This window comes from Diadema setosum, unplaced genomic scaffold, assembly GCF_964275005.1.
Source record: "Diadema setosum unplaced genomic scaffold, eeDiaSeto1 scaffold_24, whole genome shotgun sequence".
NCBI classification, from domain to species: Eukaryota; Metazoa; Echinodermata; class Echinoidea; order Diadematoida; family Diadematidae; genus Diadema; species Diadema setosum.
In genome coordinates, this window is record NW_027307651.1 from 159,208 (window position 1) to 303,386 (window position 144,179).

At 37.1% G+C, this 144,179-nt stretch overlaps 2 protein-coding genes across 2 annotated transcripts; one reads left to right on the top strand and one right to left on the bottom strand.

The window, feature by feature from the left end:
* The first annotated feature begins 34,215 nt into the window (after window positions 1-34,215).
* LOC140245712 (uncharacterized) lies at window positions 34,216-86,740 on the top strand. Its single transcript, XM_072325249.1, has 4 exons — window positions 34,216-34,552; window positions 34,988-35,122; window positions 36,098-36,228; window positions 86,483-86,740. The coding sequence occupies exons 1-4, from the start codon at window positions 34,216-34,218 to the stop codon at window positions 86,738-86,740; spliced, it is 861 nt and encodes a 286-aa protein (XP_072181350.1).
* Window positions 86,741-115,085: 28,345 nt separating this feature from the next.
* LOC140245708 (uncharacterized) lies at window positions 115,086-116,078 on the bottom strand. Its single transcript, XM_072325244.1, has one exon. It carries the CDS (start codon window positions 116,076-116,078, stop codon window positions 115,086-115,088), a length of 993 nt encoding a protein of 330 aa, XP_072181345.1.
* Between the last annotated feature and the right edge of the window lie 28,101 nt (window positions 116,079-144,179).

Sequence of the window (144,179 nt, forward strand, 5' to 3'; positions counted from 1 at the left end):
TAAAGAAAACAAAAACAACGGAAACGAAAAAAAAAAACACAGTTATTTAATTAGTGCTTAAAAGAAAGTGAAAAGGAAAAAGCACTCAGCACCGTTGACTACTGGTAAATAGAAAGGTACTTGTGTGGACGTTTCTCGCCAGAAAAAAGAAATGCTTTAATTGCATTTGACTAGCCCAAATTCTTGAAGGTGGTACATTACCATGGTTTAAAACATGGACAAAGGCCGTAACTTCGTATGGGGCGCCAAGTGTCACATGGCCTATGTCTTTACGAAAGTAGTCATTCCGTCGACGAAATGACTATTTCGTTAACAAAATGATCATTTCGTTGACGGCGTGAACATTGTCATCTTGTCGACAAAATGACCATTTTGTTTTCGTTAACAAAATGATCGTTTTCTTGACGACATGTTAACATCAACAGATCAAGTAACGAAATGATTGATTTCTTAAAGAAATAGGCCGTGCGGCACTTGCCGCCCCATACAAAACTACGGTATTTGTCTATTATTTAAACCATGGTTTCACAATGTACCATCTTCGTGAATTCGGGCCAAATGGGTCTGATGTTCTGTACAGTGTCAGAGAACATCATTCCGGTCCCATGAACTGGCGCCATTCTATTATTTCATCATATCAATATAGTGGATGCTATCTCATTCACTATGCCAGGCTGGAACGCATGCAAACGCATATGGTATCCATGAAGGATCAGTTTGAAAGAGAGCAGGTCTTGTCCATGTCGGTGTGGACTTTGGCCGTTGACATTTAAAACATGTACAGTGTGAAACGTAAAATATGTGCTGCATGTGAGCAAAATGTGAGCTTGCCACACCCGAACAAACAGGCAAATATAACACACATGTATGACTCGATGTACGTGAACCTGTATGTTATCGCATTATGCCACCACGTTTGGGGAGGGAGGGGGGGGGGGTTACACACTTTGTTAGAATAGCGAACGTACAGACTGACATGCTTTAGGTATATGTGCATGAATGTGTGAGACAAGTATTGCCGCATGTGAGAACCGCTAGTGAACATCAGGATCATAAGCGTTTACTGTTTTCACCCTGTTTTGACTGAATTGTCTCTCTACCTATGATGGATGAAATGTCTCTTGCTCTGTTAATAACACTGACTGCTTATTTGCGCTGTGGCCACAGTGCAGGAGGTGAGTGTGACTATTTTCAAGACCCTGAATTCATATCAAGTCAGCTCTCTCAGGTCCCAACCGAGTGATTTCACCTGCAGAGCTGCAGAGGGAAACCATGAATATTGATGTAAGCACCATCTTTTGGTAGACATAGAATGCCGGTAAGCTATCCGGGCTAAACCCAGCATGGTCTATAGGCCTAAGAGTCATCTGGTGCAAATCTAAAATACTTGAGATCTAAAAGTCATATAACATTCTCCCCTAAAATGCCTTATTGCTGCCCATGTTATAGTGAAAGAGGAAAAAAATATTACTTGCTAAAAGTCTGAAGTATATGGAGACTGGATGCATGTAGGAGGGAATAGGAATGCGTTGTATTCTCACCATGGAATGATTGATGAAGTAAAAGAAGTAATGTTTCAACAACACACACACACACACAAAACACACTTAACATTTAAAATGAAAATGAGACAAATAACTAGAAACGCGGAAATAAGAAAAAACAACGGTGATTTTAGGGAAATTTTTGATAAAGAATTAAAGAAGATAAAAAAAAAACCAACAAGTGATTCTACATCGTCTACTCACTACTTCTACTATTACTACTACAACTACTGCTACATCAACTAAGAGTACTACTAATACTACTATTACTTTTCCTACTTCTACTACTACTACAAATATACCTTTTTTCTTGATTTTACTATTACTCTGTGTCTTATGAGGAAAACAGTATTGGAATATTTCCGTGCGATTCATCAGATCACTTGGCAAATATTTTTCATTTCTTCACAATTGAAATACAGTTTTGTATTAGTAAAATTCAAGTTCAAGTTTAGTTCTTTTTTTTCTTTAGACAGTAGCACAACACATATCTCACTTTCTTCACGACAGGAATAATTAGAAATACAATGTGGATTGAACAGAAGAACCGTTTCATTTGATACTGATAAGGTTGTATAAGAGAATCATTGGTCAATTATTCAAAGACCGTCAGTATATGCTTATTGGTACGAGATTCATGCTTTCAAGGTGTAATACACTTTAGATGTCAAAATAAAAGATACCCAAATTCGAAATGTTGAAACGACAAAATATCTTGGAATTTATATCGAAATGGAATATTCATGTATAGGGGCAAGTCCGAGATAATGTCCCCTCAGATGCTCAAAATTTGTCTTGATTTGATAAAAAAAGGAATAATATCATGTTGTAGCCAAAGAGTTAAATTATATATTTCCAGCAAAGAAAAATTGAACTATGCGAATGACGTGCAAGAATTTGTATAAGTCAAAAAAAAAACAAACAAAAAAAAAACCAAAAAAAAAAAAACCCAAACCTTATGTATGGGACAAATACAAAATATTCATCTAAAATCAGTTGAATTCGTTCTTGACCTAGTTCCTCTATGGACATGACCACTGTATGATCTGGTATAACTGCCACTTGGTAAGACAAGTTCAGCAGATAAATTATGCATATTATGCATTTTCCCAGAGCGAAGTGTTCATTCATTCATTCATTCATTCATTCATTCATTCATTCATTTATTTTTCATTTCCAACAAAAACATGTGTCCCATGATACGTAAGGATTTGAGTATTTTTTTGCAGGTTTTTTGAAGATTTTTAACACTGACCAATCATACTTTAAGAAGTTTCAATTTATTCATTTTAACTCCTGATTAGCAAAACAAGATGTTGAAATTTAATTAGTCCTTTATCTTTTGACTAATTAAAGTTTGCTTACGTATGGGACATTACATGCAAAGTGAATGGGAAAACCTCCTTTTGACAGATATACTACACGTATATGTACGTACATATGTGTCGTTAATGGTTATCTTTGCACCTATACTCTAAAGAATATGTTTATATATATTTGATTCTCCTATTCAATTGACCTTAGGGAGAAAATAAGCACTATTGGGTAAGAGAGGAAAATATCGAATCTGTTTGGCTTTATTTTTCTTATTTTCATAACAGCTTGTCTTCACTTAACAATCCTCCTTAAACATTTTAATAATGGAAATGTTTATAATTCAGTTATCATTTTCAACTTTACCTCTCTACAAAATGAATCTGTCCGATGGAATGGGATTCTCTGAGTGTCATTTATGTACTTTACACTGTTTAGCATGTGCTACATCCTCAAAAGGGAAATAAAAGCAATTGTGCTTGTGGCGCTCATCAATGACAACGTTGCAGAACTTTATAGTGAAAATTCACCTGAAGTGACAACAGGTAACTTTCAAAACAAATTTTATCAAATAAGCTTTGAATTCCTCGTAGAATTGTATGCGTTTTCATACTTAATTAATGAGATTTCTCATCGTACAAAAGAGTTGGAAACCTGAAGAACTATCTAAACCAAAACTCTACCATCCCTTTAACATGACTACTTACAGGAAACGTTTCTTTTCGATGAATTACTTTCTTTAATTGAAACTTTATAGTGAAAATTCAAGTGAAGTGACAACAGGTAACTTTGCCATTACTAGAGTTGATGGCAACGGAAAAACCCTGCTAGAATAGGCCTACTTATTTTTTGAAATGATGTTTGATATTTCAACTGCACAACCCCAAAATATGTCATGACTTATCAAGGTCATGAACATGATTTCTTAAAATCATGTAAAATGAAGACTAGTTCACTTTTGCCACATGTGAAAAACAATATCAATACTGGTTCTGTGGTTGAAGTGCTAAAAACGCAAATATAAATAAATGGGGAATTCGATCATTTTTCTTGTCTATAAATGTGTGTTTTCAGAGACATGGAATGTACACTAATAATATGAAAGCAAATGTGCTCTGCGACGCCGCCTAAGTCAGACCATTTATCATCCTTACATTGTACCCCACATCTACATATTATCAACATGCATTGCAATCTGGTACTGTATGATCAAAATAATGAGGTTATCAGAATTCATCAAAATTTTAAGTTTCAGATCAGTGAGTAACTTATGAGTGGGCCTCACTTTTAAAAACGCTCCGCCAGTCCTGACAGTATCCATCTATAATAGACACCATGAGGAAAGTTTTAATGCATGAAGATTAATTGTAAGTTTAATTATTACTTTTATTTGTTTTCATTTTAACTTTTGTTTATCTGAACATTTTCTAGCACACTGTGCATGTGAAGGGGAAAGTGGGGCATAGCGGACCCTAGGGGCATAACCGAACTTTGAAATTAGCATATTTTAAAAAAAGGCCACCATCTTTGCAATGTCTTTTAAAAAGGGTAATGACAAAATATCTTCAGCACTGAAATTTTATTCAGTAACATCGAGGCACATCCGAGTAGCGTTTCCACCCCCATGGTATTAGGTATGAAGATGTTCATAGCATGGAGTGTTCCTCCATGTTCATAGGGCTTAAAATTGGTAATTTTTGTATCGATTCTAATCAAATATCTTATATCTCAATTGTAAAGATATAAACGTTAGACTTGCCTCTTTTCCTGTGTGCTATTCGTAAGGGATTTGATTCAACGCAAAAAAAAAAAAATATATATATATATATATGACATCAGTCAATCATTGAAGAAAATTCCGTTTGGCCCCTAACCATTGGACCATTTTGAAAATTACGTGCTTTGTGCATGTTTACCAGTGTTTTTTGATTCAATCTAAGAACATTTGTTCGTAAACAAATCGATAGTTTGTGAAGTTTCCAAGCACTTTTTAGATTTGTAAGGTAGCTGAATTCAAAGTACAGGCCTAGCAGTTGTTTTCCATGTAATAGTCGTTGTATCAGAAAAAAAAAGCAAGTATAGAGTAGTGCACATTTTTAAAGTCTTTACTACAATTGCTTTCCAGTTTAGTCCTATAGATAATTGACATGCTTGAAGCTACTTGAAGACTTTCATTACGCAGCTCAGCACACAAAATATGCTTAAGTTGACCCCATATTATACAATAACAGAACCGTTGGAATCCTGAAGGGGCAATATGGACCCGTAGATCCATTTTGCCCGAAGGGGGAGTGCCAATATGCCCTAGGGATGGGGCAAGCTGGATTTTTGCTTTGTAAGACTCGTTTCGAGTTTCTTTTGAATTTCACAGTGATTTTGTCGTTTTGTCGTTGACATGATAAGGTGCATACAACATATAGCTCAAACTGTTGTTTTTACCGTTTTTGTGTCATTGATGACGTCATATTGCAAGTTTGAAATCAAATGCTCCATTATGCCCCACCTTCCCCTACATACATGACGTGAGCACACGCACATGTACAATAATAATATGTAGCGCTATTTAAGTGGCGTGCACTGTAGAAATTAAACAAAATGTAATTGATGGCGGATCGAGCTGTAGAATCTTCAAATATTGCACAGGTAGAGTAAAAAAATAACCAAAAAAAGATTTCACTATACCTCGCTATATCAGATATCTTTTACTATATTTTTCTTTGTTTGGAAATCACAAAAATTATCTCATTATAGCAATTATTGTAGCAATTCATTGTGCGAAAAACGAGGGGACTTATGCATCGGAAAGACAATGCTTGGAGAGTGTGGGTCTCTCTTGGGATACAATCAATGGAAACTTGGTTGAAACAACAAACATCAACAGCAACGACAATAGCTTGGAAGCCCACTATGAGACGGAGGGACAGAACCACCCCGAACACACACATTAAGAAATAACAACAAACAACCAAAAGAAGAAACATGAAACGCATGACTTCTGATAGGGATGCTTACAATTTTAATAAAATGGTGGATTCAGATTTTAACTTTTTGGGAGATAGTGAGAAACCAAGAGGTATCCAAAATTGTTTGTTTAATAAGAATCTGTTTTGAAATACCTGAGGTATCCAAGAACAATGTAAGAAAAAGAAATGGTCCTAGTAAAAGATTGCTCCCAAATTTGATAGGGACATGCCATTTCAAAACAAATTTTATCAAATAAGCTTTGAATTCCTCGTAGAATTGTATACGTTTTCATACTTAATTAAAGAGATTTCTCATCTTACAAAAGAGTTGGAAACCTGAAGAACCATCTAAACCAAAACTCTACCATCCCTTTAACATGACTACTTACAGGAAACGTTTCTTTTAGATGAATTACTTTCTGTAATTGAAGCTTTATAGTGAAAATTAACCTGAAGTGACAACAGGTAACTTTGCCACTACTAGAGTTGATGGCAAAGGAAAAAACCCTGCTAGAATAGGCCTACTTATTTTTTGAAATGATGTTTGATATTTCAACTGCACAACCCCAAAATATTTCATGACTTATCAAGGCCATGAACATGATTTCTTAAAATCATGTAAAATGAAGACTAGTTCACTTTTGCCACATGTGAAAAACAATATCAATACTGGTTCTGTGGTTGAAGTGCTAAAAACGCAAATATAAATAAATGGGGAATTCAGTTTTCTTGTCTAGAAATGTGTGTTTGAAGAGACATGGAATCTACACTAATAGTATGAAAGCAATTGTGCTCTGCGACGCCTTAAGTCGGACCATAAATCATCCTTACATTGTACCCCACATCTACATATATTATTATCACCATGCATTGCAATCTGGTACAGTGGTATGATCAAAATAATGAGGTTATCAGAATTCATCAAAATCTTAAGTTTCAGATCAGTGAGTAACATATGAGTGGGCTCTCACTTTTAATAACGCTCCGCCGGTCCTGACAGTATCCGTCTATAGACATCATGAGGAAAGTTTTAATGCATGAAGATTAATTGTAAGTTTAATGCTTACTTTTATTTGTTTTCATTTTAGCTTTTGTTTATCTGAACCACAGAAGTACTCACAAGTCTATTTCATTTGTTACATGTTACAGTATGATTTGTGGAGCTGAATATGATGCGCTGGTTAAATTTAAAATCATTATGAACGCACTTGCGCAGTCAAGAAAAATGTTCCATACGTAAGCTGTATTTCGTTAACTAAATCAACATCATGAAATGTGTTTTATTCTTTTGCAGTGAAACTTTGCTAAAAGACACTTCAGTATTGTATCTTTCTTCACTTCCAAACTGATTTCGGTCAGTAAGATACTTTCAGAGACTTTTTATTCAAACTTTATTTTGAAAAACAAAATCTAGATTTTCTCCTGTCCCATACTTAAGTTGCCATGTTTTTTTTTTTAATAAAATACTTAACCCCAGGTCAAATGACATCAAACTAAAACACTATATATTCTTCTCAAAGATACCTGTCCTACTGATGATTAACAGTAAAATCTAAATGCTGCTTCATTACTTTTCAGAGGTTTGAGTCTCTGAATGTCTCATACGTAAGGTGCGCGATATCTTGGACTTTCCCGTATAGACAAAATGTGCCAGAAAATCAGAAGATCAGCCGGTTTTCTTGGAAGATTAAGACACGTTGTAAATAAATCAAACCTGAATTTGTTTATACAAATCTGTTATTCTTCCACATTGGATTACGGATTGGATTGGATACGGAAATGTTATCTGGTATTCCTCTCCATAAGGTTCTCTGTCAGCCCTTCAAAAGCCACAGAATAGAGCGGACCGTATGATTATGAGAGTATTTGTTTCTTATTCATATGTTCATGATGTTTTTGGCTAGGAATCTCTCGAATACCGCTATAAAAAAGAATATGAGTATGATGATTTGTAAGATATTGCAGAACTTTTTCCCAAATTATATGTCTGATAATATTTCTAGAGGATTTTTGAATTATTCACTTTATTCAAATCAGAATTTGAATCTCCCTAAGCCAAATTGTAATAACTGTAAAAGGGCTTTTTTTTTTTCTACAGGGGAATGTCAATGTATAATCAATTGCCCGATGAAATTCGTAGGCCCCCTAATGTATTAACTTTAAGATCTTTCAAATGTTATTATCTGATTATCTAGATAGAGCTTTGTAGCCCCCCCCCCCCAAAAAAAAAAAAAAAAAAAAAAGACGCAATGAAGTACTACACAAAACAGGTTGTGTTGGGTGGGGGTATATGAGGCATTCTTTTTTTAAGGTTTGTTCTGTTCCTCTTCTTTTCTTTTCCTTGGTCTGTTTTTCTTTACTTATCTCTGAATCTTGTAGACTCTTACTTTATGTTTTGTGTATACAGTGTATTATCCTTGTATTGTAAAGTTGGGACCCTGTGGAACTAGAACACTGATCACATTTTGCAGATATGGCTGAACGGGCAATCTCCCTTTTCTTCATACTGTTACGTATATATGCAATGTATATGCAGCTTGTGTGTATCTATTTTTTTTTTTTTTTTTTACCTGAAGACGGAAAAAGAAACAAAAACAGCAGCAAGAATCAGACCTGTAACTACGAGGGATTCAGGGGACTCAGCGACCCCCCCCCCTTGCTTTTTGGTATTGCTAGGTTTCTGTCAAATAACGAAATTGAACATAAATTTGAACTAAAAAGGTTCACTTTTTCTCATTGTGACCCCCCATAAAAATCCTAATTAATCCTTAGCCTGAAAAATTACTCTTTTTACACTTGTAGCGCCTATGTGTAAATAGATGATTTCGCATTAAAAACAATGTGTTTCTCAATCAATGTTCAAATTTCCAAATGTTATTCACTGCATGAGATCCAAGACACAATCGTCTGTGAACTGGTACATCGAAATGTGGCTCTGGTAAGCTTGTGTTGTATGTGGAAGGTTCGCACATGCTATGTATAATGCATGTCGTGTTACTGTATGTAACCATGATGGAGGTAGAAACTGAGTTTTTCTACCTCCATGGTGCACACATCTTCTATTATAAATGCATTTTGCGAGCGCGCCTGAGGATTGGGAATTCCCACCGACCTCTGTCGCCGACCTCTGTAGACTGGGAGAGGTCGCTGGGAATTCCCCAGCAAAGAGCCAATCACATCATCAGATTGCGTCACGCCTGCTACGTCATGATAACAATGCATTTACAAGTCCGTACATTCTCTAGCACACTGTGCATGTGAAGGGGAAAGTGGGGCATAGCGGACCCTAGGGGCATAACCGAACTTTGAAATTAGCATATTTTTAAAAAGGCCACCATCTTTGCAATGTCTTTTAAAAAGGGTAATGACAAAATATCTTCAGCACTGAAATTTTATTCAGTAACATCGAGGCACATCCGAGTAGCGTTTCCACCCCCATGGCATTAGGTATGAAGATGTTCATAGCATGGAGTGTTCCTCCATGTTCATAGGGCTTAAAATTGACAATTTTTGTATCGATTCTAATCAAATATCTTATATCTCAATTGTAAAGATATAAACGTTAGACTTGCCTCTTTTCCTATGTGCTATTCGTAAGGGATTTGATTCAACGCAAAAAAAAAAAAAATATATATATATATATATGACATCAGTCAATCATTGAAGAAAATTCCGTTTGGCCCCTAACCAATGGATCATTTTGAAAATTACGTACTTTATGCATGTTTACCAGTGTTTTTTGATTCAATCTAAGAACATTTGTTCGTAAACAAATCGATAGTTTGTGAAGTTTCCAAGCACTTTTTAGATTTGTAAGTTAGCTGAATTCAAAGTACAGGCCTATCAATTGTTTTCCATGTAATAGTCGTTGTATCAGAAAAAAAAAAACAAGTATAGAGTAGTGCACATTTTTAAAGTCTTTACTACAATTGCTTTCCAGTTTAGTCCTATTGATAATTGACATGCTTGAAGCTACTACATAAAGACTTTCATTACGCAGCTCAGCACACAAAATATGCTTAAGTTGACCCCATATTATACAATAACAGAACCGTTGGAATCCTGAAGGGGCAATATGGACCCGTAGATCCATTTTGCCCGAAGGGGGAGTGCCAATATGCCCTAGGGATGGGGCAAGCTGGATTTTTGCTTTGTAAGACTCGTTTCGAGTTTCTTTTGAATTTCACAGTGATTTTGTCGTTTTGTCGTTGACATGATAAGGTGCATACAACATATAGCTCAAACTGTTGTTTTTACCGTTTTTGTGTCATTGATGACGTCATATTGCAAGTTTGAAATCAAATGCTCCATTATACCCCACCTTCCCCTACATACATGACGTGAGCACACGCACATGTACAATATGTAGCGCTATTTAAGTGGCGTGCACTGTAGAAATCAAACAAGATATAATTGATGGCGGATCGAGCTGTAGAATCTTCAAATATTACACAGGTAGAGTAAAAACATAACCAAAAAAAAGATTTCACTATACCTCGCTATATCAGATATCCTTTACTATATTTTTCGTTGTTTGGAAATCACAAAAATTATCTCATTATAGCAACTATTGTAGCCATTGTGCGAACGAAGGGACTCATGCATTGGAAAGACAATGCTTGGAGAGTGTGGGTCTCTCTTGGGATAGGATCACTGAAAACTTGGTTGAAACAACAAACAACAACAGCAACGACAATAGCTTGGAAGCCCACTAGGAAACGGAGGGACAGACCCACCCCAACACACACATTAAGAAATAACAACAAACAACCAAAAGAAGAAACATGAAACGCATGACTTCTTAAAGGGATGCTTACAATTTTAATAAAATGGTGGATTCAGATTTTAACTTTTTGGGAGATAGTGAGAAACCAAGAGAAATCCAAAATTGTTTGTTTGATGAGAATCTGTTTTGAAATACCTGAGGTATCCAAGAACAATGTAAGAAAAAGAAATGGTCCTAGTAAAAGACTGGTCCCAAATTTAATAGGGACATGCCATTTCAAAAAAAAAAAATATCAAATAAGCTTTGAATTCCTCGTAGAATTGTATGCGTTTTCATACTTAATTAAAGAGATTTCTCATCTTACAAAAGAGTTGGAAACCTGAAGAACCATCTAAAACCAAATCTCTACCATCCCTTCAACATGACTACTAACAGGAAACTTTTCTTTTAGATGAATTACTTTCTTTAATTGAAACAAACTGATTTTTGATAACTAAAAAAACACACAAAAAACAAACCCTCATTAAACACTCTAAGGCCTCGCCGCACATTCCATATTACGGTACTATAAAATGTTGATATCAATTTTATATTTAACCACTATAAGGCATTCTCGCATATTCCAAAGTGCTATAATAATTATCAATGTTGTAATCTATATCTTATAGAAGACCTTCGTAAAGTCGTTAATTGATAGTGGTTTTCAATTGCATTTTCTGCTTTGTCATTAAAAATAAAAACTGCGAAACTGCAGACTTTGAAAATACTTAAGAAAATAATCAATAATAAATAAATCAATAATTCTATTTTTTCTATATGTTTTTACGATGAGGATGATAAAGAGAATGGATGGTAATTAATGACATCCAATTTGTTGCCCTTCTCAAATGTTGGTATTTCTTTAGTCCATTTCATTCCATCTGGAAACACATTTCAGAAATCTTGAAATTTGAAAACATGAGCGAGAGGATCTGCAACTGAAAATATGACACCCCTAAGATTACAATTATCCATGTCATCATAACCAGAACTTCGTTTTCATTTAAAGAGGGTACAAAAACAATAATATCTTGTTGGAGTTAAAAATGAAATGGAGTTTCACTTGCCTAAGAATAATGTTAAGTTTTGTTCTGCAGGCGGGATATTTTTAGCAAGCGTTTTTCACTATTTTTGAGAAATAAGAATTAAAAAACATGCCGTCAATCCCTCGTTTGAGGCGAGACCCCACTTCCACGAAGCTGATGGGGTGCTATACCTCGCTAAAGATTTTTCGTTTGGGAGTTGGGAGTCGAAGTATTTGTCCATTGCAAATTAACTTTCTGCTCAGGCGTGACAAACCTGGAGGCCAAGCCAGGGTTTAATGACTCCAGCAGCTGTCGTATTACGTAAGAGCATGATAAGGATATCTGCCTGTGGCAGACCATTCAAAGTGAACTCAATTTTCTCTATCCTTTCTAAAGTTTTCAATTTTATATTCTATTGAGAAATTCTATGGTCATCCATTTTACATTTCGAACGAAAAAAATTGACCCGTAAATAACGAAAATACATGAATAAGAAGGAGAGCATTCCCAGTTTGCCGGTGCTGACAATGTGTAATGCACACGTACACACACGTACACACACACGCACCATGGAGCTACATAGCCCATGCCAAAACCAAAACAATCTCCTCCTCTCGCGGTGCCCCCCCCCCCCCCCCCCTGTGGTGCTGTGGCGATGACTGATGCTTAGATTAGGCCAGGGTCAAGAAACAGGTGTTTTATATCTTTGGTATTTAAGTCATTGATTGCCAAGATATACACTGGCATTATTTACGGGGGTGTAGCCTCTTCAAACGAGAGATTTGGGTCATGGAAATCATTATTTCATCGTCCAGCCTTATTTCTCAATGTCGGTTTGTTTGTTTGTTTGTTTGTTTTTGTTCAAAATATTTATAGCCTGCAGTAAAACTTTCAAAGTATCCTTAAAATCAAACTCAAATCACTTCAACTGCTGAATATGACATCTTTTCTTTTCTAGACGTAAAATCATGGTTCATGTACTCTATACGATTGTTCCGTTTGTCTTGTAGTTTTTCTCCATTTTGCATTTATAATATCATAGATTTTTTTCCTTTTAAAGTAGTGAAGAACATATTCTGAAGTGCACGTACACTAGGTGTCCTTTCATAATCCAATGTATATATCGACTTATTTTTTGTTTTGAAATAATACCACAACTTAAAAAAAGGAATACACATTTTTGTAAAATTATCAATAGACAAATCAACTTCATCACTTTCATAATTTTATACTTGTGACAATCAGCTAGCATCATCAAATGTGGCACCAAGGCTTGCTAAGTTTCCATGCTAGACTCTAAGTTTTGGTAAGGGAAATTAAGGTTTTGCTTTATTGATCAAGGTTTCAGAGTAAAATGGGTCATTTTTGAAAAATGATCAGTCATGTGTGAATTTCTTCACTTTGTCTCCCTCTGCAAATAAAACTTGTTAAGATAGCAGCTGCTGATCTGTGAATTAACAAACATTTTGAAAAAAAAAAAAAAAAAACTTGTGGTACGAGTCCCACTGATTCCTTTTCCAACAAGTTTGTTAATTTACAAATCAGCAGGTGTGATCTTAACATGTTGGTAATGGAATCAGTGGGACTTGTACCACAAGTTCTTTTTTCCCCGACATGCTTGTTAGTTTACAGATCAGCAGTTGCAATCTTAACGAATTCCAATTGTGGAGAGAGACAAATTAAAGAAATTCGCACCTGAACCTTCACCCCTTTGAATAATATCTTTCTTTTATAATCAGTCATATCTGAAAGAATTGTAAAAGAATGGGGAAGGGGTGAAATATTGCCAAAGAGGTTGTCAATGAGAGTATCAGAGTGATTTGTGATGCGAGTATGTTTGGAAATGCGTGATGGTGAAGACAAAAGTGTTTTAAGAAACTCGCTTCAGAGGTACAAGTGATCGTTTCCAGATTTCAGCAAACCAATATTATAATCACCACGTAGAAAAACATCCTTATTTGGAAAAAATGTTTTTTTTTTTCCCCAAATCTGATATGAAAGTCAAAATGGCCAGAATATTTTAGTTTAGCGGTCTGTATAATACTTTTCCAAAAATTTTACTTCCAGATATATACATTTTTGTGAAAGGGATTAAACGGTATCATTGTGAAAAATGCATTTGAAAGAACAATACGTAAATCAATTAAGAATGCAACACCGTCACCAATCTTGTCAGATGTATTACTGTATTGTCAAACACATCGTTAAACCGTCAATTGCAACACATTTTCTTTTCCGACGGGAAGCTGACCAAGACACACTCAGTCCAATGGCAGAGAATGAATGACATGGATGACTGATTTATAAAAATTAGTTGAAAAGTGATTCAATTTAGAAAAAAAAAAGATGACTCCAGAAAAGTAAGCAATTATTTCCTGATTTCGTTATCATAGTTATTGCTGAGTGTATCAAAATATTCTACAAGAATAGAAGAACAGGCTCGTTTTTCTTACCAAATAAGATCCATAAAATCCATTTCAGGTTGGCTTTAGGAAAAACTGTTAACAGAATTTGCTATTACAAAGAGTGGGCGTAGAGAAGTCATATTGGGGGAGGGGGGGGGGGGGTCCCGTGTCCCAGAGAGGCAATCTCAGTGTATACCCGTAACCCCCCCCCCCCCCCCAATTTGGTGCTTTTTGAACCCAAAAGTCCCCTACGCCTGTCGATTCAAATTCAGGATTTGTTCATTCAAGATCTCTTGCAAAGATGCAAGAGTTGTATCAACGCGAGTCAGATTCAGTACCCTCGAAATACAATGAAACCATCTAATTTGTTTCAATTTATTAACCATTTTCAAGGAACTACATAAGAGCCTACTTATGTATATTGATATGCCAATTTTATGGCCGTCATCTTGGATACCTAAAACCCCCCATAATGCAAGATTTACTTTAATTAAGTTCGGATACAGCATCCTCGAGAAAGGGTGAAACCATCAATTCGTGTTCTATTGATCATCATCTGTAGGCCAAGGAAACACTTATCAACTAGAAATGTCGCTATGGCGACTGGTATGCCTCAGCCATAATGCATGGTTCTCTTAATAGGTCTATAGTACATGTGGACAATGCGTGAATACATTTTCACAAAATTGGTAAAATATTAAAATTAAACAAGTTTGTCACAAATGTGTTGAATGTTCACCTTCCTTGACCTAGGTTTAATCGGATGAATAGGAGAGCATGTATTTGGAGATTTAAGAACTTTAACTTGACTTTGATCCATTCATAACTTTATGCACTGAGCAATTTTCAAGGTATGGAGAAAAAGTGTAGTTTCTGTATTGATTAGTAAGTTGCCATTTTCATCTGGCCTTTACCCTAGAATTCATATTAAGATAATCAGCGTCAGGCAGAACATGCAAAAATATGTAATAAGTTTCAAAATACCTTGAACCATTTCCTAGATAAGGAGGAAACAGTTAGTTCAGCACATTCACTTGATCTTTGACCTTTTGGCCTTTGAGGCAAAAAAGAAAAAGAAAAAGAAAAAAACTTAACAGAGAATCTCTATTGGGTTATACATGCGTACACCAAGTGTAAGAAAAAATAATCCGGCTGGCATTGCATGAATATGAGGGAAATAGTAAAATTTTGGAGTGTTGCCCTTGACCTTTGACCCTGACCTTTGACCCATGAACCCTAAATTCTCTAGATAATCACTGCCAGTCAGTACATGTATATATACTATGTCCCATGCAGATACCTTGAACAATTTCCAAAGTACAGAGAAAAAAGTGAAATTTTAATATTTTTACTTGACCTTTTGACTTTTGAACTTTGACCTCATGACCCCAAACTTTCACCAGAGAATTTTAATTGGGTAATACATGTATACACTAAGTTTTAAGAAAATATCTTCAGGCAATGCATAAATATGGAGGAAATAGTGAAATTTTACGTATTTGACCTTGACCTTTGACCTTTGACCTTGAGCATGTGCACTCAAAAGTTGATAGAAAAAAGATTTTTTAGTTACGCTTGCCACAAAATTCTTTACGGACGGACGGACGGAAGGACGGACGGACGGACAACCCGAAAACATAATGCCTCCGGCACCACTTCGTGGCGGAGGCATAAAAGAAGGGAGAATAATTTTCCCTCCATGTTGAATATCTAAAATCCCTCACAAGATCAAGAGTAACATCATTCAGATTCACATTCAGTAAAAATGACATAGGGGACGTAGGGTAAAACTATCAGGTCTTTAATTGTTATCTTTCATCACAGAGAATATCATTTTTTTTTTTTTGTGGCCACCTTGAATATCTCAACGTCCTCAAGTATGCCAAGTTTCATCATCCAGAAGATGATTCAACATCCACGAATTAGGTATAAACATAAATATATATATATATATATATATATATATATATATATATACACACATATATTTATTTATTTATGTATAATTGTTTTCCACCATTTATGGGGAAAAAATATATCAGATTTTCTGCGGCTTTAAAGGGGATGGGTACTAACTGATCAGTGGGAATCAGTGGGAATGCTGGGGGATGATTGCTCCAATTTCCGTGGGATTTGTTTAAGAGTACATTATGTATATAGCTATTGTTCTGTGAAAATTATTTGCTTCAGAACGGTCTCATATTCAAGTATTGTGCAGTTTAATGCCCCGTCACTGCACAAGCGTGCTAACCTGGAAACATTAAATTGCACATTACTTGAACATGAAACCATTACGGAGCAAATAATTATCACAGAACAATAGATATATAATGTACTCTTAAATGAATCCCACAAGGATTGGAACAAACTGTATCTATCACTGACTATCATACTCCTTGCAAAAATGTCTGAATGGAATCACAGCTTTGGGGCTTCTGTTTCGGTGCACGTTCGTGACATGTCTATTAATAAAGTCATTTCACGTTAAAACTTGGCTAAGTACTTTCTGGGTGTCACGAACTTATGATTTTCCTGAAAAATTCTAAATATTGCCACTATTTTTTAATAAACTGTGCCAAAAATGTATCTTACAGGTAAATGGCACGAGTGACTTCATTTCTATCTTTATAGTCCGACCATGTAGCACTTTAGAGTAGTATGCTTTAGAGGTATTATGACATTAAATTAGATGGCGACGTTGAGATATTTCCATCTTAAAACATTGTAATTTTTCTGACTTAATAAACGGTAACGGTAATTCCTGCAAAATATATTCGGGCATCGATGCCGTTTCTTCTATCAGATCGTGATATTTTTCAATGAACTGTGTGCATGAAGTTTATAAGGACATTGTTTGTTATAAAACGAATTGTTTATTATTAAATCTACTTACTCTTACTATTAAAATATTTATTTATAAGATTAAAGGCATGATTTAACATTTGCAGATGAAACAAAAACCCAGCACTAGTGCTTTGAAGTAGTTCTAAAATGTGAGTTAGGATAGAAGCAACCACTGTAAAAATTTGAATATATTTTATCAATGTTAAGTATTGTTAAATACGCAAAATGTGAACAATAGTTATAATAAAAAGTATTTCCAGAATAAACCGTCTGCAGTTGCGGTTTATTAAGAAAAATGCTGATATCTCCCTATATTTTAGGCTTTATTGCAAAAAATTTACATGGTAGGATGTTTTGTGATACAACAGACCAACACATATGCATCAAATGTGATATCTTGAAAAAAGATACAATTACTGCTCCCAAAGGTAAACTGGACCTTTAATTATTGGGGTCCTTGATCACAATAAATAATCGACAGATATACTTAAAGTACTGCCTCCTATGAAGTTCAAACTACTGTCTTCTGTCTCGTGCTTTCATTTCAACACTGATAACCAGCTAGACTTTCTCAAACATTCCAAGAGTTTGTTTGTTTCTTTTTTTTAATAACTGCTTTGTGACTGAAACAAATCCCATAAAATATGACGTCATGAAAACGATTAACAAGGCGCTCATCAATTCATATATGAGACAAATCAAACTTGGTATGCCTTCGGAGGAGGTAATATGATAACAGAATTTCCCAATGGGACGGGCCGGGGGGGGGGGGGAGATGTTGCCGGTATACATTATCTTGCATGTCTGAGAAAACTCAGTGAGAACAACCATTCTTAGTAAGAGTTTGGGAGAGGTGTTTAACCTGCCAGGAGTAAGGACAATTTTGGTATTTTTCTCTCTGGAAATCAAGTGTTAGCAGCAATTTATGTACAAAGCAAACTCTGATGCCGGATATTAAAATTAACAATTATAAATAATTTTGGTAAGTCAACGGTGACAAACACAGTCAGACCTCTCCATCTGTCACTTCCCATTATTCGAATTGAAATAACAAAATCTGTTCAGAAATACCAACCAAATTTCCAACATTTTCTTCGAAAAAACTGATACAACTACCCCCCCCCACACACACACAGACAAAAAATCCCAAACTTAAACAGTGGTAATCTTTTATTTCTCTCTTTAACCCTTACTGAACTGGGCTATTTGGCTCCATGAAAATACTGGGGGGGGGACTGGGAGGCCCCCCCCCCCCCCACATTGATCTCGAAAACGCAATGTCCGATGAACTTGAAAAATTGCATGCTGATAGATCTTCGCGTGCTGAATGTGATGGTGTAATTTATTTTAATCAATTATGCATTTTTTTGTATAATTAGCTAATCAATTATTCATAATGCATATTTTATGCATTTGGGGGATATTTTCATAATTTCAGCCTAAACAAGTACAAAATTACATGAAAACTGTGTAATAATGAAGAATAATGTTTCCCAAATTTGAAATACTCAATTCTTATCAATTCTTATCTATTTTGATGAGTACAGCAGATTTGCATAAACTATTAATAAGCAAACTTACTACTTTTGATTTGATTTGATTTGATTTATTTCTGCTTAATTCCGTTACATCAGATAGGATCATGTACATGTCATTTATGACAAACAGTATATCAACACATAGTTTTTAGTACAATTATACAAGACAAATACAAAATACTAGCTTATGGAACTTAAACAGAAGGGTCTCCAAAATAAGCCGAGGCTTGACGGTATGGAGACTATATGCTTACCTACTCTGAATAGAATAGGGAATAGAGAAAGAGAGAAATATGGAAGGGTATAGGGGAAAAAGGGAAAGTTACAGAGTGTATTGGTACCACTCCAACTACTTTACAATGATAGTAATGATGATAAATACAGTATGATAATGATATTAAAGTTAACACGTTCAGTTGCCTTTGCCGGAGTAATGACCAAATATGCACTATGAAAATAATAATTTGTGAATACAAAATATCTTATACGTATTGTTATCTGACATTGAACAAAATACATCGAGTTTGTTTTATGTACGCAGTAATGGTAAGGCACATCGTACACATACATGCTCATATAATATACATGATGTACCTATCCTATACATACATATACATACTCATATTCATAATATGGATAGATAAATAAATCGATATGTGTATGCACAAATCCATGCATTATGTATCACGTACATATTCATATACATTTGATTATAATACAATAAAGGAATCAGAATGTTATCCTGGGGAATACTGCTTAAGGAGGTGAAGTTTTACAGCCTTCTTAAATGAATACATAGTGGTCATGTTTTTAATTTCGATGGGAAGGGAATTCCAAGTGTCAGGGCCGGAGTGTCTGATAGAATGATGCGCGAGTGCGGTTTTGGGGTTAAATAAATGTAAATTTGTGGATTGTCTGGTTGGATAAGAGTGAATCTCTGTATTTGACCGAAATATTATGTTAAATATAGGAGGAAAGAGGTTTGACTTGAGACAAAACATAAATACAGCTTTTTGGAGAAAATTTATATCATTTATCTTAAGGGATTTAAGCTGGAAAAACAATGGGTCGGTGTGATCTCGAGAGCGTGCTCGACTGCACACTCGTATTGCTTTTTTTTCTGTAGGAGAAGTATACGGTCTGTGTTACATTTGTGGGTTGCCCAGATAATGTTGCAATACGATATATATGGTAAGATTAAGGCATTATACAGGGTAAACAATACACGAGCTGGTAAAAAATACTGAAGCTTAGTTAACAGGCCAACGTTTCGGGATATAGGCAAAATGATGTGTTTTACATGATCATCCCATTTTAGGTTTTCATTTATATACACACCAAGAAATTTATTAAATATTTTCCTTTCAAGAGATATACCATCAATATACAATTCATATTCTGGTAAATCAGCTTTTTTACATTTAAAATGAATGAAATCAGTTTTGCTTAAATGAAGTGCCAGTATGTTACTTTTAAACCATGTAGATAATTTCGGTAATTCATTGTTCAAAATAGCAACTAGGTGGTTTAGGTCAGCATGTGAGTAAAACACATTTGTATCATCGGCAAATAATATATACTGTATGTGTTTGAAATATCATCAATGTAAATTAAAAACAATAACGGCCCTAAGATCGAACCCTGGGGAACTCCACATGTTACAGGTAGTGTATTGGAGGATACTGAATCAAAGGAAACAAATTGTTTTCTACATAACAAATAGTTTTCAAACCATGTAAGTGCAGTACCCCGAACCCCGTAATGTCGTAGCTTATATGATGATATTTTGTGGTCAAGAGTATCGAATGCCTTGCTCAGATCCATAAATATACCAATTACATGTTTGCGATCTGGCAAGGCACTCGATACTCTATCAAATAACTGCATTAGTGCGTGATCAGTAGAATGATTGGTTCGGAAACCGAATTGATCAGGATTGAAGAAATCATTCTGGCACAAAAATCCATACAACCTATTATACACAATTCTCTCGAGTATTTTGGAGAAACTAGAGAGAATGGAAATGGGACGGTAATTAGTTACACACGTGGGATCATCTTTTTTATAAATCGGTATTACTTTAGCTTTTTTGAAGGAACTTGGAAAAATACCAGAAGAAAGAGATAGATTAAAGATATGGACTAAGGGAGACAAAATACTACCTATAATCTGCTTAAGTAAATTGGTGCTGATTTCATCATGACTGACAGAATAACTATTTTTAAATGCACAGACAATTCTTAATATTTCAATAAAATCAGTTGGGTTTTTCAATAAAATCAGTTGGGTTTAAAAATAAGGATGAATCTATTGGTTGTGGCAGAAAATCTGCGAAATCACAATTACTCTTATCAATTTTAGAGCCCTGTTGTGGACCAATATGCACAAAATATTCATTAAACATATTACTTATATCTACCGGATTACTTACAGTATTGCCATCTTTATAAAATACTTGAGAATCAGATGATGATTTACTCTTATTGAGAATTTCATTGATTATTTTCCATATAGTTGAACTTTTACCTTGAGCATTATCTATCTTTTTAGAAAAATACATTTCTTTAGACTGTTTGATAATGCTTAATCTATTTCGATATGTCTTGTAATTGGAAACATTTTCAGGGCTAGCTTGATGAAGACTTATTTTGTACAAAATATTTCTTTTATTATAGAATTCAAAATTCCTCTTGTTATCCACGGTTTTATAGGTTCATTACGTTTTCTCCCTGCCTTGGTCTTAGGTATACTAATGTTGAAATATATCTCAAATTTAGCCCAGAATAACTGAAATGCTCTTTCGGTATCGTCACAGGTTAAAACATCTTCCCAATCTTCATTCTGCAAATTTTCATTTAACCTAGCTATATTTTCAGTGGTGAATTTACGAGCATAAAATGATTGTCCATTTGTACGAGGAGGTAGGGAATCAATCATTACAAAGACAGGGATATGATCTGAGATTTCAGAATATACAAGACCTGAGTGAATATGACAATTGTGTACGTTGATAAATATATTGTCTATAAGGGTAGACGAATTACCTACAATTCTTGTAGGTTTGTCGATGACTGGAAAACAGGCGTTCGAGTATACTACACTTTTGAAGTGATTGACATTGTTGTTATCCTGTTGCAGGTCTATATTGAAATCTCCCATTAAACATATAATTTTACTTTCTCTATTCAGATTATGTAATATATCATCAAAATCTTCTAAAAAACTATCAATACAATTATTAGGGGGGCGATATATATTACATACAATTAAGTTTTTACTGTTGACCATGTCTATTTCTATACATAATAATTCTGCGGAATTATGAACAAATGAAAGGTCATTTCTGACCTTATAGGACAGAGACTTACATATATAAAAAGCAACACCACCACCACGACCGTCCTGTCTGTCACTGCGAACAAAATGATAATTAGGAATATTATATATGTCTGGGGATGTGGTGTTTAACCAAGTTTCAGTGATTCCAACTACTGAGAAAGAAAAAGACATATTTGTCAACAGATCAGTGACATTATCAAAGTTCTTACTTAAACTCCGGGCATTACAATGCAGTAAATCAAATTTGTCAGGAACATTTACAAAAGTACGATTGAATACATCCGGCAAATAATACTTACAATCTATGAGTGGTTGTACATTATTATCTAAGTCAGGTATCATTGTAAAGATAGATTCTGAAGTGTTAATGGCAAAAATATAAAATGCAGTTTTAGTACATGAGACAAATCATCAGTATACTGATGGAGTAGTACATGTATATAATTATTATAGGGAGTTTTGACAATGATAGGCAAAGAATTAAAGGAAAAATAGCAAATTCTCAATATATCAGTGCATTCGCATAATACGATCTGAGTTCTAATAATGTAAGAGACAGGGGGTATAACATAATTGATACAATTGTTAGAGTATGTGTTGGATATAGGCTGATCACAATACCATCTAAGAGTTGAACTCGTATGGCGCTCCTCCTCTGCTCCTCCATCTACCTGCGTAGAAGCGTATCCTGACCCCGGAGTCGTACAGCTGCTGTACGGTTGCAGACCACTTGCGCTTCTCTTTGAGGTCATCGGCTGTTAGGTCATCCGTCATGTAGTAGCGCTCGTTCGCTAGTTTCTCACGCTGAGCCTTCATGATTTCGATTTTCTGGCGATAAGACAGCGTTTTGAACAGGATGTGTCGTGGACGGTCTTTCGCGGGCTTCCCGTCGCGATGCGCTCTTTCGACCCTGACGTTCATAGCGAATTTCTCCCGGACTATTTTCTCTACCAAGGCGACGCAATCCTCCTCACCATTGGCGGATTCTGGTATCCCGATGACCCGGATGTTGTTTCTCCGCGAGAAGCGTTCGCTCTTGTTGATCTCCTGTTGTTGCTTGGCAACTTCTGACCTCAGAGCGCTGACCTCCTTCTCCATTGCCTGCATTCTCTTCTCCAGTTGAGAGTACTTCGCCTCCACTTCAGTGACTCGCCGGCTCTCATAGTCAATGGCTGATCCCAGCTGGAATTCCACCTGCTTGATGTTGTCGATCAAAGAAGACACGGCTCTTTGTATCATCTTTTCAAAGTTAGCTGTCGCGTCTTTGAAGTACCGGGCAATGCCACCAGGTGTGGTTACGACATCCTCATTGATGAATTGGAGTTCCGATGTATCCAACTGGGCTGCTGATGTCGATGGGGCTGCTGGAGCCTTAGCAGTTTTCCGGCGAGCACCTTGGCGGAGAGCCTCGGGTGAAGGTCAGGCCGAGGCCCCGTGGTCTGTAGAAGATGGCGACCTAGGCGATTTGGGTTGCAGAGCGGCGGCGGTGTTTCCTGCCTTCTCTGGTCCAGAGTCGTCTTTCTTTGCTTTTCTCGCTAGCGGCTTCCTGATTGACTGGCTCATGATGGCAATGCGGTCGTCGTGAGAGGCCAGGATACTCAAATTTGTCAGATATAATGAATAATTTGCAAGAGACTTTGCTATGTACGTCCTATTCACTACTCCGACATTGCTCATTTTTTGAAATGCAAGACATACTAAAATGAAACTGGAAGTAAAATTATCCTTTTACAGGACCCATGGGCACTACCATACTTTTCAACTGTATTCTAATGTCCCTGATATTGTAAACTTGAACTATAATTTATGCAAATTTATGTAAATTTATGATTTAAAAAAATTAGCTCATATGTGATTTTGCGTGTAAAATATAAGAAAAATCAATGAATACAAAAAGTATAGAAATGTGAGAATTTCTTTTGTTTTTACTGTTTGCATTTGTTATGTATTTTATTGTTTTCTAAGAGTGGCCAGTAAATCGTGTGGAAGGATAAGAGTTATTTGAATCATCTATGCGGATAAAAACTCAATTTCCCCCTCAGAGATAGAAAAAAAAAAACCCGAGAAAAAACAACTTTTTTGTTATGTTTTGTATTGTTTTCATTTCTTATGTTTTCTATTGTTATATATTCCTTATGTATATAATTGTTTCTAAACTTTGCCCAATTTATTTCAGAACAGTATAAAAAATATTGGAAAACCAATTCCTGAGCAAAATTCATAAAGTTATGCAAGCCATGGTCTATATATGTAACTGTACACAAATATATGCAGCGATTAGCCGTTTTAATGACATGCGCATACTAATTGGCCCATAACACCCCCTAGGTAGGTCTGATAAGGACAAAATGTGGTATCAAAATGTGCGCAAGACTTTAGGAAAAAAAGTCATGAAGCGAGAATCCGAAATTCTCAGCGGTCGCGATGCAATCACCAAACTTTTTGTACACACTGTAACATGTTATGTTTGCCATACCTGTTTCGATAATTCGAAGGACGCCATAAAGAGCAAGACAAATGCGGCACTTGAAGGTCAAAAGGTAGAGCGTTTTGTATAGATGTAGTGGAAAAGGGTACGGGAGGAGGAAGCTAATACGAAAGCCAGCCACATGTGGATCACATAACGATGCAAATAAGTATGCGAAAAGAGATGACAAAACAGTATGATGATCATAATTATGATAAATATGTCGAGTAAAAATTACAAACATGATAATGGATGATTACATCTATAATAATGAAAATACAGATATACTGTAAATGAGAAATAAATAGAGTGCCATGTGATGACTTCGAAAATGATGGTTTCGTATTGAAGTTTACGTAACATGTTCAGCAGAAGAACAAATATTGATATTCAAATGAACAAAAAATGCTCATGATGACAAAATTTAAGATACAAAGTAAAACTCTCATTCTATGATTACCTGCACGTAGTTACTCTTACTTATTCATAAGTGTAACTGCATTACGAAATCGAATGTTCAATTATAAAATTCGTTTCCTAAAAAAGAAAAAAAAAAACAACCCTGAAATTGAACGTGCGAATTTGATTGCATGAACTTGAAATTCCATGCAAAAATACGAAATTAAATGCTTGCATCCGTATTCGAACTTCTGACTATACATAATTCGGGTGCCTAAAACGAATCCGAAAGCATTACACGTGAAATCGTTTGACCAAAATCAGTGCGCCGCTTCAAACATATGAATTTGAGTGAACATGATATGAAAATTAATGATAATTTTACGAAATTGGCGGGGGGAACTTTTAATAGGTGTAAATGAGATATAAAGAAATTCATGTCTAGTGATATGACGAAATGAGGATAATTATATCAAAGTTTATATAACACGTTTCCTCAAAAGAAAAAAAAATCTTTATGTTTAATAAAGAAAAAATACTGATCGTTTTGATGAAATTCTACTTTAAAGTCAAATTCAATGACTAGCTGGACATACATGTAATCACTAGTCTTGTTTATCATGATACGTGCGTAATGACATTGAATGTTCAATAGTGAAAACCGCTTGGAAAAAATGAAAATGAAAGTGTTTCTAACTGTTTATCGAACCCATCGTACTAATTTGAATGCAAAATCTTGGAATTCCATGCCCAAACACGATATTGAATGCTTAAGTCCGAAATGAAATTAATTGTGACCACTCATTTTGGTACCTAAAACCTAATTTGAAAGCATTAATCGTGAAATCGATCAAAGCATACGAATCTCAGTGCACATAAAATGAAAATGAATGACAATTTCACGAAATACGAAAGGAAAACGATATTATCATTATTATTGCAATAGTATGTTATGGTGGACGAAAGACGTGAGGAGTGCTGTGGAGTGGAGTAAGTACCTTCAGTGTTTTTGATGGGGCATATAATATCATTATTTTTTAACGTATCAACACAATAACCCTGTTAAAATCAGAGCGGCTTTCTCTTGTAGGCCAAATGCACGAGAAAAATACTACGGGAGAATATTCTATCTTGATTTTGTCAGAATCTTCATTATGTTCTTAAAAAAAAATACTCTGCGCCTGGGTGGATTTAGCAGCGACTGCACAGCATCAAAACTGTGTTTCTTGCTTGGACATGTTATATGATATTTTTCTCAATAGAGGGATTCAAGTTCAGATGATTCTGTCTTCAAATGACGAAACGCATGGGCCTTCTTTTACATGAAAATCCGCGCACGCGTAAACTCGTGGATGAATAATGCAAAATGGTATAGTATTATGCCTATTCCAAAGTAACAGTCAAACAATAGAATAAAAGCGAGTTCTTTGACCCGCAAATTTCTTCACATGTTATATTTCAGTTTAGATTTAGTTTTTTGTCAAGTTCCACAAAATTAGAAAGAATATAATTTTAGCAGTGTTGGGCATATACAATTAAGATTATCTTGGTAAAGTGAGATGATGCCATACCCATATAGTGTGAAATAATTCTCATTTGTGTACAACATTTGGAAAAGTCTGAATTGTAGATTTGATATGTTACTTGCCGACAATATAAGTCATAAATATGGGTGATATTATCACTACGAAGAAAGGGATTTCGGTTTTTCTTCATTTGCTCACGCTAATTCCACGAGGAAAATCCCCATGACATCCAAACGTTTTTCGTGTCTGATGACCATTGGAAACTTTCTCACATAGCTTACATTCTAACTTGTGTGCGGTTGTTTATTTCAAGCATTCTTTTTCGTATGATTTTCTTTTTTTTTTTGTGTGTTAATGATTAATGATGTCTAATGCGTGACAACTTAATTATTTTGAAAAATAAAAATCCTGATATAAAAATGTTGCAGGGCAACTGCTGCAAGACTCTCTTGACATCAAACTACAGCCGTGTGATTAACCATTTTTAAATATAGACAAACGAGATAAAACACTGAATTATCCCTTTTATATCAAACTTATCAACGCTCCGTTTGTGTGTGAATGTGTACTGTAATGTGTGTGTGTGTTTGTGTTTGTTTGTTTGTTTGTGTGTGTGTGTGTGTGTGTGTGTGTTTAGGGCGGGCTTGGGAAAGGATGTATGGTACGTACAGGGAGCTTTATGTAGATCCACCCTAACTGTATGATGTGTCAGAATACATGTATATCATTAAACGGATACAAACCTTCTTGAAGCACAAAAATGAGAAAGATGCACTCTGCTTGTGTACTCTCTCAGGAGGGAGGTTTTGGTAGACCAGGAAGTATAACTTGTACATACATAATATGCATAAATATTTATTGCAAGGCAGCACCTGTGACTTCATTATGCCTTGTTTGACATTGCGATTGCGTTTGTTACTACCGTTTATAGTAAAATGTTAATAAACAAAATACGGTTTCAATACTATGTTTCTAGCTATAAGGTTGTTTTTAACTCACACCTATAGACTTATGGGTCTGATGTTCTATACAGTGCACCAGTTAACATCCTTATTGTAATCAGTTGAGCTGGCGCCACATCCCTCATCACAACAATAATGGCGGATGCGCTTTCTGGCACTATTCCAGGCACGCAAACCGCGCATGGAGCAAACAAGAACTAAGCTTTCAGTCTGGACTTTGGCCGCTGGAAAAAAAAAAGTAACACCCTTTCAGTGTTGAACAGAAAACGTCGTGCTGTGCTTCATTCGAAATCATTATTATGCGCTCGTCACATTCAAACAAACAGACATGTATACGCCTCAATGAACTTGAATATAACCTCCTTTATAACTGTTATTTTTTATGGCACGCAATCTGAAAAACACGGAGACGAACGTACAGCTGTACCGCGGACTGAAAGGAAGGTAACATCCCCCCCATAGTAGCTCTTTGCATTTAATAGCTCATGCACTGCATGAAGCATACTCGACAATCTGCTCTTCGAGAGCTGTCATGACTGCGATCATTTGACAGGTTTGTAACGGTTGGACATTGCGAATGAATTGTTTGTTCCCTTTTTTGCTTTGTGAAGTTGTTTCCGTCTATGTCAAGCTATGATGGATAAAACATACATCTTCGTTCTCCTGTTGACATTGACTGATTCCGTGTTCCGTGGCCACACTGCAGAAGCAAAAGGTAATTATGATTTCGCTTATTCAACTGAGTAGTATCACTGAAAGGCGTCGTTAAAAACACAGAGGTACACACAAAAAAATGATTATAATGTAATCTCTGTCTTTTTGTTTGACGCAAAAGCGCCGGTAGAATCAAATTGGTAGAAGAACACATTTTCCCCCATTGAAGATATTGTGTTATATCCAAAGATGTTGGTGATTTCACATTTTGCGTTCTTTGCATGTAATGTATCAAAACGGGGTATCAGCAGAATATTCAGAGATAAATGCCGCAATAGATTTGAAACTGATTCATCAACGAGATCGTTTAGAACGTCAGACCATTCCTGAAAGATGATTTGTGTTCAAGGGAATGCTCTTCGCTGCATTTAGATTTCAGATTTGCGTGTTTTGTTCAAAAGAGCGTATTTTTATGTGTTAAAAATTCAAAATAAAAATTAAATTATCTCTACGATGAGTAAAAATCTGCTTGAATGTTGCATATCTTACTGAAGAATGAATCCATTCATGGACTATTTACAAAGAAGGCAAAGAAGGACCTACACAAAATTTAGAAAGCTCGAGTGAAATAAGTCATTTAATAGGTGAGAGTTAAGAGAGGAGAAGGAAACGTGGAAAGGTATATCAGAGATACTGTACTTCATTTCAAATACAAGTGCATGTATGAACATCGCACTTACAAGGACACAGCACAGTACAGACATTGACTTCTTTGTAACAACATCCTTTTTGGCTAAGAGCGGGGTTAAGCACATATGGTTAAGGAACAGAAGGCAGTATAGTACCATAGTCAGTTGTCATGGTTGTTATGATATCTATTATTATGTTTAGTGAGTGCATTATTCCGGTCTTTCGTTTGTTTTGATGTTTTACTGAACTGCTCCTGCAGTGGCATGGTTAGGTAAATTCCCAAAATTGCTCCTGATGATTGGAACTTGATTTCTTTTGACCTATACTCTTCCCAGTATAGATCCTTGGAAAAATATATCGAAAGTAAATAACAGGTGGCTAACAGTTCAATATCAACTGTAACATCGTTAAAACAAAATCTTCTAATTAACGAGTTTGATGATTTGATTTGATTTGATGTGTTTGAATTTATTGGTTTTGCAGTATTGTCATAGGAGATGAATCAGAAAATAAAATGTAATTGGTCTCAAGTAGTATTTTACTACTATACAAAGCAAAACGTGTGCTCTTCAATCCCGAGATTCGTTATTCCGAAACGCACAACTTCCGTAAACCGAGATGTTTGTAATTGCGAAAATGAAGAAGGCTCGTTAAGATTGGTTAATTCAAAAATGAAAAAAAAATACCTCCGAAAAAATAAACCTTGTTTACCTTTCGAAATAACAAACCTTTGAAATAAGGAACCACATTTCATTCTCGAATTTACAAACTGCAGAATTACGTACAAGCGGAACGTTTCTTGATATTGGAGGAAATATTTGCAGGAAATATGATAATTATATAAATGTCACCTTTACAATATCGACGTACATGCAGATGACTTGGTCAAGGCTCTTCAATAAGATTGCTGTATAATACATGTATCTACAAACGAATTGAAGGATAAAAGGCAAGTATTGTTGGGTCCTGAATCGTGAGAGGTTTACAATAATAATATTGAAAGAAGTCAAAGGACTATCTAATTGGATGCAATTACTGTTTCGGCACACGTTTCATGACATGCATGACTAGCAAAACATTTACAAGCAACTAACCTTCCCCAAGCGTTTGTGCATCAATTGGCTGTCATTTTCAGTAGTCTGAGTTTAAATCCATGATGGATTTATTTGAAATAAATCCAAGGAAGGCTTAATATAAGTCTTTCGTCGTTTAAATCCAAGCTGGATTTATTCTAAAAACGTAATAAGTACGCGGTATTTACCATCCTAGTCTCAACAAGGTATAGAGTTCGAGAAGTGAGGATCGGGATGTCTAATTATGTAATATATATACATACGTACATACATTTTTTTTTTTTTGGGGGGGGGGGGGGGGCTTGCAGTCATTGTTAATCATTGCGTATATATATATATATTTTTTTTTAGATCTCCGTCTTGTAATGAAAGAGGACAGTCTTTATTCAGCTGAACCATTTCCATCGTGTTTAAAGATAAACAATCTTGTTTACGAAACAGAAATATTACAAGCTGTATATCAACAACGATAATGTTAATGAGATTGATTAAAAGTGGCACTTAAAGGGGATGACTAGTAACTGATCAGTGGGAATCCGTGGGAATGCTGGAGGATGAGTGTTCCAATCCTTGTGGGATTCATTTAAGAATATAACATTATATATCTATTGTTGTGTGAAAATTATTTGCTTCAGAATGGTCTCATATTCAAGTAATGTGCAATTTAATGTTTCCAGGTTAGTGTGCCTGGTCAGTGATGGGGTATTAATCTGCACATTACTTGAATATGAGACCGTTCTGAAGCAAATCATTTTCACACAACAGTAGATATATAATGTAGATATACAATGCTCAGATTGGCAATTAGGTATGTACCGCGAATGTTAGACGAGCGTATGCTAAAGAGACGGCACTTCGGCGAACTAACGGAAGGCGGACTCACGAGGGTCAGAGTAAACGCTACAAGGGCATACTAAACTAGAAAAGCACTCCGAGAGCGCAGACCTCCGCCAAGCGGTTACTTTCCACTGATGATCTTGGTCTTCCATAGAGATAAGTGATTTTCACCTACTGAAAAATCGCCCGATTTCCCAAGATAGAAACCTTTGTTACGTCATAAGCCCTCAGATGCGCGGCGCGCCTCTCTCCAGTAATTACCTCAGTAATTTTTATGTGGATATGTTTGATGAACTCTTGTCCGACAAACATTGCCCGATCGTCTTAAGTATCCATGCAAAAACGTCATCAACTGTTCCTTGTTTGAAAAGTGTTGACAAAACGGCCAATAGTTCCGAAAAGAATGATAACAATTATAACACAAAAATGAGGATTAAATGGAATAATGATAGGAAGTCTGAGATTTTTAATGGTTTGAACGCTTTTGCTATATCCGAATTAGATTCCTTTATCGAGTCCATAAATGTTGATAATGTTGGTCAAGAGGACTTCGACAAAGCGATCAATCTATTGCAAGAAGTGTATGTTAATGCGGCTTCTTCATCTGGAATGCTGCACGAGATGAAGAGTAAATCGCATATTAGCAAAACGACTCTTTCTAGCTCACAGCCATGGTTTGATAAAGAGTGCAAAGAATATAGGAAAAAATTCATGCAAATTAAAAACAAATGTCGAGAAAATAGATCAGATTATATGGATGAAAAGAGAACAATTGGCAAGAGTTATAAAAACTTTGTACGATCAAAGAGAAGAAAACACTTTGCTGACTAACTTAAGGAGTTTGAAAAGTAAAAACCCCAAAGATTACTGGAATATTATAAGTAGAAACAAAAAAGGAACTACGGCGCCTTCGAACATTTCAATAGAAGATTTCTTCGAACACTTTAAAAGCTTAAACAATCAAGCTTCGAATGCTGATGTCGTAGAACTTGATTATGGCATTGGTATGAATTATGAATTGAATCGAAGAATTGATGAGTCTAAAGTGATACAGCAGCTTAAACGTCTTAAAAATGACAAGGCTGCTGGGGATGATATGATTCTAAACGAATTGTTAAAGAATAGTTCTAAATCTCTTTTGAAACTTGTTACCAAACTGTTTAATGTAGTGCTTGACACAGGTATAATACCCTCAAGCTGGGTGGTAGGCTTGATTAAACCTTTGTTCAAAGGTAAAGGCTCACCTGATGCTGCTGATAACTACAGGGGTATCACCCTCTTGAGTTGTGTTGGTAAGCTATTCACTGCTATTCTAAATGAACGCATTACTTTGTTCATTGACTCTTATGATCTACTTGGTGAAGTTCAAGCCGGTTTCCGGTCAGGTTATTCTACGATGAATTATATTTTTTTATTTTTGCAATTGTTGATTGGCATTTACAACCAAAAAAAAAAGAAAAAATGTATTGTGCTTTTGTGGATTATAAAAAAAAGCTTTTGATTTAGTTGATTGAAGTTCGCTTTGGATTAAATCATTGAAGGACTGGATTGATGGAAAATTATTGCGTGTAATAGTCAAAATATACGACAACGCTAAATCTTGTGTTTCATAATTATGGTGGTAAGAAATCTGTTTTTTTTTTCAGAGTAACGTAGGAGTAAGGCAAGGTGAGAATTTGTCTCCAATCTTATTTGCACTGTATCTGAATGATTTTGAATCTTTTTTTACAAGAGAGATACAATGGTCTGAGCTCTCTATCTACATCAATTCACGATTGCTTTTATGAGAATGAAATGGATGTTTATATAAATCTATTCACTCTTTTGTACGCTGACGATACTATTGTACTTGCTGAAAGTGCGAATGATTTACAAGATGCTCTTAACGCTCTTTCTGATTATTGCCATTTGTGGCATCTTACTGTTAATACCACAAAGACGAAGGTTGTTATTTTTTTCTAGAGGAAAAGTTAGAAATATTCCAAAGTTTTATTTTGCCAATGAACTTTTAAGTGTAATTGATGAGTATGTGGATTTAGGAACAATTTTCAACTATAACAATGGCTTCAAAAAAAGCTATAAATAAACAAGTAACTCAAGCACAAAGAGCTATGTACTTCATGAAGAGCAAAATTGCATCTCTTTGTTTACCTGTTGATATTCAACTTGAGCTATTTAATCAATTGATATTACCAATTCTGCTATATGGATGTGAGGTTTGGGGTTTTGAAAATGTGATTCAAATTGAAACGTTTCATTTGAAGTTCTGTAAAGAATTGCTTGGTCTGAACAAGATAACTCCCAATTGCATGACTTACGGTGAACTTGGGCACTACAAGTTAGAAAAAATTGTCACTAGTCGAATGCTAATGTTCTGTTATCGTCTCATAAATGGGAAATCAGCTAAATTATCAAGCATCATTTATAGCTTTGAATTTTTCTCCTTTTTTGAAGGGGAAAAATCAAATGGGTAGGATTTTCAAAGGAAAGAATACTCTTGATAGCTTAGGCCTTTCTGACGTATGGAAGAGTCAAGCAAGTAATCTATCTTCATTCAAAAGAATAATAGATACAAAAATTAAAGATATGAGTCAACAGGTGTGGCACAGTGATGTTGAGTTAAACAATCGAGGCACTGTTTATAGAATTTCTAAGCAGCAATTATGCTTTGAAAAGTATCTGATTCGTCTTAATGAAAATGATAGGAAATCTTTAACACGTTTTCGTTGCCTTAATCATAAGCTTCCAATAGTGTCTGGGCGTTACAATGACATTCCAAGAATTGAACGTTTGTGTACCTATTGTTCTCAAAATGATATTGGTGATGAATTTCATTATTTGTTTGTATGTCCCTTCTTTAAGACAGAACGCAAAAGATTTCTTGAAAAATATTATAGGAAGTATCCTAACACATTTAAATATGATCAATTGTTCAATTCAACTAGGAAAAAGACTTTGTCAAACATTTCGAGGTTCTGTAAGGTAATAATGTCCTGTTTTAGTTAGTTACTGCACTTTATTATTTCGTTTGATTTATTCTATTTTATATACCCTTTGCATGATTATTTGCATCAGGCAGTACCTGCATCGTTCGTAATTCATGTGATAGATTTACATCTGTATAGTATATTATTCATAACATACTTTTATGCAAATTATATTTGAAAAGTATGTTGGTATCTTCTATATATTTGTATTATACATTAATCCTTATTTGAAATTTTTTATTTTGTGTATTTTTAATTGACATTGTACTCCCATACCCCAATGATGAGGGTCGTTGAGTAATAAATCAAACTTCAAACTTCAAACTTCAGAAACTAGAGCACGCACTTTAGTGCGCGCATGCAAACCTCAAGTACGCGCAGCCTGATCTCCCAAATTCATAAGCCGGGTTCACACGTACAAAATAGCGGGATGACGATCGCGATCCACATCTCGATTTTTTTTTTTTTTTTTTTTTTTGCGAGCGTCCACACGTACCAAATTAGCGGGACAGTGATCGCGATCGGTATCCCGCTAATTTGGTGAGCGTCCACACGTACCGAAGTATCCCGCTGATGTAGTGATACGAGAAGCTGTTTTCGTCTTCACCTGCGAAGGACAAACATCATCATTATCTGCGAGTAAAGAATGCCCTTGGTTGTTAAAGTCGTCATTGCCACATTTCGATAGCTTTTCCTTGCAAGAGTAATGCTTTATTATGTTGTTAGAGTTGGGGATGTTATACGTGTACAATGTGGATAATACACGAGATTGTTATAGCTTATATTGCACTTTTAAATTAGATATCAGAGTTATGAAGCAAGCATAAGACCTTGTTAAGAGGTATATACATAAAGCCATAATACATTTTCTATTTCCCTAGCGATGGCATCAAAACATATCATCGAGGAATGTGTCGATAAGAGTCAGTCCAGTCAAAACCAATGTACGTTCCAATCTCCGTCCAACGCTACTTCCATTATACTCACGTGTGTCCTGAGTGCATCCAAGCCAGATGTTTCTATGATGTGGACCGATGAGTCTGGAAACAGACTAAAATCTGTGGATTCGCAACAGACAATATCTGTCGACAGATATGAGGGGTTCGAGAAAATCGCTGTTTCAGCCAAACAGGCAAAAGAGCAAACCTTCGTGTGCATAGCTACCGGCGACTCGGTGAATGGAACGTCGATCAAAAAAATCACTCTTCTGCCTGTATCAGGTTTGTGAAAAGTTCTCAGTTTGTGTTAATGAATAATCATATCATAGCTTCTGTCATTACTACTAAAAAGTATGCACAACGAAAAATAACAATACTTTAGCAAAATGCTTTCAATCTTATTTGTCACGGAGAAGTATAATCTAAGCGAGTGGTTTTGAATATTGTATAATTGCTTGACGACACCCACAATCAAAGTCTAAATGGTATGTAAAGAAAGCGTTACTTAATCTTACTGAGTAAAGATAAGGGCCTGTAACAATGTACTTTTGTGTACAACAGTTGGACCCGTGTTGTCAACTACTTCTTTGGCACTACGCAAAATGCGTTGATTTTGTAAAATTATCGATATAGTTATCGACATTTTAACTGCTTTCTCACACATATTTTAATGATTGTATAATTATTGTTTTTTACTGTGTCTATATCAAATTTCAGGAAAACGTGATAATGTCGGTCTCATCATCGGACAAGTCATTATTGGTGTATTAGCTGCCGTAGCCATCCCATACCTTGTTTACAATATTCGAAAGTGTCGTCAAAAACGGGATCACGACTACGTGCCACAAAAAGGTATCACTTTCTATCTTTATGTGTCTATTTATTTGCTTGTTTATTTATTCTTTTCTTTATAAAACAAGGAACTTGAATGAAACAAGCTGTCTATAAAAATGGTCGTATTTATATGATCGACTTTAAGTAGGAAATGTGGTATTAAATAGCAAAAAAAAAACAACATCTATTTTGTAACTTATGTAACTACTTCGTGTACTTTGAAACATTTCCTTTCAAATACACTTAGTCTTTTCTAACTAAAATCACAATATTTCTACTGAAAATGAAGTTCGAAATACCCTTTGTAGATCTGGTGTTTTTTTTTGTTTTTTTTGTTTTTTTCCGGAAGTACTTATTTGAGGATCTGAAGTGGTGAAAACCCAGCATTACTTAGTTTATGGAATGATCGATATGTGTATATATATATATATATCCTTTCTACACCTGAATGTCTCATGATGGTGCTACGAAGTGTAGTAGCGCCACTTATTTCCGAAATCATACACAATCAGCAAAACGGCAACCTCCACGGAGAGCTGGACCCCAGCGATTTGAGATTTTTCCCTTCAGTATCCGTGTTGATATGAACTGATTCTACACAGCATTGCGACAAGTCATATGAGGTGCCTATATAAAGAATAAATGTTTCAAGGGAACTCAAGCACAAAATATGTTTATAAAAGAGAGAGAAAAAAAATCCTCTGATGGTCAGCCTGGTTGTAGTCCCACTATTAGTGACACTTGTATTACTATGGCCCTGTCAACAATGGATTACACCATGTAAGATGACCTCAGTCATGCCAGTCAGCTGGATGGATTATCAGACCTTAAAAAAGGTCAGAATCCCCTGCAATATGTTCATATTCTTCGCAAACTTTACGAAACATTGACACATTCGTGACAGACTTACCAAACATTTTTTTTAATCACTAGTACGAGTATCTCGCGCTTTACACTAATAGGATATATGAAATCTCTATTCCTGTTGTCAAGTTTCTAAGGAATCCCCACCAACCATACAGACGACACTGAATAGTGAAGATGAGAGCAGAAAGTGGTACTCCGTACGATGGGCGGACTTTAAACTTTGTTGCAGACGACTCAAAGATGTGTCCTCAAAGCACGTGAGTATGAGATGGGGGTGCATCACTCTTCATGCAGACAAGAAGATTTCTTTTCTTTTCTTTTTTTTTAAACCATGAGCATCTTATGAGTGTAGTGTGCCTTTGATGATACAGAAAACAAACTCGTGTGCAATGGTTACTTTAAAAAAAAACAATGTTCAAAACGACGTACTATAATTAATACTGCACTCTCTCAGTTGGCAAGTCACAGTACCTCAACCTGCAGTAAACAACACACGCATAATCCTGATTACAGGTATTATAGCAACCACTTATAAATGGACATTCATAGTGCTGTTATTCCATGTTCTACTTTGAAGCTGAGAGAGCTGAGGAATTTTATTTCTTCAAGTTCTAGTGAAATCTATTTTCCTTTTCATCAAATAAACAGAAAAAATTATATAAAGTGTATGAGCAGAACATAATTGTATTACAAAATTGAAATTGCAAAACGTAAATTAAGAAGAATACATTGTGAAAATGAGTAACAACATGACGAAAACATGATTTTTTTTAAATCTTTATGTGCCACGTTCGCACGTCCAGCTCAGTCGACGGCGTGCCAACTTCGCATATTCTGCTCAACAAACAAAGCCGCCAAAACCGATCGATAAATCGCTAATCACTGCTAATCCCGCAGCACAATGAACATGATGAAAGCGTTTTTCGTGCTTTTGTTCCTCTCATATACGGCTTGCATTCTATGTGGTGATTGACTATCAAGAGATGTTCCCAACTAGATTTTCTCGTACATTCTAAGTTTCTGTCACGGTTTTATGTGCAAAAGTCAAGCCTTTATAGTAATGTAGCAACTGGTCATTCGAAAGAGAAATTGAAATAGATTCGTCATAAAATTAATATCGAAACAAAGTTTGGCATTCCTCTTAAACTTTGCCTACTATTATGCCCATCTTAACAGAAATTTGTAGAGGTTATACAAATTAGAAAAACAGAATTCTTTCTCAAAGCATGATTACCTTCGTGTCTCGGAATAACGTGGCACACAGGGGAGTTTCACCATGGCACATAAAGAGTTAAACATGTGCATATGCATAGTAAAAATTAAATCAGAATGGGAATGGAAATGGAGGGTTCCACCAAAAAGCAAAGATTGCACGATTTAGGACCCTCGGAAAAAACATAAGAAAACAAAAATGAATGAAGAAAATTACAAACAAAATTAAAGGAACGAATGTCAACTGACATGAAATCATATTATTAGGAAGGGAAAAAGTGGGGAAAAAAGGAGAAAAAAAAAATGAAACTACAACACTTACCACCATGGACAAAAGCAAACTGGATTCCATGTTGTTAGAGTAATGATAAAATACAATCTTGATTGAGTATATTTAAAAAAAAAACTGTCTACAAATACTGGTAAGAATGCAAAAGAGTGGACATAAAAGAAGGAAAGAAAAGACATAATGGTATATACGGTACAATAGTCAGTGATAGCAGGAACATCTGAGGAGGACTTGTGTTTGACCGATTATTTTTCTCCAATAAAGAAATAAAACTGTGTCATTGTTTAATGCTTAAAGAAGTGATGACTTACTTGCGACTGTGAAGTGAATCTAATTCGGTTGAATATTATAAACTTTCATTAAAACTAAATTTTAATTTGTTCTTAAAAAAGTGTAAAATTTTACCTGTTATTATACCTTACTGTTATAAAGTGAGTTCCAATACTTTAACCCATCGCAGATGACGCTGTTCTGAGCCAGTAAAGCTCTCAAGAAAGGCAAAATTCATTCGGTCGCCTTGTTTGATAATTGTGAATCGATTAATTTCTTCGAAACTGTGTTTTAAATGTATTTAGAAATTTTCTGAATTAGATTATTCATAAATTGTCCCAGATTAAACAAAAACAAATACGTAACTTTCAATAAAAAAGAAAACATGAAAATGCGGTATGACATATGATAAAGAATAACCTCTTTTGATTTGATTTGATTTGATTTATTTCTGCTTAATTCCGTTATATCAGATATGATTATGTACATATCATTTATTACAAACAGTATATTGATACATAGTTTTTAGTACAATTATACAAGACATTTAAATACAAACAGCTTATGGAACTTAAACAGAAGGGTCTCCAAAATAAGCCGAAGCTTGACGGTATATGGAGACTATATGCTTACCTACTCTGGATAGAATAGGGAATAGAGAAAGAGAAAATAGGGAAGGGTAGGTGGAAAAGGGAAAGTTACAGAGTGTATGTGTACCACTCCAACTACTTTACAATAATAGTAATGATGATAGATACAATATGATAATGATATTAAAGTTAAGACGTTCAGTTGCCTTTGCCGGAGTAATGACCGAATATGCACTATGAAAATAATAATGTGTAAATACAAAGTATCCTATACATATTGTTATCTGATATGAAATGAAATATATCGTTCTTATTTCATGTACGCAGTAATGGTAAGGCACATCGTACACATACATATACATGCTCATACAATATACATGATGTACCCATCCTATACATACATATATATTCATATTCATAATATGGATAGATAAATAAATCGATACATGTACGCACACATACATTCATCATGTACCACGTACATATTCATATAGATTTGATTATAATACAATAAAGGAACCAGAATGTTATCCTGGGGAATATTGCTGAAGAAGGTGAAGTTCTACAGCCTTCTTAAATGAATACATAGTGGTCATATTTTTAATTTCGTTGGGAAGGGAATTCCAAGTGTCAGGGCCGGAGTGTCTGATAGAAAGATGCGCGAGTGCGGTTTTGGGGTTAGATAAATGTAAATTTGTGGATTGTCTGGTTGGATAAGAGTGAATCTCTGTATTTGACCGAAATATTCTGTTGAATATTGGAGGCAAGAGGTTTGACTTGAGACAAAACATAAATACAGCTTTTTGGAGAAAATTTATGTCATTTATCTTAAGGGATTTAAGCTGGAAAAACAATGGGTCGGTGTGATCTCGAAAGCGTGCTCGACTGCACACTCGAATTGCTTTTTTCTGTAGGAGAAGTATACGGTCTGTGTTACATTTGTGGGTTGCCCAGATAATGTTGCAATACGATATATATGGTAAGATTAAGGCGTTATACTGGGTGAACAATACACGAGTTGGTAAGAAATACTGAAGCTTAGTTAACAGGCCAACGTTTCGGGATATAGGCAAAATGATGTGTTTTACATGATCATCCCATTTTAGGTTTTCATTTATATACACACCGAGAAATTTATTAAATATTTTTCTTTCAAGAGATGTACCATCAATATACAATTCATATTCTGGGAGATCTTTTTTATGTTTGAACCAGAATCGGAAATAATATTGATTACTTCCTGATCAAATATTGCAATTAAAAATATTTAGGCTAGAATTTGGTGGGCCATGATATTCGGAAAAGTGTTTTGTTGAGGGAGGAACATTACTGGCAAGATTTTCCCAAAAGAAATTATTATTTAGGATATTACAAATTTAATAAGAATCTTAAAAAAAAACTTCATCATCAGATCTAATTCTAGTAATATCAGATTTATCATTTGATATAATAAGCGAACAATGAATTTTATCCACTGTTTGCTTTAAAATGGACTTTACATATCATGCCTGTAAATTGTAACTGACTGGTAAAATATTTTTTCCTAACTTTTCTGTGCGTAAGACTTCAGTAGTATGGATAGTACATTTAAGTTTTGATTGCTCAGTACGTTTCAATTTGAATTTTATGATATAGATTATTCTTTGTGTGTATTGAACCCAAGAGCAATGTAGGGATCCATTGGAGCCTGGGTCAATTTTTAGATTTTATTTTTTTTTTTCTGTACGTTCTGGTATGTGGGTCTCCAATACTGTCCAAATGTTGAATAACAATCTTCATAAAATATTCGAACGACAAGTTAACATTATTTGTATCATAAATGCAGGACCAATCTGTATTATCTAAACTACCGCCTAAACCGGCCTTTTTTTAAAAAGTTTGATTTGATTTGATTTATTCGTAAAATTCATATATACATGCATTATTCACAAATATGCACATAGTTTGTATACGGAATATGTTTAATATTTCCGTGGATCGTCATAAGCTATGAAAAGCATGACTGGGACGTGCAGTAGAGATAATGTAGGCGTACACATAATTAATGTACATAAATATCATAAGAATGTATTACGCAATTAGGGAATTGAGAGAAGGAGAGAGAAAGAGAGAAAGATAGAGAGGAAAAATAAGAAGAGAGTTACTCTACATCACGGTGGTTAAGGGTATACAAGATTGACAATTGAACATGTTTGACAGGCTGGTGGGGGAGTTCGTTGGAATGGAAGCAGCTGTACATAAACACAGCACTTTGGAGGTAATGAATGTAGTTTACGGAGAGTGTACGCTATTGAAGAAAAAAACAACAACAAAACAATGGGTTGGCATGAGACCTGTAGTCCGAGTTCGTGCAAATACGGGCATTTTTTTGTGTTTTTTTTTTTTTTTTTTGAAGGAGAAGCAATGAGTTGAGTTTAGTCTTCTGACATGCCCTAACTATATTACAATACGTAATATAAGGCAGGACGATAGAATCATAAATGGTGAACAACGTAGAATGCGATACGTATATATATATGGTCTAAGCTTGTACAATATTTCAACTCAGCATGCTACAGAAATCACAACATTGGCGATATGCAGAATCCAGTTTTACTTCTCATCTATAGTAACGCCTAAAAACTTCGTACTTTCCTTCTGTTCAATTTTCATGTCATCAATAAATCTGAATAATATCAAAATGAATGCTACTGTTTATTAATTGTTGACTTTTGAACCGTGTAAAATTTATCTTTTCTACAATGATAACTTATTGCTTCTGAACCATTTGGAGACTGGGTAATTCTGCATTCATAGTGTCAAGGAGACGCTCAGGATTATGACGAGAAAGAAATACATTGGTATCATCTGCAAATAAAATGAAATGAAGTAAAGAGATTAGTTATAGATATCATTGATGTATATAAGAAATTACAAAGGCCCCAGGACTGAACATTGGGGAATCCCACATTGGGTATTTTGATTGGCAATACATCACAGTGAAGGTTATTATAAACAGTATATTGTTTTCGGTCACATAAGAGGAGTTCCTCGTATACCTTTATAAGCTTTACTGAGGTCAATTAACACTACCAGTACATGTTCTTTCTTAGGTAATGAAATGGAAATCTTATCACAGAGTTCAATTAGAGCTACACCTGCTGAGTTGTGTTTCCTAAAACCAGGTATTGACAAGACGTGAGTAAGCTCTTTTGTATCAAAAAACCGTAGAGTCTGTTGTATACAATATTCTTTCAAGAACTTTTGACAAAATAGAGAGAATAGATATAGGACGGTAACTGCTTATGAGGGAGACATCTTCTTTCTTATATATGGGTATTACTCTGGTAAATTTCATTTTACTTGAAATAATACCACTACTTAATGATAAGTTGACAATATGAGTAAGCGGTGTAACAATATTCATAATTAATTTCTTTAAGATAATTATATCATCATGACTTATTGAATCACTATACATTTAAGCCAATTGACAATAATTTCACTACATGTTGCTGGAACAAAAGAAAATAAAGAAAACTCACATGGTGTTTCCAAATAATGCCTAATATCTCTGAAATTTGATTAGATCCAATATTTACAAAATATGAATTAAAATCATTTGCTATATCTATTAATTTATGATATGCATCTTCTCCATTACTGGAGCTATTTTGGATTGTGGATTTTTTTGAACGACCAAGTACTTCATCTATACTTTTCCAAGTAGCTGAAATATAACCATTTACATTCTCGAATTTAGTATCGAAATATGATTTCTTAGACAAATGAATAACAAATGTTAATTTACTCCGATAAGTTTTATATCTATTTTAACTACTGACAGTGGGATTTCTAGTATTCATCTTATATTAAGAACAGTACATTTTCTAGGTTCAAAGTTCAGTGCAAAAAATATCTATTAGACAATTAGAATTGAATTTGTTAAACTACATGTTAAACATTTATTTGATATTATGTAGATTGGCCAGCCTACTTTACTTTTGAGTGCTCTGTGTGGTGTGGTTGTGTATGGGAGTGTGAGGGTGTGTGTGTGTGTTAGTGTGTTTATGGTCTCCTTTTTTATGTAGGTTTATTTGTTGCCATTGTATATACATTATGATTGTTCTGATTATATACTTGCCATGTCGTAGTGTTAGTGTGTGAACTTACGTGGTACCTTGGTCTGCTGTAAAACTGTAAAACATTATTTTGGTTTAAATAGCCTAACACATTGGCACATTCATATGCATATGATTTGCTGTTATGAAGTCTGCCATCTTCACACGCAGTGTCAGAGGTGTCCAGTAGTTCATTTTAGCCATCCAGGCATATTTTGAGCTAGATTAACAGCATATTGCTGGAACAATGAATGTAGGCCTATGGTTGTTTTTTTTTTCATTTTCTCTGAGTCTGAAGGTGTCACGTTTGCAATCCATATAAGGTAATACTGTCACCATAGTAATTTCTTCTTGCTTAATTTCAAAATATACACATTCTCAATTTCATCTAAACTGAAATTGTACTGATTTTATCACTGCTCAACAATAACAATTATGACCAATGCATTTTAACCAAGCTTGTGAAACTCTTGAATGTAACAATTTTTCAGAACTCCAAAAACCTGGTCACTTCATGCACCGACACCTCAGAGATCAAGATATCTCTTCTTCAAGCAGTTTTTGACTGTCTGTTATGTTCTGCAAAATACATATAGGGGCCTATATATATATATATATATATATATATATATATATATATATATATATATATACATTGTATGAAGACCTGAATATAAGAACAACCCAAGTCCAATTTTTGGCCAGATTAAGTTTGACATGGGAAATTGTAGCTTATGCATGGACTCATCTTGTGTATAAATGATAAATCCCAATTAGCCCCGGAAGTGCCTGAAATGAATGTGTTAAATCTTATATTAATGTAAGAATGCAGGACTTGGGTCATTCTTACATTCATATAATAGCACCCTCTCTCATCCATCTCTCATCTCTATAGCAGAATATCATGTATATGAATCAAAGAACGACCCAAGTCCACCACACAAAATGGCCTCTCCACAATAAATGTAAATGTTAATTGTCATAATAATATATGTTCTAATTTGTATATGTTGCCTTCCCATCACAGTTAAATAGAATATTACTGGACAAATAAAAAAGATATGAAGTTTTTCTTAGTTTACTCGAAATGGTCTTCCATGGACTTGGGTCGTTCTTATATTCATATACTCATATATATATATATATATATATATATATATATATATATATATATTAATAACCATAATTATTACTCATCGCCTGCCAGGCAGAAAGGTCGTATAGCATGACATTTTATTTTGTGATGACAATTCGATAGAGTTTTGAAAGCTCTTTCATGTAATATAACAATCATTATTTTTTCTGTTTATACGATTTTTTTTTTCGACGCAACAATCCCATTTTTGCCCCCTAGATGAAGTAGAACAGTACGAATACCTAATTGCCAACATCTTGGAGACGAAAACTGTAATGACACTCGTCCATCGGCTGGGCTTGATGTGTGCCTTGCAAAAATCAGTGCGCACAACTTGCGTTGTAAGTGTTGAGCAGGTGCTTATTCGGTACGATCTGCGTGCTCTGTTGAAGAGTTGAACTCACGAAGTGCCGAATAAGCACAGACTACGCACTTATCACGTGCTCAACACGCAAGTGCTACGTGCGTATGGCAAGCCAAATTACTTTTTAAAAAGATTTTCTGATATCACGAATTCCCTTTCGTGATATCAAAAAATCGAATTTCTGATATCACAAATTCAATTTTTGATATCACAAATACCCATTGGTTGATCACGTAAAACCAATTTTTGATATCACGAAATCGAATTAGTGATATCACAAATTCAATTCGTGATATCACGGATTCAATTCGAGATATCACGAATTCACATTCTTGATATCAAGAAATACATTTTGTGATATCACTAATTTCAATTTGTGATATCATTAATTTACATGGAATTTCAGAACATATCTTTCGCAAAGATATCATTTGATTTCGAACATTAGTTTTGCGCTGAAATTCAATCGTAAATTCTAGCGTTAGTTGAGGGCAGAAATACACAAGGAATTCGAGCATTAGTTTTGCGCTGAAATTCAACTGTGAATTCGAACATTATTTGAGAGCAGAAATACACAAGGAATTCGAGCATTAGTTTTGCGCTGAAATTCAACTGTGAATTCGAGCGTTAGTTGAGCGCAGAAATACACAGGGAATTCGCGCATTAGTTTTGCCCTGAAATTCAGCTGTTAATTCGAGCGTTAGTTGAGCGCAGAAATACACAGGGAATTCTAGCATTAGTTTTGCGGTGAAATTCAACTGTGAATTCGAACGTTAGTTGAACGCAGAAATACACAGGGAATTCGAGCATTAGTTTTGCGCTGAAATTCAACTGTGAATTCGAGCGTTATTTGAGAGCAGAAATACACAAGGAATTCGAGCATTAGTTTTGCGCTGAAATTCAACTGTGAATTCGAGCGTTAGTTGAGCGCAGAAATACACAGGGAATTCGAGCATTAGTTTTGCGCTGAAATTCAACTGTGAATTCGAACGTTAGTTGAACGCAGAAATACACAGGGAATTCGAGCATTAGTTTTGCGCTGAAATTCAACTGTGAATTCGAGCGTTAGTTGAGCGCAGAAATACACAGGGAATTCGCGCATTAGTTTTGCCCTGAAATTCAGCTGTTAATTCGAGCGTTAGTTGAGCGCAGAAATACACAGGGAATTCGAGCATTAGTTTTGCGGTGAAATTCAACTGTGAATTCGAACGTTAGTTGAACGCAGAAATACACAGGGAATTCGAGCATTAGTTTTGCGCTGAAATTCAACTGTGAATTCGAGCGTTATTTGAGAGCAGAAATACACAAGGAATTCGAGCATTAGTTTTGCGCTGAAATTCAACTGTGAATTCGAGCGTTAGTTGAGCGCAGAAATACACAGGGAATTCGAGCATTAGTTTTGCGCTGAAATTCAACTGTGATTTCGAACGTTAGTTGAACGCAGAAATACACAGGGAATTCGAGCATTAGTTTTGCGCTGAAATTCAACTGTGATTTCGAGCGTTAGTTGAGCGCAGAAATACACTGTGAATTCGAGCATTAGTTTAGCGCAGATATTCCAATGGAATTTCAGGTGTTATCTTTACATAGTATATAACGATAGTTACAAAAAAAAAAAAAAAGACTACATGAAGAGTTTTGGCAACTCGTCTTCATTTAAAGTGATTAGGAATTGGTTTTAAAAGAATTGATAAAAATAAATCGTTTAGCAACATATCTAAAATGCCATTATTGATATGTTGTCAATTACTTCAAAGTCACATACCATTATATTCTTATTTTTCTCCATTTCTCGCCACTGATTTGGCAGAGACAGGTTGACTTACAACTTTTGTTTGCGTTTCTCTTTACTCTGTCACGTGAAAGATACTCTCTCCCGACCTCCCCCTGTTTTACTCCTCCGAGTTAATAAGAGAAATTTCTCATTGCGCATTTTAACAAAATTGAAGTCCTTCGTACCACTGCTTTTTTCTTACTACAAATTCTAACTGTTTGTTTGCCATGCATACTGCTGCATAAACTCCTCATAAGATCTGGATATCTTCACTCTTCTTGCTCTGGTCTGAAGACTTTTGGGCTTGTGCATTCCAGTTTTGTTCTCCCCGGTTTTGGGTCTTAAATAAACTTGCCTATAATAAATTACACTTTAAATTATTTCACAAACTCATAAACATATTGGGGGAGGCAAACTGTACACCAAACACTATTGGTCTTAATGGATACACCCCTTTGTTCTGGAGGACTGATTTTGAGGAGTGAGAAAATGTCTTTAGGAGAAACACGTTGCTTTATGTGACCACCAGCCGACACCAGTGGTGGACATTTGGCAAGTTTACGACTCCCTCTCGCACCCTGCATGACTCACAGTCTCTCTATCTTATTTTCCGCTGCTGACATACGCAGACCAGAGGGGTGATTGCCCTCGGTCGGTCCTCCGCAATACAAACACATGGTATGCTTCTATAACACACATACACATACAACCACACATAATTATCATCGATTTGGTGGAAGAGTCTTACTGTAAAGGGGATTACCACATGAAAAATGTATCACAATTAACAATAATGTAGTAATAGATGACAATTTGAGGACCAACACGATGAATTAAATGTAGGCCCTAAGTGAACATAGTATCATTGAATTCATGATAACATGTTGCAAAACAATTGATTTGTATCAATAATTCATCGAATATACCTTGATGATCATTTAGGGAATGATGGATGTGTAAATCTCTCATATATAGTTATTTGTATTTTGAACATTGTTCTAAAATGTGAGCAGTAGTATACATTCCGTCTGAATATCAGCTCAAAAGTAATGTTCCAATTCCATGTGTATTTCTGCACTAAAAAAAAAAAAAAAAAAAAAAAAAAAAAAACGCTCGAATTCACAGTTGAATTCCAGCGCAAAACTAACGCTCGAACTCTCTTTGTATTTCTGCGCTAAACTAATGCTCGAATTCACAGTGATTTTCTGCACTGAACTGACGCTCGAACTCCCTGTGTATTTCAGCGCTCAACTAACGCTCGTATTCACTGGTGAATTTCAGCGCAAAACTAACGCTCGAAATCCCTGTGTATTTCTACGCTCGAATTCACAGTTGAATTTCAGCGCAAAACTAACGCTCGAATTCACTTCGTATTTCTGCGCTCAACTAACGCTCAAATTCACTGGGATTTAATGCACTGAACTAACGCTCGTATTCCCTGTGTATTTCTGCGCTCAACTAACGCTCGAATTCACAGTTGAATTTCAGCGCAAAACTAACGCTCGAATTCACTTTGTACTTCTGCGCTAAACTAATGCTCGAATTCACAGCGATTTTCTGCACTGAACTAACGCTCGAAATCCCTATGTATTTCTGCGCTCAACTAACGCTCGAATTCACAGTTGAATTTCAGCGCAAAACTAACGCTCGAATTCCCTGTGAATTACTGATATCACATATTCGAATTTGTGATATCAATAATTCAATTCGTGATATCACAAAATGGAGTTTGTGATATCAGAAATTCGCATTTGTGATATCGCAAATAAGAATTCTTGATATCACAAATTGAAATTAGTGATATCACAAATTTATTTCGTGATATCACAAATTCGAATTTGTGATATCAAAAAAATCATTTTGTGATATCACGAATTACCATTGGTTTTTCACGTGAAACCTATTTTTGATATCAAGAATTCGAATTTCTGATATCACAAATTCATTTAGTGATATCTCAAATTGAATTTTTAGATATCACAAATTCGAATTTCTGATATCACAAAATGGAATTTGTGATATCAGAAATTAACTTTAAATGTAAAAAAGGCTTGCCATAGGTGCGCCGTCCGTCGAGCAAGTATGACGGTAGGAAGACGCACGGTTTCAGTGCTTTATACGCACGTTTACTGTAGAGGGCACGTATGTTGCTCGTACTTAGGGTGAATCCGTAGCCTGAACGCAGCGAAAGTTCCTCGTGACATGAAGCCCTGGTCACAACTCGTCCGTACGTTTTTGGCGGAGGCCACGGCATTCACGTTTTTTTCGGAAAACGTGGGGAGGGAGTGACTAGTGCAGGGAGGAAGTACGTCTACGCACGACACTCGCACAATTGCGCAGGGTGTAAGTATGAGGCCCGCACGCCACGCCTAGCTGTGAGGGGATACGTGCATCGTACGTTGGGCACGTGGTAAGTGAGTTGTAAGTACTTACAACGTACAATCTCCGTGCGATTGCCACGTTATCTTGCGGAGACTGTAATTACACGTGCTGCTAACGTGCGTTATCCCTACTCTCTCGCATGTTGTAAGTGCGTGCAAGTGCGATGTTCTTTTTTTTCCCCGTCAGATGTTGGGGGTAGGCCTATAGGACCACCTTCCGAGATTTTTCTGATGTATAATCGTACGTCTTCTCCATACGTGTACATGGCAGTTTAATCTCCTGTGTACCATATTTATTTCATGTCCATAGGTTCACATGTGAAATGTGTGAATATAATGACTCACTGACAGAGAAAGGGTTAATACATCTGGGCCCCACTTCATAAAAGACGTTAGAATGACAACTCTTGCTGGAATGACAACGTCCAACAGCAAACAGCCAATCAGGAAGCTGGATTCTTGTCGTTACCGCGACAACTGTCATTCCAGCAAAGAGTTGTTATCAAATCAACTCTTTATGAAATGGGGCCCTGGGCCTTACATATTTCATAAACAGTAATTGATATGATAGCAACTCTTGCTGGAATTGCAATTGTCATAGTAACGAAAAGAATCCAGCTTCCTGATTGGCTGTTGCCATTGGAAGTTGTCATTCCAGCAAGAGTTGCCATCCCAACTTATTTTATGAAATGGGGCCCAGGTACACGTATAAACATATTATCGTGTATACAATGTCATTGTAAAACATTATTTTGGTTTAGATAGCCTAACACATTGGCACTGGAGATGAGCTGAGAATATACGTTTGTTATTTCAGATGCATATGATTTAATCTTATGAAGTCTGCCATCTTTACACGCAGTTTTAGAGGTCGGCAGTGGTTCATTTCAGCCATCCAGCATATTCTGAGCAATATTAATAGCATATTGCTGTAACGATGAATGTAGGCCTATGTTTTGTTTTGTTTTGTTTTTATTTTCTCTGAGTCTAAAGGTGTCACGTTTGCAATTTATATAAGGTAATGCTGTGATCATAGTAATTTCTTCCTTGCTTAATTTCAAAATATACACATTCCCAATTTCAGCTTAACTGAAATTGTACTGACTTTATTACTGCTCTACAAAAACAATGATGACCAATTCATTAATAACCAAGCTTGTCCAACTCTTGAATGTAAACATTTTTCAGAACTCCAAAAACCTGGTCACTTCATACACTGACCACCCAGAACTCAAGATTTCTCTTCTTCAAGCAGTTTTTGACTGTCTCTTATGTTCTGCAACATATAGTATATATATGTATATATATATATATATATATAGAAACGTAATAAGAAAATTGGTCTGCTCGGCATCTTGATGATAATAAGTTAACGAATCAGTAGAAGAAGAACGCCGTGAAAAAAAAAAAAAAAAAATAAATAAATCCTAGATCTTGAAGATCTTAAAAACGGAGCATAGCTCTCAAATACTCAAGTATTTGAGAGCTATGCTCCGTTTTTAAGATCTTCAAGATCTAGGATTTATTTATTTTTTTTTTTCACGGCGTTCTTCTTCTACTGATTCGTTAACTATATATATATATATATATATATATATATATATATATATAAACAGCAATAAATAGTTTCTGCTCGGAGTCCTAAGAAAGTATAGATTCACAACAGTAGGTCAATATAAACTCCGTTGGAGACGTAAATTTGACGAATTTTCGTCCATAGGGCTTTGTCAAGTCAATACATTTGACACTTTATTTTGAAGCAGATCAAAATGAAAGATGCGTCGTCACTGTGATGGTAGCGCGTCCATAACAAGATGCGCACATACACAAATAGCGCACAAGGGCGCACATAGGCAAATAGCGCACAAGGTAGGACGTCACAAACAGCGTGTTTCTACAGAACCCCAAATTCTGGGTCTATCGGATTGTATCCGATAGAGGGGGCTGTAGAAACACACCAGTAACGGTTTCTTTCCGATGCAGGTTCCGATACCGATTCCGCTTAACTTAACCGTCTAATGAGGTAGTTCTTTCCGGGGCAGTTTCCAGTGTCAGCGCTGTAGAAACACGCCAGGTTCAATAATCCGATACTGACCCGGAAGACAATCACCAGTTTGACATACACGTGTACGGTAATGTGGCCATGACTTTTATGTGCATGCATGGTGCAGCTATTTATCTAACGTTGAATAGTTGGGTGTCTCCAACACGTCCGAGTATCAGGTTCTGACGTTACTAACCTAGTCACAATTTGCCTCAGATTTGACAAACTTGTAAAGAAAATACTCTGAATTTTAACGTAAAGAAAAGACACACGAACAGGGGCAGGGGTGTTATTTTTACACAGTTGCGCTGTAATTTTAAAACCAAGGCAACTAACACTAGATCTAGTATTTAATAGAAAGTCTATTATAATATTAAATAGTACTAGTAACAGTTAACGTTAGATTCGAGCTTCTCTAGAACCTATACTAGTTCTACGAGTTACGACTAAGTTGTTACATTCTAATTGACAATACTATACTAACTAGCACTAACAATACGTGTGAGATGCATATAGTAGGGGTCTATTAAAAATAAATATTCTCTAGGCGGGTAATACTTTTTAGTTCGGAAAAGACAAACTCTAATTAAGTCTAGCAGTAGCATTAGCAAACTAGTGTTAGGGTTTGTTTTACGAACATTTTGTCGTTATTCTAAAGGTTCGTTACTAGGGTCTAGTTTGTTAATCCGACAAAGAATCAAATAGAAATATGGATCTTAGTAGGGCCTATAAATATACGACGTTTCGTTAGTCCGAATATGAAAGGAAATTCAAACATTCATTTATCGAAACATTTGAAGCACATTTTGTCAATCCACAAGTGGAAAAAGTGAGTCCACTTGGGGTGTAACGTTAGAATATGTCTAGTTAAGGTTAGATTTAGAGGCAAGGTGCCTACCTAACAAACTTTACCGTACATTGGTCATTAGAATCAACGCCATCTAACGTGGCATCCTAACAACAGCTACTTCTGTTCTAAAATCTAACGACGTTAGTAACGTTGACTTGGAATATAAGTAACACTTAACAGTTCTTAAATGTTCCATAGACCCGAGTTTCTACCCGAATTAAATCCTACCTGCCCAAAGAAAGAGGTCTAACACAGTTAACAGTTAACGTTAGCCCTAACGTTAGGCCTTTGTTCTAACGTTTACTTATAAATCCAATGACACACAGTCGATACTTTTAGTTGTAACGTTAGGCCGTTTGTGTTTAAGACTCTAACAGTTAGACTATACTGAACGTTTTAACTTGTTAAGTTAGAGTGGTTCTCTAGGTCTAGGGCCTAATTTAAAGGGGCCCTGAAATTCAAATGCATGTTGATTTGTGTTGATTTAAAATACCCTCAAGTTCTCAACACCACTTTTGTGGTGAAACGGATATCTAACGTTCGAAACATTCCATTTATTTTTAACGACGTTTTCTTTTTATTCTTCAGATTAACGTTAGACTCTACTTGGGAACGCCCACAAAAGAAAAAAAAAAGAAAAGAAAAGAAAACACCTTCCAAACTACAAGTTCTAACGTTAGATCTACTTTAAGACATTTCTAATCAATATTGTTCCTCATCTGTCAGTCATTGGTAAAGACAGTAGATACTATGTAATGCAGTAGTAAAGTACGTCTACTGAAATATTTAACAAAACTCAAAAGACATTAACATGTTTGATTTGGAATAACAGTTACAGTTACACCTTCCCTAGCCATGTTTTTTGTTAGTCACAATGATAATAATCGACAGAAACATGCAACTTCTAATCTAAGTTATGCTGAGTCGAGAGGAATGTGCATTCCAAGTGTCTTTTGTTAAACATTTCTCATTTTCTGTACTTCAGCAATGATTGACAGATGATGTCATCTCAAGAATATTTATATTAGAATAATCCTTAACTGTTAACGTTAACGTTAAAACTATTGATTAACATGTTAGTTTGGAAGGATTTTTTTGTGGGCGTTCCCAAGTAATCTCAAGAAAAATATAAGAAAAAATGTAAAAGGATAGAGCCTATAGAACTAATATGGAATGTCTCTTAGAACCACCCTTGTTACCAGTAAGTAGTATGTCAGAGATACTTACTTGTTTCACGGCAAAAGTGATGTTTTCAAATAAAATTGGATTTCAGGGCCCCTGTAACGTTAGTAAAAGTAGGATTAACGTTAGAATCTAACGTTAGGCCTAATGACAAGTAGAACGTTAATGTTGTAAAATGTGGAAATCACTAACATGAATAGTCTAACATTAGAGCTAACTTACCAGTAGTAGTAAGATAGTATCCAGTCGCAGTAGGCCCAACAACTCTTTACGCCTAAAACGTGTAGCCCTTATCTTATTCTTAACTTGTTAACGTTAAATGTTAGACTAGAAATATGCCTAACGTTGGGCCTAGCCCAGCAGTTGAGTAGGAGGTTCTGTCTGGCCTTTTTTTACAATCAGTGGTGTAACTTTTGTACTCGCAGGGTCAAAATTTCATACAAAATATTTTTTCATTATTCTATTTGATTCCTGTTTGAAAGTATTCAAATTTTTGAAAAAAAAGATAAAATTTCAGACCTTAAAGCTGAAGGGTTATTGGTGTAATTTAAGGAAAACCCTGGTACCTGAAGTAAATTTAAGCAAAATTTTGCTTTCATGAATTGCAACATATTGAAAAAACTCTGTAGTCAAACTTCACCATGCAAAGTTTATATGGTTAACAACAATATATAGTTTGTGAATCAAAACTATTTGGGGGTTGAATATAAAGTGAATTAAAAAAAAATACATGAGATTTCTAGATTTTTGCTAAAAATACCAATTGACATGTAATTTTTAAGATTTTAACTATTTATTGGAGGGCAGGCTAGGTCAAACTCTTACTATAACAAGTCTTTAAGAAGGGCTACCTTCCTATGTAGGTTAAATGAAATTCCAATCATTTCTTTAAAACTTGGATTTTTCACACATGGATGTTTCGGAGGTGACTATACAGTTAACATATTAGAATGTTTCGGAGGTGACATTAATATTAACACTCACTTTTTTTGAGAATAAGTGACAATAACACAAAAACTTTTTCTTTTTATCAATGTTTTCAATAATTATAACTCGAGAACAAGAAATTAACTCCTGTTTCAAGCAGATAAACCACACAGAAGAAGTGTTTTTTTTTTTTTTTTTACACTTCATTAATTAGCATGGGTACCGGTAGTTTGCCTTCCATTTGGACGAAGGATGTAAGCTAAATATTGTAATCTGAAGAAACATGGCATTCCATTTTCTACCTTAACTTGAGATGAGGGTGTGAGATCATTTTAGTAATGTTTCTTTGCTCTCTGAACATTTTATTCCACAACACCAGGGAAGAATCACTTCGTTTCGGAGGTGACATTCAATGTCAACATTGTGTTAAAATATTAATTTACAGCAAGAATATGATGGACATAAGCTAGATATTGTAACCTGAAGAAACATGGCATTCCATTTCATACCTTAAATTGAAATGAGGGTGTAAGATCATTTCAGTAATGTTTCTTTACTCTCAGAATATTTTATTCCACAACACCAGGGAAGAATAACTTTGTTTCGGAGGTGACATTCAATGTTAACATTGTGTTCATGTATTCATATAGTATGTCCCCCCCAAAAAAAAAAAAAAATTACAATTAGACTTTTGCATTGATAGCACCCAATATGATTAAATTAACTAAATTCTACTTTGGGGTCTTAAATTATAACATCTTAGCTCTATTTTGCAGAAAGCCCCAGTCAATTTGGTTAAGTGATCTCAAAGAAATGTGGATTGTTATAAAGGATGTGAGGAGTCTGATTCTTCAGCATCCAAGTTCAGCACTTGGATGCTCTTGGAACTGCATATTAATGTGTAAACACATGCAGAACTTGGAGGGAAGGGATTCCTCACATGCTCTACAAAAATCCTCAATTCTCTTTGACCTCTGAAGCAAGTTGAATGGGGTTTTCTATAAAGCGTGGGCAATGAGTTATAGTTTCAATCCCTCACATTGTATTTTAGATTGATTCACTATCTTCAAAGTTATCGTTGCGGAGGGTACCACTGTAATTTGTTGGCGGGGACATACGGTATGAACACCAAAAGCAAAAATTCTTATTTGACTTGTGTACGTTTTTGTTTGCACATAGTTTTATAAATAGATTAATTCAAGGATGTTCATGAATTCTTCATCGTCCTTGATAGCCACCATGCAAATGTTATAATACTGGTGAAAGGTGTTTGGTTCATCTGGGATAAATTTTCTATACACCAGATTCATTTAAACTGTTGACATTACTAAAATATATATTTACATATCATTTTGAATTGATTGAAAATTACCTGCAAATCATGCATATTTAACAGTCACTTTTGAGAGTAAAAAGTATATGATAAGAAAAAAACATTTTATTGTTTTTGAGGTGACACAACACAGAGACAACCCAACTTCTCAGGTGTGAACTATTTAGTGAACATTCATGTCTTTCCTCATGGCTTTAATTTTCAAATATAAGCTCTTTCTTTCAGTTCTTACTTGTTATTTTGTTTGCTTATTCTCTTTCATGATAATGGATACCAGCTCATATTTTGCTTGAGATTGTAATTCATACTAATCTTTAACATGTTTTTACAGTATGGTTAAGACAACAGTTTGTGTTTCCCAGCTGAAGAGAGCAGCATAGTGCTTTTCTGTGAACTTGAGGGGAAAATTTGTTTTTGTTCAGTAATTTTCCCCATCAACTTCACAGAAGGTCCCGGACACAAACTGGTCTCAAATAAACCTATAAGGGACCGAAACTGGAAAAGGACAAGTTCACCTCAATAGACATGAGGGTTGAGTAAATATAGCAATATTAGTAAAACACATCAGTGAGAGTTTGAGGAAAGTAAGGCAATCCGTTCCAGAGTTATGGATTTTTAAAGTTTCTGCTCAGTCAAAGCTGAATGAGAAGACTTCTATAGCTTGTGATGTCACTGTAAAATTACTAGTAGACTGACAATACATTTTTAGCTCCTTGCACAATAGAGCTGCGTGAAGCGCACTCTTGAGCAATGTAGATCTTGGGCGCGCATTGCGTAAAATTAGCCAGATGATTGGCTTATAGATACTGCGTCGGGCGTGTCCTGTCTTTCCTCATTAATATTCTTATTCATAAATGACTGTCGTAGGATAGGCTTAGGACAGGCTTACAGAATACCTAAGGGTATCCTATTTTCTGTCCTACGCGCGCTCCTAGGATCGAAGTAAGGATCGCGCTTACAGAATACCACCCCAGGTTCTGCGTTAGCGCACTGTTTGATTACGCGCTTGCAAATGCTAGGTCTATCGGGGTGGTATTCTCTAAGGATCCTAGGACAGCTCTCGCTCCTAAATACGCGTTTGGTACTCTGTAACTCCGCTCGTAGGAGGAGAAATAGGATAGTGACGTCAGAGATCCTTATTTCTCTCCCAGCTTAGGATAGGGGCGTAACTTGATATGTTAATTAGATGTAATTAGATGTAAATGAGATCTTAAGATAAGTGGTATTCTGTAAGCTCAACTAGGATCAACTTTAGGAGCAAAATTAAGGATAGCCTCTAGGCAATTTTTCTCGGGCGCTTTATGTCGGGCAATTGCACTGACGACCTACCGTCTCTTATTTTGTATGTTCATGAACAAGAAAATGAATACATGAATCGTATAACAGAGTTATCTGTTCCTCTCAGAGTGAGCTAGGGTTCTAAAACCGCAATCTATAATGTTCGAAATAATAATTCTTTATCTGGTATGTGTATATTTGTTTGGTGTTAATCATTTTCTCCTCTATTGTCATGTTTGACCATATCATAGGGCCTATCTATCTTTTCATTTCTTTTCTTGTTTACAGCGCCATGAGTACTGAAATGTTGACCTGTGTGCTATACAAGAAACCACTATTATTATTGATATTACTGTATCACTATTATTATCATAATTACTATTATCATCATCATTATTATTATTATGTTCAACGTCGGCCCGAACGTCATGCGGACGCAGTACCAGTGGCGGATCCAGGATTTCATGGCTGGGGGGGGGGGGGGGGGGGCACACCAAGTTCCAAAGGGGTGACTTGCGAAAATACTGAGAAGTGTCCGCGAAGCGCACATCACGGGCGCGAAGCGCGATGTCTCTTGCGGCGGGGTCCAGGGCCCGCTCAAGGGCCATGGAAGCTCAGGGATTCTAGATGCTCTGTGGTGCAATCTGAGCCTTATTTGGGGAGGACTAACTAAACTAATAAGAGTTTTGTTTGGAAAAAAGTAAAATTTGCAAAACTGGGAGTACATTATTTCTCAATATCTCAAGGATGTCACAAACAATAATAGTTTATTCATTGTTGATACTTTTCACGTATGGTTGCATCACATTTTATCCTTTCGTTTATTTCTCCCTTTTTTTCTCAAGATCTCGCCATTTGAAGACATGACGAGGGAAGAAAATGAAGAAGAGGAAGAAGAAAATAATGAAACTCGCGAAGCTGCATTGCACTTAATACGTCAACGCTGCATTTGTGAAATGAGTTAAAGTGTCTGGAATTATCTTGTCTTCATACGACAGGATTGTCGAATAATTTCATCATGTAACTAAAGTTTAGGTTTGCATTCCATTGTATTCTTTCTTTACTTTTTGGTTTTAATTTCAAGAATCACGCAATTTAGAAGAGAAAAAAGCAAGAAAAAAAATCCCCCCAAAAAGGATAAAAATACCGATGGAACTAATGAGAGCGACATCGCACTATCAGCGCTGTGTTTATTAATATTAGGTAACTTTGTACCGCTAAAAGTGTGTCTTAAAGTCTCCGAAATTACATTTTCTTTTATGACAATGATAGTGAATGATATTAATAAAGTGTGGGTGTGCATTGCTTTTTATACTCTCTTTTGCATTTTTTTCTTTTATTTCAAAGATCACATTATTTAGAAAGAATAAGCATAGAAAAAGGGAAGGAAATATTGGTACAACTAACGGAACGGCATCGCACTACAACGCTGCGTTTAGCTTATAGCTTTGCATCGCTGAAAATATCACTTATATTCTGCGAAATTATCTTTTATTTTACGACAATATCGTAGATGCCTAATCACTTTACAAAGTGTGAGTTTGCATCACTTTTTACACTTTCTTTTGCGTTTTTTTTTAATTTCAAGGATTACACTGATTTGAAGGGAAAAAAAGGAATAAGAAGAAAACATTGATGCAACTATAAGGAAGCGGCATTCCGCTTTATCAAAGCTGCCTTTAGCTTAACTTTGCCTCCCTGAAAATTTGCGTCGTGAGCTTTTTATATAATTCAAGAATCGAGCAATCTAAAAGAAAAGAAAAAATGATTGAAAAGAAAAACATTATGAGTGGAACAAACTTAGCGCACAGTCAGCGGCATCGCACCATCAACGCGTTGTGTCGCTGAAAAGTGACATGTATTGTCCGAAATTATCATTTCGTTTATAATCGTTGATACTTGGGCCTTTCACCTGTAATCAAGTGTAGGTTTACATCACAGTCTATCCTTTCTTTTATTTTCTATTCCTCAATACTTCAAAGATCACGCAATTTACGAGAACAATCGTCATGAAAGAAAGGGAAGGAGAGGTACATAAGAAATAGTGCGACTGTCACGAAGCGGTATCCGCAACTATCAACGCTACATGCTGTGAAGTAGGAATTCATCATCGATCTAATTGAGCTGATTTTTGCAAAATCTTGATGCAAATTATTGGAACTCGTAAGGCCTATATTTATTATGGTGTGCTAAGTGTCTGCTAGAGCTTTGATCATCAAAATTGTATTTTTAACTGTAAAATTAGGCTGACAAGTAATACATCTATAACTCCTCGCACAGTAGAGCTACGTGAAGCGCATGTTTGAGCAACGCAGATCTTGGGCGCGCATTGCGTAAAATTAGGCAGATGATTGGCTTGTAGATACTGTACTGCGTCGGGCGTGTCCTGTCTTTTCTCATTAATATTCATTATTCATAAATGACTGTCCTAGGATAGGTTTAGGACAGGCTTACAGAATACCGATTTTGCCTGTCCTAAGGGTATCCTATTTTCTGGCCCCGGGGTGGTATTCTGTAAGCGCGATCCTTATTTCGATCCTAGGAGCGCGCGTAGGACAGAAAATAGGATACCCTTAGGACAGGCAAAATTGGTATTCTGTAAGCCTGTCCTAAGCGTATCCTAGGACAGTCATTTATGAATAATGAATATTAATGAGGAAAGACAGGACACGCCCGACGCAGTATCTATAAGCCAATCACCTGGCTAATTTTACGCAATGCGCGCCCAAGATCTACATTGCTCAAGAGCGCGCTTCACGCAGCTCTGCTGTGCGAGGAGTTAAAAATGTATTGTCATTAAGAATACAATTATGATTATCAAAGCTTTAGCACGCACCTAGCCCACCATAATAAATGTGACCTTACGAGTTCCATTAATTTGCTTTTAAAGTTTTTGCAGAAATTAGCTCAAATTTTGAACTTTTGGAGGATGTTGGGGTAAACTTGGATATCATCACTGCATGCCAAACTTCGCCCTTAATTCAAAGTTATTAGGTCTATAAAATATATAAGATTTTCTTAAATATAAAAAAATAATGATAGATGCACACACACACACATGCGCTCACATTATTCTATGATCGATATGCTTGTAATAATAATGTCTTGCTTATAGTTACTGTTTGTCCCACTTAAACCAAACCAATGTTCCATTTCTCCCAGGAAAAAAAAAACAAAAACAAAGACAACACAAATACGACACTTACAGGAATATAGCGTAGCAACCCGTTATGTGGCTAGCATTAAAAGTCTTTGGGTTCGATTTAACATGTGTGCCCCATTCTAAATATCAGAAAGTTATTCGAGAAAATTCATCAAATCACAATTTTTTGTCCCACTTAATTCACCCCGCCAGCTCTCCCCTATCTTTATGGTAGTATAGACTTACATGCTGGGCAATGATAACAGAATAAATAAAGGAGATTACTGACAGATTAAACAAAGATATAAACATGGAGCTACTATAGCTCCATGACATCCTTGTATTTTAAACAGTCCTGGCTGTCACGTAAGTTCACTACATTTTGAAAAAAAAAAAATAACCCATGCATAGACTGTTAGGTCACCGGGTTGCGTCACACACTATACGTACGTCTTAACAATAATGTGTGCGTATGGATCGTTGCGTTACTAGTACTTTTCATATTCTACACGCGACCTAGAAGCGCACTCCGTACGTTTCTTTTTCTTTGGTTACTAGATCTTCATAACAACGACTTCGAGGGGAACGTAATGTGGGCGGCGAAGGTAGGCTACTTGCACTGCGTCCGCATGACGTTCGGGGCGACGCTGAGCATAATAATAATGATAACAACAATAATGGCAATAATAATAATAATAATAATAATAATAATAATAATAACAATAATGAAAATGATAATAATAATGATAATATTGATAATGATTATCATTGTTACAATATTAATGATTATAATAATAGCTTTTGTTGTTATTGTGTACATAATATACTTTTGATTTGTTTTGTGCCGAATAAAATGAAGTGTGAATTGGTATCAACAAACAAATAAACACATACCAGCTAGATAAAGAATACAATTGTTTCGAACATTATAGACTGCAGTTTTAGAATCCTCAGTATGAGAGGAACAGATATTAAACTCTGTTATACGATTCGTGTATTTATTTTCTTGTTCATGAACATACAAAATAAGAGACAGCTTACTTAGGTCGTCAGTATGGCCTATAATACGCAATAGCCCGGCATAAAGCGCCAGAGAAAGATTGCCTAGAGGCTATCCTTATTTTTGCTCCTAAACTTGATCCTACTTGTGCTTACAGAATACCACTTATCTTAAGATCTCATTAACATCTAATTATATCTAATTAACATATCAAGTTACGCCCCTATCCTAAGCTGGGAGAGAAATAAGGATCCCTGACGTCACTATCCTATTTCTCCTCCTACGCGCGGTGTTACAGAATACCAATCGCGTATTTAGGAGCGAGAGCTGTCCTAGGATCCTTACAGAATACCACCCCTGTTTCATAAAGCTGTTCGTAAAGTTACGAACAACTTACGAGCGACTGGTGATCAGTTCTGAAGTGCTATACTTATCAGAATTTCAATAATTCAGCACAAGAACTGATCACCAGTCGCTCGCAAGTCGTTCGTAACTTTACGAACAGCTTTATGAAACACCCCCCGGGTTCAATAATCCGATACTGACTCGGAAGACAATCACCAGTTTGACATACACGTGTACGGTAATGTGGCCATGACTTTTATGTGCATGCATGATGCATGCAGCTACAAATGTATTTATCTAACGTGGGTGTCTCCAACACGTCCGAGTATCAGGTTCTAACGTTACTAGTCACAATTTGCCTCAGATTTGACAAGCTTGTAAAGAAAATACTCTGGATTTTAACATAATGAAAAGACACACGAACAGGGGCAGGGGTGTTATTTTTACACAGTTGCGCTGTAAATTTAAAACCAAGGCAACTAACACTAGATCTAGCAATTTAGTATTTAATAGTAACAGTTAACGTTAGATTCGAGCTACTAGAACCCATAGTTCTACGAGTACGACTAACTTGTTACATTCTAATTGACAATACTATATAGGCCTACTACAGTAACTAGCGCTAACAATACGTGTGAGATGCACATATTAGGGGTGTATTAAAAATAGATATTCTCTAGGCCTAGTTAATACTTTTTAGTTCGGAAAAGACAAACTCTAAAGTCTAGTATTAGCAAACTAGTGTTAGGGTTTGTTTTACGAACTTTTGTCGTTATTCTAAAGGTTCGTTACTAGGGTCTAGTTTGTTAACTCTTTATGTGCCACGTTCGCACGTCCGACTCAGCCGACGGCGTGCCAACTTCGCATATTCTGCTCAACAAACAACGCCGCCAAGACCGATCGATAAACCGCTAATTACTGCTTATCCCGCGGCACAATGAAAGTGTTTCTCGTGCTTTTGTTCCTCTCATATACGGCTTGCATTCTATGTGGTGATCGACTATCAACCGATGTTCCCAACTGGATTTACTCGTACATTCTATGTTTCTGTCACGGTTTGTATGTGCAAAAGTCATGCCTTTGTGTAGTAATGTAGCAACTGGTCATTAAAAGAAAAAAAATGAAAATAGAGTCGGCATACAAATTACATCGAAACAAAGCTTGGCATTCCTCTTTAACTTTGCCTACTATTACGCCCATCTTAAAAGAAATTTGTAGAAGTTATACAAATTGGAAAAACAGAATTCTTTCTCAAAGCATGACTACCTTCGTGTCTCAGAATAACGTGGCACACAGGGGGTTTCCACCATGGCACATAAAGAGTTAATCCGACAAAGAATCAAATTAGAAATATAGATCTTGGTAGGGCCTATAAAAATACGACGTTTCGTTAGTCCGAAAATGAAAGGAAATTCAAACATTCATTTATCGAAACATTTGAAGCACATTTTGTCAATCCAAAAGTGGAAAAAGTGAGTCCACTTGGGGTGTAACGTTAGAATATGTCTAGTTAACGTTAGATTTAGAGGCAAGGTGCCTTCCTAACAAACTTTACCGTACGTTAGAATCAACGCTATCTAACGTAAACCGTTAACTGTTTTGTTAGGCATCCTAACAACAGCTAGGCCTACTTCTGTTCTAAAATGTAACGTTGACTTATAATATAAATAACTAACAGTTCTTAAATGTGCCATAGACCTGCCCAAAGAAAAAGGTCTAACACAGTTAACAGTTAACGTTAGCCCTAACGTTAGGCCTTTGTTCTAACGTTACTTATAAATCCAATGACACACAGTCGATCCTTTTTTAGTTGTAACGTTAGGCCGTTTGTGTTTGTGTGTAAGACTCTGACAGTTAGACTATACTGAACGTTTTAACTTGTTAAGTTAGAGTGGTTCTCTAGGTCTAGGGCCTAATTTAAAGGGGCCCTGAAATTCAAATGCATGTTGATTTGTGTTGATTTAAAATAAATTTACCCTCAAGTTCTCAACACCACTTTTGTGGTGAAACGGATATCTAACGTTAGAAACATTCAATTTATTTTTAACGACTTTTTCTTTTTATTCTTCAGATTAACGTGAGACTCTACTTGGGAACGCCCACAAAAAAAAAAAGAAAACACCTTCCAAACTACAACTTAGTTCTAACGTTAGATCTAGATCTACTTTAAGACATTTCTAATCAATTATCTGTCAGTCATTGGTAAAGACAGTATGTAAGAGGTCTATATGCAGTAGTAAAGTACGTCTAGAGTTCTACTGAAATATTTAACAAAACTCAAAAGAAATTAACATGTTACATTTGGAAAAACAGTTGCAGTTACACCTTCCCTCGCCATGTTTTTTGAGCCACAATGATAATATGACAGAAACATGCAACTTCTAATCTAAGTTATGCTGAGTCGAGAGGAATGTGCATTCCAAGTGTCTTTTGTTAAACATTTCTCATTTTCTGTACTTCATCTATGATTGACAGATGATGTCATCTCAATAATATTTAGATCTATAAAATACTTAACTGTTAACGTTAAGGTTAAAACTATTGATTAACATGTTAGTTTGGAAGGATTTTTTTTTGTAGGCGTTCCCAAGTAATCTCAAGAAGAAAAAAGTGTTACAAAATAGAGCCTATAGATCTAATATGGAATGTTTCTTAGAACCACCCTTGTTACTATAGGTCTATGTTAGAGATATTTGTTTCACGGCAAAAGTGATGTTTTCAAATAAAATTGGATTTCAGGGCCCCTTTAACGTTAGTAAAAGTAGGCCTAACGTTAGAATCTAACGTTAGGCCTAATGACAAGTAGAACGTTAATGTTGTAAAATGTGGAAATCACTAACATGAATAGTCTAACATTAGGCCTAATAATAGAGCTAACTTAGTAGCAGGGTTAGCAGTAGTAAGATAGTATCCAGTCGCAGTAGGCCCAACGACTCTTTACGCCTAACGTTAAAACGTGTAGTACTGTAGGCCCTAATCTAATCATTTTTTTTTTATCTTAACTTGTTAACGTTAAATGTTAGACTAGAAATAATATGCCTAACGTTGGGCCTAGCCCAACAGTTGAGGAGGAGGTTCTACTTCTTCTCTAGAAACTAGTTAGAATTGATAGAACTTACGGAACTCAGTCAGACGCGACAGAAGCTGTGTCTCTGTGAACTGCTGTTGTCTCGTCACATGTGTTAACCCAGTTATAAACATCCAACCTTAAGATCCGTGAAAAATTGACGAACCAAAGAATTGGTAGAAAACAAAACTAGTTTCTAATCCATATAAACTTTGGAGCTAACGTTAGAGTAGGAGCCCTAACATTAAGTTAGATGAAAACAAATTCGTCCAGCAGCCGGTTGTAACTTGTACCCACACTAACAATAGTTAGGCCGGGCCGGCCGGCCCATCCCAGGGCTAGGCTAGCAAGCTAGGCAGGCCCTGTGCTCAGTTTCGTTTAATCGGTGATCGCATCCGTATCATCAGGCCCACAATGCACCAGCCAACTTTCCAGACATCCGGTCACACCTGCATTCAGGTGGAGAATCGGATTCAATCCGATTATGCGCTTTCTGTAGAAACAACCCGGTTTTGCGTTAGCGCACTGTTTGATTACGCGCTTGCAAATTCTAGGTCTATCGGATTCTCTGTAGAAACACGCTGAAAGAAAACTAGGAAGGTAAGGAAAATACAAGAAGCGTACAAAAAAGGACATCACAAAGAACAAAGAGAAAGCACGTCACAAAGCAAGGAGGTAGAAGATTGCAGAAGAGAGAGAGAGAGAGAGAGAGAGAGAAAGAGAGAGGGAGGGAGAAGGAAACGAAGATAAAAAAGAAGGATTATTCCCTAACGGAGAAAGAACGGAAAGAAACATTCAGTCCATTGGGGTGAAGGCAGCCGAGGCGATAGATTAGTTGCTCTTCTCGTAGTTTGCGGACTTCGTCTGGGCCATCATGACAGGTCGTCATTACACCGATCTTCAGGTGGTTAATGGTGTGCCCGGGCCGGTTGAAGTGCTGGGCCACTGGAATTACACAATTTAAAAAGGTCATTTGCTAACTTACATAGGAAATGTATACAATATGCTATAGTCTAAAGTGCAGCTTTTTGACATGAAATGCGCTTTTTACACTAATAATGATATCTGGTGGCAATGATATGCCATTCATGTTACGAGTAATGAAATTTCCTATCCATTCCCGTTTGTATTATGAAAATCCGTAAAACATTTTTTGAGACATATTCAAAAATGTTAGGGGAACTTACTTTTTTTGCTGAGTGTAGGATATATATAATATATGATAATATATATATTTACATATATTCTCAATAACCATAATCATTACTCATCGCCTGCCAGGCAGAAAGGTTCTATGACATGACATTTTGGTTTGTGATGACAATTCGACAGAGTTTTGAAAGCTCTTTCATGTAATATAACAATCATTTTTCTGTGTATGCGATTTATTTTCGAGGCAACAATCCTTATAGGGCATTTCTGCCCCCTAGGTGAAGTAGAACAGTACGAATACCTAATTGCCAACATCTTGGAGACGAAAATTAATAACACTCGTCCGTCGGCTGGGCTTGTGTGCCTTGCAGAAATCAGTGCGCACAACTTGAGTTGTAAATGCGGAGCAGGTGCTTATTCGGTACGATCTGCGTGCTCTGTTGAAGAGTTGAACTCACGAAGTGCCGAATAAGCACGGACTACGCACTTATCACGTGCTCAACACGCAAATGCTACGTGCGCTGTCCGTCGAGCAAGTGACGGCAGGAAGACGCACGGAGTCAGTGCGTTGTACGCACGTTTACTGTAGAGTGCACGTACGTTCCCCGTACTTAGGGTGAATCCGTAGCCCGAACGCAGCGAAAGTTCCTTGTGACATAAAAGTGCTACGGCGTGTCTGCGTGCTTCAAAATCCGTACTGAGGCGGTACTTACTACGTACGGATCCCCAAGTTTTGTCCACAATTTTGCAAGTAGACAGCACGCACTTGAAAGTACGGCGAGTTGTGACCACGGCTTTAGAAGTAAGCGATCACAATAAATACAAATCTCCGACGCTGGTGGCACTTGATTCAAGTCAAGTTATAAGAACTTAATAGTCTTAGACACATAAAGGGGAAGATGACTAAAACTAAAAATGCCACAAATTCTATCCGATATCCCAAATGAAACGATCTTAATTTTGCTTCCAGTCTCAGGGTTTTGCTTCGTACATGTATCTAGTGTGTTCGTAAACGTTTCAGGGGCGACCGTTTTATTAGCACACACTATTATTTAGAACTATAGATTTAAAATGACAGCTTGGAATATCCCTAGAAGCTTGTGTTCGCAAATGGGAAAAAGCATATACACATATGCCCTAAATCGCCGACAAGAATAGTGAAGCTGGGTTTAATCAAGCAGATGACATAATAGCTATTTAACAAAGCAGCATGTCTGAAGAATGATAATAAGTCGCAACACAGAGCATTGTGATTTGAAAAAAAAAGAAAATGGGTAAACGTAAGGCCTGTTCAAGCCAGTTACAGAATGCCATAATGACGCCACTATACTAGTATTGGTCTGGGGCTCACTGTTGTCATTGCTGTTGTTGCTGCTGTTGTTGTTGTTGTTGTTGTTGTTGTTTTGCTGTTGTTTTAATTTTCAGTTTCAGCCGCGTGTTATTCAACTATGATTATTTACGTTTATCAAATACAATTTTATTCAAATTCATGAAATTCTTCCGTCAAGGTGTTTTTATTGCAACTAATTGACAAATTGCCCTACATCGACGTAAATGAGCACTGTATTGAACAGTGTTTTAGTAGCCATGATGAAAAATCATGGGCGTACGTACTCGAGCAGGATTCGAACCTAAGACCTCCTGATCTCCGGACAGGCGTCATCTCCACTAGACCACCAAGCTTTCGCCCGACAGCAAGTGTTGGTTCTAATCCTTATAGCATGCAGCGTCTACCATGTCTACTGCGTAATTATTCAAATTCATGAAATTCTTCCGTCGAGGTGTTTATTTTGCAACTGATTGACAAAATGCCCTACTTCGACATAAATAGCCACTGAATTGATGACGCCTGTCCGGAGATCAGGAGGTCTAGTTTCGAATCCTGCTCGAGTACGTACGCCCATGACTTTTTTTTTTTTTTTTTAATCATGGCTAGATTGTGATCAATTCAATGCTTATTAACGTCGATGTAGGGCAATCAGTTAATCAGTTGCAATAAAAACACAATTTTGTTGGAATTAAAGTGAAAACTAAGTTCTGGTAAGGGCCTGAGAACCCGTCTGACCCATTTCATATTTGCTTGCAATATATCAAAAGAGTCTACAAAGAAACTTACCTGGCTGACGCGGTTTGCCGGAATGATGAGTCGTTTTGGAGTATTTTGAGAAAAATAATAAAAGTCGGTAGACCGACTTTTATTCCAGAAGGCTCCAGACTAACTCGGTCTCAGGGAAAACTCGACCCTATTTCAGACAATTTACACACATTTCGTGATCGCCATGTTCATCAGTACTCTATACTACGGGTACCAAACGAGGCCTTGATGAGCAGACAGGAAAGTGCGTGCTAATCCTGTACAAAACAAATGGACAGCGCGCGGTCCTCAAGCCTAAATACGCACATCACCTCAGTTGCTGAGACGCGCGGTCTTTGAAGTTTTTGTTGTTTTTATCAAGCGTCTTTGATTGAAAGTTTGAAAGTTTGAAAGTTTGAAAGTTTATTTACTCACAACCCAAACTCTGGGTATCGGAGTCCAATAGAAAACATATAGCACATTATAATATCAATAAATAATAATTGCAAATAACTCTGAAAAGTGTACAAAACAACTATAACAAACAAAATAAGAATGAAATGCGATTGATGAAAAGAAAAAAAATGTACAGAAATATACAATATATACACGATATATGGTAAAAAAAAAACCCAACAAAAAACAAAGAAAGGAAAATATGACGAGAGAGAGAGAAGGGATATGGAGGTGAAGAGGGAGAGTGAGAAGGACACAAGACTGGTGAATTAACAAAAGAGATACGAGTGACTTTTGGTTCAGAAAAAAAAAAGAAAAAATAGAAACAGAAAAAGAAAAACGCAAAGACATACGGAAATGAATCCATACGCTAAGCGAACAAGAATGAAGGAAATATGGAGACGGGAACGAGAAGAAGAAGAAGTAGAGAGGGGAAGAAAAAAGGAGGAGAGAATGGAAAGACAAATAAGTTACATATCAATTGTAAAGAAGGCACAGCCTGTAAAAAGGCATGTATAGTATTTGCAAAAAGGATAAAAAATACTAATAATCTAAACATGTGTCATTATATAATTACAAAACTTGGATAAATTGGAAAGGACTGTTTTCTTTTGACTATTAAATAATTGATCCATCTTCATAGTGTTGGGGTATTTCCAGTAATATTTTTTTAAGTATTTCTTTCGTTGTTCATTAAAGAGTCTACACTGAAAAAGGTAGTGGAATTCATCACCAATTTTCTCTTCATTACAATGGGTACAAAACCTTTCGTTTCTTGGAATCTGATTGTATCTTCCAGAAACAATTGGCAGTTTATGATTTGCGCAACGGAATTTACATAAAGTTTTTGCCTGTGAATCATTAAGGTGTCGAAAATACTTCTCAAAATAAAGATCCTGTTTAAAGATTCGATAATTTAAACATTGAGAATTTTTGTCTACATTACTATGCCACTCTTGTTTATAGATATCATTTAATCTGGTACTAACTAAACTTTTAAAGCCAGCTAAAGTGAGATGTGATGCTTGGCTGTTCCAAATTGCAGTTAGACCTAAGTTGTTAAATATTTCTTTTATCCTAATAAATCCTAATTGCTTTTAGAGGTGCTTGAGAGGCGCACACTAATTTTGCATGCGCGCCAAAGAGGTTTTTGATGCGCGCGTTGTAACAACTCGGACCACTACTGCGAGTAGCCAGAACGCTATTGCAATGTAGTTTATACAGGCCGCTCCCATATGCATAGTACAACGCTGTACAATCCAGAGGGACAACCAATACAACTCATCCCGCCGTCAAGCACAGCGAGACCGAGTTATCCCCGAGTCCGAGTCTAGCCTGACGCCGTTCGGGTAAGTTCTGAGACTGAACGTTTTTGGTTAATATTTCCCATTTTCGTCGTTACCCATCGAATATCTTGTTATTACAGTGTTATTCCGCACATTTCCTAGGCACACGTTCACATTTTGGAGCAAAATTTGACAACTTTTGCAGGCGTACCAGAACTTTCTTTGGGCTTTAAGTAGACGCCAAAAGAAAAAAAAAAACAAACATTGGAAGCCCATGCTGCATTATAACTGCAATTTTTTGAGATTGAGGAACAAACTGTTTTCTTATTTCATTGTCCGTTATATATATATATATATATATATATATATATATATGAAGAGTTTGTTTGCAAAAACCGATAAGTCCATGTTTGCCAAATGGAGATATTTGCGATTAAAAGTCAAGAAAAATAAAGAGAATAATAAGAAATTGTTTTGCTTCTTCTGACCATAACTTCAAAAATATACCTCTATATGTAGTGACCAATATATCATTTAAAAGGTATTATTTTGTACTTTATGACAGAGATCGTACTTCAAAATCTTCAAAGATGGACTTATCGGTTTTTGCAAACAAACCCTTCATATATATATATATATATATATGTATATATATATATATATATATACGTGACCCGCTACAACAAAAAGGTCCTAAAGTCGCGCACTGTCGAAGCCGTGAAAATCGAGTTTGAAGTCAGAGCACTGAAATTGGTCAAAACTTACGATTTTCTGATTTTGATATATTATTGGAGTCTAACATGTCTTCTATCATCTGTCAAAATTTTGAAGCAAAATGATCAAAGGAAAGATAAAAAAATAGCGTTTTTCTGAGCCATGTTTTTTGGCGTTTCAACGAAGCAGACACTGGTTCGAAAATTTGGATTGAGCGCCACAGATAGGTTCCGCCCCTAACAACGACCAGAGTGATCTCATTGGTCAGTTTGCTGCTTGCTGCTAACCGAAGCGTGAAGTTCGCACACTGCCCAGTCGACTGGTGCACGTCGGCCCTAATCTGGCAAAAGGGTATATTTGCACATACGCCCTCGAAAAACTTTCCGAGATAATCGACTTTGAATTTTGAGCATTTAATTTACATGTAGAAAGGTTGAGAATTAATTTTAGCTGGTGGACTCTGTTCTGTCACTTAGATTATGTTTCAAAAATTATTCTTAGTCGTTTTTCATTATTTTAATCCATTTCCTTTTTTTTAAGAACTGATTTAAGGCAGATACACCCTTTTGCCAGATTAATCTCAGAAGTAAAGGCAGTGAAATTCATCTGGCAAAAGTGTGTATGTTCACATACACCCTAGTGAAAGTTGGTCTTAATCTGGCAAAAGGGTGTATCTGCACACACACCGTTTTGCCAGATTAAATGGTGACGGAAAATGTATTTATTTAATCAGGCAGAAGGATCTATCTACACATACACTCTTTAGCCAGATTAAATGAGAAAAAAAAATGTGTTAATTTAATCTGGCAGAAGGGTCTATCTGCACATACACCCTTTGGCCAAATTTAATGAGGGATGGAAGGCGCATGGCTCTGGTGGAATTCTGGTGCAATTACAGGGTCGATCTGCACATACACATATTTTTCCACATGGGGGTGGGGGGGGGGGATGCCAGCTGGAAATTGTGTAGGTTTGTGGCAGTTACATAACTGTAGGGTGTATTTTCTGCATAGCCTATCAATTTATTCTTGGTCCATAATTTGTAATCGATACTAAAGTCTTGTTTATCTTTCAATGTATCTATTATGGATTTTCATTTATTTCGCTAGAAATGATGAGGCAACGATGGGGAATGTATTATGGAAATGTCTCTGGTCGACATTATCTATCTATATATGTACATATATCTATATCTACATGTATCTACAATATAATATAAACATAGACCTACATGTCCAATATAAAACAAAAGATAAAAATACATGTATTCAACATTTTATAATTATCTTAGGAGCCAATTAAATTATACGCGTGAGCCATATTGTTTGCTTTTTTGCACATATATGAATCCGTGTGTGTGAATGCGAACATGATTGTGCATACGCTTGTTAACTTAGAAAGACCTAACACTTTATCAGGAACCTGGTTCTAATCTAGGTGGTTCTAGCGGCTGTCGCTTAACCCTAATCCCATTGGGTTGTTTTGATCACTCGAGTCCATGGGGGGGGGGGGGGGCATTTTGGCCTCCCCCTCAGATCTCGGCAACTAATTGACCGATTGACTTGAAAATTGGCACAGTCGTAAAACAAGTCATGTAGAATAGGAATGTAAAAAAAAAAATCTGACGTTTATTTTTTTGTTTATTCAAAGTTTGAATATGCAAATTTTCGACGAATTTTGGGGAAAATGGGATTATCATCTCAAATCATGAGTAACACTTCTTTGAATGTTGTAGCAATGGACTACTGAAATGTCTCTTTCACATACCAAATTTTTTTTTTGGGGTAGAGATACACTTTTTTAATAAATCACACACATCAACACCAATGTGGCTCCTAAGATAATTATGTCATTAAATGTTGAGTTCATGTATTTTTATCTTTGTTTTACATCTAACGTGTTGTGTTTGCTTTCCAATTAATGTTTGTATTCACCTTATTAGCCAAATTGAATCACTGAAGGTCTCAGACCGAAAGCTTTGAAAATTAAAAGGACGTAATTGCGACATCCGTTTCCACATCTTTTTTTTTCTTCTTATATATATATATATATGTATATATATATATATATATATATATATATATATACATATATATATATATATATACATATATATATGTGTGTGTGTGTGTGTGTGTAAAGAGTGACGTATACTTGTAACTGTGTTTCTGTAGCCTATTGTACGGTGTTCAGTAAATATATTTGATCTTGAGTTTGTATAAGGTTAACGCAAATGCAAGAAAATGATAGGAAAATGAATACAAAAAGGGACAGATTCCACTCAAAATTGGGGTATTACCCTCAAACTGTGTCTTTCTTACATTTTTAATGATTCTAAACGTCCTCGCTTCTTGATCATATATATATATATATATATATATATATATATATATATATGGGGGGGGGGGGGGAGAGAGTAGTGATGGCCAAAGTCAGGTCAGAGATATAAACAGGAAGGATGACATTTTAGCATGCTCCCAACAGACCATCACTTATATTGATTTTTTTTCCACTCTCTGGGGACTATTATTCAAGGAGGCACAAATCATGCTCTGTAATCATACAGCAGCTGTAATCACACTCACTTTCACTATAACCGTAAAACTGTCAAAAATACAACAGGTTTAGGACTCAGCTGTTTATAGTAATCAACTACAAAGACTAAATTCAAGTGAGCTTGAGTAATGAATTTTAATTTCAAACAATTTTTTTTTTCTCAATCATAATACAATTAAATGATGCTATATACGGGTCCGGAATGCTACATATTTTTTTTTTTTTTTTTTTTTGACGTTTGCGATGAAATGCAATCATGAAAACATATAATGAACAACAATGTAATTATCCCATTGATTTCATATTAAACACACACACATAAAATAGCATGAATGCCTACCTGCATGCATGCTCACAGGCCCCTAAAAGCTCTGGGGTTGTAGTTGCTAAATGTAATGCTTTATGAGACTTATACAAGTATATTTTGAACATTTGACCACAAAGGGTTGTGATGGAAGGAAAAAAAATCATGAACATTGCAATTACTAATTTTTGCTATGTGGATAATAGAGTTTGTATGTAAATTGTTGTGTGTTTTCTCAGAAGCATGTTCCACAAAATGTTAGCATATTGTACAAAAATGTCAGCATGTTGCACACAACTTTAGCATGTTGCTGCAACATGCTAACTCGCCCCCCCCCCCACCACCCCCTGCATGTATATCAGATTCTGCAACTAATACTGTATATTTTTGGCCTATGATAACTAACAGTGTCTGCAGAAATGTAAACATGTTTTTAAGATTTTCCTCCAAAATCGTACACCACTCATGAGTAAACACACGTTTGTGAAACTAATACTTGACAAAAAGTCCAAACATGAAGGGAAATTTGTCCCCGCTTGCACACCAGCAGGTTGGCATTATTCTGGATCTGTATACCACTTTAGTCCCCTCCCTCTTCCAAGTAGAAGAAAATTCAATATTTAACAATGCTCTGACAATTTGCTTGAACCTACAGGCACAATATTAAAACCAACGAAACTTCATTCAACAACCAATTAAAATTTACAACATCACACCTGTTTGTAAACAAGAGTCACATCTTCCGATATGCTTATAGGGCTATCATTTAAATTCAAATTTTGAATTAAATTTGAATTGAATTGAATTGTTATCAACATTACAATTTTTATTTACAGTTCAAATTTTACATGAAATGCACACAGGATGTCAATATCCTCTTGATTTCATACTACATACATGTACAATTGAAAAGTTTATTTCATTTCTTTGTGAGTGATGTAACATTTTCAAGATGATTAAAATGGAAGTCTCCTGGAAAATTTCAGTTCTCATTTTGACACTAATTTCTATGAAACACTACACTTCATTGCAAAGTTGCACCTTGAAAAGGCTGGAAGCTACATGTATCCATGGACGTTCACAAAATGTGCAAACATATCAATTCATTCGAATAAGAAGTTTGGTGAAAATGTTGAAATTATTGACGTATCAAATATCTGCATGAAGCATTATAAACTATTTTGATGCAGTTATCGTATTCTCATCTACATTATCCTCACAACGGAACAATGGTTCCATACATATATGTGAATGTGAAATCACTCGCTCATGGCTCCAGGCTCACCTTTGATTTTCTACCTTAAGTAAACTTTAGTAAAAAATCATTCATGACATTCTCCTGCGGAAATGTGCAACATTTTGGGTTTACTTGGATATGAGAAAGCGTAGCTTGGGTTTATTTTCCCTTTAATCCTATGGCCTTTCTCGGCCATATCTTTAAGTTTTCCCGAATATGTTTTTCTTTTCAAGCGATGTAACATTTTCATTTTTTTTTTTTAAATCGAAGCCTTCTAATGCACAACGTCAGTTATATTGACACTCTAAATCTCATTACACATATAGTATATCAGAATCTACGATTAATGTATGTTAGGCCCATTATAACAGTGTCTGCAAAGGGGACATTTGGGCATTTTCACAGAAATGGGGTCCATTTCAAAGACATTAGGTAATCTTATGTTTCTAATGTGCATAACCCTCCAAACACTCTATCACCGTATAAAACTATTTTCAACTAGAAATGTCGCTAAGGCGACTGGTATGCCTCCGCCATAATGTATGATTTTCCTAATAGGTCTATAGTACATGTGGAAAATGTGTGATTATATTTTCACAAAATTGGCAAAATGTTAAAATGACAAGTTTGTCACAAATGTGTTGAATGTTCACCTTCCTTGACCTAGGTTTAATTGGATGAATAGGAGAGCATGTATTTGGAGATTTAAGGACTTTAACATGACTTTGCCCATTCATAAGTTTATGCAGTGAGTAATTTTCAAGGTATGGAGAAAAAGTGCCATTTCTGTATTGAAAAGTACATTGTTACCATTTTCATCTGGCCTTTGACTCTAAAATTCATAGGATAATCACTGTCAAGCAGAACATGCATAAATATGTAGAAAGTTTCAAGATAACTTGAGCCACTTCTGAGATATGGAGGAAAAAGTTAGTTCAGCACTTTCCCTTGATCTTTAACCTTTTGACTTTTGAGGCAAAAAAAAAAAGTTTCCAGAGAATCTCTATTAGGTTATACATGCATACACCAAGTGTAAAAAAAAAAAATAATCCTGCTGGCATTGCATAAATATGATGGAAATAGTAAAATGCTGAAGTGTTGCCCTGGACCTTTGACCCCTGACCTTTGACCTCATGAACCCTAAATTCTCTAGGTAATCACTGCCAGTCAGTTCATGTATATATACTATGTTCCATGAAGATACCTTGAACAATAATTTCCAAGTTAGGGAGCAAAAAGTGAAGTTTTGATATTGTTTCTTGACCTTTTGACCTTTGACCTCATGACCCCAAACTTTCACCAGAGAATCTTAATTGTGTAATACATGTATACATTAAGTTTTAAGAAAATATCCTAAGGCATTGCATAGATATGGTGGAAATAGTGAAATTTTACGTATTTGACCTTGACCATTTTGACCTTTGACCTTGAGCATGAGCACCCAAAAGTTGACAGGCACAACTTGACCCCCTAATACATATACAAGCCAAGTTTCATTAGGATACCTTCAAAGGTTTTTTAGTTACGCTGTCCACAAAATTCATTTCCGACGGACGGACAACCCGAAAACATAATGCCTCCGGCACCATTTCGTGGCGGAGGCATGAAAACATAAAAATAGTGAGCGTATATGTAACAGGACTGGTGGACAGACATTTGTGTACTAATGCATGTATGACAGTCAAATTAAATACCTTCTATGGTAAATGATAGGGTGTATGTGCAGATAGACCCTTTTGCCTGATTAAATTAACACATTTTCCCCATCATTTAATCTGGCTAAAGAATGTATGTGGCAGATAAATCCTTTTGCCAGATTAACACCATTTTTTTTAAGGATGTATGTGCAGATACACCCTTTTGCCAGATTAAATACCAGTAAAATGATGAAAATTGATTTTGGTGACCTCTGGTATCTCGAAAACTAAAGCCCGAGCACCAATGAGAGTTGGCCAGATGAAAATTTTGACCTCAAAAACCCTAAAGATGAAAAAAAAAATGGAAATTTTGCAGATACACCCTTTTGCCAGATTAGGGCCGACGTGCGGGCGGGGTGCGCTATGCTCAGCCGCTTCTCACATCCTAGTCACTGATTGGTTGATTAGGAGACCGCCGATGCTGATGTGCTTGAATGAACTCTTCGGGGGTTGCTAGGGCTTACCTTCTATTGTCCAGAGGTGAAAACTAACTTGCGTGTCCCTTGATCGTGATTGCGTCGAAAGGAAGACTTTTAGGGCGCTTTTCTCGAAACAGTGCTTTTCCAGACGTCTCGACATGCTCTCTTTTAAACATCGATATCTCCGCAGCCGATTATTTTTATAAAATGTGTTATATATCAATTTAAAGCAGAAAGATTAGGGGATTATATCATGCAATTTTCAAATAATCGACCTCGCCCGTCTTTAGGATCATTTTGTTGTAGCGGGTCACATATTATATATGACCCTGCACCACAAAACAAACAAAAAGTCGCCAGACATGAAATTTTAGTTAAGAGCATATTCTAAAAGAGCAGACTTTAGGCTTCAAAATGATGTATGACTCAAATCAAATGGATCGACTCTCTTAACCTATCTAAATACTGGAAAGAAAGTACACACTCAGGAAAAGTGTGAACTGAGCAAAGAGGCTCTGAAGTATAGTGTCTATTCAAGCGCTTAATCTTTACCAAGCCGTGCTGGCTGTGCGATGAATGGGACAACAGACAGGATGTAAACCACCAGAGTAACAACAATGAAGGGATTATCAAATCAAATTGAAATTAAACATGTCTTATTAACACACTCTGTCCTTAATTAATGCCAACTTTGAAAGCAGTAGCATCATCATTTCAAAAGTTATAGGAGTTGAAAGTGGAGAGTATGTACAAGGTTTTTAAGAAATGAAAAGAGGACTCTGAAGACACACATAATCACACTATTCTGCCGAAAAGTGTTCGAGAGAAACTGCTAGACATACTTTTCTGCCCATTTCATGATCCCAAATTTTACCATAATGTAGAAGAAGACTTACTCTTCCAGCAAATATGAAAAAGTCAAGATCGGCTCGGTTGACCCATTTCACCTATTTTGAGTCCTCACACAAAATTAGTGTGTGCGACTTTTTGTTTGTTTTGCGATGCACGGTCACATATAATATGTATGTATATATACATATATATATATATATGTATATATATATACATATATATATATATATAAATATATATATATATACATATATATATACAAACTGTATATACAAATGAAAGAAAGATACTATTCAGAGGGGTGAAGGCTCAGGTTTGAGTTTCTTCAGTTTGTCTCCCTCTACAAATGAAAATTTGTTAAGATCGCAACTGCTGATCTGTAAATTAACAAACATGTCGGAAAAAAGGAACCAGTGGAACTCGAACCCGTCATCTATGGCTGTGTTTACCAACTCCTTTTCTCGGCAGAAACAGGTTATCCAAACAGCTTTCAAGGATTTTTTACGAGTTGACAAACGCAAAGCTGTTTTGAAAGCCCTTTAGGAAAGCCTTTTACGAAAGGGTTCGTTTATCAACTCTCCTTTCTCGGCAGAAACAGGTTATCCAAACAGCTTTCCAGGAATTTTCACGAGTTGATAAACGCAAAGCAGTTTTGAAAGCCCTTTAGGAAAGCCTTTTCAAAAGCCCAAAATTTGTGACGATCCAAACAGGTTTCCTAAACAGGTTATCAGAAACCTGTTTGTAAAAGCCTTTCGAAGTTGATAAACGCAAAGCTGTTTTGAAAGCCCTTTAGGTCGCCCTATACTGCGGTTATGCGTTTCCGGTTTCTTATATGACGCGCGCCACGTAAAGTGCACACGAGTACGTGTACACAGGTGTATACAGCTGTGTGTAATGCACGCATATGCTTGGAACAAGGAGGTGTTTCTTTCACCAACAAGGTTTGAGAGATAGAGTAACAACAGTCTCATTCCCTTTGATCCAATGTATCATGCCGCCACTCAGAAATATTTGAAGTATTTATGTGCTAAACTGGAGCTGCCTCACAGATAAGCCAGACAATTGATTCATGTGGCATTGGGCCGAATGCATAAAACAAGCAATTGCTTGTAAGCAATTGCTTCAAGCAAAAGCACAAGCTCGTCTAGCAAAAGGTGTAGCTCAAGCAATTGCTTAAATTCATATGCATAACCTTTTGCTTGTGCCCATACCGTTTGCTTGTCCCGCACAAGTAATTGCTTGCGTTTTCAACAAAAGGAACGTCACGCCTGTGCGAACACAAGAACAAAGGCGAGTGTGACAGCAGGTATTTGAAAGGGCGTGTGTGTGCGAAACATTTCCTAACATTGGAATAGAGCTATGAAATGGCATATCATAAATGCGCACACAGACGCACACACACATCTTTACACACACACGTACTGGCTGATTCCCGTCACTGCTTATAGAGATAGCCCGGATCTGCCAGATCTCACGTGGAGAGAGGTCTCCTTGCTCTCCACCGAAGTCAGACATCTACCTGTTTTTCATCACATTTTGCGTGCTGACCACGACTTTCCCGTTGTTGAAATGAAAAAGTTTCTAACGCTGCTTAAGAGTATTTTCTTGTAGATTTATACCACTCCTGCACAAGTGTGGTTTTTCTTGTATGAATGTGAAAATGGTACTTAAAAGGGAACGTCCAAGTTAAGCAAAAGCTCAAGTTCATTTTGCGGAGCTTGGAAAATCGTAAGCAATTGCTAGCAAGAACAAGCAAAAGGTATGTTTTATGCATACGTTTTTAAGCAAACGCTTGGTCTCTAAGCAATTGCTCGCGGGCAAAAAGCAATTGCTTGTGCTTGCTAGCAAAAGCTTCTGCTTGCAAGAAATTGCTTGTTTTTTTATGCATACGGATTCGAGTAAAAGGCTAGCACAAGCAATTGCTAGCGTTTATGCATCCGGCCCATTGTATCATGACTCGTCACTCTCAAAGGAAGATAATTCCTAAATTATACAAGTAATAAGAAGTACAATTAGAATTCTATTAGTAATAATGAAGTATAAGTCGAAGAGGTTAGCATTTCCCAGGTGTTTAAGGCAGTGAAGTCACATAATGAAATTCAAAGTAGGTAAAAATTCCAGGCAGTCCCAGTTGGCTATAAATACCCGTGTCAGTGAGCAGTAAGCATCTTTTCAAAGAGAATACGGCTTTAAATGTGACCCTGCACCTCAAAACGAACAAAAAGTCGCCAGACATGAACTTTTAGTTAAGACCATATTCTGAAAGAGCAGACCTTAAGCTTAAAAATGATGTATAACTCAAATTAAATGGACTCTCCTAACCTATCTAAATAGTGGAAAGACAGCACAAACTCAGGAAAAGTGTGAACTGAGAAAAGAGGCTCTAAAGTACAGTGTCTATTCAAGCGCTTAATCTTTACCAAACCATGCTGGCTGTGCGATGAATGGGACTAAAAATAGGATGTAAACCACCAGAGTAACAACAATGAAGGGATTATCAGATTAAACTGAAATTAAGCATGCCTCATTAACACATTTGGTCTATAATTAATGCCAACTTTCAAAGCAGTAGCACTATCCTCTCAAAAGTTATTAGAGTTGAAAATGAAGAGTGTGGACAAGGTTTTTCAGAAATGAAAAAGGGATTCTAAAGACACACCTAATCACACTATTCTACCAAAAATGTTCGAGATAAACTGCTAAAAAAACACACTTTCCTGCCCGTTTTATGGTACCAAATTCTAGCATAATGTAAAAGAAGACCCGCTCTTTCAGAAAATATGAAAAATTCAAGTTCAGCTAGGTTGACCCATTTCACTTATTTTCAGTCCTCACGCAAAATCAGTGTGTGCGACTTTATGTTCGTTTTGAGGTGCACGGTCACAAATAGACAGACCAGCAACACCATGCAGTATTGGGTGCAATGCAGACAATTAGCTCACTGGTCCTTCTCATCATACAGACAAGCAATAAATAAAGCACAATCATTGCTGTTCCAAAGGCACGGAGCATTCTTATACGTATGGACATTTCATGTCAAGCAATTTAGCAGATCATCAGCATACAGTAGGGCCCACCAGTTTTGACTTCTGTACAGTGTTGGAAAGGGAGGGTTCAGAACTGAAGAGTATCGATTAAATGAGATGTTGGGTGGGAACCTCTTCGACTTATACTTCATTATTACTAATAGAATTCTAATTATACTTCTTATTACTTGTACAATTTAGGAATTCTATTACGTAATACTCGTATACGTCTTCAGAGGTTAGCATGTTCAAAGTTCCGTACAGAAGTCAGTCTGTGGCATGAGTGAGGGCAAGAGGACAAGAAGGATGATGGACAGTTTTCACAACAAGGTTGAAACTTTGGTCATGACTCCTCATGCATAGAGAGTGTTTATCGATGGTGACACACATTGTCGCAAGCAGGAGAAGAACTCGAGCAAAGTTTGCTTGAGAACCTACTAGTATAAGGTGCAAGGCATAGGTTTTGAGTATGATATCATTTTGATACCTTGCGTGCTTTAACTGGAGCAGGATTAAGCATGATAGCGCACAGACAAATGAAATGGACCTCTTGTACCGATTTTCCAATCAAGACATAATCATAATCATGTTCCTTAATTCATGTACATTTCAAGGAAGAATTAGACATTAACAAGTTCATCTCGGCATAGTAATATTGCAGCAATAATTAGAGGCAAGTCCACTGCATTTTGGGTTGATATTAGAGTTTAAATTCATCAGTTTGGTGGACCGAATCTCCTAAACGAATGGCCGAGTAATGTGTCGCCATTTCCCAATGCACAACGTAACGTGATTTATGGTCTTGTGTCTTATCTGACTCGTATTAGGACATTGTTCTTAATTGAGATACTAATATACAGGTATACACAAACTATCACAATTTACATGTATCTTTTTAACTCAGCAGAACTGAGAATTGTTGAACTAATGTGGAATCAATTGTTAGAAGGTTCAAAATGTACCAGCGTTCGTCCAGTCAGTTGTGGACAAGATTTCGTTAAGCTGAGAATGTGATACCCCTTTCATATTGGCATCCTTGGATGTCTTACCAGACCAGAGTCTGGGATGAACGCGGGATGACTGTGCTCCCAAATCCTTATGTATGTGAACACGAGGTACGTCCTGTGGTACCCTTTCATACTGATCTCGAAGACAGAACAAACTCGGTACATGTTCCCATAGCAACAATACATTCATACCTAATTGTATGCAGCAGTCAGTACAGTGTACAGGGATGTATACATACAGCTATTGACAGTATATTAGTTATATTTTAAGTGTTTATACAACAAGCAGCTGCGAGGGACTGGCTCCAAGATGCTTGTCGTCACCGATTTGTTGGGATGTTTCGGAGAAATTATGAGTTCGCTTTCTGAACTTGCTCGTTGGAGATGTTCTGTGCATTTAATAATATACTCGTGCAGAGTTGATCGGAACACAGAGTTTAGGGTTGGAGGTAAAAGAAGGCGCTTTAATTACCTGGTTAGAGATATACTTTTCATATCTCTAATGTGCAAACGTGGCCTCATCTTCCGGTAATGTCATAAGAACTAGATGTCTCAGCATTTGTGTACGTTTTGCCGAAACGAGCTAGGAAAATTGTTTTTGGCTCAAAGCACAGAAGGAATCTTTAGTTCATAGGTATTTGAAACGATAAAAGGTGATTCAAAACAATTGAAACATCCCAAGTCTTGTTGTATTTAGCCTTGCGAGGGTCGGAGTTAGATACGCCCTTCATAAGTCTGACTATAGGGGCTGTTTGCCTATGTCATAGCTCTCGGTTTCAGGTACCAGTAGTATGGAAGACCGAGCAGGTCTATGAGTTAATCGTGGAGTGGGCTTTGTTGAAAAGCTATGCTATAGGCTTAGAATGTTGACAACGTGTTCTGTAGATGGGTTAAAAAGGATCACAAGATTGTTCAGAATACAGACATTGCTACTGTCTTTAAGCACCCTCATTTGTTTTGTTTATTGGTATTGTCTCGCAATGATGATGAAAGGAGCTTTGCAATGTGCTGCGATGTGTCTGCCACTTGTCATCGCTAGCAGAGAGCGCCCTTGCAGGCGGCTAGTGTGAGCTGGAGGCTCGTCGGTAGGTGAGGGTGTGGGGCAAGAATTTTCCCGTGGAGTACAAGTACTAGTAATAGGGGTGGGGCTATTCGCATTTCGAGCGATAATGAGACCCATGGCTGCCGCCACCATTGGGGCAGTGAGGATTGCTCAGGTCACCTTGTTCAGTTGAAGCTTGTGGAGGACTGAAAACGTTGATAGGGTAAGGAAAAAGGCATCAAAATTCAGGGCAATAAAACTTGGCTTCCATTTGACATGAAGAGCGTTGCTAATCTATATGTAGAGTTTGTGGATTATGTGGTGAAAAACATGTAGAATAGTAATTAGTTGTTCATGTCTCTGCGAGACAAGCAGGAAACTTCAGAATTATCTACATCTGTTGAATGTGAAGCTGATATCCAATTGCTAGACACCAATTCCAATGTTGGCCGCGAATTCGTTCGGGTCAGAATATGCTACTAGCTGTAGAAATGTCTGACCGAATTATGAATAAGCACATTTTTTTTGTACACGAGCCACACAGGGCTTCAAGACCGTTCTGAATTTGCAAGAGGTTCACACACATTGCTATGCAGGGAATTCTGTTTGGCACTCCAGACTCTCTGAGCAAAGGAATTGTCATTGTTCAGAATTAACTACTCTCCATACTGAGATGGAAGCATCGCTTGAAATTATCATGCTAATGGAGGTGGAAAATAATTCTTTGTCTTGCGAGACAGCCACCACCAAAGAATGTTTTGTATCGCATGACTAGATAACGAAATCAAACTTCGTGTCGAAGTCATTTCCTGCTTTACGCAGAGCATTAGCTGATTTAATTTTTCTATTCCCAAGTGACGAGAATGTAGATTTCTTTGTGGAAAGCATTAAAATCCCGAAATTTGGTTTCGTTGCCATATACAAGATTGGTGTATTTCCAAGGGCAGTAACCTTGTCAATCTTGTTCTGAGGAAAAAAAAACAAACTGAAAATCATTTGCTGGGAATTAATATGAGAACCAAGGAAGGTCTCGACGTGCTTTGGGTTGAAACTGGATTTGTCGAAATCCTTACTGAAAACCTTTAAGGGTGACAAGTTGATCATAAAATTGGCTTTGTCAAGACAATCTTCTCTTGAGTGAGAAAGAATATGGATATCATCGAAATAGGTGATTGTTCTAATGCCACTACTCCTCACCGAGGCAAAGACAGGTTTCATAACTTTAAGGAAATTCTGCGGGCTCGAATTAAGGCCAGATGGAAGGCACTGAATTCTGGAATGCAGTAAAAATACTATTTCCATTCGAAAGACTATGCTTGATGAACAAGGTGAACGGATACCGATAAATATGCACCCTTTGGAGGGGCAAATTAAGGCCGTAATCAAGCGAAACTGTTCCACTCTGAAGTGTTCGTATCTTACAAATTTGTTCAAGTTTTTCAAATTTATGATTGGACTTAGACCGCCAGCCTTTGGTAGCGCTAGAATAGAGTTGATACTCCATGTGAGGAATCACTCTAATAGCTTGCTTTGCGAGAATCTTCGGAGACAATTCTTCATAGGTTGCCTTTTCCTCCTCGGTAGAATGTACACTTTGTAGAGGAAAAATTTATTGGTATGGCGTTGAAATTAAATTATTGGTTTCATAGCCAAATATTGTGGCCAACATCCAAGGCTCGGGAATTATTTTGACCAGTCATCTTTGGAAAGCTTGAGATTTCCAGCACTGAACGATTTTGGACAGTACTCATCCTTTTTTTTTTTTTTTTTTTTTTTTTTTTGTTTGCTGGCTTGCGTAGAGATTTTCATGACCCACGATGTATGCTTATGTGACACTTGTCAATTTTTCTCAGATGTCTTTCTGAACAACTTTCTACCAAGTGGAATCGACTTGCTGCGCAAGTGTTGTTGAGAAGGGTTGAGAAGGGGTTTCAAGATACCTCGATGGTGCATGCTCAGATCATACGATAAGCAAAGCCCGGGAGTGTCAGGCCATCGATGGTGACATGAGTTGTTCAAATTCTCGTTGTGTCAATGGCATGGATGATTATCCGTGCATGATCTGTGAATTTCAGAAAGGATTTATGTATGTGGTATAGAAGTCCCTTCACTACATTTTGTTGTAGAAGTTGGGAGCTCACAAGACCCAAGGCCTCGTGAAGGAGGATCGCCCAAATTTTGCTCTCGATTTTTGGTGTGAGAACTGCTTGGGCATTCGATGGCAATTGAGCATTTGCTTCGCGATTTTATAGAGACTTACCTTCTGATGTTGCAGTGTGACTGCCTTCATTAGTAAATTGGCCAATTTTTAAATTTGTCCCAAATGAGATCAGAATTTCAGTTAAAATCAAATTTGGTACCAGGCTTTGAAAGAGTTTGGCTGTAAGGGCATGGCATCCGGATCAATTCGGTTGTCAAAATGACCATAACCACAAGGGCAGAGTCAAGGCCACCCATACAGGGCAACGCAATCAGTTTTGCCGGGAAGGAGGCTGACATGAGAATATCGTCGTCTGATGAGCTGCCGATGGGGATGGCTAGCTCGCTGAAGTCTTCGATGGGCGGGGCAGCGCCCCTGTCCCAGCGGACATGGCTCGCATGTCCGGACTAATCGCCGGGAGGAGAAGCTCTCCTGCACCAGCTGGCATGGCTCGCATGCCGTTTGTCATTACCACGGTGTGCCGCCGCCCTATCCATGAAGCGGGAGAGTATCTCGGTCCCTCTATAGAGAGCATAGTTGAGCTTCAAGGCGGCCTTCCATGCCCTGATCTCCCCGCGGGGATGGGGGTTGAGAGGTAGCGTCGTCTTCCTGATCACTAGACATTGGAGTTTGAGATGTATAATCAGGGAGGTGTCTCACCTCCCTGGTATGATTCACTGCCGTCACACTTGAAAAAGATGCTTACTGCTCACTGACACGGGTATTTATAGCCAACTGGGACTGCCTGGAATTTTTACCTACTTTGAATTTCATTATGTGACTTATACCTTAAACACCTGGGAAATGCTAACCTCTGAAGACTTATACGAGTATTACGTAATAGAATTATGTCTTTATGATGGTAATTGCTTTCCGCCGTCCCTTCTTAGAAAACAAGGGGCACATTAATAGTACAGGCAGTCAGGGCTTTAGGGCTCTCGAAAGGGCTATGGAAAGGGCTTTCGAAAGGGCTATCGAAAGGGCTATCGAAAGCCGTTTAAACAGGGGAAAGTTGATAAACGCAGCCGTCGAAAACAAGCGGCACATTAATAGTACAGGCGAGTGGACAGGGCTTTCGAGAGGGCTATCGAAAGGGCTATCGAAAGTCGTTTAAACAGGGGAAGTTGATAAACACAGCCTATGTCTGTTAATTTACACATCAGCAGTTGCGATCTGAACAAATTTTCATTTGTAGAGGGAGACAAACTGAAGAAACTCAAACCTCTCTCTCTCTCTCTCTCTCTCTCTCTCTCTCTATATATATATATATATACATATATATACATATATATATATATATATATATATGTATATTACTTTTTTTCTTTTGGCGTCTAACGACGAAAGAAGTGGTCTGGTAGTTAATTTCGCCATCCGCAGTCTCTTCCACAAAATGCGCCCTCCGTGGCGACGAATTAGCCGCCTTTGCCGAGGGCAGGGTCATCCAGTACAACCAGGAACTGCTTTTGTTGTTAGCGGGCGTTAATATTCTGGGAAGCAAAATGATTCAGGCAGATGATCTGGTACACCGTGCCCAACACTAGCTACCGGAAATAGTGTCTACATCATACTTTTGAAGTCAACCTGTTAAGCAACTGATAGATAGACTGATTTTTGTCAAACCTCCTTCGTGATTGAATTTTATTGGATATCACAGTCCAGAATTTAACTGAAATTGTGACCCGCGACAACGGTTTCAGGCAAAAGTCGCAAGAGCAAATTCCCCCCTAGGCGGGGTACAAAGATTTTGACCATTATTTTTGTGGATTTAGGTTTTTTGCAGAAATCGAATCTTTGATATGTTTTCTACATCTACACTAAATTTCAGAGCATAAGATTAACTTTTTCCTATCGAAAATGGAATTTTAAGCACCCTATGTTGGAGCGCACTCGTCAGTTTCGAGCTTCTTTCGAACGCCGCGCCAATATCCCCAGCGTTGCTACGGCGCAGGGTCTCGCATGCGATTGGCTGGTGCGTCGCATACATTTACATAATTCGGCTTTCGGAGACACCAGTTGCAGCGTTTGGGGAATGCTTTGTCCACGCGTGCACGATTACACGCTCCATTGTTCTTGCTATAGTGGTTTATATACGTTCGCTCTGTAGTGCGTGCTCCGTTCGTTTGGCTTTCTATCCAAACTATTCTACCGCAATGTTCGACAACGGAAGTGAAACAAAAATCATGTAGCATGACATAACCGTGTGAAAAGTTATTCTCAAATTTGTCTACTTATACATGTAGTAAAAATTATGACAGCAGACTGACTCAATGGAAGGTAGATGAGAGGAAAGGAGCGGTCACAATTGACTAATTATATTCAAATACTACACGTCAAGATCGCACCAAACTAACGAGTCGTGTTTGTTTGTTTGTTTGTTTGTTTTAATTTAATTAGCACCACCGAACAAAGCAACATATAGGCATGTTTTGTAAAAGCAAAACAAACAGAAAGCGTGACCCTTGCCAGCACTAGCAATTTTCTGCCTTCAACAGGGTCGCCAATGATATCGAGACAAATCAACCACTATGAAATCGCGATTTCTAAATGTGTGGATTCGCCACCGCTCCTGTTACATGCACACGGTCATGGCGTGTGGATGCCATTGCGTAATGCGTGCACCAAATACACATGTACATGTACACCATACAGCTGTACGTGCAATTATCGTATTCGCCATCTTGAAAGACGTACTGTAAACAAACCCGAGCGAAACGCATTGTTTTTCGGCTCCATACGCTGAGTTCCGAGGAAGGTGCCCGGGAAATTTGACTCTCTCAGTGAGCCAATCAGAAGGCGATGTGGTTGCTAGAGGCGGAGCTTAACATCGATTGGCACCATCGTACGGATGGGTGATTCTCCCCTCGTATCGCCGCTCGGACATTGTCTTTGAGAAAGAGGTGAATCTTCAAAGCCTGTTTTCTCGCAATTTTGACAGGCTAACAACTAAAAAAGTGCATTTTACTTCTCTTTCTATGCCCACTTATGGTGCCGAAGGATACAAGTGTTTTATATCAATGCAAAGCTTAGGAAATGGGCAATGTGATTCAGTCAAAAAATGATTTTTCGAAATTCCCGACTTTTGCCTGAAACCGTTGTCGCCGGTCACAATTTTGCAATAAACAGTTCAGTATAGCATCATTCGAAGAGTTCTTTGAAAATGCAGTTTCTATCATGCGAACTGAACTAATCTTTTTCTCTTTCAGCCAGTAGTGCCTTTCGCTTTGTTCGCCTGCTACCGGTTCGGACTGGCTGTCTATTTCTTCGCGTTCTTCATAATCAGTGTCGTATACAAAGAGGAGGAACTGGGCCCGAAGTTCGTAATCTACCTCCCATTCTGGACATATACTTCCTCAACATGTTATGTTTTCCTTGCCTGTTTTAATGTTGTGATGGACCTCAATAGGAGCAGGACGAATGCAGCATATGAAGGTACAGTGATACAGGGAAATAGCGAAAATTGAAGGGTAGGAGGAAGCTAACACGAAAGCAAACGACAGGGCCGGAAAAGCCCCTTAGCAGAAACTGATTTTAAGGTGCATTTACACCAGGCTAAGGTGCGCCAAAAGGAACCATGTCTGGTTCTTTAAAAAAGAATCAGTAATTCGGTACAAAATCAACCAAAATGTTATTCCTATGTCAAAATCAAGAGCGCTAAAAACCAACGGGAGGAAATTTATTTTGTAACAAAATTAGCGGGGAAGTGGTATTGCAGCAGAACCAGACATGATTCCTTTTGGCGCACCATATAGGAAAAAAAACCCTGACCGTTGCCCGCACGCGATTTTTTGTCCGTAACCCTAACGCGTCGAAATTGCCAATTGTGTCACTTGAGCAAGACTTAAAGACATGAGAGCACTTTGGGAAGAGTAAGTCTCACAGTGTTAGTTATATGAAAGGTACTTCAACCTGAAACACAAACTAAGACAAGGAAATTCAGGGAAACTTTTGAGGTACTAAACCTTTATATTATCTTTAAACATTGCCTTGAAACCTCCAACACTTTTCACTTTTTCATTTTCAAACTCCCTAGTTACTCCACCCTTTCCAAACCTGTTGTACCTTCGTTGTATACACCCGCAGTTAAGTTTATTCTTTTATATATGTGATTGTTTTGTATTAATCAAAATTATTAATCTGTAAGTATAATGCTTACAGGGTGCCATTGTATGGTAGTTGGCAAAGTGAATATGCCAACCCCTTTTCCTTTAAAGAAATCATGAATACAATTTAATGAATTTAACCTCGTTTTGGTGCATGAGTAATCTAAAAGATATGCCCCTTAATATTACATTAACATTCCACATTTATTGTCACAATTGATAACAAATGAGTAAAGCGGAATTGAGATGAAAATGTACGTGTGAAACGTAGTTATGGTGACATATAGGCTCACCTGTTTTTCAAACAGAATTACCATCTTTATCTTACGGTAACTGTTGGCGCGTTAAGCAATGCGCAAAAACATCATTTTTTTAGCAACACTGCAATGTTTGAGCTTAGGGCATATACGTCTCTCTCTATCATTTATGTCGTTGTACTTTCAGACAAATGCCGCTACCAGATTCAATGGCTTCTCTATAACTGCATCGCCACTCCTTCCATCATTGTAGCTGTTTTCTACTTGGGGTCCCTGAACAATCTTGTCATCTTTATCCATCCCCCCGTACTCTGCTTCCTCGAAATCTTCTACACACGGATCACCGTCCGCTTCGTTCATGTTGTCTACCCGTTCTTGTACCTGGTTATCTACCTGCTCTTCATTGTCACCTACTTTGCGGCTGGAGGAACAGACCCGTTCGGAGAGGGTTCTGTTTCTCTCTTTCTCTACTTCGAAAGCCTCCCCGGCAAAGCGGCCACAACAGTAGTGGTCGTGACCTTTGCAACGCTGGTGGTTCAAGTCATTTTGAAGGGATTGTACGCCTTCCGGGTCCGATTTATGTATATTGAGGAAGAAACAGAAGTCTCCCATCAAACAGGAGCCGTTCTTTCAAAGAAAGCCGTGCCTCCTACAGAAGCCGTTCATCCAACAGAAGCCGTTCCTCTTACAGAAGCTGCTCCTCCTACAGAAGCCGTTCTTCCTAAGGAAGAGCCAGTAGTCGTCGTCATTAGTAGGAGCCTATAACAATCAAAAAATCTTAGGCTGTGGTGCGTTATGGTTACTAAACATTGTTAATAAACTGATCTTGCAAAGTACAACTTTTGATGAATGTAAACGCTTTGGGAAGTAATCTGTGTCTAGCACACAATAACTTGCACATTTACGTGCAGCCACTGCCGAACGTCTTTTTTAACTTGTATGTATGATGCATTGTTTCTGTACTCTGTAATACTGCAGAAAAAAAATATTCTAGTATATGACCGTGCATCTCAAAACAAAACAACGCACCCCTTGATTTTACGTGATGACTCAACAACACTGCTCAAGAAAGGTGAAACGGGTCAACCTGGCCAATTTTGAGTTTTCCACTTTTTTTCTGAAAGAGGTATTCTTCTACATTTTTTTCTTAGTTTGGGATCATAAATTTAATGGGAAACAACCCCCCCCCTTTTTTTTTTTTTTTTTTTTTTTGGTAGAGTAGTGTGAGGCCCCCCCCTTTTTTTTTTTCTTGGAGGCCCCTTTTCATTTCTGGAAAATCCTTTCAACACTCTTCACTATCAACTCCAGAACTTTTGAAAGGATGATGCTACTGATTTGAAAGTTATCATAACCAGAATGTGGTAATAGAGCATGCTCAAATTCACCTTAACCTGATTATTCCTTCATTGTTGTTGATACAATGGATTACATCATGGTTTTTTTTTTTTTCTCATTCATGGCCCAGGTAGCACGGCTTAGTAATGATAACGCGACTTCTTGTTGGTCAGGTGTTGGTTTTGCGGTACAGGGTCACATAATATATTGTGGTCATATCGCTTGATGGTTGCCACATAAATTTTCACGCATAGCTACAGAAATCGTGCTTGATGCCCACTTTGAGGCTGGTACAATGTATGCTGGGTATAGTGTGTAGAATAATTGTTTATGTATATAATTTCCAAAACCGTGTGAGACATTTATTATAAATGTCGGTTTTTTTTTTCAATATCAAGGAAATATATATACATTTACCTTGTGCTGATATAAATACATTTGCAATCAGAGGCATCATACTGCAAATTTGAGGTATAAAATCTAGGGCAAAAGGAATTCTAGCAAGAAATCTGTACAAAACATTTTACGGCATATCTGCCCTTTAGATAATACATGTTGTATCAAAGATAAAGCCAATGTCGATTTGGTGGTATGGTTGTGTTTATGCTGGGGAAATAACCAGAACATTTTGAACGTTTAGGCTGTAAAGAAATTCATTACAGTAAGAATACAAACGCATTCATATATACATTGTATTATAAATTTTATATTCACATATTTCTTAGCAAACAACGGATTTAAAGTGAACCCGCAAAGTATAACTTTTGTTAAATGTATTTGCATATAAATACTTTGGGAAGTAACCTATGTTTAGCGCACAATAGCTTGCACATTTACGTGCAGCCACTGCCGAACGTCTTTTTTTTTTATTTGTATATAACAAACATAAAATGCATGGTTTCTCTACTTTGTAATACTGTAGAAAAAAAGTATATATTTTGTTGTCATATCGCTTGATATTTACCACATAATCTTTCATGCCTGGCTGCAAAAATAGTGCTTGATCCCTATTTGTCATTTATTGTTACCATTTTGGAAACAGCCTAGTGTGACGCGTAGATTATGGATGGAGGCATTTTTTTTTTCAAATATTCAGGAAATATGTATTCACATAACTTGTGCCGTATAAATATTCAGGCGCATACTGCGAATTTTGGGAATAAAGTCTTTGGCAAACCTAATTTTGGCAAGAGATTTATAATATGCATTTATACATTGTATTATAGACTTTATTTTTATATATTTCCTAGCAAGTATCAAAAACGAACATGCAAAGTACAACTTTTGATAAAATTGTTGTATTCATAGGCAAATACTTATATTTCATTTCATTGACTTCATTTCTAACAACGCAAAACATTTACGTACACAAAATAACATGATATCAATACAATGTAGTAACCCAAAAAAAAAAAAAAAAAAGCGAAGGTGAAATCAACAATACTACTCATCACATAAGCAGATGAAATTGAATTGATATCAAAGTTGCAGGAAATAGACAGACGTGCTGATAAGCCAAGCTTGTATTTTGCAGTCTCCTCGTGGACAACTCTGGGAAGTTTATTGAAATTACTCTGGGAAGTAAACCGTTTCTAGCACACAATAGCTTGCATATTCACGTGTATAGCTACTCGGCTGAATATATATATATATATTTTTTTTTTATCATGATGCATTGTTTCTGTACTCTGTAATAATGTAGAAAAAAATATATTTTGTGGTTATATCGTGTGATATTCACCACATATCTGCCACGCATAGCTACAGAATAGTGTTTATATATTTTGAGGCTGAAGTGGCTAGGTTACGTGTGTAAGAATAAGAAATTCTAATTTGTATATCACTTTTGAAACCGTGTGAGACGTATATTATAGATGTCGGGTTTTATCAAATATTCATGCATGAAATATGTTTACAAATAAATTGTGCCGTATAAATAATTATTCAGACTCATCATACTGCTAATTTTGAGTATAAAATCTAGGGCAAGACGTATTTTAGCGAGAAATTTATGCAATGCATCCATACATACATTGTATTGTAGATTTTATATTTATATATTTCTTTAGTAGCAAACAAAGTATTTAAACCGAACCTGAAAGTACAACCTTTGATAAGTGTATTTGCATGTAAATACTTTGGGAAGTAATCTGTGTCTAGCACACAATAGCTTGCACATTTAAGTGCAGCCACTGCTGAACGACTTTTTAATTTGTATATACTATGATGCATGGTTTCTCTACTCTCTGGTACTGTAGAACAAAAAGTATATATTTTGTGGTCATATCGCTTGATATTCACAACATATCTTTCACACATAGCTACAGAAAAAGTGCTTGGTGCCTATTTTGAGGCTAGTACATTGTACGTTGGGTTTAGTGTGTAAAATAATTGTCATTTATGTTATATATATCATTTCTGAAACACTGTGAGACGTATATTGTAAATGTCTTTTTTTTAATGTGTTCATTTGACGGTGATACTACCGATATAATTTCTTCTCAAGGTCAATTTGTTGCAGCTTAGAGTATACTCTAGAGTTACTTTGACATTATTCTAAGCATGGTATATCATTCAACGAACAGTGACGAAAGAGTACGAAATACCCATAATGCCCCCCCCCCCAAAAAAAAATGGTCTGCTGCACAAACTCTTCTGAAAATGTAATTTTTAAACATTTAGTTTTAATGTTTGTCATACCCAGACGAAATGATAGAATTTAGCAACAAACGAATTTTTATAGTTTCACCTTCAAACGTTATAATTTTTCTGGCTATTTATCTGAATAGATGGCAAAGGTAATTCCTCTCATATTCATTGAGTCATTGCAGACGCTTCTTCTAGATCGTAATATTATTCAGTGAAATCTGTTTATAAAGTTTAGTGAAAATTCGTTATTGAACTAATTGTTTATTAAAATGAACTTACCCTTTTAATTAAACGAATTATCTATTTCATGCATTATTGTGTTCCTTGAGCAGAATGAATTGAGATAGGTGATGCCCCCATCAAATTTAGACCACTGTCTTCTGTCCCATTCTTTCATTCCAATACTGATAACCAACAAGAAAATCCAAAACATCCTTAACCCTTTTGAATATTTTGCTAATGGAGTAAATGATAGAGTAAACTCAACTACATCTTTATGATAATATTTTGTATGATACAATATCTGGCCAATCATTGCCATGGTCATCATTCTTCAGCATCGTGAAAACAAGACTACCTTGCAATCTTTAACAATAATGTAAAAACAAGGAGAGGAATCACTGGAATTCTGTATAGGAGTTCATTTCCAAAATGACGATAATATAAGTTTATAACATTTCTCTTGATTATTTTTTTTTTCATATCATCATAGTGAAAAAGTACCTTTTGAAAAAGAAATCATTTAAAAAGGATAAATATACTTGGCTCACAAGGGAAATTCAACACTCATCAAACACCCGTCAGCATTGTATAACATTACACATAAAACTGGTAACAATTTATTATATTTCAAGAAATTTATGTCTAACCGTGTATTTTGTTTGTCAAAAAGTAATACATGTATCATTCCAATGAAATTGATTAAATTTCATTTCACATAATAGGCTTCAAAACATGGAGAACTAAAGTAATAAAGTTTTCAACAACGATAACAAATCAACGACGGTACACTATGTCAAAAAGGGGGAAAATGTCACAAAAGAAAGAAACACATTGAAGACTGTTGAAGACTTATGAATTACTATAGGCCCTACTGATCTGAAGTGAACTTGGAATGACCAATACATACACATCAGTTTTAAAACAAAAACAAAACAATGAGAATTTCACAACGACTAAAAAACTTCGTATCTCAAAAAATTATTTATACAGTGCCCTGAGTTTACCGTGAAGTACATGCTGAATTGTGTAAACTCAACTAAACAAAATCTATTATTAAAGAAATGTTTGTCGTGGTATTAATCACTACTTCCCCTCATGTACATCCTTCTGATTCCTTGTTCTATGAACTTACATAAATAATTTTTGATGACATTCATGTTTTGCAGACGATTCTTCTTACGCAAATATGTACATTATCTTATTCATATGTAACTATGACTTTCGATTTTTTTCCTTCAAACTCCGCAGTTCATACCCAAGGTGTCAGTTGTCCAGTTACCATTGTGAAAGCCCCAGAAGCCTGATAGCCCAAAGAGAATTAAAGCATGAAGGTGTTTGATGATGCTACATGTCTGAATTTCCTGTCAAGTCTCAAACGGTGTATACCTTTAAGTACGTTTAAAATATGATTTAAAACAGTTACGTCTCATACTTATATATCTCTCCGACATATAACTTAAAACATACCACAGATTTCCACCTACTCAAAACAATGACTTTAGGGCCATAACAGCATATTACGTCTGTACATAGTACTTACGTCTACTCGTCATAACATCATCACAGCACAAGGAACAGGTCACCTCATCACACGCCCTCTGCACTGCTGTCCACTCTGTGAGTGGTCAGATGATAATGTAAGTCACGATAGTTTGTTTTATGTTGTACCTGGGGCCATCTTCCTGGTTAAGCTCTTTGAAGTTGGTGTCCTACATATCTAATCGTTTTCTCTCAATTTTATTAGAAGGGTTAGCGGAGCTATTACCGTTCCTTTAACAAGGCTGACATTGTTTCATATCTTTATTTTACATTATAAATCCTTATACATATGATCACGCACTTTATACGACTTCGTTATTCTGTATTAAAAATGAAATACAAAAAATAAAACTAAACCGAAGGGAAAAGGATTTTTGGCGTGCTTCTGCGATAAAAAGCTCTTCCTTTATCAAGTACTAAAACTACATTTTTTTTTTGTTTTTTACGCGCAGTCACGAGGAAAGTCGACATGATGTCCTGTTTGAAGATCATGGAACATGTTATCTCAACATTCACGAAATGTATGCATAAATATATTGCGCCGAATCAAAAATCAACCTTTGCATTCATACAGCTCTCTTTATAGTACCCCCTTTCAAACAACACGGACTTATGTTCAAACGATATTGATATTCCGACGTAGCATGCTGTGAGTTTTGTGTGTAATGCCTAGGGCAAAATTCATTGTGGCAAGAAATTACAAATGTAATACAAAACATACCAAACGTTTCTGGCCGGTTGATGAAAGGACTACGTGCTGAACGAGAGAGAAAGAAAAAAGAAATTAACCCATATGTTGATTTTGGGCTGTGATCTCTATATTCAAGATGATTCAAGATAATTTTTGAGCATGAAGACTTTGGATAAAATGAATTCATTAAAGTAAGAGTTCACGCACATACACATGAAATGAAAGAGAATATTTCTGTAGATCAGACACTGAGCATCTTCTTTATGTAATATAGGATATCTTTTACGCTAGGACAATTCTATATTTGGGAGGAATAAAGATGGGGAGAGAGGGTGAGAGATTTAGGTCGTATCATTAAAGAATCACAGTTTTTATTCTCACATGTCTACTGTTGTTTATTTCATACATCGTTAACTCTTGTGCGTGTGTGTGTAAAAGAAATGCACATTTCAGTTCAGGATGTTTACCGCTGCGGAAAAAGCATACAACTTTATTATTGTTTATAGTGTCAATGAAGAGGTGTGCTTCATCTGGAGCTATTATCATGTACGATGCGAAAAAAGAGGCACGTAGCCCCCCCCCCCCATGTACCTTGAACAATATTAGTATATCTCCTGAGAAATTGACTTGTGCTATTATAAATCGTAATCTGAGAGATACGGGGATTTCAACGATCACACAGGTGAATGCCCCCACCCTCTTCATGATAGCTCCTTTTATGAACGAATTGCGCTTGTCTGGAAAGGTTGCACTGCAAAAAGTGTGCTCTACAATCTCCGCTTTATCGAGTACTGCGAATGACATTGATCGTAATTTTAGTATGAGAGGCTTGCGCTGACAATACGATCGAAACGTTTATTCACTTTGTTTTGTATAAATTCCGTCTGTATACGTCAACCAATGATGAATGAACGATCCGTCTTCGGTCTCCTGTTAACATTGACTGCTTCTGTGTTCTGTAGCCCCACTGCACAAGGTAATTGTGACTTTATTCTCATGAACCTGCATTCATATGTGACCCTGCACCTCAAAACAAACGAAAAAGTCGCCAAACATGAATTTCTAGTTAAGACCATATTCTGAAAGAACAGACTTTAAGCTTTAAAATGATGTATAACTCAAATCAAATGGACTCTCCTAACCTATCTAAATATTGGAAAGAAAGCACAAACTCAGGAAAAGTGTGAACTGAGAAAAGAGGCTCTGAAGTACAGTGTCTATTCAAGCGCTTAATCTTTACCAAACCGTGCTGGCTGTGCGATGAATGAGACAGAAAACAGGAAGTAAACCACCAGAGTAACAACAATGAAGGGATTATTAAATTAAGCTGAAATTTAGCATGCCTCATAAACACATTCTGTCCATAATTAATGCCAAGTTTCAAAGCAGTAGCACTGTCCTTTCAAAAGTTATTAGAGTTGAAAGTGAAGAGTGTGGACAAGGTTTTTCAGAAATGAAAAAAAAGGATTCTAAAGACACACCTAATCACACTATTTTACCAAAAATGTTCGAGACAAACTGCTAAAAAAAACACACTTTCCTGCCCGTTTTATGATACCAAATTTTAGCATAATGTAAAAGAAGACCTGCTCTTTCAGAAAATATGAAAACGTTAAGTTCGGCTAGGTTGACCCATTTCATTTATATTCAGTCCTCACGCATAATCAGTGTGTGCGACTTTATGTTCGTTTTGAGGTGCACGGTCACATATAAACTTACCGTTATCGGGTCTCAACCGAGTAATATCATCTATAGGTGTTGGTTAGAGCTGCACACACACACACAAAAAAGGTCATGTATAACGTAATCACCATCTTTTTATTGCAACTGATTGACAAATTGCCCTGCATCGACGTAAATAAGCACTGAATTGATCAGTGTTTTAGTAGTAGCCATGATGAAAAAAAAAATCTGATCAGGAGGGTTCGAATCCCACTCGAGTATGTACGCCCATGATTTTTTATCATGGCTACTACTAAAACACTGATCAATTCAGTGCTTATTTACGTCGATGCAGGGCAATTTGTCAATCAGTTGCAATGAAAGCATCTCGATGGAAGAATTTCATGAATTTGAATCACTATCTTTTTGTTTAACGTAAAATGCCGGTTAGCTCATGCCTGTTTATATCAATTTCACATTTCCGGTCAGTTTGTTTCAGATGCATTCAAATTGTTCTTGTAAAATATTTGAGTTTTTTCCCGTTGATTCGGCGTATCAGTCATCTCTTTATTCAAAGTTGGCTTTGGGTTGGTTTTTTTTATATATTTTGTATGATGTTGCAGTTTTTCTTGTTCTATAAACTTTATAGTCAGACATCATTCAGGGTATCAAGCTATTTCGTCTTAATTCTGGTTAATGAATCGACTGGTGTAAATCTGAGATATTGAAACTCTACAAATCGTAGAGCATCCCAGAAAGATGTCTTAATGCCCATGCTTGCTAAAACAGAAAACAGTTTTGTCCGGTTAGTATAAATGTATTGGAGTACTGTACTGATTTTTTTTTCTTTTTAAATAGCAAACTATCTCGTAAACAGGTAACTCTTTTACTCAAAAGAAATGATCGAGGTAAATGGAAGCTACCTTTACTAGTTATTTGCTCGGTATGACAGCTATATTTAAGTACGAAATATGTGTCGTCTCATGAACTTTCTATTTCTCTAGTGATGACATCAATACATGCAATAGAGAAATGCGTCAAAAAGAGCCAGTCGCATCAAAGCAGGTGTACGTATCAAACTCCTTCCAACGCTACTTTTCTTTTACTTACGTGTGTCGTAAGTGGATTCAAGCCTGATGTTTCTATAATTGTGACCCGCTACAACAAAAAGGTCTTAAAGTCGCGCACGGTCGAAGCCGTGAAAATCGAGTTTGAAGTCAGAGCATTAAAATTGGTCAAAACTTACGATTTTCTGATTTTGATATACTATTGGAGTCTAACATGTCTTCTATCATCTGTCGAAATTTTGAAGCAAAATGATCAAAGGAAAGACCAAAAATTAGCGTTTTTCTGAGCCATGTTTTTTGGCGTTTCAACGAAGCAGAAACTGGTTCGAAAATTTGGATTGAGCGCCACAGATACACTGTAGGTTCCGCCCCTAACAATGACCAGAGTGATCTCATTGGTCAGTTTGCTGCTTGCTGCTAACCGAAGCGTGAAGCTCGCACACTGCCCAGTCGACTGGGGCGTGCGGGCGGGGTGCGCTATATATGCTCAGCCGCTTCTCACATCCTGGTCACTGATTGGTTGGTGAGGAGACCGCCGACGCTGATGTGCTTGAATGAACTCTACGGGGGTTGCTAAAGGGCTTACCTTCTATTGTCCAGAGGTGAAAACTGACTTGCGTGTCCCTTTATCGCGATTGCGTCGAAAGGAAGACTTTTAGGGCGCTTTTCTCGAAACAGTGATTTTCCAGACGTCTCGACATGCTCTCTTTTAAACATCGATATCTCCGCAGCCAATTATTGTTATATGATGTGTCATATATCAATTTAAAGCAGAAAGATTAGGGGATTATATCATGCAATTTTCAAATAATCGACCTTGCCCGACTTTATGATCATTTTGTTGTAGCGGGTCATTTATGGACCGATAAGTCTGGAAAGAGAATAAAATCAGCATCTTAGCGACAGACAACACCATCTGACGACACATACGAGAGGTTCGAGAAAATCAATGTTTCAGCCACACATGGAACAGAGCAAACCTTCCTGTGCATAGCTACCGGTGACTCACTGAATGGAACGTACAATATCGACCAAAGAAATCACTCTTTTGCCTAGGCCTATATCAGGTTATGTGAATAGTTTTCAATATTGTGTTTCTGAATAATAACGAGTAATAATTTATTGTCACAGCTTCTGCCGTCAATACTATAAAACAGTGTTTATGACAAGAAAACGCTTGTCGTTTCGTGTTTCCAGTATCCAGTCTTTTAGTATCTTCTGCCATAACTATCAAGTTAAAAGTACGCATGATTAAAAAAATAGGAACAATAATTCAACAGATGACGGGGAATATAATCTGAGTGGGTACTTTTAAGTTATACTGTAACTATTTCACAACACAATGAAATAATAATTTTAATGTCAAAAGCACTTGTATCTGAAAAACAAAACAAAAGACACGTTAATCAATTTCACCGAGTATAGACAAAGGCCTCTGAAAATGTCATTAATTTTACTCATAACGTCTAAACCGTTTGTACCTATTTAGGAGGCTACTTCTTCAAGCGTGCATTATGACAAAGAAAAATAGTAGATAATATCATAGAGGTATTTATTTATATGTTTGGTGATTTCTTACTCTATCAATCAAGCTGGTAATGAGTGCATTATGTGCCTTTAGAGTGTCTATATCAAATTTCAGGAAAACGTGATAACGTCGGTCTCATCGTCGGATTATTCATTGGAATACCAGCTGCAGTATTCATCATATTTTTCCTTGTTCGAAAGTTTCGGCAAAAATGCAATCAGGAGTACCTACAGCAAAGAGGTGTTTATCTTTCTGTGTGTATTCATAAATTGATTGTTTGTTTGTTTTCTTCATAAAACCACTAAAATGTGTGACGCTCCAACAAAATGAGTCATAAGTCGCACGGGGAGTTTTCCCGTAATGAGCCGAAAATGAAGGGGAAGCACTGCTCGGGTCGAAATTTTTTTATGACGGATTTTGATTCCTTGATGTTTTATCTATTTGTACAGAAAATTTCAGCGTGTAAAAATGAGTGCAAGTGTCCCAAATCACAGTTTTTCTGAGACCATTTTTTTCGGTTACATTTTTTTCGAACGCTCACCTTTGCGTTCCGTTTCGCACCTATATTGTTCTCGCCCGATCGAGACTCCGCCTCCGTTGCTAGGGCGTATGCTAATGAAGCATTGCTCTTGACCCCATTGAAGACAAAACAAAGCATGGTGCGTGCGGCGGCGGCGGCGGCGAGGGCTTTAGAATTACGCAATAACAGTGAGCTGACCAAGGCTATCAATTGCATGACCAGCGAGTTGCGTTTGATACATGCACCACATTTCATGAAGTGGTGATTGATGTGACGCACAAATGGCGCTGAAAATTTTTATTCCAACGACGATCACGCAAAATTTATGATACTTTATCAATGAGCTAAAATGATCACATATCGAACTTGAAACCTCTCTAGTGATGCGTGTGTGTACTCTTACAACGGTTATTGGCCTCATTAATGAATTCATTCAAATGATTATAACTTTCGTTCCCTGGTATGTATGTGACTTGCTGTTTAAAGTTCATCTTTGGAGATATAGTAGGGCCTAAGTTGTCAATTATTCTCGTTTTTATAAAGTCGACAATTCCTGTGATAATTAGCCAAATGTATGTAATGCGTAATATTATTTCCCTGGTTAATAAAAATTATTGCCCTATTTACTTATGATGGTTTGGGCCGTGACGGCGCGGAGAGAAATCGGAAGACAAACATTATTATTATGCCCAAATAGCTCGTGTTCCCTTTGGAGGACATTCTGACTCTTGTCATCTGTGTATTTTTCAGAAGTAAGACCTATTTGAGAAAGTGACGGAAAGCTGTGTCGCTACTCAAAAGTGTGCTTCTTCATTTTTTTTTTATCAGAATGTTTGTAATGATAGCTGTTTGTCGTGTATTACGTGTAGCTGACATGTGAGAGGTCAAGTCTGCAAAGAATTTGGCTAACAGCATTGCGAAGTAGCAGCGCTCTAATTGCCTATTGAATTGTGTATTGTGAGGAATTCGAATGAAAGAACTCGGGCGACACTGTTCACGCCTTTTATCCGAGTAAACCCCGCATCAACGAAGCCTTGAACAATGAAAGGTAAACTTCCTGCTATCAAGGGGTGGATAATCACGCAACCAGTATTCGTTCTTCGCCATTGATAGCAGAATCAGTGACATACTGTAATGGAGCAACAGTGTTGGAGGATCGGCATTATATATGCTAATTTGTAAAATAATTTTTCAGTCCCCTTTTGTGTTGAGAACCACAGTCAGGGACGCTAACTTACTTTATCTCTTACAAGCTATCGTTACTATCTTAAAAAGCGATCGCGGAATCAGTTCTTCTGCGTGACACCATAGGCTTTTATAAAAGCATACCAAACTTAAATTGTTTACCTGTATACACTGGTATAGAAATGGCGGGAATACACACTTATCGCAATAATCCGGATTTGAGAGTGATACACTCTACTATTTTTCTTCATCTTTACCCCGACAAAGACCATGGTAATTCAAAACAAACAAACAAACAAACAAACAAACAAACAAACAAACAAACAAGCAGTTGCATTATATCAGAACGTACAGAATTTTTGTGTTTCATGTATGTATAGGTCATCTCTTGATATATAGTAGGCATTTGTTGTCGTTTTTTATAGCGTTTCCTAATAAATGCCTTTAGCGAAAACCCAACACAACTTTTATCAAGGAGGGAAGGGAACTTAAATTTGAATATAACATAGTTTACAAAAATCAGACATGTAAATAAGGCAATCATATTATACATCCGCATGGCCGATTGTAATCTCTTACTTTGACTATTAAACATGATCGCCTGCATTTACATGCTTTTTCGAATTTCTTGAACTTTGCCTCATTTCCTCTTTTTTTTTAACAATTGCTCGCAATATTTAAAAATCGTAACACAGTCTGCTATCCCACAATATAATGTTCCATTTGATTCGGCACTTTGTTGGTCGGGTGACGCCAAATGTTTGAAACTCGAGCGATGATACATGGCATTTTGTTTGTTGGTTTTCGTCTCATCGCTCAAAAGAATTTTGACTACGATTACAGAGGTATCATCTACAAGACTTAACTGATGGTTTACAGAAGTGATCATCAATTCAGTAAGGATAAGTCAACAAGTCATGAATTCTCTTTACCCATCATGTCTAATCGCACTACGACATTGTTGAGGTAACTGTGCCTTTTAAATTCTCATAGTTCAAACTAATTCTTGACATAATCAAAACAAATATCTTCTTTTATATAATTTCTCAAAATACTCAAAAGATGGCCTAAGTCAAAACTTTCTACAAAGATTGCATACGGCAATCTTTACTGGCCTAAACAAGTTTTCTAGAGCTATCAGTTCCCCCTATGACGATGACTTCGATTGCGTTTTGAACTTGTAACGAACAACTTTCAAAACGGCTATTACCTTTATAGTTCGATTAATGAACAAGTCTTTTGAATTCATAACCAACATTCGTAATCGTAACCATCACAGTAACATAATCCTGTCAATAATAGTTGGAAAATGTAAATGCTATAATGATAGCGCAAAATAATGATTAAGTAACGATTATCTTCATACATTCTAATTCCTAAGTGATGTCGCTACGAAAATGACACATGGATTGACTACTGCTTCAAGCAAATAAAAGTAAAAAGGAATGGGATATACTTCTAACGATAATACCACGCCGTAAAATGCATTCCACTGTATTTGGTAACGTTTGCTTACGTTTCTGTGCGCTTTACGTACGGAAAATAAAAGGCAGATTGATGCTGTTAACATGCTAACGCACAACGCATTAAAATACATCGTGCACAATGTAATGTTTTAGTATACGGTTTGAAACTTTGAATTTGCGAGTCCTTTATAAAGTTATAAGGGTTATTACATTATCAAGCAAAAATTAAAGTATTTAGGGTTTCGGATTTGCTCAGAAGACTAACAATGCTATATACATGTATGACGATCGTTCGCAACAGAGACAATCCGCTTCAATAGAAATACAAAGTAATTCTGTTTCATAAATTGAAAGGGAAACGTAAAGAAGTCAACTTTTTAACTGCATTTAGCTTTCTCACCAATTGAACTTGATTTGATCTGCCATGCATGATATCGCTGTGTACAGTGTGTTCTATTAATTCTATTAAATTATTTAATTGGCGTGCCTGGTTTTTTTTTTTTATTTTTTTATGCAAAATATTACCGGTAAGTATAAATTCATAATGTTTGTACATATGACATGTTCGTTGTTTTGTATTTTCATTTTTATAATATATCACGTGTCCATTATCTGATTTTGACCACGAAAATATGGCGACTGTTTAAATGCGGAGTATGTACTGGAAAACTAATGTCTCCTGCCAGTATAGACAAACTAATTTCTAGTCTATCCCCGCTTGAAATGGAAATAGAAAAAAAAAAAAAAAAAAACGAAGTTCGACTTTCAGCACATTTCAAGCGTTTTGTATAGTGCCTGATACATGTAATGGACACAATTCTTTAGCGCATAAGCAATCACACAACTTTCGGGAATACATGTATGTCTTAATGATTGTATCTCATGGAAGAAAACTCGTCTCCTTGCCTCAATTTTAGCTTCTTCCTTTTGAAGCTTGCGGGAAAGAAATAGTTGAACATCAATCGCAATCATAAAGAGAGACACATCCTTAAAAATAAACACAGGAGTACTGAGACACACTACGAAATAAAAACGGGCCTTTTATCACTATTGACAACGCATGACATTAAAATGCTCTTTTTTTTTGGGGGGGGGGGGTAATACAATTGATTGTTCTGAAGGTTCGTTAATCACACAATGAAATATGGTTCGCTATTAGCTTAGGTTCGTTAACAAGAAAATCAAATGCGGTTCCTTTTCCGGTGGTTCTTTTACCCGAAAGTAATCAAGCAATCATTTTTATTTTAGTAAGGTTTGTGAATACAAAACGAAATGAAGAAGGCCTAAGTATTAATTCCGAATTATCTATCTCAAATGCAGAAAGACTGTAATTGTAAATGTGATGTAAAAACATTAAGCTTAAGCCACAAGTTAATATAATGGTTCTTTATATGCTATGGTATTACAAAAGTGACCGAGAATAAGAAGTATATTTATGATACAATCATATAAACCCAACGTGAAGCTGTCAGGCCTACATCAATCTTTGCTTCTGATACGTATAGTATGTGCAGCATTGGCAAGTGTGATAAGCGATAATTACTGTGGACGCAACGTCTATAAAGGAATGTGCCTAATATGACGGGAATTCAGAATGTTACGACTGTATACAGCTGCAGCAGAACAGACGCGAAAGCAGTCTTTGATGCTCTGCAACATTACGACTTGTGCATAATTTGAGGGTTTTTAATACAGGCAAAGAACACAATCTCAAAAGACGACTATCGTTGATTAACTTCATTGATTTTCTCTACCGATGCTGTCTTTTGAACTCCCGCCTACAATGGATTCACAGGTTCTATTTAGCTATTGGTACTTGCTAAACGTTTCCATTGACAACAACATGAGAGGAGAATGGAAGCGATCAACGCCCTCACTAAAAGACGCTTGTCGTAATACGCATTGCGTGCCCTTTTTCTTTCTACTGTTTCCTATTGTTCGTGAGTTCAAAACTTACGGCAAACTACACCGCAGCCGAAACACAACGCGTACCGACTCATTCATGCGGCGGCAGCGGCACGGACATAGACGCATCGAAGTTTACATTCGGGCTGCCGTATTGGTCAGAATCGTTAATGATAGACCTGTCCTGCGATTGGTTAATTATCTTACACACCCAAGCTATCGCCTTATATGGTAGTGCGTGCGATGGAGCGTAAACGCCGTCGCTAAGCAGGACTGTTGTATTGTTTCGTCCCGTGAAAGAAACAGGTCGTGAGCTCGAACATAGCCTGAACTTTGAAAGCGATTTTCTCCGTTATTTAGAAAATGGACTGACATCATAAGCGTAGTTAATATTCGTTTTTATGATCTATAGGGATGTCGAAATGAGTTGTATCATATATCAGTGTAAAGCTTAGAGTCTGTAGAATTCACATATAGGCATAACTACGATTTCATTTTTTGCGACTTTTGACTCATTCCGACGGAGCGCATCACAAATGGGATGAACTAAGATGGGTATAACATCCTCCACCGTTCGAAAAGCTGCCGAATAGTCGTATTTATAATTATGATAGAAATTGTTTTAATCCACTATTTCTGCAATGTCTGCATAATATTTTCCTGAGAGACTCAGCAATAGAATTTTGTATTGAATTGAATTTGAATTTAAGTTGAAATGAATTGAATCGATTTGAAGAATATGAAGCAATGCGAGCAACTCGCGCTTTCGAGTATTAAAATATGATAAAAAAAAAAATCACTATTCATGCTGTCCAGTATTGGAGGACTCACCAACCGTACAAACAACACTGAATTTTGAAGATGGGAGCAGAAAATGGTACTCCATGCAATGGGCACACTTCAAACTTTGTTGCAGACGACTCAAAGACGTGTCCTCAAAGTACGTGAGTATGAGGTGGGATGTATAAAATTGAAAATATCCAATCCAAAATACTCATGTGGTTACCCCTCGGCAACTAAGTCCTTGTCTCAAAGTTTTATCTCAAAGACATTTTACTTTTGAATAGATTAAACTTTCCCGTGACAAATCAGATTCAGAATCATCTGTTGAAAATATTGTTAATTTTTCGTTGTACATACTTTCTGGTAGTGACGCCAGAAGCTATGCTATGAATTGTTATTATTCAGAACTACAAAAATGATAGCTTTTCACTAACCTGATATTATACCTTTAGGCAAAAGAGTGATTTCTGTCGCCGACGTTCCATTCACCGAGTCACCGGTAGCTGTGCACACGAAGGTTTGCTTTGTCCCGTGATTGGCCGAAACATTGATTTTCTCGAACCGCTCATATGTGTCGTCAGATAGTGTTGTCTGTCTCGAGGCCACGGACTTCCGTCTCTCTCCAGACTTTTCAGCCCACATCATAGAAATGTCAGGCTTGAATCCACTCACGACACACGTAAGCATAACGGAAGTAACGCTGGAGGGAGTTTGGTACGTACATCGGTTTTGACTGGACTGACACTTATTGACGCATTCTTCGATTATATGGCTTGATGCCATCGCTAGGGAAACAAGAAGTTCATAAGACGGCACACAGTTTATACTAAAACTACATGTATATATATATATATATATATATATATATATATGGGTGAAAACGTTGAACGATGTACAATTGGGCAAATCAGGGGTCAAATTAAAAAAAAAAAAAAAAAAAAACGTCAGTCACTGATATAAATATATCTCAGTCAAATGTCATTGATATCAGCTTTCTTGGAAACCCGATTATACTGGGATATCTCCAAGGGTGTTGTTTTTATTCAAGATTAGATAGAAGTGTGACATATTGGCGAACGTCTCTGACTAAAATAAGCATTGTTTTAGTGAAAATTCAAATGAAGGGTAGCCAAACATTCAAATGAATATATTTTCATCTTGTTCATGCTTTTGAAGACTGTGTTAATTTGTTCCTAAAATATTGTTTACCTCCTGTGAAGTTTGCAAAAGCTACTACACACGGAAGTTAGAGTAAAAGTGGAGTAATTGTCATTTAAGCAGAGATTTTTATATTCTTATCTTCACTTTCATCTCATTTGAACAAAACATATAGCAGGGGTCTCATTTGTTTAAATGTTAATGTTCACTAGATACTTATAATGAATTTAGTGCATTTCGTTTGGTCAAATCCCCATGAAAGCCCTTTACAGATGCTGAAAGTAAGCCATGTTTTGATCAGAGACGTTCAGGTTTCACTCATAGACGTTCCTCAGACATAGACAATAAAAACAATGTCCTTTGATCCATAATTACGAGGTTTGTGAACAAACAACATTATTCTTTTATTAAACACATGTTTATCTTTTGTGAACAATTCAGAATGGTAATTTCAACTTGAATTATTTTTCATAATAACCGATTGTAACTACAAACCTCCAAAATTGTAAGAGGAATTTCGATTTCTACACCAAAAATCAACAACAAACCTGTCTTTGTTATATTATTCATATCTTACAACACTTTTGAATGACAGACAAATAAAAATGACATGAAATACTTGCAATTTTGACTACCTTACCTGAAGTATTTGTTTATATCAGAGACATTTGCTTTTCCATCAGGGACGTTTCGGCTGTAAGTTATCACTAGAATTAAACACCAAACTCCCTATTTTAAAAGATGCTCGTAACTCAACATTCCACATTCATTGAGAAATCATTTACCGAGGTATATGTCAAGAATTGTTTTTGTTTATGATGACCACTACTTTGTATTTCACCTTCCGGTGCATGCGAAGGTGTGCCCACATGCTATCAATATTGTATATGTTTTCTTTCAAATGTAGTCCAAATCTATAACAAAGGTAAACACGAATTTACTAATATTATCTTAATTTGACCACTATACCTCAAATATGATTGTATGTGTATGTCAGGCCAGTTCGGATTTTTATTAGGGACCGTACCTGGGCCACTGTTATGATGTCGTCTCAGAAAGCTGTAATTAACCTATGCTCATCCTAGAAGCATCAAATTCCGCTGTGCTTTTTTGTATACTATGGCAGATATAGATTGTAAACGCCAAACTCAAAAAATATCAACGGTGTGGTACAGCAAACGTTTGACCAAAAATGAACTGAAAACCTCTTTCAAGAGGTTGACAGTGATAACATTACAATAGTTATTGTATCACATTTTACCTGTCACATCGCTAAGGGATTGTCAATCCTTCTTTCTACTCGAAGGCGATACATAAGTATAGTGTTGTAGAGGAAACTAAGTAAAGTTGCATTCTTAATAGACATTTTCTTGTTTCATCATAGATGTTAGTATTTTTCCTTTTCTCATGTATTTGGCTTACAAACCTCAAAAATAATACCACAAGAACATCTCACCTTACTTCTAAGAGAAAAGGAGTCATTACAGGGGCAATTCAGCCCAAATATGAGCTAGCCGCTGATAAGAAAGAATATAATCTTACGGGCTCAAAAAAAAAAAAAATGAAGTTATGACGTATTGAAGTTTCGCTCATTTTTCAGGAAACAGTTTTTGAACGGTCATTATGAATATGCTAATGGCAAATTGAGCTTGTCATTCCCTCACAACTTGCCATAATGTTTGCACTTAAACTTTTGAAATTTGAAGTTTTTCATTCAAACATAATTATGCCCGAGGCTTTAATCCGGGTATATCTAACTGATTACTATTCTGAAGGTAATCAACCAGGAATAGCATCATGTTTCAGATTTCAAAGAAAGAAAAATTGAATGTTCGTTATTTCTTGTACACGATCAATGGAAAACTTTGAAGTTATGATATGGTTAGCTCCCTCATTTGCATATTCTGATCAACTGTACGAGAACTTGTTTGCTGAAATTAGCAAAACTTCAAAAAGGCAGTTAATTAAGGTTGCAATTAGGCACAATTAAGGGTGCAAGTATGCACCGCAGGTGTACTGCTATTGTTACAAATTAGGTGCAAATTTGAACATTTATTTCTTAGCGTGTAAGCCTCAGATTTTACAGCCTCAAAAGCAAACGTAGTGATGTGCATTAAAAACAGAGTCCGCATTATAACATTGAATTGTATTTCCCCTGCACTTGGTATTACATGTCCTCAATCAGTGCATGGTACCGACTGCGTCGCTTGCTACCTGAAACAGGGGTTGGGATAGTCATTATTTTGTAAACAGATGGCACCTCCAAAATGTCCGTCTGGTCTTGCCAGTACCACGGCCGTGGTCTGGAACTTGTAGGCTCCATGAACATGACTGAGCCTAAAGATCCTGAGTAGGACGAAATTCTAATATTCGGAGCATTTAAAATCCATCCGGTCTTCCCATCTTGCTGTAAGAAAAAGAAGATAGAGTTAAAATGATACTAAAATATATTTATCATGCACTGGAAGAACAATGTACGCACAAATGAACGTCTCTGATCAAAATTATAAAATCAACGTTGTTTTTAGATTGCGTAAATTACCTAGAACGATGTATGTATACGAGGGCCATATACTCTGGAATAATGAAAGATCTACTCCTTATTGTAGTAGTTGAAAATGTGTAAAACGTTCAATGTAACGTCTCTGACGTAAACATCTTTGCTTATCAGTACTTAATGGGTTTGATTTTTACAAGATATTGGCATTATATTTGGATTGAGGAACCTATGTGCTACAAACATAGGCACCAATTCGCCATGGTGGGTCATTGATATTGGTTTGAGAGCAGATCCTATTTGTTCAGAGAACGTCTCTGACCTAAACCTGTTTTTCTTACATTTCTGCCTCTCTCACAAAAAATATGTAAACTAAAGTGACTACTACATAATAATCATAGACTATTGACCTATTACTAGTCATAAAACATATTTTCTGTCCTTGCAATGTGTTTACACTTGCTCAATCAACAGAAAATCTTTCAGGAAGCTTCATTTTTGTTAATATTACAACACGCCAGTGTTAACTTGGTTCTACTTGTTCCTATAATAACTGAGCCCATCCAGACATAAATTTACTTTAATGTTCTCATAATGTGTATAGTGGATGTCTTTATTTCATGAAACAGTAATTTTCAGAGACGTTTTTCATTTTGCTCAGAGACGTGCGGTCTTTGATTTTCGTGCAGATTCTTACATATTTGCTGTCTATCCTTTTTTAATTTACCTCTAATCCAAAGATTACATTCATAATTTCACAAATGATACTGATTGGCAAATCTAGGGAATGATAATTCTAATAAATCGGCACAAACACCAGGAAAGGTTTTGTTATTACTCACATTTTCAAGATTTGTGGGCATATTTGTCGTTGAACTGTGCTGACTCGATTCCAGGATGGCTCGTCAGTGCGTAAAATAAGCACGCATATAAAATATCATGCAGCGCGAAAGTGTCAGATGAGGGAATATCCCTTCAGAGACTTTCAATCAGGGACATTCGTTTTGATCAGAGACATTCACCAATTCGGGTTTTCAACCAGAACTCACTTTTGTGGACGGTATGCTACTAAAGTTGCCAATCATCATACTCGACTGGCTCACACTGACATACTGATAACCACTTTTTATCTCAAGCATAATCCACTTTCATTAATGTAGCCATTAAACAACTGAACATCTCTGATGGTTATTCAGTATAATTTTCTTTAATGAGCCACCACACGATTATTTCACACAGCTCACTCACAAAATTTTGATGGAATGGTAGAATTGATAAGACGCTAAATAAATATGGCCTTACATGTTTTCATAGTCATCCTGAATCTTTGGCGTCATGGAAAACATAATTCATTCAGAGACGTTCTTTTTCAGACATAAGTGAATTCAACGTTTCCTGATAAGATAAACGATACACACGTTGATGGCAGAAGTACTTGATTAAATAGTTGAAGTGTGTGGGCTTACTCACAAGGAAAAACAAAGCTGTAGAATTGCATTAGAACAAAAATTAAGACGTGTGATTCTGGGATTTTTTCCCAAAATATGTATTTTTGTCATTTTTTTTTCAGTTTGAAAGCATTATTTTTTTAAGAAAATGCTGTAAGAACACTACAAAGTATATATTTTCTGAAAGGTACAACCCTCCCCTACCAAATGATACCTAAAACCATGAAAAACACCCCCAGGTGACAATTTTACAAGGGTTTGAATATCGAAAAGCCCGAAAATGGCCAATTGTACATCGTTCAACGTTTTCACCCATATATATATATATATATATATATATATATATATATGTATACATATATATATATATATATGGAGAGAGAGAGATATTACATACATATATATAGAATTATGTATATTTATATCATATTATTATTATGTTACATATTTCTACATAGTAAATATTTAATGCAGTTTCTAAATCTCTTTCGTGAAAAGACAGTTACATAACTGCCGTATGGTTTGGCATTTTACAAATACGGCTTGAATGTCAAAAAAGCATATGACGTCTATGTAGTATCCCATATTTCATGTCATGACCTTCCTAGCTATTTAGTTTTTATACTTGCAAAATTCTATTTCTGTTTTTGCCATCTTCTTAACAGAGTTATTATGAGATTTCCTTCTTATATTGGCTTAATGTATCATGATGTCGGTCAATGAATGTTCTATGCATGCTTCAAATGCGGTGATATTGTATTTTATCGTATAGGCCCCCACACTCTCGTGTATATACACGCGTACTGCAAGTGCATCTAAAACAAAATACTATAACACATTACTCTTGCAAAGGAAAGCTATTGCATAGTTAGTGGCAATGATGGCTTTTGCGAGCAAAGACATTTCTCCTTCGCAGAACTGAAGATATTAAATGCAACTTATAACTACTGATATTAACATTATTCTTGTTAATATAGTTTTATCTTGTTTATACAGTGAACAATGAATTGTTATATTTCATGACACTGTTTTAGCTTAATTAAGACGTTCTTCTGTTCATTACTAGACGGAAATCTAATTATCACTTACACACACTACACCGTAACCACAACTGCAAGCCCTAATATGGAATTTAATTAGACATTATACCATCCGCACATATCAAATTCTCTTCCTTTAAATATCACGATGCTCTATTCCGTATACTCATTAAAGAAAATTGTGAAAAGTTCGTTCCTTGTAAGTATTTTTTTTTTTTTTTTTTTTTTTACAAATTTATTTATTTCCTCTTCATTATGCAACATAACATACAAAATCATATTACAAATCATGTTTTGTTTAACAAATTACCAACAACAACAACAACAACAAAAGATGGGTATCAAACTCTTCAACAATTGAACAATATCCTAAAGATACAGTCAGCTTTCGTTACAATAAACTCCTTGGGCCCAGCGAAACCATCGTGATCTTGTCACTTTTGAAATCTTGCCATATCCAGGGCACAAATACCTCTGAATAGGAAAATTTTCAAACCCTGGGCCCCCCAAAAAAACTACCCCATCACGTCGGGGTTCTGCCATATGGATATTCTTTATAGCGAGAGTCGACTGTATGTTCTTCTACAATGACCTAAAAAATATGTTCTACAGGGGACCATTTCTTATAATGAAAATTTAGTTTGTTTGTTCGTTTTGCAATGTTGGATTCTATATGTCGGATGTTAACAATAAATGCTGTCAATCCATGAAATTTCACACCTGTATCTTTGCATCTCTGAATATATATGTACCTTTTGTATAACAATATTAAGTGATTCAATAAATTCCTGTGGGGCCCTTTCCAGTCTTTGATGAATCCAAACATTACTCTAATTCTTGTACAATCCTCTAATTTGACATGAAAGATCGTACCAATTTCATCCACAAATTTTTGAAGTAATTCTTTGGCAGCTTTACAATCAAAAAACAAATGTACAGGGGTCTCAGCACATGACTTACAAAGCGTACACAACTCTGATTCTGATATTTTCATCTTAAACAATCTTTCATTTGTGTAAAGTATATTATGCGACAACTTGAACTGAAATTCTCTCAATTTTACTTCAATTGTACATGTAAATGGCAACATATATATTTGTGTCCAATCTTCTGGTTGAATTCCATACTTGCCAGCAAAAACTGTTTCGCAAACAGGTCTTGATTTAATCTCTTTTAAAAATTCCTCATATATTGGTTTTGATTTTACATCTTGTAACTGTGAGATAATAAGATCCTTTTGTTTATGCGCCACTTCTTCTTTGCAAAACATCTCCAATAAGAGTGTATTGAAGGAACATTTCGAGTATTTTTTAACAGAGTATACAATTGCCATATACATCATATTATATTTGCTTGGCATTCCTTTCCTTAACCAAAATTCAAAATCAATGAGCCGTCCATCAATACTAAATATTTGATATATATAACATAAACCTGCTTCAAAAAACGGTCTGCAGAATATTGAGTGCTTATCAATCAAAATATTCTGGTTATTCCATACTGGTTGTTGTAGGATGTCTGCTTGGCTATTTTCATCACCAATAAAATCCTCATGTATGTTTGTCTTTAACCATATTCGTAGAATATTCTCATAAAATGGAGGGATACCCCTCTTATCAATAGTTTCAAGGGAATAATTACTTTGGAACACTAGAATTCCACCAAGCCTTTTTAAGAAATAATCTCCCAATAGCACCCATTGATGGTTACGATTTCCATAATATCTTTTAACCCACTTAATTAACTGCGTATCAATCATACATTGTAAATTGGGGAATTTGAGACCACCCTCAGCATATTGTGCATACATAGTTGACCTTGAAATCTTATCTGGGCCATTCCATAAAAAGGAAAACATTAACTTCTCTACTTCTTTCACAAAATCTTGAGGAATTTCAACGTTTGACATCAAATAAATTATCTTAGACATAATAAATGTTTTCAAAATTTGAATTTTACCAATTAACGTTAAATTACGATTTTTCCATATAGAAAATGTTCTCTTAATCTCACCCAATCGATCTTCAAAGTTTCTTCGGATTGCTTCTTTTTTGTCATATGAAAACCAAATTCCAAGAATTCTAAGACCATTGTCTGACCACTTTATCATCTGTGGCTTTTCTTTCGATAGTCTATCATTTCCTATCCACATTCCTTCTGATTTGCTTCGGTTGAGGCAAAGGCCTGATATATCAGAAAATTCTTGAAAGCTTTCTAATAATACTGATAATGATTCTGTATCCTTACAAAAACATGTTATATCATCAGCGTAAGCTGTATATTTAATCTGTTTTCCGAGCATCTCCATTCCAATGATTTTTGGATTATTTAACATTCTCATTAAATATATCTCGAGCCCTAATATGAATAAAAGGGGGGCAAGGGGGTCGCCTTGGCGAACACCCCTTCCAATTTCAAAATAACCAGTGGTAAAGCCATTTATCAATACACAGCTATTTATACCTGCATGCAATGTTCTCACCCATTGTATCATTGACGGACCAAAATTAAGACATTCTAAACACTGTAGTAAATACCTATGACTGAGTGAATCAAATGCTTTGGTAAGATCTAATGCTAACACAATTCCAGATACATTGTTGGCATCTGCATAGAACATTAAGTCTGAAATCAATCTTATACCTTCACCTATATATCTGTCTTTAATAAATGCTGTTTGCTGATGATTTATCAAATTACCAATGATTTTGGACATACGTTTCGCTAGACATTTAGAAAGTATCTTTGCATCCACATTTATTAAGGTGATTGGTCGCCAATTACCCAATAATCTCTTATCTTTATTGGATTTAGGAATCAATTTAATTATTCCTTGCCTCTGTGACACTGACATACTTCCTTTTTCAAAAGCATGGTTAAATGATCCTATTAGTTCTTTAGAAATCAAAGACCAAAATGTCTCATAAAATTCCACCGATAAGCCATCATTACCAGGTGTTTTATTTTTTGACATCCCAAGGAGGACTTCCCTTGCCTCTTCATGTGTTATCAGACCTTCACAAGAGGCCTTTTCATCTTCCGTGAGGTGTTTTAAGCAGGAACTTTTTATGTAATCATAACTCACTTTGTCAGACACTGTATCCCTATTTTCAAACTGTTTACCAAACGATTTCATCACAAAATTTCGTATATGATGGGGATGTTCAAGAAGTTCCTCACCTGTATCTAATACATCTATGTTTGTACTCTGTGCTTGTGTCTTTTTCAATGATAAAAAATATTTTGTACTCTTCTCTCCTTTCTCGTACCAGGTACATCTTGAACGTAATATGGCCCCCTCTGCTAAATAGTTGTACATGCAGTTAAGTTCCTGTTCAATTTTCTCTTTCTTTTCCCATTTTTGCTCATTCATTTCTGTCGGGTCCATGTCATTTATTATTTTCAATTCTTGTTCTAATTCTTTTCTTCTAATTTCTTTTATATTTTTCTTCCTTTTAGAAAATGTGATTGTAAATTCTCGTATTTTGAATTTTAACCAATCCCATAATTTTCCTTTATCATTTTTATCTTCCCATTCATTTACCCACATCTCATAATGTCCCTTTAAATTTTCAACATACTCGACATCATTAAGTAAGCTGTTATTAAACTTCCAATAAGATGGGCCCACAGTGTACTCTTTAATTCTCAGATGTAAATTCACAAAGTCATGATCTGACAAAACACAGGGGACCATATCACAATCTGTCACCATATTTTGTACAGACTCATGGATTAACCAGAAATCCAGTCTTGACTGAACACAAGGATTGGAGCGTCTCCAAGTAAATCGTCTTAATAACGGGTTCTTGTCTCTCCAGATATCTATTACATGGTAAACGTTTTTAATATTTTCTATTATTTCACAAGAGTGCTTCCAAGTGGACTTCATATTACCGCCCTCTCGGTCCAATGCCAAATTTTGAATGAAATTAAAATCTCCCCCTATTAATATTGTCTGTTCCGCATCATAATATTCTTGTATAGTCAAGTCTACAGCTTTAAAAAAATGCATGTGGTCTTTTTCATTATTTGGTGCATATACATTACATATCATAAATTTTTTTCCATATACTTCCATTTTAACCAGCAAAAATCTCCCGTTAGAATCTTTCACTGTCTCTGTCAATTTTATATGTGGGGTTTTCCGAAATATGATACACACTCCCCTACTAGAGGAGGTTCCATGACTGAATACAATATCGGCTCTTAATTGGTTCTTCCATAAATTTTCATCCTTATCAGTCGAATGGGTTTCCTGTAATAAAATAATATCCTTTTTTAATTTGGATAAAAAACAAAAGTATTTTTTCCTGGCTTTAAAGTCCCCTAACCCATTAACATTATGGGTCATTAACTTCAGATCCATATACATATTTCACAAGTAGGTAACCTTGAAAATTCTTATGACCCACCATGATCAGGACAAAACAGACAACAAAACATTGGCAATGAAAAAAACACACATACAATTTGCATGAAATCGAGTAAAACATGATCACAAGGAATCCAAGTGCCCCTGGGCATCTTCACAGTTATTTTTTCCTCAGGTTGGCAAAAACAAATGATTTTCCCTACCACTTAATCACATGAATAGTGTATCTTGTCTTCGGAGATATCAACTGTTAATATACTGCTGGCATGACAGGGTGCTGACTGCTGAGCTATGGCAGTCGTGTCAAGAGCTTTTCAAAGTATGTCGTATTTTGTTAGACCATTGTCTACTGTGCAAAAGCAAACTGCCAATAACCATTCTATCTTGTGGTGTGCTGCTTGTACTCCACTTCTTTTCCGCTCTCAGTCTCCCTGTAAAACAATCGCGCCGGATATTTGAAGTACACCTTTCGCTTTGGGTCCTCCTCTTTCAGCTTTCGTTTCAGTGGCAGCAATTTCCTCCTGCTTTCTCGCACTTCCACCGGCAGCATCTCATCGACAAATATCTGGTGATCCTTTCCGTTGTGCTGAAAAGGCCTCTCCTTCAAATATCTGCGGGCACTGCTGATCACTGTTTGTCTGGTTGTGTATCTACTGAAAGCTACCACAACTGGGCGAGGAGGACCGGGTTTTGGCCTGATGCGGCCTGTGCGATGAGCTCTTTCAATGCTCACTTCACCTTCCATTTGCATATTTGACTTGGCAAATTCTTTGATCAATTGCTCACACTTCCCAGTGTTTTCAGCACCTTCGGGAAATCCGTAAAACACAGCCGTATTCCTCATCTCTCTCGCAGTGAGGTCAACAAGACGCTCTCTCAATTTCATATTCTCCTTTTCTTGCTTGTTTACTTGGTCCTGTAACTGTTTGATATCAAAACGGCACGACTCTTGCTCCTCTTTCAAGTTACTGATTTCTTTCTCATTTGTTTCAATCTTACCAAGAGCTGTGTCCAACCTGGATGTGAGATTGGAGTTCATTTCGTCTATCTTGTGGATAAGGGTCGCGAGTAGTTCATCTGTGGTTGACTTCTCCCCGTCTACTCGTCGTTTTTTCTCAAGCGAGGAGCGTGGAGGTGATTCCGCCGACGCGCCCGGGCTGGTTCCCTCCAGATCTCGGTGAAGTGGATTCACTACCGTGTGCACTGCAGAGTCAGTTAAGCCGTGTGCATTATCACTGTCACTGTGCTCTTGCGTAGCCTTCTCCGTAGTAGCGTCGCTAAAATCCATCTTAGGGTCAGAATCCTCCTTTTCCTTGAAATAATGGGAGATTGTAACGACTCCTTGGTCTAAGATCCTTTTTCTCGATGTCATTTTGACTTTTCAAACTGTAATAGGCGAAATGAGCTGCAATTTTATTTCCTCCTAATGCCTCCGTACCACTCAGGCACGTCCTAACCGCACAGCGCCATCTTGGATTCCTCCTTGTAAGTATTAATGTTAGCTGGGCATGTCACGAAACATGCTCCAAAACAGAAGCCCCGAAGTTGTGATTCCATTGAGACAGTTTCATAAGGAGTATGATAGTCCGTGATATATACACCGAGAACTCACAATTTAACTTATGTACACAAAAAAAAACAACATCTTACCTCCTACCCTTCTCTCTTGCAAATACGCGTATCTGTGTATTAGACAATGTTAGGGCACAATCTTACTACTAACAGCCTCGATCAAATATCCCGCATGTACTTTCATTATTTTAAAGTAATATAATGTATATTTACATTTGAACATAGGGCTGGAAATACATCCAGCATCGTTTCGCTTGTTTCTCATTGTTTTATATGGTTACAATTTGTTATCCCGATTTCTGTAGGTTCGTTATTCCAAAGGTGCGTAATCCCGAAAATCGTTAGTTAATTTATTCGAAGACAATATAAGATTCTTTATTTCGAAGGTACGTCAGTCACTGTTTTCTTCTTTGTGTGTGTGTGTGTGTGTGTGTTTGCGCGTGCGCGCATGTGTGTGTGTGTGCGTGTGTGTGTGTTTTCATTTTCGGACCAACCAATGTTAACGAACATTATTCAATTTCAACATCTATCGTGTCTATAGGTATACGGTATTCCGGAATAATAACACCAAACTTAGGAACAACGAACATTACCGTTTTCTGTTGTATTTATAGTAAAATTAATACTCCTTCAGAGCAAATTCTGTTTTACATTCTGATAAGATATCATACAATGTTACAGTGGCTATGGGAATGTCAGTCATATTTTGTTTTCTTTCGCTACTTATTTCGAAGGCTCTATACTTAGTATAGGTCCACTAAGTCAAAAAAACAAAAACAAAATGAAGTTCCAATCAAAAGTAGCAATTTGGGGAATTGACCGAACCATGCCACTACAAGAATATTGGAGTAAAGTATTATAGTGAAGTGAATGTCACAGCCGGTGAAAGCGTGTGATTGCTTGTTGGTCCAGTGTGACTCCTTGAATACAGGACTCAGACAAAGTAAGCACAAAACACCATAATTCCGGAAATTATGAGCTTTATTTCCGGTCTTTCAATTTAGATACAAATAAGATGGTGGTACAAGAAACAAAACAACAGACACGTCACATACGCCCATGCACACAGTTCAGTCAACGCTTATCATGACACCTCAAATCTCACTCTGACGACGTAATGCTTGAACGCCGGCTTCATATCAATCTCCTAACTATTCATAGCATAGAGAAAACTTAACAAATATTTCGCAATATGGCCATGAATATTGCCTAAAATTTACTCCGGTTACAGATATGGTTTTGCATAAGCTTCTTTAATTAAACTCAACACTTGCGATAACTCGTCAGTTTATACTACCTGTGCGCACAGTCTACAATTAGGGGTTTGAATATTAACAGTCCAAAGTGTTCCTTTCCGGATAAACAAAACCTGGTATTGTCATGCTGAAGTTGTCTCCGTGATCGTCGAAGTCGAACGCGAAACAGTTCGCTGCGAAGACGGAGTGCAAGTCCTCGTCGAAGGGACGGTTTCCAACTGGATGTGTAGTACACGGCGGGTTCCTTCCTTGTCCGAAGTGGCCCGAACACATTCTCACGAGCTGGGGTTATCTTTGCACGGCGTGCACGTGTTGTCTACGTACACCCGAATGACCCAAGTTAACGCCATAGTTTGGTGGCTAAAAACTGCCGGTATCCGACCTCATATCGTCTGCTCAAGCCTTTTCCAGCAGACCCTGCAGTCTAACTGCTGCCCCTGCAACTGCTGCATAGCCACTGAGGTTGCTTCTATGAAGCCAGTATGACATGTGGTTGTATTGCCCCTATGTATTAAATCAACTTGCATTGTTCTGTGCAAACACCTGTAGCTTCCCCAGCACAGTGCTGCTCCACACTGGCAGCCAGACACTGTATGATTTCAGCAATGTATTGTTGCTAGGCCAGATTTCTATACACAGGAATGTTCTGTCCAGGTGTTCATAACTCCCTTTTGTCTGTCGGTAGTAGCCCAGATTCTTGAGTAGGGCGTAACAATAGCAATAGGAAAATCAGGGGAGAAATGACTTGTAACATGATCCCCCATTTCTAGAAAATATTTCATATTTTCTCACAACATTACAAGCATTTATCCTACCAACAGCCTCTATAAACTCAGACTAATGGCAACATGTAAACATCAACATCAATGAACCTCAACACATATATTAAGTTGCCATGGTTACGTTTCGATTCTGTTTCAACTTTTCACCGATCGTGTCTTCTTTGGACAGAATCATATTGCATCCTATCTGGGTACATGGGTAAATGATAAAAAAAAAATAATAAATCGACTTCATCCTTATAGCCTACTTGGCTACTCTACTGAGAAAATCAGCTCCGACATTCTCTGAGCCAGGAATTGCTTCAATTCTGAACCGAAATGGTTGAAGGGCCAACGCCCACCTCATCACTCGGCTATTCGTACACTTGGCCTGATTGATGTAGGCAAGTGGGCGGTGGTCAGTCTCAATTGTGAACTCGTTACCTTCTAGGTACACTTGGAATTTGCTAATTCCCCATACTAGAGCTAGGCATTCCCTCTCTATGGTAGAATAAGCTTGTTCACGGGGCAGTAGCGTCCTACTGCCATAGGCTATGGGGAACTTCTCATCATTGTGTTCTTGCAGTAAAACTGCGCCTATTCCCGTCGAAGATGCGTCAGTACGCAGAATGAACGGTTCGGCTAGGTCTGGGAGACTAAGGATAGGGGCGGTACTAAGGCATGCCTTAAGCTTCTGGAAGGCTTCTTCCTCTCGCTCACTCCATGTAAGCTGCCTTGGTGTGCGGTTCTTAGTCAAATCGGTCAACGGGGCTGCAATGGACGCAAAGGCGGGGATAAACTTGCGATAGTAACTCGCAAGCCCAATGAAGGAGCGCATCTCCTTCTTGGTCTCAGGCCTAGGGGCGGTGAGAATTTTCTCTACCTTGTCCTGTTGGGGCTTCAACTTGGCCTCCTGTACTACATGGCCTAGGAATTCTACCTGTGTGCATCCTACTTGGCATTTGCTTGGCCTAGCCGTTAGTCCTGCTGACCTAAGTCGTACGAAGAGTTCATGTAGAACTCGCATGTGCTCTTCCCATGTAGGGGTATGGATGAGTACATCATCTAGATAGTTGTGAACATGAGGCAGTCCTCGCAACAGTGTCCTCATAACCCTACTGAACGTAGCGGGCGCATTATACGAGCCCAAAGGGCATGACACGAAATTGATAGAGCCCGCTAGGACTCCGGAATGCAGTCTTCTCTTTAGCGTCTTGGGACAGTGGTATCTGCCAATACCCTTTATATAGATCCAGTTTAGAGAAGAACATAGAACCTGACAGATTAGCGAAAATCTCATCTGGGTTGGGTAATGGTTCAGCGTCAAACACAGTAATGCGGTTTAGTTGACGAAAATCAATACAAAACCGATTGCTTCCGTCAGACTTTCTCACTATGACTATGGGGGATGAATAGGGGGAATCTGACGGTTCTATTACCCCCATTTTGACCATCTTTTGAGTCTCTTCTTCGATCACACTTTTCATCGTATGGGGTACGGGGTACGGTCTCTGCCGTATTGGGTCAGAAGATGTGAGTTTGATCGAGTGCTCTCCTAATGTGGTCTTACCTGGGACATCAGTCAAAACATCCTGAAAGTTAGTCAAGAGAGACTTTACTTGTTCTTCTTGTGCCTTACTCAAGTCAGAACTTATCAAGACATCTTCACAGGTCTCTTTTCCCTCAAAGACTGGTAGCTCTAGGCTCATTTTGCGGGACATTCCATCACATCCTGCAGTGTGAGACATCTCTAGTTCAGTTTCCACTGTGTATTCATTCTCATCTACAATGGTGGCTTGTGCACCAACCTCTACCTTTGATTCAGTGTTTTCCTGAGGCTTTTTCTGACCTCCATCTACTTCTACCTCTCTTTCGATGTACTTCTTCAGCATATTTGCATGAAAGGTCTTTATCGTTCCATTCACATCTAGCCTATAGTCCTGATCGCTTAGCTTGTGAACTACAGTGAACGGTCCTTTCCACTGAAGGAGCATCTTATGGTCTGTAGGCAAGAGAAGCAATACCTTCTCACCTGGCCTAAATTGTCTGTCTCTACTCTTCCTATTGTAGTACTTCTTGCTCCTAGCCATGGACTTTCTGAGTTCCTGCTGAGCTACATCTAGAGTTGTCTCTAGGCGTTCCCTAAGATCTACTGTGTACTGATACTCTGTCTGTACCTCATCATTTGGCGACTGGCCTGACCAAAGTTCTTTCAAGATTGAGAGGGGACCTCTCACACAACGTCCATATATCAACTCAAACGGGAAAATCCCATTGACGATTGTGGAGCTTCACGGTATGCGAACAAGACGGACGCGAGATAGCTATCCCAATCGGAGGGGCGATCGGCACATACTCGACGCAGGATTTGCTTTAGCGTTCCATTAAAGCGTTCTACCAGGCCATTGCAGGCCGGATGGTATGGAATAGTAGTGAGCTGTGTGAGAGAAAGCAATCTACTGACTTCGCGCATGAGATTTGAAGTGAACTGCGCGCCTTGGTCGGATAAAATCTCACTTGGCACACCCACTCGCGCAAATATATCAACAAGTGCCTCTGCTACGGTGGTCGTCTCGATATTAGGCAACGCTGTCGCCTCGGGATACCGTGTTGCGCAATCTACGACAGTCAAGATATATATGTTCTTGCGTGCTGTGATAGGATGTATAGGCCCTACTAGATCTACTGCTACTCTCTTGAACGGTACATCAATGACAGGCATCTTACCTAGTGGGACTCGGGGTACCCTACCTCTGGGGAGGGTCCTCTGACAAAATATGTCACACGATTGGCAAAATCTAATGACGTCAGCACTTACACCAGGCCAATAGAAATTTGACAACACTTTGTCACAAGTTTTCTTACTACCCTGATGTCCTCCCATCAGTCCTTCGTGAGCTAGTTTCATGACAAGTCTACGGTATGGATGTGGGACAACCAGTTGTGTAACTGTGTTACCACTACCGACACTTTTTGGTTCAAACTTCCGAAAGAGTAGATCATTCTCAATGAAGAAGTGGGAGTCACTTCTATGATCACTACCAGGACTGCATCTAGCGTATGTTCTCACTTTATCAAGTGTTTTGTCCTCCTTTTGGGCCTTCCTAATGTCATCTGGGGAAACTTCTGGTATTAGCAGAGGTACTTTTAGGGGCCTAGGGGGTCTTTCATTTACTCTGCTCTGCGCACGAGTTTGCATTGCCATCCCAATTTCTGGTGCAACATCTGGGATAGACATATCGGTTTCTGTGGTCACATCTACCTGTGATTTAGGACCTTCTGAATCATCTCTGCTCTCTGGAGCATCTGTTTCAGTAGCTACGTCTACCTTTGGCTTAGAACTCCCCAAATTACAACTACTCCCTGGCGGTAATGCGTTTTGAACATTGCCTAGTATAATGTCAAACACTGGGGCTTCCATGCAAAGGGCTTCTACATCTCCATTAAAGAATGGAGTGTGTATGTGAACTAAGGCAGTGGGATACCAACGAATAGTACCATCTATCAAAATACACTGCCTATACTTACCCGTCATTTGGTGAGCTTTCACCAGAGACTTCCGAACAACAACACCTGAGCAACCTGTATCGCGAAGCACGCTTGCCTTGTGGGACCCAATGCTACCTTCCTGTACCGGAAGACGCGAGCGCAAATTTTCCTTGCATGCTGCGCACATTTGCGGCCGCTTCTCAGTCTCCACATTCACTAAGCGAGGCTGCGATTGCGTTGACTCCATTGATGCTGTTACTAGAAACATGCCACCCTCGGGCTGCTTTGATGGGGTGGAACGACGACTAGAACATGTGGGACAATCAGCCTTCTTGTTGATTTCTTTCTCACTATGTTTGTCGCTATTTCTACCCTCCTGGTTTGCTTGCCTTGAATCTTCACCTACAAGGCCTACACTTGCATGGGACTTTGTCCTACTCCAACAGTCCTTAGCAATATGCCCATTCTTACCACATATGTAGCAAGGTCCTACGGGCCTTCTACCACTAACATTAGAAGGGCTACTCGGGGTTTTCTGTGAACCCGACTTCTCATTGCGAGAATCCGCTGGCCTACTGCCAGATGCACTTTGTTTGTAACTCTGACGAGTGACCTTAAATTGGCCTCCATGTGCAGTCACATACACTTCGGCCATTTCCGTTATTTCCTTGACCGACTTTGGAGTCCGTTCCTTGAGGAACACTGACATACCAGGACCACATTGATCCAAGAATTGCTGTCTTATCACTAAGTCCTTCAGACTATCATAAGACCTACTCGTACTCGTTAGATCTAGCCATCTATCAAAATAGTGCTCTAGTCTAACTGCGAACTGCCTAGGTGATTCACCTGGCTGCGGTTCAGCCGTGCGAAATTTACGCTGAAAATCGCTAGCCGACATCTGAAATCTCTTCAAAAGAGCTTCTTTCAAGACGCCATAATCATGGGCATCATCTACACCTAGTCTACTGTACACTTCTAGTGCCCTTCCCTGCAACAGGGCTCCTAAGTTAATTGCCCAAGCCGACCTTGGCCAATTCTGATTTGACGCGTATCTCTCAAAACGTTCTAAGTATGCGTCAATATTGTCCTTACCTTCTACGAAATGAGGTAATTTGGGTGATCTTGTCAAACTATGGCGTTGTTCATTCTCTCCTATTGGGTTCGCATTTTCCTTCTTAGCTTGTTCTAGAGCTATCTGTTTCTCAAGGATTTCAAGTTCCTTCTGTCTATCCTCCCTTGCCTTTGCCCTGTCTTCCCTGGCTATTTTCTCCCTTTCATTCACAAAATCTAACAAGGCCTGGCCTGTTAGGCCTACTTCCTTACCTAAATCCATCAATTGTTTAGTGAAATCCATGATAACTCAATATTTAGCCAAAACCAGGGGATTGACAAAATAATGTAAACTGCAAATGTGTCACAATGTAAACCACACAATATTCTGCCTACCGCAACCAAATATATGGCATAACAAATGAAATCACTTGTCTTGTCTGTATTGTCACAGAACAAACACTTCTTCAGATTGTACCGTACTACATACAGATTTAACTATTGAGAATACAATGTCTGAAACCATGCATTCAAGCAGTGCAATTCCCGGACAGGCCCCCAAATGTCACAGCCGGTGAAAGCGTGTGATTGCTTGTTGGTCCAGTGTGACTCCTTGAATACAGGACTCAGACAAAGTAAGCACAAAACACCATAATTCCGGAAATTATGAGCTTTATTTCCGGTCTTTCAATTTAGATACAAATAAGATGGTGGTACAAGAAACAAAACAACAGACACGTCACATACGCCCATGCACACAGTTCAGTCAACGCTTATCATGACACCTCAAATCTCACTCTGACGACGTAATGCTTGAACGCCGGCTTCATATCAATCTCCTAACTATTCATAGCATAGAGAAAACTTAACAAATATTTCGCAATATGGCCATGAATATTGCCTAAAATTTACTCCGGTTACAGATATGGTTTTGCATAAGCTTCTTTAATTAAACTCAACACTTGCGATAACTCGTCAGTTTATACTACCTGTGCGCACAGTCTACAATTAGGGGTTTGAATATTAACAGTCCAAAGTGTTCCTTTCCGGATAAACAAAACCTGGTATTGTCATGCTGAAGTTGTCTCCGTGATCGTCGAAGTCGAACGCGAAACAGTTCGCTGCGAAGACGGAGTGCAAGTCCTCGTCGAAGGGACGGTTTCCAACTGGATGTGTAGTACACGGCGGGTTCCTTCCTTGTCCGAAGTGGCCCGAACACATTCTCACGAGCTGGGGTTATCTTTGCACGGCGTGCACGTGTTGTCTACGTACACCCGAATGACCCAAGTTAACGCCATAGTTTGGTGGCTAAAAACTGCCGGTATCCGACCTCATATCGTCTGCTCAAGCCTTTTCCAGCAGACCCTGGCACAGTCTAACTGCTGCCCCTGCAACTGCTGCATAGCCACTGAGGTTGCTTCTATGAAGCCAGTATGACATGTGGTTGTATTGCCCCTATGTATTAAATCAACTTGCATTGTTCTGTGCAAACACCTGTAGCTTCCCCAGCACAGTGCTGCTCCACACTGGCAGCCAGACACTGTATGATTTCATCAATGTATTGTTGCTAGGCCAGATTTCTATACACAGGAATGTTCTGTCCAGGTGTTCATAACTCCCTTTTGTCTGTCGGTAGTAGCCCAGATTCTTGAGTAGGGCGTAACAATAGCAATAGGAAAATCAGGGGAGAAATGACTTGTAACAGTGAACTAGAGGTGGGAATAAGGTAATTACGAAACATATATGGATAAAGATATCACAGCAACCCGCCATACCATGGTATTACATACTGCCTACCGCTCCTTAATCCCACTCCCACCAAACAAGCAAATACGTTCTGCCAGCCCTTCTCTTTGTGGTATCGTATAGGACCCTACAATCATAAAGACTTCTGCCAAATCAGCGCCAAAGTGACAAATAATTACACGCTGATGCGCAGCTTGCAGTAGATAATATTATTCAAACTAGTGCAAGGACACTGGTGTGAATACATTGTTTCTTAATCTGCAAAAAAAAAAAAAAAAGACGGAAGAAGTGGATGGATTAATGATAATTGGTAATATCATTCTTGATATAGGCAGTCGAACATATCAACACATAACTGACTTGACTACATCCATGCAAACAAGCCACGTAAAAAGTCACCTTAAAGGGGATGGCTAGTAACTGATCAGTGGGAATCAGTGGGAATGCTGGAGGATGATTATTCCAATCCTTGTGGGATTCATTTAAGAGTACATTATATATCTATTGCTGTGTGAAAACTATTTGCTTCAGAATGGTCTCATATTTAAGTAATATGCAGTTTAATGTTTCCAGGTTAGCGTGCCTGGTCAGTGATGGGGCAATAATCTGCACATTACTTGAATATGAGAACGTTCTGAAGCAAATAATTTTCACATAACAGTAGATATATAATGTACTCTTAAATGAATCCCACTAGGATTGGAACAATCATCCCTCAGCATTCCCACTGATTCCCACTGTTCGGTTACTAGCCATCCCCTTTAAGGTGTAGAGTAATTGTGTATGTGCGCGCGCACATGATAATTGAGTGTCCGTTTGTGTGTGTGTGTGTGTGTGTGTGCGTGTGTGTGTGTGAGTGACTTGAGTCTGTGTGTGTGCGTGTGTGTGTGTGTGTGTGTGTGTGGAGTAGTGGATGATGTGAGGGGTGCTTTAATGGATTGGAGCGGTGTATGTGTGCGTATGTGCGTATGTGTTATTGTATGATTATGTAAGGATGTATGTTGAAGGTGGTGTATCCATTGTGTGTTTGTTTGTTCAAGTGCTTGTACCCCAACCACACAATTCGTAATGCATCTTTTCATTATCTTCTGCAGCTTGAAGACAACCACCAACGACAATTTGTGCAGTTACGCTTCATTTGACCTGCACAAATTGTCGCCATTAAGGTCAACAATTGGCTCCGCACGAGCAGCACAATTTGTCGCCAGGCGACAAATTTTCCAGGGACGACAATTTGTTCAGGGGCGACAATCTGTGCCGCAACAAGATCCTTTTTCGTACTAAAGTGGCTGACAAATTTTGTTAAATGATTTAGACTTTAGTGTTAAATGATTTAGACTTTAGTCAACATGCCATTATAGCTATCAATTCCTTTAGTTGTCTCTTTATGAAGCGACTGTCGCTTTGATTTCATCAAATTATTTTACAAGGTAATGCAAACCGATGAAAAAAAAAACAACGCCCACCCCAACCTCCTTATCATGATATATAAAATGTTACTTACAGATAACTGTCAAATGTACACAATTTTCGAAATTCTCGAAATTCTTCAGAAGCACGTGACAAATGTAAAGGCCTTTATCTACCAATTTCAAGTCGGCGATGGCAAGGCTGAAGTTCTTGTCAAATTCGAATCCCTCCTCCAAGCTCTCAAAATTCCCATTGATAAATTCAGCCTTTGGAGCCGGCTGATGCAAGACGCTCTCCTTGACCCAGGCCACAGCTGCAGGCTCCCCTTGGAAGTGACATGGCAGTCGGATGGCTTTCCCTTTCCATCCCTGAACGGTGGAGACAGTGTTGACCACTAAGAATGAAACGATAGAGATTTCAGTATTAGCAAATGTTTTGTTCTCCTCACGCAATTTTGATTGCTTCCTTGAAAAGATAAGCTATAAAATGAAAAATCTGACATGATGTTGCACTGGGTCTGCCATAAAGCTTCTCCCATAATCCAGTGAAGTGGTCAGTAATCCGTTTAGCGGTAGTCTGGGTGCCAAAACCACACTTTGGGCCTAACCTTGTTTTATCGCCCACCCAATGACTGTTTGCCTTCCCCTATTTCTAAAGTGCCGAATCTAAATCTGGGTGGTGCATCTTTTACACATTCTTAAGGGTTTTGATACATTCAAGATGGGTTCAAATATGGCCACCAAAATCTGATATTAGTATCTTCTCACAAATTGTCAAAGAATTGAAAAAAAAATGTCATTTATTTTGACCTTTTTCTTGAGTTCTGAATCCTCCTCTGGCAGTCTGGGTGATGAAACATGTGCAAACTTGAGGACGTTAAGATATTCAAGTTGGCCACCAAAAACTGCCTTCTCTATGATGAAATGTTATAGAAAGACCTGATAGTTTCACCCTAATCATGGGAACTGAATCCGAATCTGGATGATGTAACTCTTGCGCCTCTGAGAATTTAGAGATATTCAGCATGGAAGGGAAAATGATTTTTTTTTTTCAAGTAAATGTATGTATATCTCCTAATAGATGATGAAAAATAGAAAATGAATGGATGGTTTAATTTTCTTTTCGGGATGCCGACTCCGAACCTGGTTAAAGCGAATCTGACATCATTAGAGTTTTGAAGTATCCAAGATGGCGGACACAGAATTAAAATTCCAATATAAGTATTTCTATATCAAAGGTTAATAAATTGAAACGAAATTGAGGGTTTCATTCTATTTCGAGGGTGCTGAATCGAAATCTGGTTGATGCAACTCTTGCATCCTCGAGGGTTTTCAGATGATCACTGCCCAGGTAAGGGTCCACATTGATTTGACCCGTTCCTTAAGGCCCCGTCACGCTAGAGCGAATGCCCAATGACTTTTCAACAAATTTGTAAATCTTAATTTCTGCATCCCTTGCTGTATTACTAGAAAAGTTGGTAACGTGTTTGACGTTATTTGTCTTCATTAGCTATTCGCAGAGATTTGCAGTGAAACACTGGAGATTTCCGACGTGTTCAAAATCACGTTTTTTTTACTTGCTTTCTCTCAGACCTGTGGGATTTCTTCACTGGTTCTTGTAATTGTCACTACATGTTTGCATCCTTAGGAATTGTTATGCGTTTTCCATTAGCATATGTTATTGTTCAAACTTTGCAAGTGTTCAGCTTGTGTGATGTTACAGGTGAAAAGTAGAAAGAAATGTGAAATAGATTAGAAACTGTGTCTTAAATATGAAGTCTGAATCAATTAAAATGACATATATTTCCACTTCCACTTAAATCATGACACAAAATGCACATATTACACAGATGATACAGCTACAATTGTATAGAAACATAACTGGTAATGAATCACATCAAGAACTGCTTAAAACAAGACATATATGAATGTTAAATAGAGATCACTTGTTCTGAAGTGAGCAAACGCACGTAGCAGGTGACGCTGAATCATTAATCACTATACGTAGTCTTGGCCTTTTATGAATTTGTAGTGAGCCCTGTTCGTTTGCTACATTGTTATGTAGACATAAGTTGCGAATAACTTTGTTTCCCACTCCTAAAAAAAAAAAGCAATACAGAAAAACTTTTAATGCTCACGTCCACATTGGCACCTTAGGTAGATTAATGAAACAAAACCTGTGAATTTTCATTAAAATGGAGTGTTAAGCATCCTGAAACAAAATACGGTCATACATGTGCAAGAAAGAGAAGGTGGTACTGTTATTGCTAAAAGTTTTCACGTGGACTTATACCTACAAGGCCTCACTTAAATGCCAGTTACGAAAATAGTTTTAAACAAAACTTGAAATTACACTTTTACAAATGATGTTTCTACATCGGCATGTGTGCTAGATGATTTTTGCAGTAATGAATTTAAGGAGGGGTGTAATTTTGACATTATTTACAGGAGATAATAATCTTGTATAAATGTACGTCAAGTACAAATCAATAGCAGAGCTGTCACTCAACCAAATGATTAAGTAAATTATGAATGAAATAGCAATAGCGAAATACACTTTCGGGGGAGGGGAGAAAAAAAAAGCAAGCGTAAATGGTAGCAGCAGCAGTTGGTGGCTATGCGTCCCGTCCCCATCACGTCGCACGAATGCTACAGGGCAGCAATTGTCATGATTATAGTACGAGTACAATTTATTTGTACCATGTCAAATAGGTCCTACTCCCATTGCAGGATCGTCGTTGCAGTGAATGTAATCATGATAAAGTATACGCTTACAAAAATATCCACACATATATTGAAATATGATTGTGCATTGCTATCAATGGGCAGTCATGGTGCTTTGGAACCAGCTTTACGTCGGCAGTTAGGTTCCACATTTCGGTCAAATTTAAACCCTCTATACAGACATGACAGAATTTGGACTTTACATAGGAACCAACAATAACGTGTATGTGAGTGTGTGCTTACAATGATCCTGAACAATAGACATTGTTGCTCTGCTGACTAGGCTTCCGGGCCTAGTAAGCACGTGTTTACATGGGCTTCAATACACTGCATTTCAGGATGAATAAAGACTACCTGCTGTGATAGTAGTATTCCTCATGAATAAATGATAAAGCATTCAAGAACTGGCCATTGCCAAGGACCATTGTCTGCGTGTTAGCCACACACATCCGTACCAATTGACCCCTGTGCAAAGACAAAGTTTTGTACAGAGAGTTGAAAATGGAGCTAAATCTGAAAATTTTGAATTGTTTTAATGAAAATGAACCAAATTGTGCACTATTATAAACTATTGCTCATATCAATGACAGTGTAAACTGATATGTAGTTTTGGAAATATTAAGGATCAAAAGTGGGATTTTTTGTAACACCCGGTACAACATGATAATAGTCACTAACACAACATTCACGTCTTGTGCAGTCACGATTGTGCTAGTAGAGCTACATCTGAAACCTAACTTAAAAATTAATTTTGAATTATTCTAATGAAAATGAACAAAATTGTACACAATTAAGCCATTGCTCATATCAATGTCAGCTTTATCTGATACGTAATTTTGGAACTATAGAGGATCAAAAGTGGGAGTTTTTATTTTTTTTTTTTAAGCACCCGGTACAACACATAGTCACTGTCACGTGAGTGACTTTTTTTTTCTTCTGCTACTCTGACACCGAAAGAACGGGAATTCAAACTGTTTGCATGCAGTTATGCTCGACTTTAATCTTTCAAATCTTTGTAGCTTTCTCGTTCACAGCATATAACAATACATTGGGCATAAAAGATAGTCGGAAACAAATTATACATACATAACTGAGTTATCTTGGATTACTTGAATCGGTGATCCCCTCAGCTTGGCTCAGTCGTCATCGATGCCGGACACACTCGTCGTCCACCTCGGCACAGTCGCTTGGCTTGTCTCTTGGAAGCACCCCTTGACTTGGCCTCTCAGCTAGACGCTACCCTATCGGCGGTCCTCTAAGCTCCTCGGCCTTCACTAGTCCCTGCAACCACGCAGACTCCTGCCTTGACCCGCGATGCCCGAGCTCAAGCGACGACGAGCAGACAAATGGAGATTGAGCTCCGTACCACAGTTCGGATAATAATTGTCCAAGTTCAGTTTATAACGGCAGCTGGAGTTCGCAATTCACCGACGTGGGAAACCCCCAGAAGAACGACTGCTGCCCAAGCGGAGATCTATGCTGGATGTCTGATTAAAGCGCTTCTCCTCGATCCCCTACATTCATCAGCTTTTTATTAAAGGAAACCTCCGGATGATTTTCAGATTTTTACATTTGAACAACTATAAATTATTTATGCTGAGGACAGAGTTTCAGAATTTGTGATAATTGGGATGAAGAATAAGAATATTTTCAAAATTTAGAACAAATTGCACTGAACAAGGATGATGACATGGCAGAGTCACCATAAGAATGCATGAGTTGGGGCTCAAGGAAGCAGAACAAAAGAAGAAGGCATGCATAGATTATACACAGGTGAACTCGCAAGCAAGCGGTATTGTAATGGAATTACACTGCTACATTTCTGAAATATGTGAACCTCCTATGTCATCATCCTTGTTCAGTGTAATTTGTTTAAGGTTTTTCAAAGTATTGTTTCTCTGCTCAATAACCACAATAAATTCCACAAATCTACACATGGAGTTGTCGATTTATGTACTACATGATGTGAAATTATGAAAATCGTCTGGAATGTCCCTTTAACTCTCCTAGCCATAGAGATTAACGCTAAAGTCCCTTACACTCCCATACACTTGCTTTTTCATGCCTTTCCTACACTAAAGAAACCATCCACCCATCAGGCTTAAATATAACCCTATTGGAACTGTACACAATATGTCTAGCCATCGTCTAGACTGCTGTTACATAACATCTTTACTCATGAACCTGTGAACAATAAACTTACAACCAACATCCTATAGTGACACTGACATAGCTGAGTCTCGACTGAGCTAGAGAACATTCCTAGCCACCACCTGGATGGGAGCTATTGCATAACACCTCTATTCACTCAATTTCTATAGTCTGAACTAATACATAATACCGCAAACCGGGCATGCTGTTGCCATGCTATTTCTTTAACTTTTGCTTTGTCTCATTTCATGTGACTGCCCTGTCTGAATTTGACTGATCTAGACATGCTGTTGCTATGCCAGTTTATTCTTTAACTTTTACTTTGTCTCATTGGCCCGAATTCACGAAGGTGGTACAAATTAAACCATGGTTTAAACCATGGACAAAAACCATGGAGCGCCAAGTGTTGCACGGAATATGTCGTTACAAGATTGGTCATTTTCGTCGATAAATGACCGTTTCGATAATGAAATTATCATTTCGTGGACGAAATGTTCATTTAGTTACAAAATGTTGTCATTTCGTTACAAAATAATCATTTCACCGACAAATGACTGATTTTGTAACGAAATTTTCCATGCGACACTTGGCGCTCCATGGTTTTTGTCCATGGTTTAGACCATGGTTTCATTTGTACCACCTTCGTGAATTCGGGCCATTTAGTGTAAATTTCCTGACAGTCAGTCTCTTGCAATTTGACCTAGTGGCTTTCTAGGACAACTTTAAAGCTCTAAATCTTTACAAATTCAAACAAATTCGATTTCACTTCACTGGCAAAATCAAAGATAAATTTCTCTCCTGACAATATCCCCCACCTGAAGATATAATTGGGATATCAAAATTATATCCTACAAGAAATTTATGAAACCTGCTATTCAATCAACCAACATACTATTCACAGTGTATTTCAATATGCATGTGTTCAAAAGAGAGACTGATAGACTTCAATATCAACAGCATAATACATATACATCATGCATTACACTATTCTTTTCTCTTCTGCCATCCTTGCTCTGAAAAGAAACAACTTCATAATCATCTCCCAAGCCTTTTAACAACCACATTTTGCTTTGTTGGTATTCCTAATAAAGGCCTTACAGCTTACTTAATACATCATCTTCAAATGCATAAGCTTTAAGTCTTCTATAACTAAAATAGAACCATCAAACATGTATACACAAAATCTTCATTGCCTCTAATAATACCTTTTAGCAATAATATCTCTACTATCACATATTCCTGCTCAGATATCCTAATATGTTTGTCTGTACCTTTGCTTTCATTTCCCTATACTTCCATGTTGCACAAATCTTACAATAAAATATTTTTTCTATTTACCTGTTTATCTGAATGAAAATCTGCTAAAATAAAATCTTGCTACCTGGTTAACACCTGCTACCTCTTAGTACGCCTAGTGTTCTAATACCTCATGTATACTAGAATATACTGTGAGATTTGACTATTAAGCCTTAAGCATTACTCCCTACTCTTAATCCTTTTACACCTAATCGCGATTGGCTGATCCTGTAAGAGAAATAGGAGACAAAAAAGGCTTTTGTAGCATTTGCACTTACATGCGCATTATTTTATTCATGACAATTAACTCAACAAATGAAGAGCTTGCAACCAAAAGGCGCTAAATCCATTCCGGCTACTTTCGAGTAAATTGATGTTTTTTAATTACACATATTACAGCTTGTTTATTCATTAGCTCTATGCTCCTAGTGGAAGAGCCATCACAGTAGGTAATAAAAATGCACATTAAAAAAATCCTGCACACACCATTTATTTTTTATGAATTTTTATATTTCAGATTTTTTCGGATTTAGCGCCTTTTGGAAGAAATCATGGATTTAGCGCCTTTTGGAAGAAATACTTTTGAGTTGTTCAATAACATTGGTATTAGGGAATGTCATTAATGTGCAATCCAAGTAAATACTAGAGAACTGCATAAATTTACATCACAGTAGCCACACATACCCACACACACACACACCCACACACACGCACACACACCCAAACACACACCCACATACACATACACACACAAATGCACCAAAACACACACACATCAAAATGTGAAATCTTTCCCAGCATGCTGCTTTTAATTTTACTCATAATAGCAGCATACTGTACACCTATTCATTATACATTCCACACATGCAAAATACAACTGCAGCAGTAGCAACAACAAATAAAATACTTTGATCTCCTAATAACACTTTGCACTGAATATCATGAAGTCTATACAGAAGGTACAGTGACTCAAGGAAAGTGAGGACTTGCAGAGATTGTGAAATCATGTTGACTGATAGTATTTACTTCAGGTGAAAATAAAATACAGGTTGTCATGCAGAAATCTGACTGCAACAGACATGAAAACAAATCAATATGATAAGCCCTCACATAGTATGCTTTACCTATTAATACTATAGAAAGCATCACAAGGCTTTGCTGGAGGCTTTTTGATTTGGACTAACCAAACATCTGTTTAAAAAAAAAAATGTCAATTTGCTAAAACTGTAGTACTTATTAAGAAGGCAACAGATGCACATGAAAGCACATCTGTGGACAAAACTCTTTGTTTATACGTAAGTCAACAGCAATAAGGCCTACATCTAGGCATCTGTACTGTGAATCACATTGTCTTTTTTTTTTGTCTTCTTACCATGTTCATTTCTGAAAAGTAAAAATTGAGTCATTTACAGCCAAAACAGGAGGTTTACCGCATGAAATGCATACCATCAAGTCCATGGCAGAATATCTCAACTAGTTAAAGTGCCTGCCCTAGGAATCATAATGTCTTGCCATAAGCTCGAGTCATGAGTTCCGTACATCATTGGTGGCCACTGTTGCTTCATCCTCATTGCCAGAGATGTCCACTGTATTCAGTATCAAGGAAGTCATTCAAAGCACTGGCCACTTGGTTAGTCCCTCGCCGAATTCCTGTCCACCGCCTAAATGCAAGCAATATCACCTTGATGTTGTTTTCCAGGGATGTTTTCTCCTCCTCTCAGCTTAAGTTTAATGATGTCAAAAACACACAGCCACTCGAAGTACGTTGCACCTACCGGCGTACTCAAGAAAGCTTGAGTCAGCATTCAATGAGATTAAGACCACTGTGATGGTTCCGTTGTCTGGTTCAGTACGCATGAGCTCAGAAATGAACGATAAGCTCTGTGATTTCTCGCAATCCTCTGATTCACGAAATCTTGGCCTTTCATGTACTGCTATGAATGCATCCTGTCACCCTCCTGGTATAAGGCATGGTAAATGTCATTGATGTGCGCTTCTTCTTCTTCTTCTTGCATATGAGGCAGCGGCAGCTAAATAACGTCCCTCAGTTGTTGTAGCCAAGTTACAGTCTCAGGAGTAGGGTGTGTCAGGTCCATGTTGTCAGGAGGGCGGAGATCAGGGCACTCACTCAAGATGTGTTGAGCAGTCTGTTCTGGTGCATCACACTGGCAGGCTGCTGACGGGCGTAGCCCCCACCGATGCATGGCTGCGTTGAAACGCCCAACTCGGGTTCGAATCCGATTTAATGACACCCACTCCCTCCTTGGGAGGTTTGCTCCTAGGGGGACAGATGTATTGGGCGTGACAACGAGTTGGGCAGGTCGTTGGGTGTCTTGCCAGCTCAGTGACACTTGCTGCTTGCAGATATGCTGTAGGTTGTATGACTTCCAAGGATGATTTGCCATTAATCTGAATTTTGGGAGAAGAATAAGAGAATTCAATCAAAAGTAATTAATACCGTTGGCTTAGAATATCTGTCCACGAGTAGCAAACACAACCTCAAACTTCCAATTTTGATACATTTCTCAATAGCTTCTAGACAGCCATAGTGATTTGGAGCAACACTTACTCTACTAAAAGACCAAAAAGAAAGGGACTAGTTTGATTTACAGATTTTTTAACATAATTTTTTAATGTTTAATATAACCATAAAAAAAAACACTAATGCAATCATATCAGGATTATAAGATCAATCAGTGAATATTAGACAGGCTCTAATTCTATCATTACCAGGGCAATGCACCCGTGCTGCATAGATCAACTCGAACAGTTAGAAAAGTAGGTAACCAGTTCATTACCATGGCAACACAGCATAAGCAGTACTGTATAAACTGACTTGAATAGTTACACGCTGTAGATCTACAGAAAACTTAACTGAGAAAATGAGTCAAGGTAACTTCATTTATTGATCACAGTTCCTTCAACAGATAATTAGTGACATACTTGTGAAATGGACCCCACCACTGTCTCTCTATCATCAGTACTAAATAATACGGCAGCTTACCTGTTACATCCCCACCATGTGGTGTTCAATATGGTGCTTTCTTGCACAATAACAGGGCTAATACTGAGGAATGTGGCCCCACCAAACGACACTTTAATATGCATGATTGATACAGCAACAGGACCAGTTTCCACTGCATACAATGTAGCAATACACTTCATTTGGCATACTCGTGAAGTAGGCCCCACCACTGCGTGTCAGTACTAATACTACAGCGTCTCGCCTGTTTTATACTCGTGAATTCAGCCCCACCGTGTGGCGTTCATCGGTACATAAGCACGGCGTTGGGGCTTTCTTCCATAGTATAATACTTGTGAATGCGGCCCCACCAAACGGTGTTTACGAGCAATTGATACAGAGGCGGGGCCAATTTCCACAGCATACTCCTCCCTTTCTCCCGTTTTTTTTTTTCTTTGGTCTTCATGTTTTATTCTTGGAAAGACTCCCTAATGTCCCTCGACTAATTCAACAGCCAATTCAACTATAAGTACAACCCCAACCTAACCTTGCTTAATCGCTAAATGCACGAGTGCAAGCACACTGCTGTGGGGCCGATTTCACGATTTTGCCCTTCATTCTATCCTTGGAAAGACTTCCTCATGACCCTTGATTATTCTTACCATAGGTATACAACCCTACGCTAAACTATAACGGCATACTTGTTAAATAGGCCCCACCACTGCATGTCAGTATTGGTTCACAGCGGCTCGCCTGTTTATACACACGCAGCCCTGTTCGGCCGTCAGATGGTAAAACGGTCTAACTCGAAAATTTGACTTTTTGAGGTAAGTTCACTTTCCGGGATATGTGAGGGTGCTCTTTCCAATGGTGCTATCGAGAAAATCCCATCATGTCTTGTTTTAGAGATAATTTCCGCTATCTTGGTACTTTTTTGTATTTTTCCTTCAGATTTGATGGTAAAACGGTCTATCTTTGAGTTAGCCCATAAAACGAGCTATCTTTTACATAAACCTTTTAACCTTCTTAAGTGAGATTTTTTGATCATCGCTGTCAGATGGTAAAATGGTCTATCTTCGAGTTAGACCAATTTACCACCTCACGGCCGCGCGCTGCTTGTAGTAAGTTGTATACGTGTGCGTACGTCTGATCTGCAGGACACTGGTAAAAATCTCTCTAAAATGTTGGAACAGTCGTTGAGTTGGAGACGTGGTGACTGAAAAGGGGACTATTTCCTTCGAATGTAAGTAAATTAGTAAATAAATACATAGTTCTCTACTGCACTGCATAAGGGAACTTTTACATTTGTTTTGATCTAACAGTTAGATATATAACTTTGATTTGAGATTTGGTATAAAATATCAAATTTCAAGCGCTAGTGGAATCTAACGTATTAGGCCGATGCCTTATGACTGCATTTCGCACCGATCCAGCGGGCATGCCTACCAACCCCCGGGCCGCCACCCGACCGTGCCGGCGGTGTGGAACACCGATTATTCCGTAAGGCACGTCTTGACACGGTGCGAAAAGAGGCCTTGCTTGAGGTTTACGTCTAGATTTAGGTGTCTTGTTCGATCTAAGGTTTCTAATCTATGGCCTCATCACATGCAGTTAGACTGAATCCTCGTCTAACGTTAGGTCTATGGGATCTAACGATTACACTCTCTTTAACTCTGAACATTAGCTATCGTTAGGGGTTAGAATGTGTTAATTGTTAGGTGAATTAGGGCTCTACGCCTGTTGGTGTTAAGTGTTATGCCAAAACAATTATTCAATCGAGCTAACCGTTAGGCCTATAATCACAATGAACTTAACACCTAACGTTAGCACATTAGCAGTTGTATACCGTAGACAGTACAGGCCCACCCTATTAGGCCTACTATTAACGTTAGATGTTCACTGTATTTGTAGGGCTAACGTTAGAGCCAGGTCCAGGGCAAGAGACTGTGCATAGTCTATACAGAAGGTACCGTATAGCGTAGTGCTCTAACGCTAGATCTACTATTACTAACGTTTAGAGTCTAATCAAATACAGTACTAACCTTAGTTAGACCTGTATAATCATCATAAAATCTAACGAGTCTTAAGTAGAAATATCTAGCCTCTAGTCAAAATCTGGGCCGCTGATTCTACCTAACGTTAGAGGTTTCTAGTAACCTTACGCTAGTATATAATGGCAGTTTTATTGTAAGACCCAGCCTACCGTTAGATAGACCTAGGTTTAGACATCTAGACCCTCTTGAGGTTCTAAAATCTATGCGTAAATGATACATATTATACATCTAACGTTAGGCTAACTTTGCTCCATAAAAGTAAGAGTTCACGTTAAATCTAACATTTCTAGATCTTGATCTGAATAGAATATCCTAACATTAGCTCTGAACGTTAGCACTAATTAATACTAGTCTCTAGAGTAGAGGTCTGCCAGATTGGAATGTCTTTTTTTTGGGGGGGGGGGGGGTCAACAAAAGGGAAGTGAACTTTGCCTTTCTTCATCAGATGGAGGAAAATATATGACATGTTGGTCAGAAAAAAAAAAAACCCTGCACATTAAAGTGCTTAAAAAGAGAAAACTTCACAAAGGAACAGTTGCTGAATCTGAAAGGAAATAGCACAGAGCGTGTTCCAACCCAAACACCAAGTACAAGAAGTAGTGAAAAGAATATGATCTGGTCAAGATGTATGTTTTTCCAGTTGTTTTTTTTTTTCTTTTTTCACATGTGCCATAATTGTCATGATGTTAGTAATCTTATAATATAATTTATGTTAGCTATTCAGGGCCCCAGCAATGTATTCTGGTACTTGGGATAAGGGAAAGTATTAGAGGGAAGCATTACCCACATGTTTTGGAGAGGTGATTTTTTTTTTTTCTTCACTGAGAGACGAATGCTCAGTACAGATATCTTATCGCACTGGTCTGCAGAACACAAAAATAATATCAGACTAAAGGTAGAATTTTAAAATTTTGGCAGTCACCATTCTAATTTAGTTATACAGTGACGAAAGTTCAATACAACAGCGTACAGTGATAATAGCTAGGATATGTAACCAGAAACTGTGAAAAAGATAGAGATATTGAAATATCGCATAAAGAGAAAATTTTGTTTTTCTAACTGGTGTAACGTTTGTGATGGTGGACACATAGCATACGTCACATTAAACAATTAATAGAGTTTATCAATGCAGTTAATGTAGTCAGTGCAATTTGTATTGTTGATTTTCAAAGTCTTTGGATGTATGTCACAGACATTTGTTCATGATTAAAAAAAAATCACTCAGGACTCATTCTTTCATTTAAGAAGATTGCTTTCAGATGGAATTTTTGTTTTTGTTTTTAGATGTCCACAAATCGAGACTGAGGTTCTTTACCTTCCAAAACGAAATAGATAAAAAGCATTTTGATAACCAACAACATAGATGTCAAGTGCTGCTTTTCTAGTAAATGTGCGCTGATGGCAAATCATTATTAAAAAAAGAGAGAAATTGCTTCGTTTAGTGTTTACTGTATTTCATTGTGTGTTGATATAGTCCGTAAACGCAGTTTGAGACGATGGTTGCGAGCATGTGCACATTGTGTAATACGTTTTGTTGGTTGACTGGGAATTTAGAGTGTTTATGATAACTGAAATGATTTTTTTTTTTTTAATCACAAAGATGTGATAATATAGAACACACACGCAAAAAATAAAAACAATCGAATTGCAAACAAACCATTTGTTACATGTCTGCTCCAAGGTCATAGAACTTGGCCAAGGATAAATATTATAGACTCGATGATTTAACCGACTTAATGATGGGAAGGGGAAATGAGGCTGTTATTGCATTGTTTGCATTTCATTTCTACTTCCTTTTTACTTGTTTTCTTTTTTTTTTGAGGGTGATATTTGCCTTATTATTTCACACAAATATCTAGGATACATATATGATATTCTTATGTCGCCGAATAATTGTGCGTTCCAAACAACGCTCATGTAAACAATCAATCATCATAAAAGAAACATTTAGTAAGTCTTCTGCGGGAGGATAGATCAAAATAAAATGCAAACACCTCGCCTTAGAACATTACAAATGTAAAAGTGCTTTCGTGCCTATCCCTTGCAGGGCTGCGTTTCAGGGCCCGAGAATGCAAACTATATAGCATTGTATTGATAACCATGAATTCCCATGCTTCTCGGGTGGGGGGGGGGGGGGGGAGGTTGAGTATGCAGGATGGGAGATTTGGTACCGTAATTTTGCCAAGCAAAATGTGATTTGTTATCACGGTTTCCATGACAACCATTTCCAAACATAGTAAGCAATCTATATATAACTGGTATAAGCAGGTTTCATTGTTAAACAGATTAGATAGATTAATACATTTCTCGCACACACATACAAAAACATGTTTCAACACTTCTACGTTTTAAAATCATGAATATTTGAAATTTTCTGGGAGTGACCTAAATGATCAGTTGCCATGGTAACAACATTACTGACCAGCCCTCTTTGTATTTTTTTTTCTGACAAATAAGCACATTTCAGTCATATCAAGGTGTCACAAAGGGTTTTTGCAGTCAGCTATCCAACCTGTCCATTGACTTCGCCGATTATGTAAGATAAGTATAACTACACGCACTATACCATGTACAATATATATGGGCCTACGCTATGCATTCGATTTTCCATTCAAAATGCGCGTCCAGTAAAAAATACATCGTCCCATTTAGGATAACATAAAACGAGTTATCTTTCGCCTTATCTTATGATTTCTTTGCTGCATAAGATATCAGAACATAAATTATATTTCGAACAAATAAAAACGTTTGAATAGACTGATTTCGGTAGTTAAAAAAAAAACAACTTTGAAATATTGGTAGATTCTGCAAAATAAAATTTTAAGTAAATCACGGTTTTATGTTTCATTGCGCCATATATGTGCGTGTAATATTCTACTTTCAAATGTATATTAGTTAGGTTCTACACTTGAAATGGAAGATAACACATTTCTAGTTTAAAAGGTACTTATAAACTATTAATTTTTTCGATAAAAAAGTAAAAATCTTGATTTTTTGATACTCTTTCAAATTTTTGGCTAAAAAAGGCATTTTTCGGCAAAAACGCGCTTGACATCCGGCCGTACGCTAAACTTCAGTATTTTTGCAAAACTTTCATCTGGGAAGAAAGACCACTTTAAAACCACGAGATAAAACGGTAAAATGGTCTAACTAAAAGATAGACCATTTTACCATAGTATGGCAATAGTGTTTGTGGTCTATCTAGAAGATAGACCATTTTACCATCTTATGATGTGTAGCGGAGTGTATACATGTGCTGTGGTTAAACAGTCTATCTGCACAAAAATCTCATTTATTTTATAATTAAAACCCCAAATAAGCACAAAATTCTTCAGTTATCAGTGTTTGATATGCTTCTTCTTGTCCCATTGCTAAAAATGCATTATACCCATCTCGTAAAAAAGCTCAAACCTCTAAACTTTAAAGTCATTTTTCTCAGAACAGCAATTTTCGAGATAGACCGTTTTACCATCTGACGGCCGTGTTGCTGTAAGTCCACTAGTATGTTAGTAACGTTAGTAGTAATTTACCTTGCTTGGCATTGCATCGCCGAAAAGTATCCTGTTTATACACACACAGTCCTGTTGCTGTAAGTCCACCCTATACGTTAGTAGTAGGCCTACTGGTAATTTACCTTGCTTGGTATTGCATCGCCGAAGTACCGGTAAATTTACCCTGTTTATACACACGCAGCCCTGTTGCTGTAAGTCCACCCTATAATATCTGGTAGTAGCTACTGTACTAGTAGGGGCCTATAGGCCTAGTAGTAAATTTACCTTGCTTGGTATTGCATCGTCGAGCAGAACCCGTAGATCAAGAGGTTTAATTAGGTGATCCGAGTATCCTCTCGGATCACCTTTTGTTTCTGTACGGATTCTTTCTTTAGTCTTCTTTATTTCTTTCTCCTCAAAAGTTGTGCAGAGGTTAGCTCAGAAAGTGCATTGCCTATTAATGTCAAACTTATACCATATATATATCGTGTCCAAAAGACGACAAATCTAGTAAAATCATTGTGATCAGTCGACCGTGACGTCACTATGACGTCATTATATGAAAACACATTTTCATTCATATCTCATTTATGGAATGGAATTTGTCAATCATATTTACGTCATATATATTTCGAGTCATGCGCATTATACCCATATTCTCAAAATTCATCTTTATCCTTGAAAGTGCGCGTACGCGCGCATTGAAATATTTGTATGCTCTAATCGAGCTCAATTTTTTTTTTGCACACGTTTCAGACCATTTGGAGCATTTTTTGAAAAATTGAAAAAAATGGACGGACGCGCACGCGCGCGCGCATATACGCACGCACAGCTTATATGCAATGTAAATTTCCCGGTTTTTCACATGGAAAGGATGTTTGAAATGTCAAGGAATAATTCTACCAAGTTTCAAGTCAATCCGACTCAATATGACGTCATACGGGTCCGTCAAAGTCGGAATTCCGCGCGTCCGTCAATGGCGATATACAGTGCAACTATGCCAAAGAACCGCCAATTTTGAATCCGATTTTACTCGTCAGGATGGAGGGTGACCCCCCATTTTCTTTACATATTCTGAAAGCTGATGAGTTGTACATGTCATTTCATGGGGTGGCAATGCTGGCAAAATGATTAAAAGATATCAAATTTCTTAATAAAGTAAAAAAAGGTAAATTTTCAAAATGACGTCATCAAATTTCAAGTTCATTCGAGCGTATCTCACTAATCCTTTGTCAATTTTCACCCAGAGTTCAGCATAATGTAGCTTATTTAGTGTTCATTTAAAAATTACAAAATTACAAAATTTTGATTGGATGACGGCATCACCTCGTAAAAATGGATTGAATGTACCCTTGTCAAATTTGACCAGTTTACGTGTTATCTCTATGGGAGTGCAGTTTTTCTGGAAATGAAAATTGACATGAATATCTTTATCGAGCACTAGCTCAGTGAATTTCTCCAAGATTTTGACATGTTGTAGCTGAGACTTTGGGCTATCGTATGTTTGCCCTTCGTTTTTTCATACGATGTCGGGATCACGTCAAAAAACTTACTTGAAATTAAAGTTTATCTTCGATGTATTGGAATATTTCTTTCTTTTTGCAACTTTATGTGCAATAACTCAAGAAAAACATACCCTATCACCACCATATTTTGCACATGTTTAGTTCATGTCACGAACATTATTTCATAAAATAACAACATTATTTAATAAAATAACATTATTTCATAAAATAACAACTACTTGATCAGACGTCATCTTGGGTATGTAAATTAGGGTCAAAGGTCATAGATGTTTCATCCTGTATCTTGGTGAATACATGTCTTATCTTTCCCATATTTTGCACACGTAAAGAACATGTTACAAGAATCATTTCAAAAAATAACCACTTATTGCTCAGATGCCATCTTGTCTGTGCAAATTGGGGTCAAATGTCATATGTACTTCTTTCTGTATCTTCGTTATGACGTGTTATCTCTATGGGAGGGATTTTTTTTTTTAATGTGAAAATTGACATGATTGTCTTTACGAGCACTAGCTCACTTACCCTTCGGTGAATTTCTCCCAGATTTTAATATGTTGTAGCTGAGACTTTGCGCTATCTTTATGTGCCCTTCATTTTTTCATACGATCTCGAAATCACGTTAAAAATCTTGGTTGAAATTAAAGCTTATCTTCGATGTATTCAGATATTTCTTTCTTTTTGCAACTTTCTTTGCACTAACTCAAGAAAAACAGCCCCTATCACCCCCATATTTTGCACATGTTTAGTTCATGTTACGTACATTATTTCATAAGCTAACAACTACTTGATCGGACACCATCTTGGGTATGTAAATTAGGGTCAAAGGTCATAAAAGTTTCATCCTGTACCTTGGTGAATACAGGTCCTAGCTTTTCCATACTTTGCACACGTAAAGACGATGTCGCAAGAATCGTTTCACAAAATAACCACTTTTTCCTCAGATGCCATCTTGGGAGTGTAAAGGTGGGTCAAAGGTCATATGTATTCGTTGCTGTATCTTTGTTATTCAGTGTATACAGAATTTGGTGCCAAAGATGGCAGACATGACTCCCTTTTCTAAATGAGAATCCAAACATCACACTGCCAATGTCTCTAAACTCAGATGAAACTTGTATGGTCATGCCTATTGCGATCAGGACTCCAATCATTGATTAAAAAAAAAATCGGATCACCTTAATTTGTCAGTGATGACAAATTACAATCTCTCGTTTACTAAAACTTATTATATAGTACTAACATTTAATAGACCTCTAACGTTAGAGCTCTACACTACAGCCTTGTACAGGTAAACATTTAGCTGGTAGCCAACACGTAAAATAAAATTTTACATAATTTACATTGATGCACGACGACGAGCCCTGTTTGTGGAGCCGGTGGCGCATGATGGGGCCCATTTCACGATTTTCCCCAGCAGATTATTGATCCCAGTGAATGATTAATTATAAAATTTGTAATAAAACCCAAATTTGACATTCTACGTTGCTCATAAATCAACTCAACATGTTCAAAGTAGGGTATGAGGCCCATCTCGGTCCCAACACCAAGACGCACATATGGGACTGACTTAATCTGGGCGTCGTACAGATAAGTAAACTCACCTTTAAGCTGTATTTCCACTGCTTAGCCTTGCATTTCTTCAACACTGCCTCATTTTTCCACTTTTCGTACCACTTTTTAGATCACCGGCAGTCTTGGGTCTTTCATCCATTATGAAACTGTCATGTACTTTCGACTGATAGCCATGGTTCTGTACAGCACTACAGACAACAGTGGTAGTGATCCATGACCGTGAAGAATTGCCATTGAACTATGTAGTGCAGTATCGCTGCATGTAATAGTACGTGTTGCATGTTCTCATTGGTCAGAGCACCCCTAGCTGGCGTGCTCTGACCAATCAGAGACCGGAATAGAGAAATTGGATATAGCGCCTTTTGGTTGAAAGCAAAAATGGATTTAGCGCCTTTTGGTTGAAAGCGTGAATTT

Excerpts from the sequence above, each read along its gene's own strand:
- LOC140245712 (XM_072325249.1), top strand. The coding sequence starts at position 34,216 with ATGGCATCAAAACATATCATCGAGGAATGTGTCGATAAGAGTCAGTCC. Across the intron at positions 34,553-34,987 it reads CACTCTTCTGCCTGTATCAG|GAAAACGTGATAATGTCGGT; the intron begins GTTTGTGAAAAG and ends ATCAAATTTCAG. Across the intron at positions 36,229-86,482 it reads AAGATGTGTCCTCAAAGCAC|CCAGTAGTGCCTTTCGCTTT; the intron begins GTGAGTATGAGA and ends TTTCTCTTTCAG.
- LOC140245708 (XM_072325244.1), bottom strand. The coding sequence starts at position 116,078 with ATGACATCGAGAAAAAGGATCTTAGACCAAGGAGTCGTTACAATCTCC.